General features: G+C 26.1%; 1 protein-coding gene across 5 annotated transcripts; it reads right to left on the bottom strand.

Annotated features, from left to right (window-relative positions):
• Positions 1 to 49003: 49003 nt before the first annotated feature.
• LOC145831589 (uncharacterized) lies at positions 49004 to 110089 on the bottom strand. Of its 5 annotated transcripts, none has more exons than XM_082938893.1 (10): positions 109900 to 110089; positions 100381 to 100434; positions 89212 to 89381; positions 82765 to 82972; positions 67366 to 67449; positions 65479 to 65685; positions 60096 to 60269; positions 59881 to 60040; positions 50835 to 50898; positions 49004 to 49627 (listed from the first exon to the last, which is right to left on the bottom strand). In XM_082938893.1, the coding sequence occupies exons 1-10, from the start codon at positions 109900 to 109902 to the stop codon at positions 49528 to 49530; spliced, it is 1224 nt and encodes a 407-aa protein (XP_082795019.1). In that variant the 5' UTR covers positions 109903 to 110089; the 3' UTR covers positions 49004 to 49527. The 5 variants fall into 5 exon arrangements, with proteins under 5 accessions (XP_082795019.1, XP_082795018.1, XP_082795017.1 ...); XM_082938892.1 differs by having other exon boundaries at positions 60096 to 60266; positions 100249 to 100434; XM_082938891.1 differs by having other exon boundaries at positions 100249 to 100434.
• Positions 110090 to 121470: the final 11381 nt, after the last annotated feature.

The raw sequence follows: 121470 nt of genomic DNA on the forward strand, positions 1-121470 counted from the left end.
CCTCTTTTTAAAACTGCTTGACAAGCACTTCCCACAATCAACAGAATTACACAAAATCTTCAATAGAAGTTCCATCAAGATATCATACTGTTGTTCCCCAAACATTAAAGCACTAATAAGTGGACATAATAAGAAACTGCTAGAAAAACCACAAATAGAACCGAAGCTGTGCAACTGCAGAAACAGAGAGCAATGTCCAGTAATGAATAAATGTAAATTAGAAAATGTAATATACGAAGCAATCGTCTCATCTGAGAAAAATGAGAGAATGTCATATATTGGATCCACCCGAAGAGCATTCAAAAATAGATTGTACGAACATAGAGTATCATTTCCAAAACCCAACAAGAAGAAGCCCGCCAACTGTACACAACTCGCCAACTACATGTGGAAATTATATGAAAAAGGCGAGAAACCCACTACTGAATGGAAAATTCTCCGACAGACAAAAAGCAGATTTAAACCAAACTTCATGTGCTCGATATGTAACCTTGAAAGACTGTTTATAGCAAATGCTAACCAGAGAAAAATCCTTAATAAAAAAAATGAACTAGTCACGCAATGCCCTCATTACCCTAAGGAATACTTTTAGTTTATTTTTTATCGCATTAACTTAGTTTATTTAGCTTATTTTATTCTATTTAATTATATTGTTACATTGTATTTATGTTTGTATTGTGTAAAGATTTTGTTTTAAAGTTACAACATTCCCGTAAAAAGACCATTTCTGTTTTCTAAAAATCCCCTACAAATCTTAGTATTTACATTTTTTCAAAATCCTAATATATTAAATGCTTAGTAAATAAATTTTCAAAATATATAAAATCTATAGTTAATAAATTATTTAAACTAAACTTACCTATATTTCATTTTAATTTAACTTAACTTTAAAATTTAACTTTTGTAAACTACATATTATTTAAAACTCATATTTCAAATGTAAATATTATTTTCATTTATGTGTGTATTTTTATTTTCCAATTCATCGCCCTGTATACTTTTGTTTTCAGCTTTTTTTAGCGTCTGATGAACTGCTCTGCAGGGAAACGGCGTAACGCAATAAAAGTTTAACAATAAATTTATATAATTCATATCTCCCACCAAGGATTGATAACTCTGTCTAGTTCTGTTTTGTATCAAAAAAGTTATTAGAACGCCAGAGAAAACTCCACCTTATTTTATTAAGCATGCTATTCCATCATTAGTTTTTCCTTTATTATTAATTTTTAATTGCTCCCTAGCATTGTCCGAAATACCTAAACAATGGAAAACATCTTATGTAATTCCAGTATACAAAAAAGGTATCAAACACGACCCATTAAATTATAGGCCAATATCCTTAATCAGTACGTTTTCCTAAATTTTTGAACACATTATTTCCCAAAAAATATTTAATTACCTCTTCGACTTTAATTTATTAACACTAAAACAATTTGGCTTTGTTACCCACCGATCATCAGGAATTCAACTATTAACATGTTTACATACTTGACTAATAACTTACTTAAACAATGAATCAGTCACAGTGGTCTATACTGACATCAAAAAAGCTTTTGACTCTGTGTCACACATTAGATTACTAAAAATTATGACTCAATATGGTTTTGATGATAACTTAGTGAATTGGTTAATCAAAACTTTTAAATAATAGGACACAAAGTGTACTCATTAACAACACATTATCAGATCCTCTGAAAAATTCTAGTGGAGTACCACAAGGTGGAGTCATTAGTCCTCTTCTCTTTTTAATTTACATCAACGATATCACTTTTAATACTCATATTCAAAGCGAAATAAGTCTATTTGCAGATGACGCAAAAGTATTTAGCAAGTCAGAAACTTCTTGACAAATAACATTAGGTAATATTCACGAATGGCTAAAAACAAGAAACTTGATTTAAATCCAAAAAAATGCCAAGTTCTAACCATCAATAAAAATAAACCCTTCCCTATTAACATTTTAATTAATAAAACTAAAATACCAGCAGTAAAATCTTTTAAAGGCTTAGGAATACATATATCTGAAAATCTAAAATGGAACGAACATAGTTATTTATATAAAATTGCTCAAAACTCATCATATCAAATACTTAAAAGTTTTAAGGTCAGTTTTGCTAGTATTCTACTAAATTATTTAAAATCTACGTTCGCCCTAAACTCGAATACAATACCCCAATATGGTCACCCTATTTAAAAAAAGACATTATAAGAATTGAGTCTGTGCAGAGAAATTTTACCCGTTTTGTTTGTATTAGATGCAACATTTCAAATACCTCATACAAAGATAGATTGGTGAAACTAAGATTGAAGTCTCTAGAGCAGGGTTTCCCAAACTCATTTACTAAATCGCCCCCTTTTCAGTAATTTGAAAAAAAATCGCCCCCCACGATTATACAAAGCAGTTTTTCTTTTTAGTACAAACTTTTGAGATAAAAAAAATTGTGTTCGAAATGTTATTTAGTCTAGTACTTCTTATGCACGCACTTTTGTGTTCAAAGTAGTTTACAGGGCTTTAGAAAATAATTCACAGTTATTTTCTTAGAAGCCCAGTAAAGTGTTTAAAATACTTAAATATTAAAAAGCCTTGTGTAATCTGTAATCAATCCTGTTTAAATATAAACTGTTTTGAAACTAATGAAACTTTTAGGTCAGTGGTGGACAACTTTTGTAGTTAGCAACTCATATTTACTAACAAATCCTTTCTAGTTTCAACTCGTTAAAAAATGTAATTGCGGGCTGCATGATTTAAAAAAATAACAAATAAGAAAATTAAAAATTTCGAGCAAAATTGTAATAAAATTATTTAGTATTATTGTGATCTAGGAAATACTATTGTGAACTGTAAACGAAATAAAAGTGTATTTCAAAATAGTAAGTATCAAAAAACTAAATTTTATTTGCACAAGTAGTTTACAATTTACTTAGCGGGTCGAAATTCGACTGGATCTGCGACTGGATCTGAGCAGTACGTTACCTATCTGAAGTCTTAAATGAAACCTGACATTATAATAATATCTCATATAACGAATTTTGGACATTTAGAATTTAATACTAAGTAACTTATTTAAGCCGCACAAAATACTTAAATTACTTTATAAATAGGCATATTCTAAAATAACTATACCAGAGATTAAAAAACCATAAAAAAATAAACAGTTTATTTTACACATAATAAAATAAAAATTGAAAAATAATTTCTGATCTAGTTTGAGGAACTTTGACCGACTGGTTGATTATCTCACATGAAAAGTGGTTTCATCAAGTTAATGCAGTAAATTTATAATTTCAATGCTATGATATATTGTAAGCAAGTTAGTTGTAAAGTTAAAACTTTAATTTTAAACTTTTTAAACTATTTTTTTCGTAGTAGAATACCATGAAATAGTATTTGACTGGGAATAATCTTTAGGGAACTAAACCTTAATTCTAACATTTTTTTTTTCTTTATTTAAATTCAAAAAAAAATCCAATGTTTGACAGTTAATTCTGTAAACAGAAAGTAATCAATTAAAAAAAACTTTTAACTAGGAACTTAGTTTTGTAATTGTAGCAGTCTTTTTGATGGCTTATTTTATTCTGTTTAAAAAGTTTTTTTTTCTAGCTATTAGCCTATGATAGTTTAACAGAGGAAAATAGTGAAAAACTAAAGCTAGTGTTGAAATATTTAAATAAACTAAGTATATTCTAATTTCTAATATATATATTGAATTAAGATAAAACAAAAAATATTTGTATTAACAGTTTAAAACTCCTTATATGATAAAAAAAAATTTAACAATAGTAAATCAAGTTAGAAAATAAAATTGAGTTTAAGAAACTTTTAAATGAAAACGTAGAAGTTTTCATAACAAAAACATTTTTGTCATTTCAAAAAGAAACCTCAAATTTATGCTCTTTTAAAACCAAAAAATTATTTTTAGAAATAAAAACTTTAATGGTTATCAAAATTTTACAATCAGATAATAGTTATATAGTGATATAAGTTATATACCGATTAAACAAGTAATAACAAAAACCTGTCAAATAAAGGTCTTTCAAACAAATATTTTAATCACTATGCTATAAAAACTTTTAGTGTAATGTAAAACGACGAATATGATTTACAAAATTAACCAGGTCAAAATAAAACTATTAACAACTTTAAAACATAAACCATTTAATAAATATAGTAGACTTCCGCTTGAGTTCGGACTTAAAAAAAAATCAAAAAGTGCAAACTCAAAAAATTATTACCACATTTTTTTTACAAAATGACAAATTTCAATGTGTTATATGCAATAATGTTATGAAAAAACATGAAATCCACTAAAACATAAAACAAACTTTAATTAAAAAAAAAGATCTATATAAGCTATTAAATATTATATATAATTTGTTTTATTAATATTTAGTTAGTAATAGGATTTACTTTAGTTAAATTTAAGAAAATATAAATTTGCAATTTTTTTTGGGTAAAAAGTTCGAACTCAAGAGGAAGTTTACCGTAATTAATATTTATTAGGCATTATGCAAACCTGTTTTAGAATAAATAGCTTAATACAGTTGTTATTATAAAAAGACTACTTAAATACAATACAAACCAGGTTAAATAAGAAATATTTTAAAAGATCAAATAAAATTAAAAAACTTTCATAAAATAAAGTCTGCTACTAAAGTCTAAAATAATGTGAAGGATGAGGTTCATGACTGCTTGCAAGTTTTTCTAATCTGATTCTTAATCCGTAAAATAGAGCCTTAAGTCAACTCCTTTATAAATATCTAGATAGATAAGATCTTTTGCTCAAGATGTTGATAACTGAACTGAAAGCTTTCTCAACAATATAGCTAGAAGGAAAAGCTATAAACAACAATCTAAGTTCCTTTCAAATGATTGGATACTTTTGCCTTAGTTTTTGTTGAGTCCAAAAGCTTTCATATCGTCCTTTGGAAGAATTTACTTTAGGTTCAAGGTCAGTTTGTAAGTCTGAGAAGGTTTCCTGTTAGTCGTTTACTTCAAAAGTATCTGCCTCGAAGGAATCCATATTTTTATCTATATGATAGCTTTTTTGTGTCAAATCTAAATTTTACTACTTAATATGTTAAAATTGTTAAAATTTCCAGATTTTTTCCAGGTTTGTTTTTGGCTAAATTGTCAAATTCCAGGTTTTTCCAGGTTTCTAGGTAAATTGGCAACCCTGTATAGTTTTATTTCTTAGTCTAACTTAGTGACTTTTCAAAAAACAACTTGAAATATCTTAAGGTTATAGTTAAAAATAACTAACATAAATTTTTACCATTTATGATCCAAAATAACATATCTGTCAGGTTATAAAATAGTGAGAGGGATTCCAATCGTCTATGATCTATGTAATTTTTAAATAAGGAAATATATGAATGAAAATATAGTATTTACTTGAAAGTAGGAGTCATAAGCACTTGATTTTTTTTCTATTTTTTACATAAATTAAATTATCTTTTTTGTTTAAGTTTTACCTCAGGGTCAAATAATTAATAGCAAGCTAAAATTAGTAAAATAGCAAGAAAAAAAGTAAAAATCTTATGACAGCCCAAAATTTTAAAATCGCCCCCTTTTCGCCCCCTTACTAGTTATCGCCCACCCTTTCGCCCCCTTACTAATTATCGCCCCCCAAAATACTAAAATCGCCCCCAGGGGGGCGATATCGCCCACTTTGGGAAACCCTGCTCTAGAGTATAGAAGATGGCAGTTTGACTTGATAACACTTTTTAAAATTGTTAATGGTAAATATAAAGCATTTTTCAATCAGTTTTTTGTTTTTTCTCAGACTAATTATGATTTGAGAGGAAATAATAAAAAAGTAAAATGTAAATATAATTTTAATAACAGTCAGTGGCAAAATTCTTTTTTCTGCAGAACAATAAATATGTGGAATAAGTTACCGCAGAATGTGGTTTCATGTGGGAGGGTGGAACAATTTCGAATAAAGCTAAAAAAATCGATTTAAATAATATAAACACAAGTAAAATACAGTGATTAACGAATAAAAATTCATTGTAAAATATTAGCATCACTAAGATTTTTTTTTCTTCCTTACGCCTTCCCCCTACAGATTATAAGTTTTTATATATAATTTTTGTAAATGTATAATCATTTTTAGTCTATGCATAAGTTTTTATATGAGAATTTATATGAGGACTATTTGTTTGTAATTTTTTTTTTTACTATGTTATTTTTAGATTTTAATTTTCATTGAATGTAATTTGTTTGTTTCTTTTTACGTGTGTATTGTTTAAGCGGCTCAGGTTTTTATGCCCGAGTCCATCTTTGCACAATAAACTCCAATAATAATAATACATTGCACATCACATGTTTAAAGTTACAGTTATTTTGTTAAATTAAGTAAAATACAAACAAAACTTATATTATTAATTTAATTTTAAACAGTCCAAGTTTTTCTTTTAAGACTTTTAAATACTTTAATAATCTATTTAAAGTTTTCCTGTTTGCAACTTTTTGAAACAAAAAAGTTAAAATCAGTTACATCAAATTAGTCAGTGTTTAAAAGGATAAAAAAAAATGTAAAAAAGCCAAGATTCAAAAACTTTGCCATTTAAACAAAGTAATTTACAAAAAAAAAAAAAAAAGATTTACTAAATAGTTTTTGATTTCTTTTAAATATTTCTTTGCAAATTTCAGTATAGTGATAAAATAATTATGAAAGAAACATTTTATAATCACATGTCAAAGCAAAATATCTAAGTTATAAAGAATTGACATGTTAGTAAAACACTGTAACATTTGAGAACATAAAAACCTTTATACTAAATAAAATTACTTATTGCATTGTTAACTTATTAAAGCTAAAACACTTTCCAATCCAAGTACGTAAGATTTTGTATACACTCCAAGATGTTGAAAGGAAAGTCAAAGTCTAAAAAAAAACTGCTAGAACTGCTATCTCTCTTAGATCACATATTTAAGCTTAAGCAATGGAGATAATAATCGGTTTTTATATGATATCCAGGGACTAAAGGTAATAAAAATACAGTTTTTTTTTTTCAAAAAAGTCAATTTAAAATATAGTTTTGTTAAGCGGCACAAATTTATATGTTCGAGGGCCACATTTATATGCTAGCGGGCCGCAGATTTTTTCTTTCGCGGGCCGCATTGAATTTAAATAAAAAACATGCTCGCGGGCCGCAGATTTACACTTCGAGGGCCGCAGTTTGCTGACCCCTGCAGTAGACTATAGTTGTTTTTACTTGAAATCTAAATGTTTATAGTCTGTTTGTTGTCTTTTTATAACCTTATCTACATATCTAGATAAATATTTTTATCATATACATAGTATAAATACAAACATTGTTCCTATTAAGTAAAATAAATGTTTAGAAAAAAATTCTTTTTGAAATAATTAAAATTAAATTTAACAGTTTTTACAAAAAAACTTTAAATAAACAAATTTTTTAGTAAAAGAATACAAAAATACTTGGGGTCGTCTTAAACAGATGTTTGTAAAATTTTTTAAAAAATATTTGAAAATGTAAGTTAAGTAGGATAATATAAAATCTTGTAATAAGTAAACTTTTAGATGAAAAGCTTTTCCAAACACTTCGAAAATATGTTCCGTTTATCAAAAAATCTTTGAATAAGAATTGTCTATTTGAATTATATATTTAAATTGAATATTTGAAAGGAAATATCTTTTCGAAGTGTTTGTAAAAGACTGTAGACAGTGACTTTTTTGATTGCTCTACTCAACTTTTATTTTTGTATAAAAAGAAACAGGAAATATTTTGGTTAAAAAAAACTAATGTAAAATTAAATACGTGTGTACTGAAAAAAAAAAGAGTAAATTTTTTTAGTTCCACATAAAATATATAAAAAGATTGTAAGGAACAATTTTTTTTAGCATTTTGCAAGTATAAGTTAAAATATTAAGCTTATGTTTCGGTATAGCAATTTAAATAAAAGGAAATACTATTTATACTCAAATCTCCTGTTGGAAAATTAATTGTAAGTTATCTAATTTGTTTTAACTTTTTCGGATTAAAATTGATAAATAACAAAAAAAAGTACATAATTGAATATATTATAAGATATTTATTAAAATAACAACTAGGAATAAGCACTTTAAGTAAAAAGTTATAATTTATTAGCACTTATATGCTTAAACTATTTTAAATAGTGTTAATTTTACATTTATCAATTAAAGAATTTTGGTTTATCAGTTAAGATATTAAAGGCATAGGGGGGTGAGGGAGGGGAAAAATTATTTTTTGAAATTTAGTCTTATTTTTTACATAATTAGATAAGCTTCTTGTTATTTTCTACTGCTTGTTAAAACTCCGATCAATGTAAGAGCATTCAATAGGTTCCTTATGGGAGGCCTAAACAAAAAGGGCAAAAATAGACTACTTCACTAATATTCTACCTACTCATTCATTTTTTGAGCAATTGTTCTAAAAATTTTTCAGAGTAGTCTCAATTAAATTTTAAACAATATTTTTTAAACAGATTTTATAATTTTTGTAAAAAAAATATTTTTCATAAAAAATAAACAAAACATTTTTTTATTATTAATTTTAGTCATAGTTTTTTTAATATTTATTCAAATAAATCTGCTTCCTACAAATTGTTTATGATATTGAAAAATACATTTCCTGAAAATTTAAACTATATTGCTTTAAAAATGAAGGAGAAGATAGACTTTTAGTAAATTTTTTAAAGTTCGAGATTCTGGTTCTTTAGAATTTCCAAAACTGAAAAAATATTTTTGTAATAAAAACTGTTAGACTCCCTTATGCCCTAAAACATTTTAAGTAAAGTAAGTAAAACTCTATGAAAAATGAGACTATTAAAATTTACAACATTAAACATTTTTCTAAAAAATATCAAAAAAATAAAAGAAATTTTATACACACACATATCTAACATTATACACACATAAAACTGATGTTGAAATCTACGTTATAATGTGAAGTTTCTATCAGAAATGTATTTAATTTTAAAATTTTAACAATAACTTTATGAAGTAAGTTAAATTGTATATGATTTAAAAAAGATAACGAAAAAATAATAAATAAATTTGACGTTTTTCAAAAAGTATGTTTAAGAATTTAGACTCTACAATAGAACAAAAGGTAAATAGGTCTCTTTTTTATGTAATGATCTCAATAATAAATAAGAATTACAAGAAGTTAACTTCCAATTAGGCAGATCCACATTTTTTGTTTGTATAATGTGAACTCTCAAGAACTTGAAAAAAGAATTTTGATAACATTTAAATTGAAAAATTAACAAGAACAAACTATTTTACACATATAATATTTTGCTATTAGCTTCATCTTTATTTTTATCTTTGTAAATAAACAGATCTGTGGTAAAACAGAATACTGGTTGTTTAAACATTGTTTTAGATATAAAACAAAGTTATAAAATTATCAGCAGCCTGAGTTACCTAGTGATCTAAGATCTGATCTGGATCTTTTTTTAATTTAATACCCGGCCAAAACCGTATGATCTTTTTTCAAATTAAGATCCAGCCGGAACCGGATCCAGATTTTTTTTGTAAATTGAGATCTGACCGGATTCTAAAAATTTTATGTTTCATATAATTTTGATAAAGAAAAGAAAGTTATAAAATTTAATTATTATACTCTATTATATGAATATAATCTTATAGTATGTATTTCAAACTTTCAAAGAAGAGTCAATGTTATATTTTGTAAAAACAAATCAGACTCCCTATGGCCTTAAAAAAATATATAAATTGGTTAGTAATAAATAGTTTGGTCATAAGCTTCTTATTTTTTTTTTAAACTGATAAAATAAGATCTTATCTACTAATGCATGAACCACTTCCTGAAAGTATGAGGTCAATTTATTAAAAAAATAAGAAGAAGACAGTACTTTAGTAATTTTTTTTTTAAATTTAGAGGAAATAACCAATGAAAAATTATTCTTCTATATTCTCTATGAAACTTTTCATACAAAAGTTAATTAGCAATTTATAATTCTGTGAAAATTATTTTATGATAATTAATTATCTTATGGTATATATTTTTAGCAAATTCTAGAAAATTTAATACTGAGTGTCAAATGAAAACCTAAGTATTAACTATAAGTCAGGTCAATACATGGTGATCTAACATAGTGCTCTTAGATTAGGCTAATATCAATAATATTTATTTAAGTGCTGTTAACTGTGTCACCATTACTACTGTTTATAAATTCAAATATTATAAGATTTTATTGTTTCACTCAAAAAAATTCGTGTTATATAAGACTGCTTAGCTGTTATCATCAATTTATACGGTTGAATGATTTTACCTCATTGAAAAAAGCTATATTGCATATTTGCTTAGTCAGCATAATTTAGGGGATTTTAAAAACATTTTAAGGAAAATTGATCAGGGCTGAATATTCTACACATGTGTCGCTGATTGGCTGATCTATTTTCATATAGATAAAGCTATCCAATCGTAAATTTTGATGCTATTTATCATATTTTGGAGCCACAAGTTGTTACAAGTTAGCAAAAGACTTAGTTTAAAATTCAAAAGTCTGTTCTCAAATATTAAACCTTACTAGTTCCAGAAATTTGTATACAACTTAACTGTAATACATCTGTAGGATGAGAAAAAAATATTAAATAATAATTTAACTTAAGATTATTTATTTTTACTGGTAATATAGGTTATGAGTGATGGGGTTCATTATTTTGGTTTAAATATTCACAGTAATTACCTAGGATGAAGTTGCACCAATGTCAAACTGAAATTATATTGAATTTAATGTCGTTCTAACGTCTAACCATTATTTTAAGCTAAAAATTAATGTTTTATGCTAACTATGTTTAGCCTGAAGTATACTTTGTTTTAAAAAAGATTTAAATACATAGTGAGAATAAAATTTATTTATGACAAACTAAAGTATTCGATTGATTATGTTTTACAATATCATAATCAATATAAAAAATTGAAAAGATTTAATTGCTTATTGTTTAATAAAAGCAATTATATATTTAAGTTTTATCAATTTATGATATATAACTCAATTTATGTAGTTATAAATATAAATTTTTAGCCAAAAATTATAGTTAAGAATACATAAAATACAATATATTTTCAGTTAGATATTGGTGCAACATCATACTAGATAATTATCAAATTCACATTGGCTTTTATGTAATAAAATATATATAGGATTGCCACACACTAATGAGCTCAGAGAAATTTCAAATAATAGAAAATCTCAGGGAAACTCACGAAAATTTTAATTTTTTTAAACTTTGGGAAACTCAAAGCAGTTTTAATATTTTTAGGAAACCTCAGGAATTTTTTTTAAATAGTTTATTAAAAGTGTTTAAGGATTTGAAAAAAACTCTGGGAAGGTTTTGGTTACTCACAGAAGATTTTATGACTCAAAGAGTGGCAAACAAGTATATATTAGGATTTAATTTATATTATTTCTTGAAGTATTAGCTTATAATATTTACAGTTATAGTTAGTTTTAATTAAGTTCAGGTTAAATGTATAAAATAAAGTTAACAGGGTAACTTAGGCCTCTGATTGTTTTTATAACTTTGTTTTGGATCTAAAACATTGTTTGAACAACAGATATCTAATTTGCCACAAGAACTTTTTTTAAGGGTATAGGGGGTTAAAAGCCAATCACTTCCATGTTTTTTTGTTTATTTATATAACTATGATTCTTCCATTAAATAAGCATAACGAAATTACAGTTGAGGCCAGGGGGTTACATCCATGTAAGATACTCACTAAATTTTTAAAACAAATATGTTTTATATTTAAAGGGTATCTTTAAGAAGTACGCATCCGTGTATGGTACGCACAAATTTTTCAAAATATTTATCTATTACATTCAAAGAGTATCTTTAAGGAGTATGCATCCGTGTAAGGTAAGAATAAACTTAGGGGCATAGGGGGGTTAAAACACTTTTTTTTAGAAATAAATATTAGTTAAAGGTTAGTTATTCATTAAGAAAAAGTGTAACCCCCATGTAAAAATAAATTTAGGGGCAGAGGGGGGTTAAAACACTTTTTTCGTAATGTGATCTTGTTTTGTATAGTTTTTAATAAGCTACAAGTTTCTTTTTACAGACTTTAAAAATTCAAAACAACTTTTGAGATATAGCCGGTCAAATTCGGAGGCAACACTAAAACAGCAAATAACTAGAATTCACTAAAGATATATCTCCTAGCATTTTTGAAATTACTATCACAAATTTTTAGGAAATGTTCCTTGCAAAATTTGAAAATACTGATGCAAGGAATTATTAAAGTTATTAAGAATATATATATAAAAAATAAAACATTTTTTTTTGTTTTTTTGTTATAAATTTTTTTTTTTTTTGCAAAAGACTTTTCTAAACATTGCAAGGAACATTTCCTAAAAATTTGAGGTAGTTATCTCAAAAAAACCTAGGAGAAGATATATTCTTAGTGATTTCTAGTTATTTGCTGTTTTAGTTGTGCCTCCCATAAATAACCTATTGTTGCCTCCGACTTTGACCAGCTATATCTCAAAGATTGTTTTGAATTTTAAAAATATGTAAATAGCATCTTGTAGCTCAGTAAAAACTATATAAAATAAGATCACATTCTAAAAAAAGTGTTTTAACCCCCCTATGCCATTAAACTTATCCTTATCTTACACGGATGCGTACTTCTTAAAGATACTCTTTGAATGTAATAGATAAATAATAATTGGCTTTTTATTTATTTTTTATAATTATATGTGGTTATTTACATAATTGTATAAATAAATAAAAATATGGAAGTGGTGGGCTTTGAACCCTAACACAGGTGTTTCTGAGCAAAAATACACTGCCTTAACCACTTGTCCATGTTGCCTGTGGTATAGTGGCACATTTTGCGTTTATGAATGTAAAAATTTTAACAATTTTTCAAAAGTTTCTGCATTGAAATTTATTCATAAATACTAATTCAAAAAAATTATGATAACATAATTAATTATGTACCTATTTTGTTAACATAACAAAACAACTAAATTAATATTTAATTAATCATTATATTTAATCAAGTATAATACTTGCTATTTAAAAAAATACAAAACAACAAAACAAAAATTATATGTAATACACACAACAAGTTAATACATAAAACAAACAAGATAATTGACTTACTTAAACTAAATAAAAGTAATAGTTACTTTAATTTAAACCAGGGTTTCCCAAACTCATTTACTAAATCGCCCCCTTTTCAGTAACTTGAAAAAAAAATCGCCCCCCACGATTTTACAAAGTAGTTTTTCTTTTGAGTACAAACTTTTGAGCTAAAAAAAGTTGTGTTCGAAATGTAATTTAGTCTTGTACTTCTTATGCACGCACTTTTGTCTTCAAAGTAGTTTACAGGGCTTGAGAAAATAATTTACAGTTATTTTCTTAGAAGCCCAGTAAAGTGTATTAAAATACTTAATTATTAAAAAGCCTTGAGTAATCTGTAATCAATCCTGTTTAAATATGATCTGTTTTGAAACTATTGAAACTTTTAGGTCAGTGGTGGACAACTTTTGTAGTCAGCAATTCATATTTACTAAAAAATATTTTATATTTTCAACTCGTTAGAAAATGTAATTGCGGGCTGCATGATTTAGAAAAATTACAAATAAGAAAGTTGAAAAACTCGAGCAAAATTGTAATAAAATGATTTAGTATTATTGTGATCTAGGAAATACATTTGTGAACTGAAAACGAAATGAAAGCGTATATCAAAATATTAAATATCAAAAAACTAAATTTTATTTATTTTGCACAAGTAGTTTTCAATTTACTTAGCGGGTCGAAATTCGACTGGATCTGCGACTGGATCTGAGCCGTACGTTACCCACCTGAAATCTTAACTTAAACCTGACATTTTAATAATATCTCATATAACAAATTTCGGACATTTAGAAGTTAATACTAAGTAACTTATCTAAGCCGCACAAAATACTTAAAATAAATAGGCTTTTTTTAAATAACTATACCAGAGATTAAAAAACTATAAAAGAATTAACAATTTATTTTACACTAAATGAAATAAATATTAAAACATTATTTCTGATCTAGTTAAAGGAAGTTTGACCGACTGGTTGATTATCTCACATGAAAAGTGGTTTCATCAACAGCTTCAGTTAATGCAGTAAATTTACTAATTTCAATGCTAAGATATATTGTAAGCAAGTTAGTTGTAAAGTTAAAAAAATAATTTTTAACTTTTTAAACTAATTGTTCCGTAGTAGAATATCATGAAATAGCATTTGACTTGGAATAATCTTTAGGGAACTGAACCTTAATTCTAACAATTTTTTTTCTTTACTTAAATTCAAAAAAAAATCCAATGTTTTACAGTTAATTCTGTGAACAGAAAGTAATCAATTAAAAAAAACTTTTAACTAGGTTTAAATTTTGTTTTGTAATTGTAGCAGTCTTTTTGATGGCTTATTTAATTCTGTTTAAAAAGTTTTTTTTTCTAGCTATTAGCCTACAATAATTTAACAGAGGAAAATAGTGAAAAACTAAAAGCTAGTGTTTAAGTATTAAAATAAACTAAGTATATTCTAATTGCTAATATATATTGAATTAAGATAAAACAAAAATCAGTTGTATTAATAGTTTAAAAGTCCTTATATTATAATAAACTTTTGAACAATAATAAATCAAGTTAGAAAATAAAATTGTGTTTAAGAAACTTTTAAATGAAAAAGTAGAAGTCATTTCAAATAGAAACCTCAAATTTATACTCTTTTAAAACCAAAAAAATCTTATTAGAAATAAAAACTTTAATGGTTGTCAAAATATTACAATCAGATAATAGTTTTATAGTGATATAAGTTGTATACATATTAAACTAGTAATAACAAAAACCTGTCAAATAAAGGTCTTTCAAACAAATAAATTAATCACTATGCTATAAAAACTTTTAGTGTAATGTAAAACAACGAATATCAACTACAAAATTAACCAGGTCAAAATAAAATTATTAAAATCTTTAAAACATAAACCATTTAATAAATATAGTAGACTTCCGCTTGAGTTCGCACTTTGAAAAAAATCAAAAAGTGCAAAATCAAAAAATTATTACCATATTTTTTTTTTACAAAATGACAAATTTCAATATGTTATATGCAATGATGTTATGAATAAACATGAAATCCATTAAAACATAAAACAAACTTTCATAAAAAAAAAAGATCTATATAAGCTATTAAATATTATATATATTTTGTTTTATTAATATTTAGTTAGTAATAGACTTTACTTTAGTTAAATTTAATAAAATATAAATTTGCACTTTTTTTTGGGTAAAAAGTGCGAACTCAAGAGGAAGTCTACCGTAAATAATATTTATTAGGCATTATGCAAACCTGTTGTAGAATTAATAGCTTAATAAAGTAGTTATTATAAACAAACTACTTAAATACAATACAAACCAGGTGAAATAAGAAATACTTCAAAATATCAAATAAAATTAAAAAACTTTCATAAAATAATGTCTGCTACTGAAGTCTAATATAATGTGGAGGATGAGGAATATGACTGCTTGCAAGTTTTTCTAATCTGATTCTTAATTAGTAAAATAGAGCCTTAAGTCACCTCCTTTATAAATATCTAGATTATACCTTTTGCTCAAGATGTTGATAACTGAACTGAAAGCTTTCTCAACAACATAGCTAGAAGGAAAAGCTATAAACAACAATCTAAGTTCCTTTCAAATGATTGGATACTTTTGCCTTAGTTTTTGTTGAGTCCAAAAGCTTTCATATCGTCCTTTGGAAGAATTTACTTTAGGTTCAAGGTCAGTTTGTAAGTCTGAGAAGGTTTCCTGTAAGTCGTTTACTTCAAAAGTATTTGCCTCAAGGGATCCATACTTTTATCTATATGATAGCTTTTTTGTGTCAAATCTAAATTTTACTACTTAGTATGTTAAAATTGTTAAAAATTCCAGATTTTTTCCAGGTTTTTTTTTCTTAAATTTTCAAATCCTAGGTTTTTCCAGGTTTCTAGGTAAATTGGCAACCCTGTATAGTTTTATTTCTTAGTCTAACTTAGTGACTTTTCAAAAAGCAACTGGAAATATCATGAGGTGATAGATAGTAATAAATAACATAGATTTTTACAAACCATTTATAACCCCAAATAACATATATGTCAGGTTATAAAATAGTGAGAGGGATTCCAATCGTCTATGATATATGTAATTGTTAAATATGGAAATAAATAAATGAAAATATAGTATTTACTTGAAAGTAGGAGTCATAAGCATTTGTTTTTTTTTTATAAATAAAATAAACTTTTTTATTTAAGTTTTACCTCAGGGTCAAATAATTAATAGCAAGCTAAAAATAGTAAAATAGCAAGCAAAAAAGTAAAAATCTTATGACAACCCAAAATTTTAAAATCGCCCCCTTTTCGCCCCCTTACTAGTTATCGCCCCCTTACTAATTATCGCCCCCCAAAATACTAAAATCGCCCCCAGGGGGGCGATATCGCCCACTTTGGGAAACCCTGATTTAAACTGTTATGCCTAAGTATAAGCTTAATATTTTGACCTACAATTAATAAATCCTACGCCTACCCCTTACACTCATTTTATTTCTAAACTATATAGATCTCATAAAGTTTACTCCTTTATTAAACTAACTCTTAGTTATTTTTAGAGCTTTGTTTTTCAATAATTTTAAAACATTTTCAACTTTACTTTTATGTTTATTTTCGCCAAAAAAAAACTATTTTAAGTTTATATTAAAAACTTGCTTGAATATTTTTTTACTATTTTTTGTTTATATGTGATGAAAATCTCGAATCAAGGTGTTTTGTAAGCGTTTTGTGTTATTTTTTATTTAAAATTTTGTTTTCTCTGAGTGTTTTCAATGAAAACAGCTTAAATACAAATGAAAAATATTGTTTTAAAGAACAAAGAATTAATAAAATTCATTACTAAACTGGTTATCAACCAATGAGAACTTAAAATAAAGTTTTTGATTGTACGAACCTTGACTTAATTCCTTTGGTAAACCTGTTTTGACCATATATTTAATATTCTATCATTTATGTATTGAAGGGTTATAAGTAGAATTCAAAATGTTTTTAAAGTGTATTCTTGTATCTTAAAACGTGAAATTTTATTTATACTTAATTTTTCTATAAACTTCTCATCAAACCATCTTTTAATAATATTTTGATATTTACATACAAAAATTGATCTATATATGACGTTTAAACGACGTTTTATTGTTTATTTTATATACTTAATGTACTAAATACCAGGCATGGTAAAATTTAAAGAGCACTAATTACAGCTGTTTTGTTTGTAAACACGTGCTATTAAGCACTATAGTAAATTTAGAGAAACCTAGAGAAAAAAAGAAACTAAAGTGATAAATATGTGGCACGTTTGAGAGCGCTCGAGTTATTCTCTTTGTTTTAAAATTTTCAAATTGACACACGATTTCAGCGCAAGAGAAAACTAGAAGAAAAAAGTAATAAGTAAGCAAAATAAATGTTACGCTTGAATTATTCTCTTTATTTTTACATTTTCATAATGGTATGTAAACTTTTAATTTATAACTAACTCTAATTTCTTGTTTTAAATGTTCTTAAACTTCATAACTTATTGTTTATTTTTGTTGCTTTAACATTTTTTGTAAAATTTAAAACTACATAAATGTTTAATTTACAACGTACTTAACTATTTTATCCCCTTGTTTATTAAATAAAAACATTTAGTAATAATAATTTTAATGATAACTTCATAATTTAAAAAAAAAGTTCTGTTTAAATGGTTAATTTGAGGTTAAAGCCTAAAAAATAATAAAACAACACTACAAGCCTAAAGTAATTTTTTTTCTGCATCTTTTGACATTTGTTTCGAAAATAATATTTTTTAATCTATATTGTATGAAATTATTCAATGTTTAATTACTTTGGACTTAGAAACAAATTTTTATGTCTTTAAATGTCAAAAAATACATTTTTACAAAAATTCTTTAATCTCTTAGTAGAGATATCTTGAAATTATTATAGTTTTACGTCATTTAAACATACTACTTATAGCTTTTTTGAAAAAAAGAATTAGTTTCTATTGTGAGAGGCTGTCATTTAAAATGAAAAAATGTATTTATTAATACTTTCAATTAATGAAAGTTTGCTATAATAAAGCTGATGATTTTAATTGTCATGCTTATGTAAACAAACATTATTTAGCGCTAGATTAAAAGAAAATTTGCTTACAACATTTATTACTATCTAAAGTTACTAAAGCAAACTAATTCGCAACTAAAAGTTTTATATAGTTAATAAACTTTTTCTATTGATATACGTGGCTATAATATAAAGCAAAGACTAAAATGGTACATATAAACGAATTTTTATTCGAACAAATAAGTTTAAAAAAAAAATTAACTTTAAGAAAAAAAAAATTAAAGATAACTATCTAATAGTTACTTTATTTATTTTTAAGTTTTAAAACTTTTTTTAATGTTTGGTTCCTAGGTATAACAAGCCATTAAATAAACTTTATTTTTAATTACTTATGTACTTTTAATCCTATTCATTCAATTATAACTTTAAAGTTTGTGAAAAAAAGTTAACTGAAAGGTATTGTAAAATAAAATATTATATAAACCTTTAACACAATAATAAATTATACTACTACCAAATCAATACTCTTTATATTTTTCTGATACATAGATAACGAGCTTGGATTAAATTAAACATTTTTATTAATAAAAGAACAAGTATATAACATAAGAGCATTTTACAAGGTTATAATTTAAATTTTTCAATCTTAATAACTAGGAGCTGTGGCAATTTCACAAAAAAAAACATTCTAACTTGTTAAGTTTGTTATTTAAGTTTTAATTTCAGAAATAAAGCATAACAGCTGTTTAAAACTTATAAAAGCATAAATGGAATTGAGGTAAACATAGTATGTAGAAACTTGGTCTTGGTAGTAAATGCATATATATACATATTTTGTTTGGTTAAGACAAATAGACAACATTGATAAGATTTGAGATAATACAAAAGATAATTTGTATAAGACAGGAAATAGTTAAACAATTAAAGTAATTAATTAAAATGACTGAGAAAATGAAATGCTTAACATAAAAGAAGATCAAAGTTCAGACTGAAGTTCAAAAAAATCAACTAATGTATTTATTAATGAAATGCAGAAAATTAAGATAAAGTTGGCAAATCAAACAGAGGTGATAGACTCCATGAAAAAGTCACTTGTTTTTTTAAACAATCACTTTGAAGATATAAAAAAAAAACATCAAGAAGGAGGTAAAAGTTGCTAAGTTAGATAATGAGAGAATAAATTTTCAATTGAGGGAAATGAAAAAGGAGACCAGTAGTTCAAGTTTAAAGCTAGACTATATTGAAAGAAATTTAAAAGTAGGAATGTTGAAATCAGTGAGGTGCCGTTTATGAAGGATTAAAATGTAGTTGATGTTGCAGTGAAGGGATGAAAAAAGTTGATCCTCAGTTGTGCGAGGAGGATATTGAGGCAGCAAGACACCTGAATAAAAAAGACAAAATAAATGAAGTAATCAAAAGTTCTATTTTAGTAAGATTCAAAAATATTAATAAAATAAATTACATAAATAATAATGAAAAGAATCTTGCTAAAGCCACATTAGTTCATTAAATGATAGGATTAAAAACGTGTACATAAATGAAAATCTTACTCTAAAAAACTAAAAATATTTTTTAAGGCAAACTGCTACTGAAAAACTAAAGAGAGTGGAGAGCTCTTTTCAGCTACATATTCTGGAAGCCTTATGCATTTAATCTTTAAGGCCCAGTTTATGTAAGCAGAAAAAGTTCGTTTACCAAACTAGACTTTTTAAATTCTTATATAAAGTAATTTCAAAGTAATTAGTTTCTCGTTAATTTTTTTTAAGTGTAGTTTTATTTTCATTTTTATCGCTGGTTTCTTTTAGTTTGATTTTAATCTAGCGAGATTTATTAGGTACAGTAAAGTTCTATAGTATAAGCTTTTATTTTTTTTTAACATTCGATTATTACGTCATTTTATGCTTTAAAACTTTATTCTACAGTACAACTTTATTTCAATTTCAGTTTAACTTAGTAAGATACAATTTTGATAAGACTTACTACGAAAATACTCAAATAAATTTAATAAAAATGAAATGTGTTTTGTTATATTTCTTAATAACTTATTTTGTTGTTGTCTTTTCTGTGTGGGTAGAATGTATGGTTCAGTAGGTTAAAATTTAGGTCTAAGTAGTCAATCTTCCAAGAGGGGTTTCTATAACTAAATTAATGCCTATGCTTTTAGTAAGTTTGTGCATTTTTTTTCTGATTTTTCTTATTTCTACATTGCTTAATTCCTTTTCTACAGCTATTAGTCCGTCGTCTCTGTATAATCCTACCATTAAGTTTAATAAGTTATTTTTTAGTCCCTGTAAAATGTATAACCCAGTTAACTCACATATTTATGCTCCGTGTTTTCGTCTTATTGTAATGTCAAAAAGTTGATTTTCATCTTTGTTTTTTTTTTATTTATCAATACTTCTTCTTGGTTATATAAAACAGATTTTGTTGCGTTATGGATTATCTTTTTTATTTGTGTTGTTGTTTGTGTGGTTTTGTTAACGAAATTTAAAGAATCTTTTAGTAATCTTTCTGTTATTGATGGATAAAAGTCTTCAATGTCAAGTTTCATTAGTCTGTATTTATGCATTTCTAGATTTTTATACCATTTGATTACTTCCTGTTTAATTTTCGATTTTCTACATTGGTTTGTTTTTCTTAAACTGTTGTTGATTTTGTCTATATTAACTTTACTTATCTGTCCTATGTCAGAGTAACATGGATTTTTAAGTCTGGTTTTTGGGTTATTGTTGAAGTCTACTTTGTAGTCTGTGAAAGTTATTTAGAATTGTTTGCTTGGTTAGTGGTTTATTATTTCTTTTCAAGTTTAAGATTATTTACAATTTCTTTTGCTTGTTTGTTTATGTTATGTACAATATTTTTATTATTTCTATTGTATGCTTTTCTTATGGATTTTAGTAATAGATTGTTGTATTCTTGTTTTGGGACTTTGTAATAATTTATTGTATATCAGCAGGTACTATTATGTTTTTGGCTTTCTTAATCATTTTTATAATATTTGTTAGTTTGTTTTGGAAGCTATCATTTATTTTTCTAAATTTTATATGTTTACCTATACTGAACATTTAATTTTCAAATTCTCTTCGTTCATCTGTGAACTCTGGCATAAATTTAGATTTAAAGCCATATGTCTCTTTGTTATCAATTAAGTTTGTATTATATTGTTCATCAGTACAAAAATAAATTTTAGTTTTTACCCTTCTCCAAAAATTGCTAACTTTGTCCAGGAGTTTTAGTTTGTTTTCAGTATTTTCATTATATTTGTATTCATTAAGTTTATTCAAAAAATTTATTCATTGTAGGAATAAATACAAAAAAACTTAAAAGTTTTTGATTTTCAAACTGTATTATAAAACTGTAAAATAACCTTTTCATTAAGTACACTTGCTAAGTGTCACTTTGTAGTCAGTATAAGTTTTTTTTAAATACATAGATACTAGAGTTCAACACTTAATATAATTAAATATGTAACACATTACTCTATTAATAATAGTAAAAAGTTTGCTGTTATCCATTGTTGTCGTTATTATTTAAATCAAATTTTATTACAAAAAGGTGTAAAGCTGGTTACATGACTATTCAAATTCTGACAATTCAAATTCCGACAATTCAAATTCGGACAATTCAAATACGACAATTCAAATTCCGACAACTCAAATTCCAACAATTCAAATTCCGACAATTAAAATTCGGACAATTCAAATTCCGACAATTCAAATTCCGACAACTCAAATTCCAACAACTCAAATTCGGACAATTTCAATTCCGACAACTCAAATTCGGACAATTCAAATTCCGACAACTCAAGTTCCGACAATTCAAATTTCGACAACTCAAATTTGGACAATTCAAATTCCGACAACTCAAATTCAGACAATTCAAATCTCGACAACTCAAATTCAGACAATTCAAATTCCGACAACTTAAACTTAGACAATTCCAACATCGACAACTCAAATTCGTTCAATTCAAACTTTGATAATTCAAATTTTTAAACTCAATTGTGGCAATTTATATTTCGATAATTTAATTTCGGACAATTGAAATTCTAACAATTCAAATTCTAGCAAATTAAACTCCGACATTTAAAACCCGACAATTTTAATTTTGACAATTCAAAAGACGACAACTAAAACTATGATAAATAAAACCAACAACACAAAATAAAGTTTCAAAAACTATTCATTTTTGTAGCAAGTAACCTCTTTTCAGTTTTGGCTATGAAAGCTTTGACAGCATTAGTTGTTTTATGTATTATTATCTCGAGTAATAAAACTTAGTTTTTAAATAAATACAAAAAAAAATCAAAGGAAAATTATGTATTATAAAAAGTTTAATAATAAGAGTTTATTTTTATCGTAATTTTTAATTGTATATCTCCATGTACTTGTCGTTTTTTAGTGTTGTGTTTTTAAATTTCTTAAGTTTTATTTTGAAGTCTTAAAGATTTTGTGTTGGATTTTAATCTCCTATTCTTATAGAGTAGGGTTTTTGCAACATACGGCAATAAATTTTGTATCATAATTTTACAATAAAAAAACTGTAAGAATTTGACTTTAAAATACTTAAATTAAAAATAGAATTTTTATTTATGTATAGTGATAAAAACACCGTTTTTCGTCGTAACATTTTGTTTAGTTCAAGATCAGAGGTAATACCTTTACTTATAATAAACCAATTTAAGATATATGCTTGGTTATATATACGCAGTAATGGCGATTACTAACTATAATGCCGTATTAAAATGATATCCTTAGGTAGTTCTATGCTACTATTTAGATTAATCTCGTTAAATAATTAAGTAGGTATATAGAAAATAAATTGAAATAATACTACTAATCTAACAGATTATAAGTGTTGGTGGAACCCAAACTGCTGTTTATTGAAATAGTTTTAAAAGCAGTTAGATTATTTAAACTAAAATTTATTTAAGTAGCTTTTAAAGTTTGTTAGAAAGCTTAAACTACTTGTAAAAAGAAATCGAGTCAATAAGTTTAGACTGTATTTACAAAGAATAAATTTGCAATAAACTACAACGAATTGTACTAACAAAATAGTTCGATATGAAATACTTCGGCTTAACAGCCGAAGCGACGAAAAAAAAAACAATAAAAAACAAATACTAACAAACAGTAAGTCAACTAAAAAAGCCAAACTCAAACGAGTTCGTTACTGTTAAAGATAACTTGAGAGAAGAAAATGAAATAAGATGACTTTCTACCGCTACAGAGCGGTTACAAGACCTTATATTAAAAATATTATAAAAATATTGTTCAGCACAAGGATGCCACAAATAGATGATTCCGAAAACTTAATAAAAAGTCGTAAGTTTTAGCTTAAAATATTACTTTCGAGTAAATTTTAAGTAATCGAGTTTTCGTATTTACAAATACAGTATTAAGTCGGTCAAGGGTTAAATATTTATTATCCAAGGACATAGAATCTAAGAGCAGCAGTTACAAGGGTAATATTTGTGGTTATGTTTTATCCGATTTGTATAAAGTTTTCATCTTTTAAATCAAAAGTTCAAATGTATGAAGTTAAAAAACGTTTGCATGTATGTTCAATAAATACAATGTCGTTATAATAGTTGTTCTCTTTTAGAGCTTTTTAATTTTTTTTAATGTAAGTCACATTGTCGTAACGTTTTATGTAAAATAAATTGTATCTCTACATATACAGTAAAACTTCATTCTATGCTATTTTTTTGATAAAAAAATTATTTTCTAATATCAAAATCAATATCATTATTTTTCGATGCAATAAAAAACATTTAATTTACCATTCTTGTGTAATTTAACTCTAGATTTGATTTTAAGTTGTGCTACTTTTTATTTTGAGTTGCCCATTTTTCTTTATTCAAGTTATCAAATTTTTGAAGGCAATTTTTTTTTGATTAGATTAGTGTAACATAGCGCTAAATTAAATGTATATCTATAGCATGATATTCTAGGTATGTTACTCTATTTAGTGTAACACTTTCGTTTCTTATAGTTTCAAATAACAATTAAATTGTTTTCTTAGTCAATGGTAAGCTTTTATTGATCAGTTTAAAGTGGGAGAATTCTAAATTTTGTTCATGTGTTAATATAACATAACCAGTTTTTATCATTGCTTTTATAATTATTTTTTCAACTAATATTACACCAATCAATGCTGGTCTTATGAAGATAAAAAACCTATTTAGTTTATATTAAAAAAAATTTCGAAAAATATATATGCATTCCTAAGCTCCTCAAATTTTACAAACTAAAACAACCAAAATTTATAAGTGCACATTTTATTACAACATTAAAATTTATAATTCCTGGCTATTGCACCAAGGTAGTCAAGTTTATCCATTAATGGATATCTTTCCACGATTGTTTTGATCCTTTCTTCTCGTTTCCGAATGTCCATCCGAGGAAGAGGAGGACTATCACCGCTTTCATAACGAGCCACTCTCGCAGAGACCAGTCCTTGTTCTCTTTTCAATAACTTAATGCACTTAAAAACACTTGGATTTGCGCAGTTGAACTTACTCTGAAGAATTCTGTGCCAACCTTCTAGAGCATTGTTAGTTCGATGCTCTCCTGACAGTGTTTGAAGGTACACGTTCCATAATGAAATCAAGAACAAGGGCTGACGGTTGCTTCCGGGAACTCCCACCCATGTGTCTTCAAAATATGCAAACCGAGGCACAGTTCTTTGATCAAATTGCCTCAGTAAGAGGTATGCCCCAGCTACATCATCTTCTGGGACAAACGCCAATGCACTTAATTGCCTAATCGAGTGGGCAAAATCTCCATCCTCTGCTTCATATGGTTGCTTTAAGCCGAGTTCTATCACTTTACGATAAATGCATTGAGTGAAGTGGAAGAAACAGCCTTTAGCAACATTGTTGAACTTTTCATTAACTACATTAATGGCAGCCCTTTCGAAATCTGTGTGCTAAGCAAGAGGAGCTAGATTTACATTATCAAGTAATGCATTGATTAAAGTTCTATATGTTGCTTCCCTTTTGTTCGGCAACAAACAGTATACTAAGAGAACAACTGACCCGTAGCATTTACCATGTATGGTATGCAGCTGGGGAAAAAGGCGACTTGGAGCACACTTAAATGTTCCGTCACTGAACACGATTTCAGCCTGTCCCAAGAGCCTTAGGTTCGCTTGAGTTGCAAAAATGAGAGGTCTGTCACTACCTGGACCAGAGTCAAAAACCAACCAGCTTTCACGGTTGAATAAAACTTTGTCTTCCTCTCTCAAAACTAGCTCATTTAAAGAAGCGGGCTCAGGCGGACAGCTTTCTGGTACATTCCTTGACCTTTGTAGTGTTCTCTTAAGACTAGATTCCTTTGGCATCTCAAAAATTGAATGAGGTGGCATCGACCCGTAAGCATCACTAACAATCCTTGATGTAGAATTTGTTGTACTCGTAGCAGTACTTTTGGCAGTAGAAACCAGCTTCAATGCCTGTAAATTTATTTTATGTAAAGAAAAAGCGTTTTACTATTTATCAAATATGTATTTACAAAATAAAATATATATAAGACACAATTTTCTTATTATTCTATTTCTTTCAAACTATTTATTTTAAAGGCTAAAATAAGGCTACTCATTTTGAAGGCAACTCACAATAAAAACAAACATGCACAAATTTCTAACATTTTCAAGTTCTTAAAAGACCATAAATTGATCATTATTTTTTGTTTTTCACAGGGTTGCCACTGGTTTGAAATAAAATTCAAGGTTTTTCTATCATTTTCAAATTATTTGGCTATTTTTGCTAGTGGCGTCGCGTGGTATTTTTTTTAGGTGGTGCAGAATTTAAAAAAATATCTATTATTTTAATAAAAATATGTTTTTACTGTCAAGTTTGAAAATAACTGAATTTTTGCTACACCTGAAGATAAGCTTTGCTTTTAAGGGCATAGGGGGGATGAAACAATTTGATCTTATTTTATGTAGTTTTTACTAAGCTACAAAATGCTTTTTACAGATTTTAAAAATTCAGTATATGATTTAAGATATAGCCGGTCAAAGTCAAAGGCAACAAAAGGTTCATAATGGGAGGCACAAACTAAAACAGTGTTTAAAAAAATGTTTTACCCCCCCCCTCCATTTATGTCCTTAACATCTACTTTAGAATTATTTTACTGAAATTACTTTATACAGTTTTAATTTAACTACAAGTCATCTTTTATCAAAATATAAAATTCTTAAAATTTTTGAGATATGGTAATTCACAGTCAGAGGTACAAATGAATCCTTATTTTTATAATATAAACTCAAACAACAAATAAATCAAATCACTAAAATCATATCTTTTTTTTATAAGTTGGCCTCAAAATCTTTAGATGTTTCTTTTATAAAACAAAAAAAAATTGCTAAATTAGATATTTAAAACACCAAGAAAAAAAAAGTTATAACAAAAGTTTTTTTTTTTGTATATATAAAAATATATATTGATACTTAATAATTGAAAACTTCTCTTCAACAAAAGTATAAAGTTTAAAAAAAATTAGGATGAAAAAGTTTAATTAAAAATTGTTTTAAAAATGATGGAGAATATAGGTTTTCAGTAAAATTGTATTTTTTGCTGTTTTGGTTTGCTCCTTGTATAATAAACCATTGTACTCTCTGGCTTTGACTGGTTGTAACTAAAAGTTTAATTGGAAATTTCAAGTTTATTAAAGAGTAACTATTAGCTTTCTGAAAAAGTTAAAATAAGAACAACATGTAAAAAAGTGCCTATACACCCTCCGCCCTTACTCCTCACTAATTTGCACATTTTTTTTTACAAACATTAACATTTTTATTAACTTTTTTTCTAATTTTAATGTTTTTTGTTGGAGGTTTAAAATTCAATAGTTTTTAAGGGTATCTTTTCTTTACTAAATATTTATTTGTTTTTCATTTTGATGACAGTATTTTTCTCAGGAGCTCAACTTTTTTAAGTTTAGTTGTGAGGCTGTTGAACTTTTTAAGAATTTTAAAGATAATTTATAAATATGTAACCATTATAGAAGTAAAAGTTTGGTTAGTTAGTTTTCATGTGGCCATAGGGGTAAAACACTTATTTTTTAATTTTAAATAACCTTGTTATTTTCAGAGTAAAAATTAAAACTGCTTTAGTCAGCCTGAATATTTTTCTAATTTGTCTGTTTCAATTTATCTTGGGTCATCTTGAGTTTTTAACATTTCTAAGTTATCCTGATTATGAGGCAAGGCAACCATGTTTCAACAATTTTATCTAAAATTTTTGCTTTGTTTATGAAAAAAATAAACCAAAAGTTATATAAAGTAGAGGTAGACTAAATTTTTCAAAAATGTTAAACTACTCTAAGTAATCAAAGTTTCTAAATTAAGGCTATTTACTTTATTTAAATATGTGATTGTTTCAATAATACTATTTTTTATTTAATATAAATCTAAAATATTTTTCTGTAAGAGTGAACTAGAAGTTTATAATAAACTTCTTAATTCTTTTTTTCAGAACTTGAGTTTTATTATTTATTTTATTAACTTTATGATAACAATAATCAGTTATAGTTAAGTTTATGTATGAAGATTAAAATAAAAAATCAAATTTTTAAGACTTTGGTGATTTAGGGTTTTTATCTTTTTTTTTTCAAAATATGCAATTTATGACAAATCTTTTAATAGAAGTGATCTGTTAAATTTAAAAAATCATGTGGGTACATAAACTCAAGTTTAATCCTTTGCAGTAGCTTGCTTTGTTTTTATTTATGTTAACAATAGCTTGCAGATGATACTTAAGCAAGTCCTGTTTTAGGGAAATTTCAACTTAGCTTACTTACCGCAAGATATTGATTTTGCGGTAATTCTTGAAGAAATTTTGCTTTTTTGAGTTCATTTGCGGCAGTCAGCTAAGAGTATGCGGCAGTGAAGTGGGCAAAATGGTCGTTTTCAAAATTGAAGTTTTAAAAGAGATTTCGTTCAAAAAAATAACGAAAACATTATAGATACTTATTTTTTTTCTTAGAAAATTTCAAGGTGGTGCAGTTGCGGCAGTGCAACACCCCACGCGACGCCCCTGCTTGGATTACTTAAATTGTTTAGAATCTGGAGCCAGCCAGTTTAATTAAAAAAAAAAGATCCAGATCCAGAAAATTTCAAAGTTCTCCGTAAAAAGGCCATACTGGTATAAAAAAGGTTAAAAATTTTATTTTTTAATAAAATAATCTTAAAACAATTAAATAACATGTAAAAAAAACACAACAGAAACAAACAAATCTCTGGTTAAACAAAAATGTGGAACAAAAGATCCTATGTATTTTTAAATATTGGGTCAATTCTATTCTTATTATGAGTAGACATTTATATCAGCCTTCAAATAATATATAATGAGAGTAAATAAAAAATAAACTATGTTTGATATTTATACAAGTTAAGGTCATAGGAATTTCAACATTTTTTTGTTTACCAAAATGTATATAAGCCTTTATATCAGCTATAACTATTACCTACTGTTCTCAGAAAAAAAAGATTTACAGCCAGTTGTGTAAAACGTTTCTGATACAAAATCAGGGTTGACACAGATCAACCTGAGAAAAAACTGTCCAACTTTTCCTGACTTTTTACTAAAGCTTTCCTGAATTTTCTAAATCAAAATTTTAATTTAAACCTATTCTATATAAATGAACCACTTAAATTTATATTAAAGTCAGGAGAATTGACAAAAAAAAAAAGTAAGATATTGACAGTTAAAATTTCAAAAATTCCTTATTCTCCAAAGCCTTCAAATGGTAAAAATCAATTAAAAATTTCATTGTCAGACTAAAACTGAATATTGTTCATTAAAATTTACAAAATTACTTAACTTCCAACGACTTCATTTGGTATAAATTAATAAAATATCCTTTATAAAGTTTCAAAGTTCTTATAATAACATGTTGAAAAATTACCCTACCAAGCTGTTTCTGGATTATTTGTAGTGTTGATGATCTTAATAAACAATTTATATTAGTATTACATGTTTTAGATAAATATATTTTTTTATTGGATATTATTAACTTCAAGGTTAGTTTACTGTTTATCTAAAACATGTAACACTTATATAAATTGTTCACTAAGTTTAACAAATACTACCTCACCCATATATATATATATATAAATCCTAAAATTAAAAATCAATTAGAAAAGAATATACTTAAGTATCTGTAAAAAAATACAAACAAAAGTTAACTATATATATGCTATATAAAATGTTTCCTCTTATCATTTACCAAAAAATTTGAAACAAATGAATCTACTGTTACTTATTTATAAAACTTAAGTTATACAAAAACTACAAATATGTTAAGTTATCATGGAATATAATTCTTTTTTAACTAGTTTTTCAAGTTTAAACAACTTGAAAAATTATAAAGAAGTATATTATACACATAAACTTGTTACATAAAATACTAAACTTAGTGGGTATTTATAAAAAAGTTGATTTTTTACTTAAACAAAAAACACTTTGATTCTAAAGTTCTGCAATATAAACTTTTGTGTATATATCACAGTTTCACTAAGAAAGTGTCTTTGCCACAGATCATCAATACTAAAAAGCATAGAAAAACTAATACTTTATTAATTTGTACCAGATGAAAACATTGGAAATAAAGTAATTTTGTAAATTTTGAGGTATAACTTGCAATTTTAGTCTGACAATTTTTTTTCAAAATTGGTTTATACAATTAGGTCTGACAAATTTTTACCATTACCTTGGAAAATAAGGAATTTTGTAAATTTTAACTGTCATTATCTAACTTTTATTTTTATAAAATTTTCTGACTTTTCCTGATTTTTTTATGTACCACCATATTTTCCTGACTTTTTTTTTTGTTTTCCTGACTTTTCTTGATTTCCTAACTTTTCCTTACCTTTTGGCAACACTGAAAAACTATAGACAAAATAAATTGATAGCTAATTTGCTAGAATTTTTGAAAAATTTAATAGAAAACCATTTATTCTTAATTTTTATGTCATTGATCCTCAGTTTTTTTCAGAAAATATTCCAGCTGTTAACTAAGTTTATGATCTTTGAAATAAGATTTACTTGTAAAATATGTGTCATAAGTCATAACCCCTATGGTCATTTTTAAATTGTGTATTTACTTTTTTATTTAGTGCGGCTGGAATAAAGACCTATCTATCACATGAACAAGAAGTTACTACGAAATTCGAAATTTAAAATTTCAGTGCACTGGTCTTCTAACATTTTAACATTCTAAATCTAAACCTTTACTTAGAACGTTGAAACTTTTTTATTTGTGTACTACTAGGTCTTGTCCCAAATAGGTGTCAATAATATTGGTCATTTGACCATTTTCGTACAAATGGTTAAGTACCCGAAAATTACTATAAAACTTAACGTCTAACCAAAACATAACACTGGTCTTCTAACATTTTAACATACTAAACCTTAACTTAAAACTTTGAAACTTTTTTTTTTGTGTATTACTAGGTCTTGTCCCCAATAAGTGTCAATAAAATTGGTCATTTGACCATTTTCGTACAAATAGTTAAGTACCCGAAAAATACTATAAAATTTAACGTCTAACCAAAACATAACACTGGTCTTTTAGCATTTTAACATACTAAACCTTAACTTAGAACTTTAAAACATTTTATTTATGTACCACTAGGCCTTGTCCCCAATAGATGTCAATAATATTGGTCATTTGACCATTTTCGTACAAATGGTTAAGTACCCGAAAATTACTATAACACTTAACGTCTAACCAAAACATAACAACGGTCTTCTAACATTTTAACATACTAAACCTTAACTTAGAACTTTTTATTTGTGTATTACTAGGTCTTGTCCCCAATAGGTGTCAATAAAATTGGTCATTTGACCATTTTCGTACAAATGGTTAAGTACCCGAAAATTACTATAAAATTTAACGTCTAACCAAAACATAACACCTTTTAACATACTAAACACTGGTCTTCTAACATTTTAACATACTAAACTTTAACTTAGAACGTTGAAACTTTTTATTTGTGTACTACTAGGTCTTGTCCCCAATAGGTGTTAATAAAATTGGTCATTTAACCATTTTCGTACAAATGGTTAAGTACCCGAAAATTACTATAAAACTTAACGTCTAACCAAAACGTAACACTGTTCTTTTGACCTATACTATCATTATACCTATTACATATACTACTATTTTACCTAATACAAAGCATATTTAATATATAACTCTTTGACATAAAATTTTAAAATTTTTATTTGTTTAGTTTTATGATAGTTTTTATTTCATTGCTTTTTACAGTAATGTCAATTTTTATAATATAAACAAACAATATCACATTTAACGGTTTATTCTTCAATTTAATTCGGCGCTATATAGTCACAAAAACTACAAAAGTATTCTCTGTTTTCTAGCCGATCGTATTCTTCCTTTGTCATGTTCAGGCAACATATGTGATACCACTTATTGCAGTTATGACATCCTAACTGAAAATTAATGACTTTAATTAGTTAACTATCTAGTTAAATTATTAGTTTTAACTTTATTTAGTACTAGTCTTTGGAATATTAACATACATTCGATACAATCAATTAATCTAACCCATTTAACTTTTTTGTTCTTTCCAATTTTTTCAGCTTGCCTTCTAACAGGGTAAAAATACTTGCAAATGCTGCAAGCATTCGTATTTACAACTGTAGAGAAAGTTTTAGTTATATTTGAAAACTGTTTTCTTATATAAAACATGTAATCTTATTAGTTATATAATTTATACAAGTGTTACTTTTTTTGTCTTAGAAAGTTTTGTAACAATTAGTTTTACCTCCATCCCTTATCAACTTTGTCGCCACGTCTAATCGTTTTAAATAGTTCTCGTCCCCCCTGTTTTTAGTACTATTTCTTTTGGTAAAAGCGGAAAACTTGAGAGTATTTGCTCGGCAGCCTGAAGATTAATATTAAAAGGAAAACTTTTTTTTCTAAGAACAATAACAAAATAATTTATTGTAGTTCTTACCTCGATGACATGTAGTCCGCAGCTAGTGTTGTCTGATTGTAAGTTGTGGTCTATTCCTACAGCTTTAAGTTCATTTACTTTCTGTAATAACTCAGTATCCCTTTTAACTTGTCGCCTATTTTAATAACAATTAAATTAAATGTTATCTTATACTTATCGTTACTAGAAGCAGTAAAAGTTAAAAACGACTTTCTATAACTATCGCTGAAAATGTACTAACTTAATGTTATCTATAATTTCTTTTCCTTCGCTTTCTTCTTGTGATTTGGTATTAAAGGCATCAAAAATATAAACTTTTTTTTTGATAATAAACTAAAAATTTCATTTAGTTACAAATAAACTACAAACTAAACTTTAACTTTCTAATTATTAAATACAACAGACTTTAATTTTTTAATCTAATACACAAAGCTATTGTTTAAATAATGTAAAAAGTTATAAATACACATGGTATAGTGAAAACTTAGCTGACTTTTATTAACATGCAATTAAAACTGTACTTTGAATTTAAAAAAAAAAAAAAAATCATTACTAAACTATATAACTAAACTTAATAAAGCTAAATCATAAAGTTTCGATTAGTTGTTAATTTACTTCCACTAAAGTAAAATGCATAGCTCTGTATAAATAAAAAACTTAAATATATATTACAATTAAGATCTCTTTTCAAAATATATTAATAAAAGCTATAAATAATCTTCTTAGACCTTTAGAATGAAACTTTTGAATATAAAATAGTTAAAAAACAAAAAAATTAACATAAAGCTTTATATTGCATAGATTATTAAGACTTTTATAATTAAATAAATAGCTAACTAATCCTTTCCAGTGCTTAATGTCTTTCTGATGGATAAAACTAACGATTGATTCAGACTTTAAAATCTACAATGTGAATAAAGGTTTCAGAATATTATTACATCTTTAATATATAACTTCAAATACTTCAGATTTTTTCTTATCAAAACAATGTTTTACTAAAAAAATGAATCATCAGTTTGTTATAAAATCGTTTTCAAATAGAATGCTTTGCACAGCTATAATATATTTTATTCTTCCATATTTTTACTTCGATTTAAAATCCGTCCCTTTCACTACAATTGTATCTAGAATATTTATATGATATATATAGGTCTATAACCTAAACTCGTAAGAGAAAGGTGATACACTTTTATATCACTTATTTATTTTAAAACTAAAAATTTCAAAACTTTTATGCAAAACTAATTGGTCGATTGAGTATCGATGTACGATAAATAATGGTCAAATGACCAATTTTATTGACACCTTGTAGTACACAAATAAAATGTTTCAACGTTCTAAGTTGAGGTTTGAATGTTGGAAGACGTTAAATTGGATAGACGTTAAATTTCATAGTAATTTTCGGATACTTAACCATTTGTACGAAAATGGTCAAATGACCAATATTATTGACACCTATTGTGAACAAGACCTAATAGAACACAAATAAAAAGTTTCAACGTTCTAAGTAAAATCAACAAAATCGGCGAAAGTCTGCAGAACAAGTCCGGACTTTCGTTTGCCGTGAGACAAGCTCAAATTTAACAAAAGGGTTGATCATGCCAATTCGATCATCAGACCACAAGTTTCGGTAGACTGAGACCGGTTTCGTCCTTATTAGGACTCTTCAGTCAGTCACAACCGAAAAACTTGTAGTCGTCAATCTACAAACGGTTTATAATGCTTTCGCATGAAGCAACCATTTGCTGGCAATGATTAGTGACGTCAGCATTGTCTTTGCCGTGCAACGTTTAAAACATTGTCCACTAGGCAAGACATCTGGTACGCTCGTTTTAGTACAATCAACAAAATTCATGCAAAAGCATGATAAACCGTTTGTAGATTGACGACTACAAGTTTTTCGGTTGTGACTGACTGATGAGTCCTAATAAGGACGAAACCGGTCTCAGTCTACCGAAACTTGTGGTCTGATGATCGAATTGGCATGATCAACCCTTTTGTTAAATTTGAGCTTGTCTCACAGCAAACGAAAGTCCGGACTTGTTCTGCAGACTTTCGCCGATTTTGTTGATTGTACTAAAACGAGCGTACCAGATGTCTTGCCTAGTGGACAATGTTTTAAACGTTGCACGGCAAAGACAATGCTGACGTCACTAATCATTGCCAGCAAATGGTTGCTTCATGCGAAAGCATGATAAACCGTTTGTAGATTGACGACTACAAGTTTTTCGGTTGTGCCTGACTGATGAGTCCTAATAAGAACGAAACCGGTCTCAGTCTACCGAAACTTGTGGTCTGATGATCGAATTGGCATGATCAACCCTTTTGTTAAATTTAAGCTTGTCTCACGGCAAACGAAAGTCCGGACTTGTTCAGCAGACTTTCGCCGATTTTGTTGATTGTACTAAAACGAGCGTACCAGATGTCTTGCCTAGTGGACAATGTTTTAAACGTTGCACGGCAAAGACAATGCTGACGTCACTAATCATTGCCAGCAAATGGTTGCTTCATGCGAAAGCATGATAAACCGTTTGTAGATTGACGACTACAAGTTTTTCGGTTGTGACTGACTGATGAGTCCAAATAAGGACGAAACCGGTCTCAGTCTACCGAAACTTGTGGTCTGATGATTGAATTGGCATGATCAAACCGTTCTAAGTAAAGGTTTAGTATATCAAAATGTTAGAAGACCAGTGTTTAGTATGTTAAAAGGTGTTTTGTTATGGTTAGAATGAAATTTTATAGTAATTTTCGGGTACTTAGCCATTTGTACGAAAATGGTCAAATGACCAATTTTATGAACACCTATTGGGGACAAGACCTAGTAGTACACAAATAAAAAGTTTTAACGTTCTAAGTTGAGGTTTAGTATGTTAAAATGTTAAAAGACCAGTGTTATGTTTTGGTTAGACGTTAAGTTTTATAGTAATTTTTGGGTACTTAACCATTTGTACGAAAATGGTCAAATGACCAATTTTATTGACACCTATTGGGGACAAGACCTAGTAGTACACAGATAAAAAGTTTGAACGTTCTAAGTTAAAGTTTAGTATGTTAAAATGTTAGAAGACCAGTGTTTAGTATGTTAAAAGGTGTTACGTTTTGTTAGCCATTAAGTTTTATAGTAATTTTCGGGTACTTAGCCATTTGTACGAAAATGGTCAAATGACCAATTTTATTAACACCTATTGGGGACAAGGCCTAGTAGTACACAAATAAAAAGTTTTAACGTTCTAAGTTGAGGTTTAGTATGTTAAAATGTTAAAAGACCAGTGTTATGTTTTGGTTAGACGTTAAGTTTTATAGTAATTTTTGGGTACTTAACCATTTGTACGAAAATGGTCAATGACCAATTTTATTGACACCTATTGGGGACAAGACCTAGTAGTACACAGATAAAAAGTTTGAACGTTCTAAGTTAAAGTTTAGTATGTTAAAATGTTAAAAGACCAGTGTTTAGTATGTTTAAAGGTGTTACGTTTTGTTAGCCATTAAGTTTTATAGTAATTTTCGGGTACTTAACCATTTGTACGAAAATGGTCAAATGACCAATTTTATTGACATCTATTGGGGACAAGACCTAATAGTACACAAATAAAAAGTTTCAACGTTCTAAGTAAAGGTTTAGTATGTTAGAATGTTAGAAGACCAGTGTTTAGTATGTTAAAAGGTGTTATGTTTTGGTTAGACGTTAAATTTTATAGTAATTTTCGGGTACTTAGCCATTTGTACGAAAATGGTCAAATGACCAATTTTATTGACACCTATTGGGGACAAGGCCTAGTAGTACACAAATAAAAAGTTTTAACGTTCTAAGTTAAGGTTTAGTATGTTAAAATGTTAAAAGACCAGTGTTATGTTTTTGTTAGCCATTAAGTTTTATAGTAATTTTCGGGTATTTAACCATTTGTACGAAAATGGTCAAATGACCAATTTTATTGACACCTATTGTGGACAAGACCTAATAATACACAAATAAAAAGTTTTAACGTTCTAAGTTAAGGTTTAGTATGTTAAAAGACCAGTGTTATGTTTTGGATAGACGTTAAGTTTTATAGTAATTTTCGGGTACTTAACCATTTGTACGAAAATGGTCAAATGACCAATATTATTGACATCTATTGGGGACAAGACCTAGTAGTACACAAATAAAAAGTTTCAACGTTCTAAGTAATGGTTTAGTATGTTAAAATGTTAGAAGACCAGTGTTTAGTATGTTAAAAGGTGTTTTGTTTTGGTTAGATGTTAAGTTTTATAGTAATTTTCGGGTACTTAACCATTTGTACGAAAATGGTCAAATGACCAATTTTATTGACATCTATTGGGGACAAGGCCTAGTAGTACACAAATAAAAAGTTTTAACGTTCTAAGTTAAGGTTTAATATATTAAAATGTTAAAAGACCAGTGTTATGTTTCGGTTAGACGTTAAGTTTTATAGTAATTTTCGGGTATTTAACCATTTGAACGAAAATGGCCAAATGACCAATTTTATTGACACCTATTTGGGACAAGAGCTAGTAATACCTAAACAAAAAGTTTCAAAGTTCTAAGTTAAGGTTTAGTATGTTAAAAGACCAGTGTTATGTTTCGGTTAGACGTTAAGTTTTATAGTAATTTTGGGTACTTAACCATTTGTACGAAAATGGTCAAATGACTAATATTATTGACATCTATTGGGGACAAGACCTAGTAGTACACAAATAAAAAAGTTTCAACGTTCTAAGTAAAGGTTTAGTATGTTAAAATGTTAGAAGACCAGTGCACTGAAATTTCGAAATTTTGAATTTCGTAGTAACTTCTTGTTCATGAATTGTATTAGTTATGACAGTACATTTATCATTGAATAGTATAAAATTGTATGACGGAAAATAAACTTTTTTTGTTTTGAATCCAACTTCTTATCAAAAAATCAACAATACAATTTAAAAAAAAGTAAGATTAATCTAAAACTATATACTCAATAAAATAACTACAGTAGGAACTATTATATTTATAACCAAAAAAAAATTATCTATAAATATAAAATAAATGTTATTTCGGAAATGCCACTCTTTTATTCAAAAACTGTTCTTAATAATCAATAACTAAGTAACTTTAAAATGTCTAAAACTATACTTTATTTTTAATTCTTAAAAGGCTAATAGAAAATTAAATATGCTTTTTAGTGTTAATAAAAATTAAAGTATAAACTTATTGTTTACAAATATTGAAGATTAACTAGATTTCACCTAATGTCTACTTAAAAAACTTCAAAAGTTTATTGTTATCCTATGTCAATGTTTTAAATAAAAGTATACTTACAGTTATCCTGGTGTGATTTGGACTGTGATTATGTTCATTTTTGATTTCTTCAACTTTATCATCTCTCACAACAATCTGAGTTACATTTTATAAAAATAATTTAAACAATTATTTTTCTTACTCAACTAACTTAATTTACAATAAGGCAGCTAAAAATACAAATAATATAAAATATCAAAAAGGTTTGCCACCGACTTTGGAAAAATTTTCTCCAGGTTTTTTAAAGTACATTTTTTTTGGTCTGTTTTTAGTTTAAATTGAAGTTTAAGGTAAACAGTATAAAAACATTGAAAAATACTGTGAAGCTACTATTTAATTTTTTTTATCTTTTTAGTAGATTCTTAAGTCTAATCTAAATATTTCTACTTGACATGTAAAAATTGTTTAAATTCCATGTTTTTTTTAAACTTTTTCAAATTGCAGGTTTTTCCAGGTAAAGGGACAACCCTGTTTCAAATGAATAAGTATTATATAAAGATTAAATTTTTATTTTACATTACTTATTATAATTAATTTAACTCTATTATACTAACCCTAGCAGGACACTTAAAATCTTTTCAATATTCTTCACATCTATAAAATGACACTGTTGGATCGTTTTTTTTCTTTGCGGTGAAATTATACAAAAAACCTTTGGAGCACGCTTTCAGCTTTCCTCTTTCTGTCCTCACATAGTGAACTTGATTCACTAAAGAAATTTAGTATTTGCTTTAATAAAATTTACTTTTTCATCATATCAAAAATTCACACACAACTATTCTTATAATTATATTTAGGTTTAAGTTTAAAATTCAATCCAGTTTAATAAATATTGTTTTATTTTATTATTCTACTGAGGTAAATTCAAATAATGTATAACATTTTTATTACTTTTTTTATGAATGCATCATAGGAGAAATATTATTACCAACTAGAGTTAATTAGTAATTGTAACTATTAAAATGTAAGATGTTATACAAGTTATCGTTATAAATAAAAACTAACTTACTTATTACTAACTTTTGAATATATTTAATTAATTAGTGTACAACTTTTGATTTAAGCAGGTTTCAAACCGCTTGTTTACTTTTTAACATAATGCTTTATTATAGATTAATAAAGTGTTGTACAATAAGTTTTAGAAATTTAGACTTCTTATAAATAAAGACTACACTAAGTTTAAAAATATTTCGTAGTATATAAAAATAATAATGTTTTTAACTTTTAATTTACCAATTTTATTTTTTTTAGATTTATTATATCGATATCAATCGACATAACTAAATAAAAATTAAAAATAATTAACGACAATATTCCCTTAAATTGTGTTAATAAAAAAGTAATAAGTTATCATGTAGGTGTGGTTTTGTTTTAAAACAAACAGTAATTGTTCGACTTATACTAATTTGCATAATTTTTTTTTATAACGAAAGTAATACTTTTAATTATATAATTGAGTTAAATTGATATCGTCATAAGCATAGTCACTATAAAAAGTACTAAAAACGTATTACCAACAGTTTGTAAACATTAAATTTTGTAATAAATAAAATTGTTAAATATACTGTTTACTTTAAGAAAAGTTTGACTATAAAAATGTATGTCATTAAAAGAATACAAACATTTTAAGTTTAATATGTTGATAAGGTTACTTATTTAAATGTCATTTTCTAATTTTGTTAGCATATGAACATAAAATATCATGATAATATGGTAAAAAATATTACCAATTTCAGCTATAAGACATCGAAATACTGTATAGTGTATTGTAATACTCGATTTAGTTTTTGCAATCAGAACTCGGGTTTTGGTCTTGTCACCATGACTCGGTCCTTAATGTCTTTTAATTGACTACAGTGCATAATTCTAGTTAGACTATCGAATTATTATTTGTAATCAGTTTATTTCTTATTTATATTATATATGTATTTGAAAAGAGGTTTTGTTAAGCAATATCTTGTTAAGTAATGTTTTAATGAAGTTCAATATAATTAAAAAAATTAACTTTATATAAAACAGTGATAAGTAACTAATTTTTGTTTTAATAACATCTAATCTAAACAAATTAATTTATAGAGCTATGCTTTTCAAATAGTAAATTTACTTTACATCATTAGATAAAAATTTATTATTTTTTTTCAAATCGGTTTTTGCTTATGTTGTTAAAACTATTATTGTTTTTATTTATTTATTTTGCTTATTAAAAGCTAAAATTTTACAGTACTTATCTTTATATTTTCATTTATAATAGTTAAATTCAGTTATGGTTGAACTAAATTCTTTGAAAGTATTATAAAAATTAGAATACCAATAGTTTATTTATCTATTCAAATTTAAAGTTGTTTTCACTTTTCAGGAATTTTTTTTTAAGTAGAATAAAAATTAAACTCTAAGCACAAAATACTGATATAAGTAAACGTTAAAATTACTAGCGTATTACATTTTGACTTTTTTTATAGAGTTTATAATATATCATTCAATTATTCACATGTTTCCTATAAGTATAGTAGTTCCTTTTTTAAATTAGTTTAAAGTTATATAAAATTATTAGTTCTTATGTAACTGAACAAGAACATTTTAAACAGATAAGTCAATTAATATTCGTTTAGTTTGCTTTTATTTCGTTTCGTTTAATTGATTGTTTTATTACTAAATATTTAGATATTTAAATGATAAAAAATAATGTACTTGCTCATAAAAAACTTATAAGTATGTGGTGTACGACTCGATAACCGATAAGTTCTTTTGTACCCTAGGTCTTTAGACCAAACTTTTTGACCACTTTTTTTTATCTTTCAATAAACAATAAAAAAAAAGATAATTTATATACTTACAAAAAAAAAATAACACACATTGTTTAAAATTACTTGATTTTATGTCTAAAAATGTTCAAAAACTTTTAAAAATTATCTTTATAATCGTTTATATCTAACAATTTATTATTATTTAGCAATATTTATACATCTTTTGAAAACTAAAAACATAATTTAAAAAAAAAACTATAATATCTCAAAAAAAAAAGAAACATTTGATAAACTTTTCAATTCTCATTATAAAAAATATTGGAGTATTATGTGTACACTTTAGTCGTCTTATTAAAAAAGTTCAGTTGTCGTAGTTTGAATTATCCGAATTTCGAGTTGTCGTAGATTGAATTTTTAGAATTTGAGTTGTCGGAATTTAAGTTGTCCGAATTTGAGTTGTCGGAGTTTGAATTGTCCGAATTTGAGTTGTCGGAATTTGAATTGTTCGAATTTGTGTTGTCAGAATTTGAATTGTCGAGTTTTAGTTGTCGGAGTTTGAATTGTCCGAAATTGAGTTGTCAGAATTTGAATTGTCCGAATTTGAGTTGTCGGAATTTGAATTGTCCGAACTTGAGTTGTCGGAATTTGAACTGTCCTAACTTAAGTTGTCGGAATTTGAATTGTTCGAATTTAAGTTGTCGGAATTTGAATTGTCCGAATTTGAGTTGTCCAAATTTGATTTGTCCGAAATTGAGTTGTCGGAAATTGAATTGTCCGAATTAGAATTGTCGGAATTTGAGTTGTCGGAATTTGAGTTGTCGGAATTTGAATTGTCCAAATTTGAATTGTCGGAATTTGAATTGTCAGAATTTGAATAGTCGTGCACCCTGTAAAGCTATTGGCATTTTCGCAGTCAAAAATGGCTTTCATTCTTTTCTCTCAAAATTAGCTAAAGAGATCGAGCTACGCTCGAAAACGAGGATGGTTTTTGGTCGATTACGTTTCAATTGCTTGTAAAAGCGTTGTAATTCCCATCGTTACATTGTACGCGAATGTTAAGGAGTTATGCTATATATTATTGTTATTATTAATTGATTTCACTTACTTTATGATTCTGTGATTAAATCGGTAAAACAATAATTGTATAAAAAAAATAATTAAACTCATTTAATTAAACCATTTTGTGATAATTTAAAATTTACTTTTTTTAATTAAACTTAGGTTTAATTATTCGATTAGTTTTTGTAATACAGTTGTTTCATTAAATATAAAGGTTTTCCAAATATTTTTGGCAAACTTTCTCCTGGTTTTAAAAATTTCATTTAGATTTTTAAAGTTACATATTTTAAGGTCTATTTTTAGTTTAAAACTAAGTTTAAGGTAAAAAACTGTGTTAGATGGTACAACGACATAAATAAGATATTTTAAAGCTTCTTTTAATGTGATTTTTAGCAAAAAAAAATTGATAAAGACAAATTTTTTTTATCTATACGATAGATTTTTGTGTCAAACTGAATTTATTACTTAACATTTAAATGTTGTTTAAAAGTTAAGTAATAAATTCAAAGTTATAAATTTTAAGTTTGATAAATTTTTGAGTTTTATTTCTAAATAGTTGCATTTTTAATTTTATCTACTGATAAAAAAATTATTATTGAAACAGTTCTAGTATAAGTTTAGTTAAAACTTGGTTTAACAAAGTTTATTTTTAAAACTAATAATTTTATGTTATTATTTAGTTTTAGTCAAATACAAATTTTCACTAAACATTTTTTTTATAAATTATGTGATGATAAAGCTTTGATGTAGTTAAAATATTACTATAAATTAAAGTTTTTTAATATTGGTTTTAAAGAGTTTGTCTTCGTCTCTAATAACATCTGTAAAAATTTATAAATATTTAGATTTAAATGAGCTTTATAATATTAAATATAATAGATCAATGTTGTGTTTTATTTTGATCCAGGTATTAAAAAAATAGTGCGTATTTTAGGCTTGTGTACTTTTTGAAAGTGCGTATCTTATCGATGTCTTTACTGTTTTTGATAGCACATGGTTAAATTTTAGGCTATACACACGAAGAACATTTTACAGTTTGCTATAATATTTCACAAAGTTAAGTCCGGCTTACATCTTTTTAGTGGTATTATAATTTATTTAATTTAAACTTAATTTAGTTTCTTGATTTTATATTGCAAGTTATTTTTAAGTTGTTAATATTTAAATAATGAAACAAGTAAATTGTTAACAAATTATAATATACATTGTTGCTGTCATTAATTAATTTTATTCATTTTATTATTTAATGCGTGCATTAGGTGGCTGTGTACCTTTTAAAAAGCGTACCTTACCGATGACTTTAAATTTAAAAAGTACATTGTAGAAATTTTAACCTGGAAGTAAATATATATTAAATATCATATAAAATTGGAAAAAGTTCCTGCGAATAATATTGAATACGGTGTGCCCAAAATATAGTATATCGGGTATGTATAACTAAAATAGTTTTAGAACGTTGGGATTTAGAACTTATAAAGTTTGAACATAAATATGAATATACGGCTAACTAAATAATTTCAGTTCCATATTATTGTGACATAATTCTAAGTAACTACCAATTAGGGCATATAAAATACCAAGATGTTGATACTAGATCAACTAAATCTCAGCCTAGATCTAAAAAAAAATCTGCTCTGATTTTTTTTAAATTTTAAAACTATCCTGAGATTTTATAAAAAATCAAAACTGCCGTAAGTCACCCTGAATTTAAAAAATAAAATCAAAATAATCTGAGTTATCCAGAGTTACCCAGGTTAATATAACTGTAATAAGACAAAAAAATTAAATTTCTGTAAAACTAGTCTGTACTTCTCTTAAAATTCTGATTTTGTAGTTTTTATGTCTAAAAGTAGATGCACGCACAGTATTAATGCTTATAAAACAGTAAAACTTTTAACTCGTATATTGTTATTTCTACAAATAGATGCACGCAAATCTTTATGCTTAATAAGACATTAAAACTATATTGTTTTATTTTGTTTACAAATAAACACACGCACAGTATTTGTGCTTATAAAAACAGTAAAACTTTAAATAACTTGTTTTGTTATTTCTACAAATAGATGCACACACAGTATTTGTGCTTAATAAAACAGTAAAAACTTGATTTAGTTTGTTTTTTTATTTCTACCATTAAACGTACGCACAATACTTATGCTTAATAAAACAAAAAAACCTTTGATTAAGTTGTTGTGTTATTTCTACAAATAGATTCAGGCACAGTATATGTGCTTAATAAAGCAGTAAAAATTTGGTTAACTTGTTTTGTTTTTTCTACATAATAAGCACACTTTTCTACAAAACAGTAAAACGAAATTAGGGGTGCATGACTATTCAAATTCAGACAAATCAAATTACGACAACTCAAAATCTTTAAAAAAAAGAGAGGGCCACAACTAAAAAAGTAATGTATGATTGTCAAATATAAAAGTTGCTTATGTAGATTCTTTTAATATCTACAAGTCATTTTTTTTCCTTTTGCAAAACATTAAATATTTTTTGATGTATGGCTTAAATAAAATAAAAAAAAACAGTTAATTTTAAAATATGTTGTAAAATATTTAAGATTTTTCAAAAAAGAAAAAAATTGCTTCTATAAGTTAACCAGATCTACATATGTACTTTTTGTTTTTTTTTCAAATTTATATAACTTAATGAGATGATTTAAAAAAATATGTCTTTTAGATATATTTTTAAGAATTGTTGTCATAATTTAATTTGTCCGAATTGGGGTTGTCATGTAGCCCGAAATTAGTTATCGAAGTTGATGAGTCTCATTTTTGCACCATAAAACAAAGACAGGGAAGGAACAAGGAAAAACCATCAAACTTAATATTTAGAAGCATTGAACGCCCAAGCAAATTTCTTTTCGTATTGGCTCTTGGCTTAGAAGGTAACAGAAGAATGACCACCCTTAATCCATTCGTTATTGACCACATAAGACCAGTTGCAGCATCACAATGTCCGACTAAATGGGGGCATATAACAGCATTGAAAGATTAGTGGAGAGCAATAGTGATTTGATAAATTATGAACACCACACGGTAAGCCATAAACGAGGCTTTGTTAATTTCGAAAACACGTAGATACACAAACAATCGAGTGGCACTGAGGAGATATTTAGGAAGTTATTAAGAGGAGAAGAGTTAGTAAGAAGGTCGAGAAAAAAAATGTTCAAGTAATAACTGAATACGAATCACCATTTAATGGTTGAAGCGGGAAATCATTCCCTTATTCTAGGTTTATGAACGCCCCATAATATTTTCGTTACTTATATTCTAAATTAATCTTGTTAAATTTTTTAGTTAGTCTGTAGAGTTTTTATAATTTAAAAACTTTTAGTTTTTTTGTAAATTAAATGCAAAGTATTTTTGTTGGTTATTAAATTTAAGTTAAAATAAGTTGCATCTTGAATCAAAATCTACTATTTTAAAGTTTAAATATTAATATTTTCATTAAGTGGTCAAATTATTAGTTTAAGTTAAAAAACTCAATTTGTTTTTCAAAATTTATTTAACGCCGACTTTTATTAAAGTTTTTATAAATTTTTCGTTTTTTTAATCATGTGTTATATAAAACTTCTTTAGTCTGTAAAATTTTGATGGTTAATTTCGTAAATTAAATAGAAATTATTGTTAAATACTAAAACATTTTTTCTTAACTTATGTAAAGGAAAACATTGCATTAAGAAATTAACTATATTAATTTAAAGTTGTAGTTAAAACTCTTATTTTTTAAGTTTCTTTCCCAAACTTCCTTTTTAGATGAAAAATAAACTAAAACTTTAAAAAGAAGCTATACTACTAAAGTTTATTGTTTTATAAAGCACAAAGGTTTTGGGAGCATATGCTTGTAGAAACAATAAAGCACTTAAGTCAATTTTTTTATTAATTGAAGCACAAGTATTGTGCATGCTATAAGTTCTAGTCATAAAAAACAAGTTAATCAAAGTTTTTTTTGTTTAAAAAGGAGCAACTTTTTTGTGTGCATTTACTTCTAGAAAAAAAGTTAACTAGAGTTTTATTATCGTTCGTGCGTTTAATTGTAGAAATAATAAAAAAAAGTTAATCAAAATTTTACTGCTTTATTAAGTATAAATACTGTGCGTATGTCTATTTGTAGACAAAATAAAACAAGATAATCCAACCTTTACTGTTTTAATAAGCACAAATACTGTTGTGTCTATTTGTAGACAAAATAAAGCAACTTAGTCATAATTTAAAATTTAATGACTTATTAAGCATAAATATTGTGCGTGCACCATTGTGTAAAATAAGTAAATCAAAGTTTTACAAGCCTAAATTTGTGCATTCATCTACTAGTAGTAGACATAAAAACTACTCAAGTAAAATTTTAAAAGAAGTACAGACTAGTTTCAACAGAAACTTGATTATAATTTTTTGATTTATATTCATTTGAAACAAAAATTAATGGTTAAAACTGTTTTGAGTTGTCAATTTTTTTTTTACATTATAAGTATATTTTAAATAAAATACAAATAATCATATTATTTTCATTTATTTCACGATAAATTTTACATGTAAATAAAATGTCGATCAAAGTTGAAGTGTCACCAAAAGTAACAATATTTTATCTTTGCTTAAATTTTTTTTCTTTGATCTGTAAATAATTATTAGGTATATAATAAAGTTCTGATTAAAAAATTTTTGTAATATAAAAAAAAAAAAAAACTTTAAAACCAATTATTTTCAATTTTTTTAATGCTAACTAGGATTTTAATTTATTCTAAAGAACAATCTTTTGCTTTTCACAACAATTTCCATCGAATTGGGGTTTTACTTTTTTTTCCGAAAATAATTCTTTTTTTTTAAGTATTTTTTTTATAACATACTTATTAAACTGTACGTTTTTTATTTTGTTTGAAAACCTTTTTATTCATTTAGAATAGGGGTGGCCACGTACGGCATGCAGAGTGAAAATGACCAGCCCCCAACCGTTTTTAAAACATTAATGGGATCCGGCCTATTGTATTTATAATTATAATTTTTAGCAATATTATTCTGAGGATGCGCTAAACGAAATTAATTGATAAACTTTTTTCGAAAATGACTGAGTTATGTTTAAATTTTTTAGTTAATGTTAATTAGTTTTATTTCCTTAGCCTCCCCCTTACCAGACTATAAATTTACTTTTATTAACTTTATACAAACGTGTTTGTATGTACTAAGTTATCGCCATTTATATTAAGCAAATAAGTTTAACATGGTTGCCACAGATCAAGCTGAGAAAAATTTTCTGACTTTTATCTAATATTTTCCTGACTTTTCTAAATCTAAACTTATTCTAAAATACATAATCAAACACTTGAAACAATATAAATCTTCCATTTTTTTTTTTTTACACAGGTTAAAACAACAGTTTTTTTGATGAATTCAATCATCTAACTTCCATCACATGACTTGAACCATCTGTGTATTTGCAATAAACAGCTCTATCAGCAAAATACTTGTATTATTTAACTTGATAAAGTTCTAGTTTGAATGCATACATATAATCTTTTACTCTTCTTCTGGATGTAATAGTTTCTCATTTCATACTGTTTTCAAGCAGAGCTTTGTTAATACTTAATCTAGTTCGACCTCAGTATGGTCATTGTGCAACACAAATAATGGTTTAGTGCTACAGAAGATTTAGCAGGAAATTTTAATGCTTTAAAATAGAACTGGTCTAAACAATCTTCCTTTTGCTTGAAGCTCTTGAACTTTAATGCGTTCATTGGACAATTTAACAAAGTTCTAAATTGTTCAATGCTAGTATCACCTTCAGAGTTGGAGCACAGTTCTTTACTATGTTAAGGAGTGCACAATGTTAGCAAAACGCTTAAAAACAATTAAGACTCCTAATTTTTCAAGGCTATAGGGTTTAGGCATGACATTTTTTTTACAAATGTACTTCCAATAGCCATTCTGGTCCGGAGATTTTCAACCGCTTTTACAACAAACAATCTTTATTTTTTGTTGAAATTTAAGACTTTTTGTTCCTTAACTAGGTCTTTTTTCCTAAAATTTGCAAGCAAATTGGTTGCAGCACAAACTAAAACTTGATCATTTAATTCAACCTTGAATAACTAGTTAAGCTGAGGTTCGTAACTATCACGTCTTTCATAATGATGCATAGCAATTTAATTATCAAGCACGAAATGTTCTCATGCATAAAGGCAACAACAGGCTGGGTACAATGTGAAAAAAGGCTGCATAAGAGAATCACATAACTGAAGAAATGCAATAAAATTTTTGTGTATATGTCACAGTTTCACTATGGAAGTGTTCTTGCCACAGATCATTAATACTAAAAGAGTATAAAAAAACTGCTTGTTCAAGAAGGGTAGTTGTTCAATATGTTATTAGAAAAATTTTGCAGTTTTACAATGGTTTATAAATTTATACCAGATGAAGGCATTGGAAATTAAATAAATTTCAGGGAAGTTTTGCAATTTTAGTCTGACTTTAAAAGATTTTTAATTAATTTTTTACTGTTTGAAGGCTTTGGAAAATAAGGAATTTTTTAATTTAATCTGACCTTTTTTTTTTTTTTAATTTTGTCAAATTTCCTGTATTTTTTCAAAACCCCCCATTTTTTCCTGACTTTTCTCATTTTTTTTTAGTTTTTCTGACCGTGTGGCAACCCTGATTTAAATTTATTAATGAGTTTTTTAAAACATAACTTTGCTTGTGTTTATTTTTTGTTGAATATAAATGTATGATATTTTATTTTTCTCATTGTGTGTCTTGTTGAAGTAGCTCAGGTTTTGATGCCTGAGTCGAACATTGCACAATTACTAATATAATGTTAAAACTTAAATTTGAATAATTTTAGTTAGCTAATCATAAAAACAATTTCTGTAAAAGTTAGATTATGTTCTGTCTTGTTTTTTTCTTATTTTTAGTTTGTTACTATTTTTTTTCTTTTAAATGCATATTTTGGATGTGAAGATAGGGTTGCTGTCTTTCTTTACTTTAGTGATGACTCTTTTTTAATTTCGTACTTTTCTAGGCTACATAAATTACATGGCGTGTTGTTTTTCGGTTGTTTTAGTTCTGAAGAGTATTTCACATTTTAAATCATAGTCTTTTTTTGCGTCTTTTAGTTCCAATATCAGGGTTGCAAATTTTTTTTTGAGAAATTTATTCCAGGTTATTAAAAGTACACGTTTTTGGGTCTATTTTAAGTTAAACGCTAATTTAAAACTGTGCTAAGTAGTACTCAAATTATAAATTATTTGTTGTTGAATATATTAATTTTTTTATTATTGCTTTGCATAAAGAATCCCACCATTTCGGCTCCATTGTAGAATCCAATGCCAACGTTAAAAAGGTCAGTTCTGTTAATTTTTTCCATGTTTTTTTTTTCGTAAAAAATTGTAGATTTGCATGAATGAAAAACGAATTTTTGGTCGTTGATTGTGATTGATGTGAGTTTTTCAGCAAAATTTTATGAGTTAATTAAGGTTGTTTTTGTTATGGATGCGTAAAATTTGGTGATATCGAATTTTATGATTCGGGTTTTCGGGGTTATTTTTAGTTTATTGAACCAGTTTATAACGCTGCCTGTGTTTTTCCATTGGTTTAGATTGAGCCTATTATTTTTATTTTATTTTTTGTGTCTAGTTTAGCTTGGTGAATTTTAAGGGGTTCAAAACTCTACAGCTTAGTTTGTTTGGAAAATATTTTTTGTGGTCTTTAATCTATCACTATAATATCAATTATATATATTATTTAATTATATATATTGTTTAGTCATATTATATTTAAAGTAAAGTTTATAAAATTTTACAAATTGTTTATTTAGTAAAACTCGAAATAAAAATTAACACAATAAAAAAAACCAACGCAATAAGTACACATTTTAAGCTAATAAATATTGCGATAAAAGATACTTTTGCTTTTAATGCCAAGCTATATTTTGGATTCATAATTTTTTTTTTTTGAATCCGAAAGACTATAACAAAAAAAGCATACAGTTATAAACAAGTTTTTGTGATGAAACAAGTCAGTGTCAATTTATAAAAACTAATTTAAAGGCACAAAACCATCCACTTATAACATGATTATTATTAAAGGCAAAAATTTGCAGCTTCGTCGCAGTTTCATAAATTATGAACTTACACATATAATCAATCTAAGCAAAATTTTAAAACAATAAATCCGAGTAACTAAAACATAATAACTAATTTTTCAATTTAGTCGATTACTTTTTTTAATTTTCCAAACCTAAAGGCAGAACTTTGATATTTACTTAAATATACGTAGAAGTAAAAACCAATTTTAAAACTGAATACATTCAAAATACAATAAACAATATGTTTTAATGACCTAAAGATTTATATGGCTTATTTTTGAGAATATCCAACAACTTCAAGTCCACTATCTACACTAACAAGAGTATTATCTTGTAGATTAATTTTTTTTTCCAATTCAGTCACACTTTTTCTGATAAAACATTATTTTATTATGTTAATAAGTGATAATAAATCTTATGCAATTTATGAAAATTTAATTAATAATTTGTTTTTTATAATTATAAATTTATTTCCTACCTTAAAAAATATAAACAGTTTTGTTTTTAAAATGGAAACCAGGACATCAAGGAATTTAACAAAATTTAAATAGCTAAACTGTAAAATAACAACATCTGTATCTAACATTTGGTCGAAACTAACTTAAATTGTATAACTTGCTAATTTGAAAAGCTTAGACTTATTATAGACTTGATGTTTAAAAAAAATGGTTTAATTAGAATTATAAGCAATAGTAATTTAAACAAATAGATGTCTTTGGTAGGTTTAAATAATTTAAAATATTTAACAGGGAAATTTGCTAAATTGATTTTATACAGGTAAAATCCTTAAGGGCATATGGGGGGTCCTTACCTTGTCTTTACAAGTTAATCTTATTTTGTGAGGTTTTATCTAAGTAATCAGAAACTTTTGATTGCTTAAGAAAACTCAATTAATTTTTGAAATATAAGATCAAAGTCGGTGAGCTCAATAGGTTCCTTGTAGAAGACGCAAATCAAAAATGTGAAAAAAGACAATTCACTATTTCTTTTTTTTTTCGTTAAATTTTTAACAATTTTCTTGAAATTTTCACAGTAAGTCTATTACTAGTATTTAGATCTTTTTAGTGCAACAATTTTTTCAAATTTTGAAATAGAAAATTATCTTAATTTTTTTTGTTGTTTCTTTTTAATCATACCTTTAATAATAATAATTTCTTTTATTTATTTTAAAACTTAAAGTTTTTTTTAATATATAAATAATGTTTCCTTAAAACTGATGTCTTTAGCTCAAAAAATGAAGATAAAATATATTTTAGTGGTTTTAAAAATTTCTGAGAAAATCGACAATAAAAATATTGCGTTTCACACGTTAGCATTGAAAACTATTTAAAAAATGCCTACACATAAAAACCTATTTTGTGTAAAAACTGACTTATACTTTAAGCTTAAATATATAGAACCGATGTTAAACTTTGCAAAAAAAAGTTCTTATATCCCAACCCCTTATACCCTAAAGTTGTATTTTTCTTAAAAACTATTTATGACTGGATAAACAAAAAAGCAATTCAATTTAGTCAGACATTAATAAACAAAAACTAAAAAATAATTTATGAATGAACAAACTTTTTTTTGACTTACTTCATATTACAAAGTAGGTTAGTTATATATGAGACTGAATCATCTACTTTCGTATAAGTTTCGTCTAAAATGTAAAACAAATTAAATTTAATACAAAAAAGTCTTTTGAATGTTAAACGAATAAATATTCAGTAAAATTGTTTATACGATAACAATTTAACGTAAAATTAAATAATATAAAACATTTTGCTGAGTTAAAATAAAAAAATAGTTAAACTATTTACATACTAATGCTTGAGTCAACTTAATACAGTTCTAAATTACCGAAATAAGCTTTCATAGCTTAATACTTTATCAGAACTAAAAACAGGGTTGCCATAGGTTTTTTGAATTTTTTTTCCAGGTTTTCTGAATTTAGTCTAGGTTTTTGAAGGTACAACCTCTTTTTTAATTCAAGTTTCAAAACTTATCTGAAATCTTTCCAGTTTTTCTTGTCCATTTTTAATATGAAATTAAAATCAAGGTCATAATAATGTCTTAAATAGTAGAAAAATCTTGAAAAGATACTGTAATGATACAAAAAAAAGTGTTTTAAAATAAATAAAACTCTAAATAAATAAGGTTCCAAATATTCCAAAAAAAAAGGTTTATGATAGATTTCTTATATCTTTTATCTGAATTTCATTATTTTATATGTAAAAACTGTTTAAAATTCCTGGTTTTATGGCAACCCTAAAATTTTTTTTTTAACTTTAATTATATGAATTAATTTTCATGATTTAATAGCTATTTAAAAATAAGTTATTCACATAAAAATAAATAATATAAACCTTTAAAACTATTTAAATTGGGATAGAGTATCAAGTAAGTAAAAGTTGATTTTAAACGTGATAAAAAACTCTCTTTACTATAGATGATATACTGTTATTAGGAACGGGTCAAGTGTGCACGAGGGGACACTTTTGCACACAGGGTCACTTGTGCAAGCATGACTTTTACACGACGACATTTTTGAACTGAGACAACTTTTCACAGCAAGTTTTACACAGCGATACTTTTGCACGTTATATTATTACGGCGACACTTTTGAACGATGACTTTTTTGCACAGAACATCACTTTCACATGCAGGCCAATTAAATGTTTCTAGCTAGTACCAAATGTGTAAAAATAAAAATTATAACAGACTCATATCAAAGACAAAAATCAAGGAATTAAAAACTTAAATGGTAAAAAATAATGTAGTAAAGAAAAAATTAAAAGGTAAAATAAAATCATTTTTAAAAGATTCCATAGCAGCGACAAAAAATAGTGATGTACCGGACTCACTATCCGGGTCCGGATCCGGCCGGATATTGCCATTTTTGTCTGATATCCGGATCCGGCCGGATCTTGATATGAAAAAAAAGTCCGGATGCGGTTCCGGCCGGATCCTAATTTGAAAAAAAAGTCTAACAGAGATCCGGATCTAGTTAGTAAAAAAGAGCATACAGAAAAGTATTTTTTCAAAAAAAAACCCTTTGTAAATTAAAAAGAGTCATTTTCGTCAGTTAAAATTAAACACCTACCGTGATTGGCTCATTTTGAACACGTGACTAATTTACATTTGTTTACATTTTAACTATGAAATAAACATTTCAGCAATGCAACTCTTTACCTATGTTGTAAAATTAAAAATTTTACTACCAAATTGTTAGGCTAGTTTTAAGATTTTTTGAAAAACTCAGGCTAGTTTTCTTTTAGATTTTGAATGAGTTTAAGCTGATCCAGTTTTCAATATTTTGTGATTTTCTAGTTAATTTTGTTCAAGAACTTGATTTTAATCGATTTTAGATTGGTAAGGCTATAGGGGGGTCCTCCTAGAATTTTACAAGTTGATCTATTTAATAGACTTTACTCTTAGCTACCAGATATTGTTTCTGTGATGTACTTTATCTTTATATAAATTTTCCTTATACTACATTTAAAGTTACTCATAGTTTTTTTTTTATAACAAAAGCTTTTATAGAAATGAAATTTTGAAACTACAAAAGTAAGCTCTACTTTTTATGTGAAAACCGGGTCCGGATCCAGCCGGATATTACCATTTTTGTCTGATATCCGAATCCGGCCGGATCTTAATATGAAGAAAAAAGTCCGGATCCGGTTCCGGCCGGATCCTAATATGAAAAAAAGGTTCGGATCCGGTTCCGGCCGGACCCAAAATTGTGGGTTCGGTACATCACTAACAAAAAATTGAATAATAAAATATTTAATTTATTTTAAAAATAAAACAAATAAAAAACAAAAAGTGTAAGTAAATTGTTCTTGTTTATTTTGAATTTATATTTATTAATTAACATTTTTTTAAAAATATTTTAGGACTTTGGAACTTAAATAAAAAATAAATAATTAAGAAAAAAAATCAAGAAATATAAATAGTTATAAATAGATTAGCTAAAATTAAAACGAGTTGTTGAAATTTTTGATGAAAAAAACTACTATTTTACAAAAAATGTGAGTTTTTTTTAGTTTTAATATTACCGTAATTAAATCAAATTTAAGCAAACGCTTTTATTAAACAAGTTCTAGTTTTTATTTGAGTAAAAAACAAATTAAGTGTTTAATTTAAATGGGAAAGTTATCATCGTTTTAATCGTTAGATATATTTGGTATACATTTTTAAATATACTACTTTATTGTTTTTGCTCTTTTTCTTTAACATTCTGTTGTAAGAAGATAAATAAAAATTAACAATATAACTTTGTCGTATTTATTTGTGATAATATTTTGAAAAATATCCGATTCAAACATAAACCTATGTATGCGTTTTTATCATCTATAAAAAAAGTACTATAAATAAAATTTAATATGTTTACAAAGTTATTTACTTATTTTTAACAATTATTATTTAAATTTAAAAAAATCAAAACCTATTTATAACTTTTTAATAAAAATGTTTTGCAACAGTTATTTTAAGTAAAAGACAACTATAAAAATAAAAAAAAGCTAAGGAAAATTAATATTTACAAATAATTAAAAATAAAATAGTTAAACAATTACTGTAGTGACAACTAACATAAAACGTAGTTTTGCTTTAACTTAGCTCAAAGAGATCATAATAGCATAAAAGTGAATAGAAAGTAGTGAAATTTTAAAAAATGGAATTGTTTAAGATTTTAGTTGTAATGTAATAATACACGTTTTTTTTAGTATTTCGATTAATTAGATTTCTAATTGAAATGATCCAAGTTTAAGTCATTAAAAATGCGCTCTTTTTATTGCTCTTTTATTTACAGGCAAGGTTTAAAAATTATTTCCATTAAACTAAAAAATAAACATCAAGTAAAATCTGAAATACCTCTACATTTTTAAAAACTAAATAAATAAGTTCTTAAAAAATATTTAAAATTGCTTTGAATTTTAAACAATTATTAATTTAAAAACTAGTTAATGCAAATTTTAACATCAAGAGAATATAAGAAAAAAATCAGTCTCCAGATTCGTGTTTTAAAGCCCTACTAGATTAACTTTAATATTTATATTTAAAAGTTAAGGAAATTCAATTTATTTCTATTTAAAGTACTTAAAATTGTTTTAATTAAAAAAAGTACTTATCTACTTTATCTTAAATAAGATTAAAAAAATTATAAGTGGTTCGTAGTACGTTGTTATATTATTCTAGATCAGGGGTCGGCAAACTGCGGCCCGCGAAGTATACATCTGCGGCCCGCGAGCACCTTATTTTTTTGAATGGAATGCGGCCCGCGAAAGAAAATTTTGCGGCCCGCGAGCATGTCAATGTGGCCCGCTGAGCAAAAATATATTTTAATTCAAATTTGTTTGATTAATTTAGTTTTAAGTTCCTGTATAACATTTTTAAACAATTAAAAGACTTTACCGATTTAGCTTAAAAATGTGAAAAAGACAGGTCAGCATTCCGACAAATTTTTTTAATCAATTTCATAATAATTTTTCTGAAAAAACAGTGTAAAAAGTGCTTAGAACTAGTATGATAGTTATATAATACCTATTTAGTAGAAACTAAACGCAAGTGAGTTCTGTTTTGTACAAAAGTAATCCACAGTAATTAACTAAAATATAATTTTTTTAATTTTTAGTTTTTTTACACGTTTTTTATACCTAGGTTTCTATTATAGATGTTTTATTACTAAATGTTATATTCTAGTTTGCACAAAAACATTTTAAATAACATAATAATAATAATAATCATAACAATAATAAAAAGAAGAAATAGGGTTAGTTTTATTTTGGTTTTGACAAATTTATTTTTTAGAAGTTTTCTTTGCATTTTATTTGATTCATATGCACACCAATGAACAAAGATTCTCATGTTTTAAAAAAACTTTTTATTTAGTACTTAAAGAGATAAAATTTAGTTTATGCATAATTTTCTAGCATTATTGTTTCTACATGTAATATCTAAGTGTGTACAGACACACTAAAAACAATATATTTGATATAAATTAAAAACGTTTTTGTTAGGTATGGTTTTTGATTTTTCAAAAAATGTTTTTGGCAAAATAAGTTAAATTCTGTGCGTTGCATACTTATATAAACAGTTGCTGTTTCTTGGGACTACCTATTTAATACAAACTAGATTGAGAAATATTAATTTATTAAGTTTGTACATTTTTAATGAAAATAGTTCAAATTCGATCAAATAAACAAATACAAATCGCTACACACTCAGGCTATGACTATTTGAAGACTTCAAATCTCAGGACAGTTTAGTCATTTTTCATTTTTTGGCTTCAATTGCTTTTTGTATGCTAAAACATCAGGCTAGTTTTGGTCACTCAGACTGAAATTTTTGCTTTAAAGAGTTGTAAATTAAATTTATGATGTATGTTTTGTTCAATGCATGGTGTTGGTTTGAATTAAATATTTTTTTTAATTTGAAGTTTTGCAGCTGATAAAATTTGAATTATATAATTAATATATATATTATTATCACAGATGTTCTTGTGCTAAAACTTTATTCCGACTAACGGCGTTTCACTGCTCTCAAATAAATTTAAGAACAGATCTACGGAGTCTATAAAATGTTAACACACATTAGAAAAAAAGCAGAAAAAAGCATGTATAATTATGTATAGTGTTTATCTAGGTAGTAACTATAAATGGACTTTATGGTTTAAAAACAAAGTTTAGGATAAAAGCGTAAAATTATAAAATTGTCTACAAAAAAAACAAATATAATAAAAGTAGGCACCAACCTCAAAAAGCTCTAAGAATAGGCAAATTTTAAAAATGAAAATTAAATTGAGTTGTGCAGAAATGTTACGTCATAATAATTTTAACAAAATATTCAATAATTTATACAGCTTGAAAACATGAAGTATTAAACTTGCAAGAATATATAAGTTTTGTGAAATAAATTAGTACATAAATAGACAGAGTTATTTAAAGTAGAATCGTCGGTTATGGGGACAGATGTTCGATAAATCTTGCCGCTTATTCAGAAGTAGGTCTTTATCTTCTGCTGCAATTACTGCTCTTTCTGTATTGCAAGTTGGGCAAATTCTACTTACTCCGTTGGATGTATGTTTTATCTTTGAAACAATACTCCACTCATTGTTTCAAAGATAAAACATACATCCAACGGAGTAAGTAGAATTTGCCCAACTTGCAATACAGAAAGAGCAGTAATTGCAGCAGAAGATAAAGACCTACTTCTGAATAAGCGGCAAGATTTATCGAACATCTGTCCCCATAACCGACGATTCTACTTTAAATAACTCTGTCTATTTATGTACTAATTTATTTCACAAAACTTATATATTCTTGCAAGTTTAATACTTCATGTTTTCAAGCTGTATAAATTATTGAATATTTTGTTAAAATTATTATGACGTAACATTTCTGCACAACTCAATTTAATTTTCATTTTTAAAATTTGCCTATTCTTAGAGCTTTTTGAGGTTGGTGCCTACTTTTATTATATTTGTTTTTTTTGTAGACAATTTTATAATTTTACGCTTTTATCCTAAACTTTGTTTTTAAACCATAAAGTCCATTTATAGTTACTACCTAGATAAACACTATACATAATTATACATGCTTTTTTCTGCTTTTTTTCTAATGTGTGTTAACATTTTATAGACTCCGTAGATCTGTTCTTAAATTTATTTGAGAGCAGTGAAACGCCGTTAGTCGGAATAAAGTTTTAGCACAAGAACATCTGTGATATACATTCCGATAAGCTTAGCTTATCAGGATCTCCAGGATTTAACGCCTTATAACGTTACATCTTATATATTATTATCTATATTAATTGTATACATATAAGTGTGAACAACTAGTGTTGCCAAAAATCCTGGAAAAGCTCAGAATTTGACAATTTATACTTGAAAAGTTTGTGAAAGCCTTGAATTTGAGAATTATCAAAAAAACCTGGAATTTTAAACAATTTTTACATGTAAAGTAATGAAATTTTGATTTGACACAAAAAATCTACCGTATGATTTTTTTTCTTTTTAAACACATTTAAAATAGTTTAACAGTATCTTTTTAGTTTTTCTATATTATTTATGACAGTTTTTTTACTTTTCTTTTAACTATATACTAAAAATAGAAGCAAAAAGTTGTACTCTTAAAAACTTTATTTAGGTGCATTGCACTTTTGCTTTTAAAATGTCTTTTCCAATTTTTATGCTATGTATTAGAACTAAACCTAGCAATTCTTTTAAAATGTTAAAGTTAGTTAAACCACTTGTAATAAAAATTCTAAAATGAGCAATATCTGTTGTATCAGTTCTCACATCTTAATAGATTGATTTAAGTCCTAATTTGGTTTATGCGGCTTTATAATCTTCAGAAATTTCTTAAACACGACTTCTTGTTGATTTTGAAGAAATAAACAAAAACATTTTACTAAGCCCAACACAAATTATTTAAATAAGTTTTCAACTCTATACGTTATCTTTTTTTATTAATTACTTTTGCTACTTTATAACTTGCCTTAACAGTTTTTTCTGGTCAGTCTGTAGTTACTGGAAATAATCATGTGCGTTGTTGAAACTGACTTAAGCGATTTGTTATTTTTTTGTTCTCGCAATAACTACAAACTAACGTATTATAGTTCTTATAGCTCATCTTATAATTTACATTTGCTCTTTTTAATTTTATTGCAGAAAAGAATTGCTATAATGCTCAATAAAAATTAGGATTTTCTAAATCATTAATAGCTTAATAAGTTTTTTATACATTTGTTAAAAATGTTTAAAAACTTAATTCTATATTCAAGCTGAATTATAATAACATTTTAATTATATAATTAATTTACTGTTGATAAACTTCGCTATTTCTTTATTTTGTGAACTTTATTTAAAAAGGGTTGCCACACAGACAGGCTAGTTTAAGAATTTAAAAAAATTCAGACTAGGTTAAAGCTGTTTAAGAAATTTTTATAAATTCAGGTGTATCTGAAACCTTTATTTTATACTATTTGAATAAATCTTCAAATTCCTAGAATAGTTTTTATGACTGTAGTGTAGTTTACTAATCGTAATTTTTTGTCTATTTACATATTGTGCTTTTTTATAATTATGATAGTTTGGTTATGTATTTAAGCTTGATTAATAGAAAGTTTTTAGCTACTTTAACTTTTAGTAAACTTTTGATATAATTTAAACATTTTTGCTTTTAAAGTGGCAACCGTTTAAAAGACTAATTAATTACTATTAAGGTATTTTATAAAAGTTTTCCAGTATTAATAATGTTAAAAAATTTGATTTAGCTTATCTACAGTATTAATTGGTAGTAATTTAATTTAATTAACTAGTTACTGAATTTTCTAAAGAATGCAAATTATTTAATACGCGAAAACAATTTTCAAAAGTTAACATTTTTGGAAATATGAAAAGGCGGTTAAAAATATATAAAATGTATAAAAGTGACCCATAAATGTTTTTCAAGCTCTGCTTTTACAGAGAGTTAGGTTGTAAGTAAACTAATAAAAGTATTTTATTAAGTTTAACTTAATAAGTTTTTAAGAAAGTACATATTTTATCAAGACTTTAGTATGATAAACAATGTAAAATATATTTTAATAGATATTTATATACTAAATAGACATTCTATGCGTAGCTAAAAGTCATTTAAAGTAAAAAAGTGAGTAAAAATAAAACTATCTCTGGTGTGACCAAAACTAAAGCAAAAAGATTATTAAAATATCACTAAAACTAAAACTGTGGCCCGCGAAGATTTTGAAAATTTGAAATTTGGCCCGCGAGCATCAAGTGCCTGCCGACCCCTGTTCTAGATAAAACTTCAAATAAAAACATTACGTTAGAATTTCATAAAAAAAATCATCACACTTTATTCTAAAATAATATGCGTTTAAAAGCGAATTTTAATTAAGTTGATAAAAATAAAATTTTGTATTTAATTTATTAAAATTTTAATTTTAGAAATTAAAAGCGTGCAAAAGTGAAGCTCCGTTCAAAATTGACTGATTGTTTAAAACATTCGCAGTGAATAAATATTTCCGTGAAAATATTATGCCATGCAAAAGTGACGCTTTGCAAAAAATCTTCGCCATGCAAAATGTAACGTGGTGCAATAGGTGATTTAATAGGTGCAAAAATGTTGCCATGCAAAAGTGACACCCACCCACTGTTATTATTTATTAACCAAAAACCAAACAACTATAGTATTTAGTTTAATCAAATAATTTTAGTAGAATTTTTTGAACGCCGAAGAGTGCAATACCACACAAGGCCAATTCCGTAGTAGCAAAGGGCGGTGTGTACAAAGGGGTGGGTTTGCAAGCGAGAAATGAAGAGCTTTAATGGAGGAATTAATGAGTGAGAAGATAAAACTAATAATCCTAAATTTTAGCGCTTTTCACTAGCAAGAAATATGAAAGAGAGAAAAATTCTTTGGCACAGCAATAGGACAGAATTTAAAAAAATTATTGCAACTTAACAAATCTTTTTATTTCAATAGTTTATGTTTATCTGTATTTTGCTTTTAAATTGTATCAAACTATTTAGAAATTGTGCCAAATAACTTTGACATATCTACAAAGTTTTGATAAAATTTACTTTAAAACTATTAAAAAAAAATACTTTTAGTACTATTCATCAACTTGACTTACTGACCTTTTAAAATCAAATCTTGAAAGTTTTTAATTTCTTTAAAATCAGAAGAGGAAGATTTTACTGTATTTAAAATTTTTTTCATTTTTCTTGATTTTGTTTTGTACTTTTCTTTTTGTTGTATTTTAATCTCCAAAATTTTATATAGTTGTGACTCGTGTACCTAAAATCCCAAAATATGTAAGTATATCTTTAATTATTTTTGTTAAATTACTAACCTGTAAATTATTGATTATTGATTCTAAATTACTATTGTTTTCGTTAAGGTGCTGTATCTCTTTTTCCTTTTTTTGGCATTTTTTAGTTGATTTCGCAAGTCTAATTGTACTTTTTTTGTTTATTTCATTTAAATCCTTTATATGTTGCTTTTTTAAAGCTTCCAAAAGATTCTGCTTGATATACAAGGTATCAAAATTTTATAAAACTTTAAAGTTTAGAAAAATATTTATCATTAGCTTTAGTAGTAACCGGTTTTTACCGCTAAATGGATCATCAAACTACAAAGCTGTAATAAAAATGACAAATATACAAAAAGTTAATTTTTTACTTTTTATTACAGCTTATAGTTTAATAATCCGTATTGCGGTGAACAAGTATACAAATTTTTCACCATAAAACACATTTAATTTTTTTTTATATAAAAAAATGTTTTACTTTTTAATTAATAATTTTTTCATCTGATGTATTATAGTGATCTAAAATTATAAGAAAATAACAAAGCAACAAGATTAATCGTGTTTGTTTAGTTTTATTTATAAATACATAAGTATCAAAGTTTATAAGCAAAAAACAGAGGCACCTAAATTTAAGTTTTGACTAAATTTCTTCAATAAATTAAGTTTAATATAAATTAAAACAAAAAAACAATTAAGTTTTAACAATAGGCAAAACTAAATTATATAATACAAAAAATTTCATGATGGTTTTTTAATGTCCCTGAAAGAACATAAAATATTTATATTGTTAAGCAAGCACTTTCCGTTAACGCACACAAAACAACAGTAGCTTTTTTTAGATACAAGTTGAAAATAAACCATTTTTGCATTTTTACTAATTTTAATTTTGTTTTTGTTTGAATTTAGTTTCGACATATTAATTCATATTAAACAACGCTCCATGCAAATCTGTCACCTACCCGCTTCTTTTACGCACATAAGAGAGCATTTGTTACCCAGACCTCAGAATTCTGTGAAGTTTATTTTTTGTATCAAGCAAACCATTTAAACAGACAGAACAAAAAAATTTGCTTCCTAGCTATAAGCCTGTTAGAGCAGAACACTTATGAAAATTGTGGTTTATATCGTATTTTTTTAAGATAAACGAGGGAGTCTTTTTAAAAACTTAGTTTAAATTGTAGAATTTAATCCAAATTATAAAATTCTTGTCACAGTTATTTAAAAATAAACTCATTCTTTAAAGCTTGTAACTTTAATGGTTTCTTATAGTAGAAGAAAACTAAAACAGAAAAAAAAGACTACTTTATTTAAAATATGTCTTCTCACATATAGGATGTTCGAATTCGGTTTTCTAAATGGGATGTATGTTCTGTTGTGTAAGTTTAATTCGATGTCTAGAAAGTCAGTTTGGATTAGGCCTGCGTCTATTATTATTTTGAAACCCCATTTATTAAAAACTTTATGTAGCGTTTTTGCTGTGTTATTTATATATTTAAAAAATTATTTTTATTTTCTTTAAAAAAAGTAAAAGAAAACTTGATCTTTTTCCAAAAATACCGATATAAAGCAAATATTTTAAAAGTGTTCTGCATAAGGCGTATGGCTAGGAAGCTACTATTTTTGTGCTGTCAATTTATGCGATTTGCCACATACGAAAAAAAAGCTTTGCAAAATTACAACATTTTCATTTTCGAGGGGCAACAGATGCACCCTAATGCACAGTCTACACACGAGGTTGATGCTATTGAATATATATTTTTTGTAAATTTAAAAATAAATCTTAACAGGGTTGCCACGCAAAATTTGCTAATTATAGCCTGACTTTTCAAGATTTTGATAAATAACCTAAACTGAATTTTACCTTCCTCTTAAGTACGCGTTTTAAGTACACACTTCTAGTTAAATACGCATTCTGAGTATGAATATTTTGATAAGTACGCATATTTTAGTACGCACTTCTTATTCAGTACACGTTTTAGAAGCAAAATAAAAACTTTTTGTCAGCTTTCTTTTTTATTTAGACTAGTAATTTTTAGCTACAAACTTTCTATTGAGTAGCTGATGTGTTCAGAATGTGTACTTCAGCGAAATATAACTGAAATAATAAGTTATTGGAATTAAAAACAAATTGTATAAACTTAATTATAAAAAAAAATTGCACTGAACTGGGTATACTTTTTTCTCACTGCTTACCTCTTTGCAAACAATCTCCAAGTGTCACAAATGTGAAATAAACTACTAGCAAAGAATTTTTACTTAAAATACTCAAACTAAATCATAATTATTTCTGCAAAACGAAAAATAGTATCAAAATTTAAATATTTGTAATTAACTTTGTTAAGACTTAAAAATACATATCATGATGTATACTAAAAAAATTAGCCATGATCTTATATAAAATATTCTAATATATCAAAGTTTCACTATGGAAGTGTCCTTGCAACAGATCATCAATATTAAAAAGATTACATACAACAACTTCTTGTTCAAAAAGGGTAATAGTTCAACATATTTCTAGGAAATTTTGCAATTTAAGTCTGACTTTAATGGGTTTTTTGTTAATTTTTTACCATTTAAAGGCTTTGAAATTTAAGGAATATTGTAAATTAGAACTGACAAATTCTGACATTTCGACTTAAAAAAATTTAGAAATTTTGACTCACTTTTTGCCATTTTAACCTAAAAAACTGACTTTTGGTCGTTTAGACCCCAAAAAACTGACTTAACCTGACTCGTGGCAACCCTGCTTAACTCGCTTATCTCAAGATTTTTTGTGCTCAATAGTTTTACACTTTAAGCTATAAATAATTTTTTAAGCTCTGTATTATTTTCATACATACTGGAAAGTGAGATTTTCCTTAACAAGAAGAATAAACAAATGCCGACTTCTAAGCACATTATAAATTGCTACTATATAAAAAAAAAAAAATTTATAACTTTATTTATAGTTTTCTTTTTGATATTTTGTAGGTTTAACTTTTTAGTTTAAAACTCATTCAAGTTTCTGCACTAAATGTCTTGTGTATCTTCAAAATTACTTTAGTTGGTGGTGTTTCAATTTTTAAACTTTACGTAGTGAAAAAATTGTAAACTTAAATATCCTAAAAATATAATTAAACCGCTAAGCAGCAAAAATATGTAGTAGCTTAGAGAATAATGTGAGACTTTTAAAAATTAAGGTGCATTCTCATATAGTTAGTTAGTTTATTTTTCAATTAGCATAAGACAGGGTTGTCAAATGTTCTTGGCAATTTTTTTCCAGGTTATCAAAATTTCTTCCAGGTTTTTGAAATACACACTTAAGGTCTATTTTTAGTTTAAATTTAAGTTAAAGGTAAAAATTGTTTTACATAGTATAACGACATTGAAAAGATATCTTAAAGCTTTTTTAAATGTATTTACTAATAAAAAATATTTTAGATGATGACAAAATTATTTTATCTATACGATAGATTTTTTGTGTCAAGTAGAAATTTTACTACTTAACATGTAAAAATTGTTTAAAATCCCAGGTTTTTTTTTTCAAAATTTTTCAAACTCGAGGTTTTTCTGCCTAAATTGTCAAATTCCAGGATTCCAGGTTTTTGGAAACCCTGATGAGATCAATGAACTAAAAAAAACTGCTTCAAAAATACCTTTAAAAATTGGAGTAACCGTTCTTTACTAAATTCATTTTATAAGCAGTTTTAAACTTCGCTTAGCTTAGCTTTATTTAAATAGAATGAAGTATTTTGACTTTTATAGATTGAACTAGGTTAAAAAATAGTTTAGAAAGCGGTAATTGACATTTTTAATGACTTGAAAACTAGACTAGGAATTATACTTAATGAAAAGAACTGGATTTCTTCTTTTCAAAAATAGTTTTGTTTTATTTCTGCTTCAAATATTTCAGAAGTTATTTATGTTTAAATGCGGTCATTTTATGTTGACTTTGTGTTCAAAAATGACATCAAAAATATTAGTAATTTTTACGACAGAACTAAGCTTTATAACAACTAGAAAAAATAATTAAATACTTATATGTGAACATTAGTTTTACATTTTTTATGTGATATTGTATAAAATAACTACTACACTTCAAAAAAGTCAACTAAGCTTTTATTTTTCACTCATTATACTTCTGTGAGTACTTTCAAAACTATCGTCAGCAAGCAAGTTGAATATAAAAAAAGAAACACAAATTTTCATGCATTTAAATTAGTTATAAAATGATTAAAAAAAAGTAATAAAAATATATTATGAAGTATCTTTGAAATTTAAATTGAAGCGTACATTTGAATAAATGGTTTACATTATATGACTTCGAAGTTTTGGAAATTACTAGTAATGTTAGGATATAAAAAATATATATAAAACCAAAACCTTTAAAAACAAATAGAAATAATGTAGCTTATTGTTGGTTACAATTTAAAAAAGTTATAAAATAAAAATAAAGACGACGAACTATAAAAACTCAAGTTGTAACCTTTTGGTTTTAACATATTTTGGAATGTACAGTCAAAAAACTTTAAAAATCATAAAAAATTGTTTTATAAGTTTATTTAAATTCCTTATCTGTAAAACATCAAGATAATAAAGCTTATTGTTGTCTACAGTTTAAAACAGCATAAACATTTTTTTTTGATTGTACATTTTTAAATATCTAAATAAATAAAGTAAAATTATTACCACTTTAGTTTTTTAGTTCCTTGTCTCTGTTTTTATATATTAATTACTTATATTTTTGTTAGATTTCAAACTACAACTATTAATAAACTTTATTATTTCTGTTTATTTTTAAAGGTTTTGGTCATATATTTCAAAGTATTTTAACACGTTAAAGTCAAAGTTTAAGAATTAAAGTTTTGTTATAATCCCTTGTCTTTAATTTTACTTCTATTTTAACTTTTTGGCTATAATCTGTAGACAACAAAAAACTCTATTATTTTAATGCTTTACAGATAATTAATAGAAATAAACTTGTAAAACAGTTTTTAATGGTTTTAAAATTTTTTTAACTATACATTATAAAATACGTTACTACGTTAAAGTCAAAAGGTTACAACTTGAGTTTTTATAATTCCGTTCTCTTTGTTTTTACTTATAATTTTTATAGATTTTAAATAGTATAAACAATAAGCTCCATAATTTATATTGATTATTATAGGTTTGAGTATTTATATATTTAAGATTTTTTGTAATTTTTGAACTGAAAATAAATAAAAAAGGCAAAAAAATAAGTTTTACGTTTAACCTTTAAGAATAATTACTTTTACTTTATTGATGGTAAAACAAAAAATTACTTAATTATAAAAACTTAAAGTGTTTTCTTCTTTTAATGTGTACTGTATGATAATTTTTTCAGTTAACCTACCAATAATTGTACTAGTTATTTTTTATTGAATTTTTAAATTAATAACAATTCAGAAATCTCAACTAAATAAACCTTAAGTTGGATAACTTCAGATAAACGTTCAACTGGTTCTGTTTGAAGAGAAATTTCTGCTTTTTCTAAATTTTCTTTACTTTGTGGTGTAAATTTTTCATTGTAGTTAATCACTTTGTATTTCAAAACTTTTATAGTTTTTTTATATGCTCTCAATTTATTTTCTAATTTATTTACATCTATAGAGTTATCTTCGAGTTCTTTTACCTAAAAAGATTGATAAACTTTGTTACGTATAAATGGAATGATATATATCAAAAATTTTAAGTTTTTTAAAAGTACTTTCACAACTCAAAAACTTGTTGAGCTTTTTTAGGACTCTTGAAAACAACTAGTATTTAAAGAAATCAATGAAATATTTAAGTTTAATAGAATAACTATTAGATACTATTGGTAGTTATAAACTAATTGAGTCATCTAAAATAGTTCGCTTAACTAAGTATGCATATAATATTATACAGAAAACATGAGCGAAAATCCAGCAGAGCTTAAGCATGGACTAACGGTTTGCGAGGTAATTTTTAGCTCAAAATGTACCTTCTTAAAATCAGTAATAAGAAACGTTTTTGGGGTAAAAGCTTAGGATTAGGCTCATAGTTTAATAATTTTTCATTACTAGTGCTCTACTATTGATTTTTTTTAACTTATTGTTATAATAGTATCTTTATTTTGAAGTAACTGCGGTCAGCGGAAAAATTTTTCTAAACATAGCGGCCCACATCATCAAATTGGGAATAATTTGCCCACAATTTATAAAAGGCTGCCGACCCCTGTTTTAGATAAGGTGCAAGCAAAGCTTTTCATTTCAACAATTATAAATAAATTAATTTAACTTAAAACCAACTTATTAGAATTAAATAAAAATCAATTTCTATAAAATGATTAAAATCTGACTAATAATGTTAAGTAGACACTTATTAAAATTAACAACATTGGATTTTAAGCACTTATAATTTTAAAACAAAAGATTGATTAAACTTTGGCAACCCTGTTATATGCACATAAGATGAGAATTTTTTATTTTTAAGTTGAAAAGTCTTCACTTTATTGTTTTAACTATTCTACGTAGTGATATTTATTTTATAATTTTGTTATTCTATTTTGACTAAACAATATAAATCTCTCAACTAATGTGCATAATAACAGGGTTGCTAAAGTTTTAACCAATGTATTTTTTAAAAATTCTGTAAGTCCATTACTAATTTTTATTTCTTTTCATAGCTGTATTAAAATAAAATCAAATAAAAACCACTTTTTTTTATCTAAAAACGTTATGAAAATTCCAACATTTTAAGTCTTTTAAGCTATATAAGAAATGTTTCATGAAAGTTTTAGGTATCTAGGTCTAAAAATGAAGGAGATAGGTTTTTAGTTATTTTTTTTAAATACGAGAAAATTGACCTAGTAAAATTTGCGGTCCATACACTTGTAATGCAAACTAATTACAAAAATTAAAATATCTTAAAAGTTAAATAAAGGTTTTAAACTGTATACAAAATAGCTTGTAGTTTATAGTTTTAAACGCTTTTATATAAAAGCCGATGTAAATTTTTAAATAAAATCCCTAAGACCTTAGTACCGTACATAAATAAAGACAATAAATATTTCAGACTATTTAAAATGATATCAAAATACAATTTGAAATCATAACAACAACTAAAAAAAAAGAACTATTATTAAACACTTACAAGCATGATAATAAATTTTTTGATAAAAAAAAAAATACGATATTTAAATCTGGAGATATACAGAAGAAGCGTAGGTAAAAAGTTTTATTGTTAAATATTATACCGAAGAAAAAAGGCAATCAATAAATAACTTGAATCAAGTCTGATATAAAATTGGCTTTTAAATATTATCAATTTTATTGCTATCATTTAAACTTACTTTCATAAGAATACTTTTATTTTCATCACTTAGTTTTTCAATGATTTCTTCATAATTCTCAGATGTCTCACTTGAAATATCCCTCTGTAAATTTATCAAGCATACAATAAAAAATATTCTTCTGTTATAATGACCTTCTAATGTTTGTTGCCTTGATATAAACTAATTTTAGGTTTTAACAACTAATAGTAATGTATAGTGTATATATTTTTATATTATAAATTTAAATGGTAATTGACTTTTTACAAAAAAACATTAAAAAAAACTTGAAAACACAAAAATATTAAAACTTATAAATAATTAACACATTAAACTTTACATCTAATTTAATGTTTCAAAATGAAAAAGTAAATAACTTTGGTAGATAAAAAAATACATTTTAAGACATGGGAAGATTTCTAAAATAAAATTTAAGTAAAATCATTATAAACTTAAATAAAGTTTGTTTAACTTAACTAAAATAATAAAAAGCATATTATAACTATAACTTAAGCTTTCTATTTAATTTTTTTTTGTTTTGTATTAAACACTAAATCTTTCAAGTAATTTAATGTTTTTAAAGTTCTACATGTATTTACGAATTAAGATTACTATGAGTTAAAGCACTATAATATTGATAAGTATTTTTTCATAAAACTAATAGACGCTAGTGTTAAAAAAAAAACTTATTTTATAAACTACAAACACTTTTGTCTACAGGTTGATTTTGCTTATTTTTTGGATACATGTCTCGCTGTTCAAGGCTCAATAAACAAAAAATATTTAACTATCATTGAGGATAGTAAACCTGTTTAAACCAAAATGATACAAACAAGCGTAGTAAACTTGGTGTAACATTTTCTGTTAAAAATATGGTTTCAGTCTGTTTAAGTTGAATCTAATGCAATGGATTTAAACGTACTTCCATTTTACTAACTATGAAAGGTTGCATCAACTCATTTGCTCACGTGAATCATATACTAATAAAAAGTAAAAGAGATATTTTTGAGAAAATAAATCTTGTAGTAGACAAAGACCCAAGGACAACAACTTCTTGACTAGGTTATTTTAACATGAGGTTTTGAGATATTAAGACTATTGGGTTTTTTAAATAACAACTTTATAACTTATATTGTAACCCGAAAGTTCTATACTTTTGAAAAGTTGTTCAAAACTAGTGATGTATCGGACCGGGACTTTTTTTTTCAAATTAGGTTCCGGCCGGACCCGGATAGTTTTTTCAAATTAGAGTCCGGCCGGAACCGGATCCAGATTTCTTTTAAAATGGAGATCCGGCCGGAACCAGATCCGAATCTTTTTCTTCATATCAAGATCCGGCCGGATCCGACAAAAATGGCAATATCCGGATCCGGATAGTATTTCCTTAATTTCATTCAAGTTTTTGAACTTTGCTTTTTTTTAACTTGAAACTCTAAAATATAAATAAACTTTATAAAAAAATTATGTTATGTTATATATATATATCATAAAAATTGGTCCAGCACTAAAAAAAAAGTAAAATCTAGAGAATTTCATGATGTTTTCAATTTTAAATAGGGAAATTTAGGGTTTTTTTTTTTGGAAAATTGCAAAAATCTAGGGATATGGGAACCCTGAAAAGTGAGTAAAAACTAGTGATGTACCGGACCCACAATTTCGGGTCCGGCCGGACCCGGATCCGGACTTTTTTTTCAAATCAGAATCCGGCCGGAACCGGACTTTTTTTTCAAATTAGAATCCGGCCGGAACCGGATCCGGACTTTTTTTTCAAATTAAAATCCGGTCGGAACCGGACCCGGACTTTTTTTTCAAATTAGAATCCGGCCGGATCCGGATATCAGACAAAAATAGCAATATCCGGCCGGACCCGGACAGTGAGTCCAATACATCACTAGTATAAACTAGCCTGAGTCAGAATGAGGTTTTTAAAAACTGAAAAAAAAAACTTTATTCTAATAATAATTAGAACAGCTAGCCACAAGGTTTACAAATTTAGGTGTTATTTACAATTAAAAATCTGAAATGAAGTTCTTGAACAAATACACTAGAAAACTACAAACTATTGAAAACTGGATCAGCTCAAACTCATTTAAAATCTAAAAGAAAATTAGCCTGAGTTTTTATAAAAAACTAAACTAGCCTGAGGCAGTCCAAGATTTCTAAAAATCCCAAAAATTTTCTAACTAGCAGGGTTGCCACTGTTTAAGTCAATAAAACTAGCTAGAGTGAATATAAACAAGCCTGAGTCAGAATGAGGTTTTTAAAAACTGAAAAAATTACTTTAATCTAATAATCAGTAGAACAGCTAGCAAGGGTTGACAATTTGGTAGTAAAGTTGTGTACTGATTGTGGTACACTTAAACTATTAGTACTACCCATCATAGTTAAATCCTACCCTATTTAATTAATATCTAACATATTCTAAATTCTAACTGAGACTACTTTCTATAATCAGACACGACAGTTTTGAGTGATGAATCTTTTATATAAAACACAACAAGAAATACTAGCATATACAAAACTATTAATTACATTGGTAACACTTTAAAAACTGGAAGCTATTTAAATCTATATCAAAAGACTTAGAACAATAAACTAAAAATTAAATAAAACTTTTAGTAAACAAGAAACTGTTAAATTTTTAATAAACTATTAAACTATAAACCTGGCTTAAATATTTAAACAATTAAACACCAGTTGAAATATTCACTTTTAAAACAAAACACTACTGACAATAAACATTCACAAAAAAGTTCAAGATATTTTGTTGCTTCAAGCTGCACACCAAATTAACTAACTGCTTACATATAAACTGCCTGTCATATAACTCTAAATATTCTCTGAGCTCAACTTTAAACAATAAATAATGCAAGTATTTATTCCAAAGTTTTCAATTTTACAACATATATAATGAGCTGCATTTCTGAAATGTTTATTTCATAGTTTAAATGTAAACAAATGTAAATTAGTCACATGTACAAAATGAGCCAATCACGGTAGATGTTTAATTTTAGCTGACGAAAATGACTCTTATTAATTTACACAGGGTTTGTTTTTGGAAAAATACTTTTCAGTATGCTCTTTTTCACTAACTAGATCCGGGTCCGGCCGGATCTCTGTTAGGATCCGGCCGGACCCGGATCCGGACTTTTTTTTCAAATTAGAATCCGGCCGGAACCGGATCCGGACTTTTTTTTCAAATTAAAATCCGGCCGGAACCGGATCCGGACTTTTTTTTCAAATTAGAATCCGGCCGGATCCGGATATCAGACAAAAATGGCAATATCCGGCCGGACCCGGACCCGGATAGTGAGTCCGGTACATCACTAGTAAAAACTAGCTTGAGTCAGAATGAGGTTTTTAAAAACTGAAAAAAAAAACTTTAAACTAATAATAAGTAGAACAGCTAGCCACAAGATTGACAATTTTAGGTAATATTTACAATTAACAATCTGAAATTTTGTTCTTGTACAAAATCAACTAGAAAATCACAAAATATTGAAAACTGGATCAGCTCAAACTCATTCAAAATCTAAAAGAAAACTGGCCTGAGTTTTTATAAAAAACTAAACTAGCCTGAGGCAGCCTAAGATTTTCAAAAATTCCCAAGAATTTTTAAACTAGCAGGGTTGCCACTGTTTAAGTCAAAAAAAACTAGCTGGAGTGAGTATAAACTAGCTTGAGTCAGAATGAGGTTTTTAAAAACAGAAAAAAATACTTTAATCTAATAATCAGTAGAACAGCTAGCCATAAGGTTGACAATTTGGTAGTAAAGTTTTTAATGTTATAACATAGGTAAAGAGTTGCATTTCTGAACTGTTTATTTCATAATCTAAATGTAAACAAGTGTAAACTAGTCACGTGTACAAAATGAGCCAATCACGGTAGGTGATTAATTTTAATTGACGAAAAATAACTCTTTTTAATTTACACTTTGTTTGTTTTTGAAAGAAATACTTTTCTGTATGCTCTTTTTTACTAACTAGATCCGAATCGGCCGGATCTCTGTTAAAATTTTTTTTAAATGGTGATCCGGCCGGAACCAAGATTTTTTTCATATCAAGATCCGGCCGGATCCGGATAGTGAGTCCGGTACATCACTAGTCAAAACATACTTTTGAATGAATTAGTTTATGCACAATAGATTATTCAGCATGTATTTTTTAAAACACATGATCGTACTAAACTTTATATGTAAATTGATAAAAAATGTGCTACATTTATAAATAATATTAAAGAAAATAGAATTTCACATTTCACAACACTAAAAAAACGTTTTATAACAAACTTTCTGCACAGTGTCCAGAATTTTTTATTCACTAAACTAGGGGTGGGCAACGTAAATAATCGACGGGCCGGATCCGGAAACATTAAGTCATCGGCGGAACGGAGTTATTGATCTATTGATTATCTTGAGTTATTGATCTATTTGATCCTTATTTGAAAGTATTATTCGGATCCGGCTAAGTACTAATTTTAAAAAAAGATCCGGATCCGACAGGAAAGTAGTTACAAAAAAGATTTGAAACCAGCAGGTTGCTAATGAATCGGGTATTTCAGATTTTTAATTCCATTAATTAATTACTAAGTTTCTCAAGTACTGAATTTTATGCTAATGTTTATCAAGTTCTCATTATTGTATATTTATTATAACTCTGGACCGAATTAATACTAGTTAGTCTTATAACCACAATACTTTGGTTGCTAAAAATTACTCAAGCGTAACATTTTAAGCTAAAAAACTAAAAGATTATTAAGTATTCGTAATGATCTAATTTTGACAACCCTTGGCTGTAGTTTACATTTATAATACTCAATTCAAATTGTACAGTAATCTTCCTTTATTGTACCAACATATGTTTCTGTGTGTTAACGAATCAACACACTTCAACTTGGTTCTGTAAAAAAAATAATTACTGTAATGAAAGAATAGAAGCAAAGAATAAAGTAGGTGTATACATGTTTTCATTAAAAAAAAATATTTTCTACAGATAAAAGTAAATAAAAGGCAAAATACTTAATATTAAATCCGACTGTTATAAAACTATATAATATTTGTGATTATTAAGTATAAAATAAGTAAAGTAAACTAAAATACACAACAAAACAACAAATCATAATATAAACAAACAACTCACGTTAATGGAAAACTTTTGAACTTAATAATCACAAATATTATATAGTTTTATAACAGTCGGATTTAATATTAAGTATTTTACCTATTATTAACTATTAACTGTAGAAAATATTTTATTTTAATGAAAACATGTATACACCTACTTTATTCTATGCTTCTATTCTCTCATTACAGTAACTATTTTTTTACAGAACCCAGTTGAAGTGTGTTGATTCTTTAACACACAGAAACATATGTTGGTACAATAAAGGAAGATTACTGTACATTTTGTTTTTATTTATACTCCAGTGAAGTTACTTCACTTGGATCTTTTGTTAGCAAACGATTAAACCTATATTTTTGAACAGTAATACTCAATTCTACAGTTAAGTAACATTACAATATTAAACTACTACCTTTTAATTTAAATAAACTAATAAACATTCACTACATATTTTTGCACATATAAAAGAAGAACACATAAAACAATTCTGATATATAATAAACATCTTTTATTTTTGATATAATAAGAAAAGAAAAAGAAGACGATGAAACACTTGTGGCTGATCAGATATTAGAGTTGTCAGAAAGTGCACTGGTATACCGATTAGGTTTTAAATTAGCTTATCTTTGATGATGTGTATGGTCGAAAATATTTGTTTTTAAATGTATGAAGTCTCGTATAGAAGAACTAGCTTCATGGTCATCTTTTTGAAGTTGAAAACTTTGGCTTGTTCATTAATACATAAAGTATATCTAAAAATCTACTAAAAGCAACAAAAAGTATATGTTTGATTTAAATTTTCAACTTATTCAAAAAACAGTTAAACCTAGATAATAAATTAACTTGATTTAAAATTTTAATACTTCTACTTTAAAAATATCAAACAGTTATGAACAACTTAGGAAGTTTAAATAAATTCTGTATTTAAAATAACTTTATTAAAGTACTAACATAAACTAACGAAATATTAAAAGAAAAAGGAGATAATTTAATATTTTTAACATGATAAGTATATCAATTTGATATATCAATTTGATATACTTATAGATTAAGATCAATTTCTCTAATGAATATATTACTAAAAGATAAAATAAAACATAAAACTGTAACATTATACTTTAAATTTAAAGTTTAAGAGTTTAGCAAAAGTAATTACACTAAAAAGAAGTCAATGAGATATTTGTGGATCATCAAAGTTTTTAACAAGCTGTTTAAAACCTGGAAGTATAGTTGTAGTAAATATTCTTAGTAATGATCGCATATTGCTGTCAGTTAGATTTGAACGTAGCTTACTTTTTTTTTCATGGTTGAAAATGTTTGATCATAAATATATGTAGACCCAAACAGAACAAGTAACTTCATTGTCATCTTTTTCAAATTGACAGGTTTTGACTTGTTAGTTAAGACATAAATTTTGTCAATTTTTTCAGTTTTGAACTTTTCTTTGAAAAAAAGTTTTGTACAAACTAATATTTATATTGGCCGGCCGGATTTCATACAAATTTTGAAAATACTTAGCGGCCGGTCACTTTCACACGTGAGTTGGTCATTTTTTGTCCGCGGTCGTACGTTTCCCACCCCTACACTTAACTGAAGCAGATGCACATTTTAATAAATATTAACGTAAACTATTATTAAGTGATACGTAACAGTATACTTTTAACAAAATACTTGATAAATATATTTCAAATCGCATAACTCATACATAAATTTGTTTAAAAACACAAATATTTGTTTCTATATTTACTACTAAAATTTTCATATCATTTATCATTAGTTATATTTTAATGTCAATTTAATACTTCGGACAGCCTGTTATTAGTGTTTTTTTAAAATAACAGCTTTGAAAATCCGAAATTTAGTGTAGTAAATGATAAATTTTTAAAAATACTTTATAAAAAAAGTTATTCTTATTAAACAATTTTGTAATAAAGTTTATTATTTAGTTCAAAATTTAAAAATTATTTACTACACTAAGTTTCGGATTTTCAAAGCTATTATTTTTTAAAAACACTAATAACAGGCTGTCCGAAGTATTAAATTTTTACAAACAATAAACTAATTATTGTTTGTAAAAATTAGCATCCCTTAGTTTTTTGTAAGTAAGCTATTGTAAAAATAAACAAGTTTTCTGGGATCTATGTAAAACAGGCATTAACTTTTATAGTTAATGCCTGTTTTACATAGATCCCCGAAAACTTTAAAAGGTTGTCATTTTAGTGAGCCGCTCCGTTTAAATTTTTTTAAGGTTTAAAGCAGGGTTTCCCAAACTCATTTTCATAAACGCTCTCTTGGCAGAAATTTTTAAAATAAATGCCTCCAACTTTTAGATATCACCCCTTTACTAGATAGTTATCTATTTAATTTCCGCTGCAATACTAATTAGTGCTACTTGATAACCAAAAACACCCTTAGAAGGGCGACATTGCCTACTTCGGGAAACCCTAGTTTAAAGGTAGTTTTGTTGTTAAAATTCCAAATATCTAACAATCGTTGCAAATAAAAGTATTTCTTTTTAGTTTTTGTGATATGATACTGTATACAAACTATTAAGTGTTTTACACTCCACAATACAACATTGCTACTTAAAACAAAGAGTTAACTCAGATATCAAGATCCTTTTCTACACTCATTTACCCAAACTAACCCTATTGAGGTATAATCATGGATGATTGATTTAGTTTTTAATTTCACTACAAAAATTTCAGTACGTAATTTTGGTTTTATTTCAAACTTGAGACTAAATTTGAATTATTTCAATTTTCAATGATAAATTTTTAAAATTTTATTACAATACAATGTTTCACTCGTTTAAAAAAACGAGATCTTCAGTTGTTTAAAATCTGTAAAAATTTATGTGATAACAAGTAGGAAGACATTAGGCTAAACTTGAAATAAAAGAAGTTAAAAAGAAAAAAGTATAACAAAAAACTGAGTAAAAACTAATTAAAACCTATAGTTTAAAGTTACCAGCATATGATGATTTTAATGTTGTTAGGCTAAATTTAGGAAAATGCACGTTACTTAATAATTATACAAACTTAAAACATATACAAATAAATAAAAAATATACAATAAAAAATAATTATACTAACATTTAGTGGCCTTGTGAAGTTTGTAGATAACTAACAAAGAAAAACATCTCTTTAACTAAACATTTAAGTTAAATTTACTCGTTTAAAAAAGTTTGGCTATTGTATTATGACGTAATTATATATTGGTTTAAATACTTGTACAAATTACAATAGATATTTGCTTATCAAAACGCTCTTAAGTTTTGAAATAAAGCTTCTTAAAGTGTATACAAGAGCATATTAACTCTTTCCTTTTATTTAAAGATGTTCTCCCGTCAGCGTTCGCTATTTCCATTTTTTCATAGGAGCAGGTCCTGCAGATTCTCTGCGGTTTCCTTATGTGTCCGATGTGGTGTAAAATTTCCCATTTGATGTCGTAGTTAGTGTTGTTGCGTTTTAGCTTCCAAATATATATAGTTCGGTTCCGTTCTCCTTGTAAATTTTTATATCTCTTATGTGGCTATACCACCTTTTTTTTTGAAAGTTCCTCCTGTGCTTCCTACGTATTGATTTAATTCTTTTTTCGTCGTGACCGTAGCTTTATAGATAACATTCTTAGTTAGGCATTTGTTTTTTAGCGGGCATAAGTTTTTGTTTCTACAATTACATAGTGACTCTTCTTTGTCGGTATTTTCAGTTTTTTCTACATTAATTAAAGTTTTTTTGTTGTGTCCTTGGATTAGCATTTTTATGTTACTCATGCAACTATACGCTAACTTACAGTTGCTTTTATTTATTAACTTCTTTAGACTGTTGTTCTGATTAAAATGCTTGTTGATTAATTCAAAAAACATTTTTCCTATGTTTGTTTTTACTGATTCGCAAAATGGAGGGTTGAAATAAATTATTTTTCTTGTTCTGTTTCTTTTCTTTTTCTGTTTGTTAAAATCTTCCTTATAAGTTAGTTTATGTTTAAAGTTTGATTTGTCTAAAGCGTTTTGGTATGTGTATGCATTTTGATCAAAAATATTTTTGTTTTTAGATAATTTAATCAGTCTATTTTCTATCATTGCCGGTAAGTTCTTTTTAATGATTTTAGGATGGTTAGAGTGCATACACATACCAAAACGCTTTAGACCAGGGTTTCCCAAACTCATTTTCTAAATCGCCCCCTTTTCAGAAATTTGAAAAATAATCGCCCCCCACGATTTTACAAAGTAGTTTTTCTCTTGAGTACAAACTTTTGAGCCGAAAAATTTGTGTTTTAAAAGTAATTTAGTCTGGTAATTCTTATGCACGCACTTTTGGGCCGTGTTCAAAGTAGTTTACAGGACTTGAGAAAATAAGTTACATTTGTTTTATTAAAAGCCCAGTAGAGTGTATTAAAATACTTAATTACTAAAAATTCTTGTGTAATCTGTAATCAATTCTGTTTAGATATGAATTGTTCTGAAACTAATGAAACTTTTAGGGTAGTGGTGGACAACTTTTGTAGTCAGCAATTCATATTTATTTAAAAATCTTTTCTAGTTTCAACTCGTTAAAAAAATGTAATTGCGGGCTGCATAATTTAAAAAAATAATATATATGAAAATTAAAAAACTCGAGCAAAATTGTAATAAAATGATTTAGTGTTATTGTGATCTAGGAAATACTATTGTGAACTGAAAACCAAGTTGAAAGTGTATTTCAAAATATTATGTATCAAAAAAATAATTTGTTTATTTTGCACAAGTAGTTTTCAAGTTATTTAGCGCGTCGAAATTTGACTGGAACTTAACCGTACGTTACCCATCTGAAATCTTAACGTAAGTCTGAAATTATAATAATCTTTCATATAACGAATTTCGGACATTTAGAAGTTAATACTAAGTAACTTATTTAAGCCGCACAAAATACTTGAATTATTTTATAAATAGGCATATTCTAAAATAACTATACGAGAAATTAAAAAACTGTAAACGAATGAACAGTTTATTTTACACATAATAAAATTAATATTTATAACATAATTTCTGATCTAGTTTGAGGAAGTTTGACCGACTGGTTGATTATATACTTGAAAAGTGATTTCATCAACAGCTTCAGTTAATGCAGCAAAATTATTAATTTCAATGCTAAGATATATCATAAGCAAGTTAGTTGTAAATTCAAAAACTTAATTTAAAACTTTTTAAACTATATGTTTTGTAGTAGAATACCTTTAAATAGTATTGGACTTGGAATAACCTTTAAGAACCTATACCTTAATTTTAACATTTTCTTTTTTCTTAATTTAAATTCGAAAAATCAAAATTTTTACAGTTAATTCTGTGAACAGAAGGTGATCGATTAGAAAATTCTTTTAACTAGGTTAAAGTTTTGTTTTGTAACTGTAGCAGTCTAATACAGTTTAAATTTATTTTTTCTCTAGTTATTAGCCTATAATAATTTACCAGAGGAAATAGTGAAAAACTAAAAGCTAGTGTTGAACTATCAAAATAAACAACACATTCTAATTGCTAAAATATTAAAAACTAAGATGAAACAAAAACAGTTGTATTAATAGTTTAAAAATCATTAATATATAGACTTTTTATCAATAATAAATCAAGTAAGAAAATAAAATTGAGTTTAAGAATCTTTTAAATGAAAAATTTGAAGTCATTTCAAATAGAGACCTCAAATCTATACTCATTTAAAACCAAAAAAATATTTAAAATAAAAACTTTAATGGTTATCAAGATTTTTTTATTTATACAGATTAAACAGGTAATAACAAAAATATGTCAAATAAATTTATTTTAAACAAATACTTTAATCACAATACTATAAAAATTTTTAGTGTAATGTAAAACCACAAATATAGACTACAAAATTAACCAGGTCAAAATAAAACTATTAACAAATTTAAAACATAAACCATTTAATAAATACAGTAGACTACCGCTTGAGTTCGCACTTTGAACAAAATCAAAAAGTGCAAACTCAAAATTTATTACCATTTTTTTTTTACAAAATGATAAATTTAAACATGTTATATGCAATAATGTTATGCATACACATGAAATGAACTAAAACATAAAACAAACTTTCATTAAAAAATAAATCTATATAAGCTATTAAACATTATGTATTTTTTGTTTTATTATTACTTAGTTAGTAATAGACTTTATTTAAGTTAGATTTTAGGAAATATAAATTTGCCCTTTTTTTTGGGTAAAAAGTGCGAACTCAAGAGGAACTCTACCGTAATTAATATTTATAAGGCATTATGCAAACCTGTTGTAAAATAAATAACTTAATAAAATTTTTATTATAAAAAGACTACTTAAATACAATACAAACCAGTTAAATAAGAAGTATTTTAAAAGATCAAATAAATTAAAAAACTTTCATAAAATAATGTCTGATACTGAAGTCTAATATAATGTGAAGGAAGAGGTTCATGACTGCTTGCAAGTTTTTCTAATCTGGTTCTTAATCAGTAAAATAAAGCCTCCTTTACAAATATCTAGATTATATCTTTTGCTCAAGATGTTGATAACTGAACTGAAAGCTTTCTCAACAAGATAGCTAGAAGGAAAAACTATAAACAACAATCTAAGTTCCTCTCAAATGATTGGATACTTTTGCTTTAGTTATTGTTGAGTCCAAAAGCTTCCATATCGTTCTTTGATAAAAATTTACTTTAAGTTCAAAGTCAGTTTGTAAGTCTGAGAAGAATTCCTGTAAGTCGTTTACTTCAAAAAGATATGCCTCGAAGGGATCCATATTTTTATCTATATGATAGCTATTTTGTGTCAAATCGAAATTTTACTACTTAATGTATTGAAATTGTTAAAAATTCCAAATTTGTTAGAATTATTTTTGCCAAAATTGTCAAACTTTAGGTTTTTCCAGGTTTCTAGGTAAATTGGCAACCCTGTATAGTTTTATTTCTTACTCCAACTTAGTGACTTTTCAAAAAACAATTAGAAATATCATGAAGTGATATAGCTATCACCTCATGGTATTTCCAATAAAAATAAAAGTATACAGGGTTGCTAGTTAACCTAGGATTTTAATAATATATAACATAGATTTTTACAAACCATTTATGATCCAAAAAAACATATATGTGAGGTTATAAAATGGTGAGAGGGATTCCGATCGTCTATGAAATTATACAGTAAATTGTTAAGTACGAAAATATATGAATGAAAATATGTAATTTACTTGAAAGTAGGAGTCTTGTACTTGATTATTTTCTCTATAATTTTACATAAACAAAAAAAACTTTTTTAATTTATTTAATATCAAATATTTTAGAGCAAGCTAAAATTAGTAAAATAGCAATATAAAAAGGAGAAATTTTATGACAGCCCAAAATTTTAAAATCGCCCCCTTACTAGTTATCGCCAACCCTTTCGCCCCCTTACTAATTATCGCCCCCCGACATACTAAAATCGCCCCCAGGGGGGCGATATCGCCCACTTTGGGAAACCCTGCTTTAGACAAATCAAATTTTAAACATAAACTGACTTATAAGGAAGATTTTCCTAATGTCTTCCTACTTGTTACCACATAAATTTTTACAGATTTTAAACAACTGAAGATCTCGTTTTTTTAAACGAGTGAAACATTGTATTGTAATAAAATTTTAAAAATTTATCATTGAATCATTCTCCTTTTTAAGTCGAGAACTTTGATTGCAACCTTTAAAGCAAAAAGTACGCATTATTTCAATTTTTAGCAAAGTAATTGTCTCTGGAGTTCCTATGTTTTATCAGATTTAACATAGAGTTTTTGTTGTTTTAATTAAGTTTGTGCAACGTAAAATTTTATTTTATTGTAGCTATATCAACTTTTATTACCATTGTAACTAATTAAGGCCATAGGGGGGGTCCAACATTTTTTTTTACTAAAATTAACTTTGGCTTTTATATGAAAGCTTAAAGTACAAACTATAAGCCAGTTTTTATAGAACTCAAAAATATCATTTAACTTTTGAGATATTTAACTTTTTGTAAAAAATTTTCAATATAAACGTATGGACCGCAAATTTTTCGGGGTCAATTTTCTCGGAAATTTTAAAATTCACTAAAAACCTATCTCCTCCTTCATTTTTTGACCTAGAGACTTCAAATTTTCAGGAAATGTTCCTTTTAATATTTTTAAGAATCTGAATGTTGGAATTTTTGAAATTTTGAAAAATAAAAATTTTATCCACAAAAAACTAAAAAAAAGGGTAGTTTTTTGACAATAATTTTTTTTCTACTCAAAATTAAAAAAATTCCTACAATAGATCTCTTTAAAGTTTTATGATACACATTCTGTAAAAATTTGAGAAAGATTACTCAAAAAATGAAGGAGGAGATAGATTTTTAGTGAAATAGTCTTTTTTCGCATTTTTAGTTTTCGCCTTCCATAAGGAACTTATTGAACGCCCTTTCTTTGATCGCTTATTTCTCAAAAAATACTTTTAAGCGGTTAAAAGTGTCTGATAGCTCAGATTAAATTCTACAAAATAAGATCAAGTTGTAAAAAACAAAGTGGACCCCCCCCCTATGGCCTTAAGTCCAATAAATAGTACACATTCGTTCTTTCATATTAATGCATCATGTTTGTTACACTTTTAGCTAACAGTTCAATTTTTATATTTCTTAATAAGTTACTTAATTTTAATAATATTTTTAATTTTTTAACTGATAAGTTCTTCCGGACTACTTAATGCTAAACTCTATTAAAACTATTTTAGTACAATTAAGCTTTTTGTTTTACCAATTTGAAATCTATAGCTATTTTGTTCCATTTTTACAGCAAAGTAGCCCTAAATCTAATAAATTTATGTTGATTTAAACTTATCAAATATTTGATAATTATTTAAACTTAAAAAATTTGATTATACTTTGTTTTTTTCCCAACAAGCTTTTATATAATTTGACAAAGCTTAAATTGAAATTACACAACAATTTCTTTTATGAACAAATATTTATTCATACCAGGATATAGGAATGAAGAGCCACATAAACTACCCTAAATACAGCTATTTCTTTAACTAATACGTTCAAAACTTATTTGCAGTTTTATCATGCCTGCATTTTTTATAATAAAGTACAATGACATTTGAGATAGTTTAAAATGCTCTTCACAAACTATGATGACATCACGGGTTGGCGCTAACTAAGTTTGAAATTAAATTATAAAACTTACTTTATGTTTATATTTTAATTTAGTCATTCAGTGCCAAAAAAACCTTTTGAGTAAAACAGCATAAATCATTACAAATAGTTGTTTTTAAGTAAATTAAGGCCATAGAGGAGTTAAACATGTTTTTACAAAAATTTAAAATGGCTCTTATGTAAAAGCTTTATGTATAAACTAGAGTCAGTTTTTATAGAATCCAAAAACTCTATTTAATTTCAAAAACTTTTTTTTTTGGAAAAAGATTTAGCTACAAAGTTTGTACCACAAATTATTTATTGTAAGTTTTCTAAAAAATATAAAATCACTAAAATCTATCATCCTTATTTTTGAGCTTAAGTACTTTGAAAACAACCCTTACATAGTTAAACAGTAATAATATCAAAAATAAGTTACACAAATCACCCTGGTATGTCAACTGTTCTTTGTCATTTTTTAACATATAGTAAATAAATAAAGGGATTATATTAATGTTAATTTTTCTTGCTTACTGACAAAGTTTTTCAAAAGAACTTCAATCAGTAATTATGAGCTTAAAATAAACGGTTTGTTGATTCTTTTATAGTATAATACTTTATATAATTCGATATACAGTATAAAAAACTTGAGTCTGGGAATTTAATAAAAAAAAAGAAGAAAAAAAGGTTTATTTAACATTTTTATTTTTGAAAATAAAAAAATTAATTGTGCATTGAATCATTTAAATATTAAATATAAAGACTTACGGTAAAAATTTAAAGAGAATTGGTTAAATAAAAAAACTTTATGCTTTTTTGTTTTGCTCTTACTCTGGGAACCTATTGAATCGAATTTGATCACTTAAATCTCAAAAACTATTTTGAATATTTTAAGCGGTTAAAACATCTGCAAACTAATATAAAACTCTATATAATATGATCAATTTGTAAAAAGCAAGGTATACCTTCTCTACTCTATGCCCTTAATAAATAAATACAACTCCGCGTTTCAATATATTTTCTTTGTTTTTTTTAATAAAAGTATTTTATTTAGTTCTAATCTTGTGTAGCGGATTATTTTACAACTACTTATATAAATATATATACTGCTTGTAAACTATATAAAAATTTATTTTATTTTACTTAAAAAAAAACTTTACTAACCAATGATTTATTATATTTTTTCTTTATCTTTTCAAACTCAACTTCAATTTTACTGGCATCCGAACATAGATTACTAACAAGCATACCAAAATCTGTATTGTGATATTTAATAGTAGATTCTAACTGACTTATTTTTGTGAGATATAAATGCTTTGAATTTTCATATTTTTGCTCAATTTCAATCTTTTGATCTAAAAGCTCAACAATCCTGATTTAAATATAAACATTAATAACTCTTCAACAATCTTTTAAAGAAACATATATTTTGTTCTTGATTGTATGTACTAAAAAGAAAATTTTGATAGTAAAAATTGTTATTAAAGTTATTATAAAAAATAAGGTAAACATACAAATATAAAAGTCTTACAATTACAACACACTTCAATGCTATAAGGTACTGTTTAAACTACTACAGAGTTGCAACTCTTTCCGTCAAAAAATGCCCTGAGTGACCATAAAAGGACCTGAGTCATCCTGAGTTTTTTCGCCTCTGGTGCAAACTACTTATATGTCATGTTCAGATTGAAAAGGTTATATGTGTATGCTATTGCATGAGATAATCACTAGACTTCTGAGAAATACAGTTTTCGAAGATTCAAAGTTAATATTTTTAATCATTCAAGATTTAAAAACATAATTTGTGGATAATTTTATGTCAACTTTATTTACAATAAAAAATAATAAAAATAGTTATAGAACTTTTTATTTTTTCAATATCAGGCTGAATCAAGATACAGTGAATTCAAAAAAGTTTAACTTGAAGGCAGAGTTCAAATATAGAATTTTTTTACAAAAATTACCTTTAACTTTTATTTAAAAGTTTTAAGGATATAAAGGGTGGGTGGGTGTCACTTTTGCAAAGGGAAACTTTTGCACAGGTTGAATTTTTTTTTCTTTATTAACTATAATTTTTTTTTTTGCTATCACTTTTACCCCTTACCCTCGGGCAGTAAATTAATTACTTAATTTTTTAGTTTTTTATGATTTATCTTTTATAAAAAAAATATTTTCCTGTTTTTTTTTATTTTTATTAGTAATATAATATTTATTTTCCATCACTCTTACTCCTGACCCTTAGTCGGTCACTTTTTTTCCTTTTAAGTTCTTTTATTAGTTTATTGTATTTAATTTTTTCTAGTATTTATTTATTTTTTTTTTGTGATTTTTTCTTTCCTCTTCTTTATTATACTATCACTGTTACCACTGAACTTTACCCTCGGTTGGTAAAAATTTTTTCTTATTTTATATTAATTATGTTTTTTTACAAATATTTTTTATTTTATTTTGTATATTTATTTTACTCTTGTGAAAATTGACCCTTGGTGCAAAAGTGGCGGCGTGAAAATGTGTCACCTTGTACTAAAGGGTGGCAACTGGTTTTTGAAAAGTTTCTTCCAGGTTTTCTAAATTTCTTTTTGGTTTTCTGAATTTCTTCTACGTTTTAAAAGTATAACGTTTTTGGGTCTATTTTTAGTTTTAAGTAAAGTTTAAGCTTAAAAACTGTGTTAAGTAGTATAACAACATTAAAATAATACTATGAAGCTACTTTAATTGTTTAAAATTCTAGGTTTTTTCTTAATTTCTCAAATTCCACGTTATTTTAACCTGAATTGTCAAATTTCAGGATTGCGGGTTTAATGCCACCCAGTGAATAGTATAAGATACTTTTTTAGAACAAAAATGATCAATTAACTTTGAGATATAATCAGTTCTGTAAAAGATTGATGATAAGATAAGAAAAAATATATTTATGACCTGTTTACTTGGAACTAACTTATACTTCATTTTTAAAGAGATTTATTAACATTTTCAGGAAATTTTCATTTAAATACTGTGAACAACTTTTAATAAGCAGGTTTTGAAAAGATATTTTTTTCGCAGATTATTAAAAAAAATATGATCAACAAAACATCTAGTTAGAAATCTAAAAATTTATTTCCTACAAGTTGCTAATAAATTATTAAAGATTACATTACACTAACAAAATTATAAAAGGAGTGCACAAAAACTGTAGGAGGAGCTAGATTTGTAGTGAAATACTTTACTTTTGTCCTTTTAGTTTGCACTTGCTATTAGGAACTTATTGAACACTCTAATTTTGATTGCTTATATTTCAAAAGCTATTTAAAATATTAAAAACGATAAAAAACAACTGCTAGCTTAGTAGTATAAAAAATAAGACCAACTGTTAAAAATAATGATTTAAAGAATTGTTTGACCTTAAATTACTTTAAAAAAAATAAATAATTTGTTTATTAAATTAATAGAGGTGAGAAAAATTTCTAGTCGATGGGCTAAATTCATCAGAAATCCTTAACTGGCCAGTTATATTAAAAAATAATCTCAGCATGCAGATTAAGTTTTAAAATTTGTACAACAACATTTTTATATTTATAGTTTATATAGTTATTTGCCTTTTCTTATTATTTATAGTTAATTTATAGTTAATTAAATTTATAGTTAATTTATAGTTATTTGCCTATTTCTGTTTTTGTTTATATTCTTCACGCATGAATAAGTTTTTAAACAACAGTATAATTAACTAACATTGTTGTATGCAGTTTCATATTTTATTTTTGCTTGAAAAGGTCGCAATCTCTTGCCACCGAAACCGGTCGCGAATAAAATATACAATTTGCATAAATCTATATATATATATATATATTTATAGTTTAAAAAAGTTTATCAATTTTGAATATTGTGTATAAAATTAGTAGCACATTTGATATAAAATAATTCAATGTTAGTTTTTTTCAACCTAAAAAATTCGTTGCACGCCAGAAAATGTCTCCTTGGTAATCTTGATCATGGCAGCATAACTTGCATTACCAATCCCAAGCCTATAAATATATTCTAATAGTTGAACAAGTAGATCAAGACTTAGTGGTTTATTTACTTTCAGTTTTATCAGTTTTGTTATAAAATATGGGTTGATAAAATACTGACCACCGGTAAAATCCAGTCTGCTACTGAATAATTGATGACAAACTTGTAATTAACAGAACAGTTCATCAAAAAGTTAGAATTGAATTTTAGTAGTATAACTTAAGTACAATTAAGCTGTGGTGTTAAATTTGTGGTTTTATTGTTATAATTTAGTGAAAGACAAACTGAAGTACTCTGTTGTAATCTAGTTTGAAGAAACACAACAAAGTAAAATTTTATACATGCTGTTTGTTAACAAACAATGTTTCATGCACTAGACCAGGGTTTCCCAAACTCATTTACTAAACCGCCCCCATGATTTTATACAGTAATTTCCTCTCGAGTACGCGCTTTTGAGCTAAAAAGTTGTGTTTGAAATGGACTGGTACTTCTTAGGCACGCACTTGTGGGCTGTGTTCGAAGTAATTTACAGGGCTTGAGAAAATAATTTCGTCTATTTTATTATAAGCCTGGTAAAGTGTTTTAAAATACTTAACTATTAAAAAGCCTTATGTATTCTGTAACTAATTCTGTTAAAATATGAATTGTTTAGAAAATAATGAGCTCTTTAGGTTAGTGGTTGACAACTTTTTTCGTCAGCAGGTCATATTTACCAAAAAATCCTTTATTGTGTTGACTTGTTAAAAAAATGTACTTGCGGGCTGCGTTATTTAAAAAACTAACATACAAGAAATTGGAAAAATTCGAGCAAAATTGTAATAAAATGATCTAGTATTATTGTGATCTAGAAAGTGCTATTGTGAACTGAAACCAAATTGTAAGCATTTTTAAAAATATTAAGTATCAAAAAACAAATCCATCTCGTTTGAGCTACGTTATCCATCTGAAATCTTAACTGAAACCTGACATTTTAATAATCTCTGATATAACGAATTTCAGAAATTTTAGTAGCTAATGCTAAGTAACTTATTTAAGCCGCACAATATACTTAAATTATTGTGATTACCAAATACTTATAATAATAACTACTTTTCATATACACTACCTGGGAACTGGTCAAAATTACACGAGGGGAATAAATTGCACTATAACAAAATTACACGAAGATACTTTTGCACGAAGACAAAATTGCACGAGGGAACAAAATTCAATGAAGAAAATTTTAAGGGTCAATTTTGCATGAGAGTAAAAAAATTATAAAAAAAACAGAATAAAAAACTAAAAGATAAATTTGAAAAAAAAAGTTACCGACTGAGAATTAGTGTTAGGGGTAATAGTGACAGAAAAAAAATAATTAAAAAAAATTAAAATTAAAAATATTAAATAAAATAATTTACCGACCGAGGGTAAGGGGTAACAGTGATAGTAAAAAAATTAAAATTAATAAGAAAATTATAAAAAAAAAAAGAATAATTTAACCTGTACAAAAATCTCTTTGTGCAAAATTGTCTGCTCGTGCAAAAATTGACCTTTCGTGCAATTTTGTTCCCTCGTGCAAATTCAAACAGCTATTCACACTACCTTTACTTGAAACATTTGATTACCATGTGAGTACATGATAATCAAAAGTTCCTTCTTTTAATTTTTAGTGCAAGCTCAAAAACAAAATATTGATCTCAAAACATTGATCAATTATAAATTTTATTAACAATACAATGTTTCACTCGTTTGAAAACGAGATCTTCAGTTGTTTGAAATCTTATTCAAATAGAATTATAATATATCTTAATTAATCACAACAACTTTTTTTTCTATTAAAAAATTTACTTTAAAATAGTTTCATTTTTAGTCAAATTAAGTGACTTTTCAAAAAACAATTGGAAATATCATAAGGTGATAGATTATAATAGATAACATAGATTTTTACGAACAATTTATGATCCCAAATAGAATAGATGTCAGGTCATAAAATGGTGAAATATTCATCTATGACCTATGTAGATGTTAAATGAGAAAAGATATGAACAAAAATATGTAATTTACTTGAAAATAGTAGTCCTAAGCACTTTTTTTTCTATATTTTAAGTAAACAAAATGGACTTTTTTTGTTAAAGTTTTACCTCGGGGTCAAATATTCAATAGCAAGCTATAATTAGTAAAGTAGCAAGCTAAAAAGTAAAAACTTTACGACTGCCCATAATTTTAAAATCGCCCCCCACAATTTGCCCCTTTACTAGTTATTGCCCCAGACTTACTAAAACTGCCCCCAGGGGGGCGGTACCGCCCGCTTTGGTAACCCTGCACTAGACAATGTTCATTAATAACAAACTCTACAAAACAGTATGTACAAAGCTAATTAAACTAAACTGGGCAATTTTTTCTGCAAGTACATAATTAGCTTATTCTTAATTTTCTCCAGGTATTTTTTGGTTTAACTTGGAAATTTCAGACTCAAAAAATTGCATACATGCTAGACTAATTTTGATAATTTTTCTACTAAAAATCTCAAAAGGGGCCAGTTTTGAGGAAAATTTTTATTCAAGAACTCTTGGCGAATAATGGGTTTTAATGATGTTATTAAAAATCTTACCCTTATTCCACAAAATATATTTTAATGTGGATTACTAAGCAACAAAACCAGCAGTATGAAACTATAAAACATTTTCTTTTCTTGTAAAATTGTACTTAGTCATAACAAAGAACTATAGATTAAAACCAACACAGAAGAAGTTCTACTTGATGTACACCTGGGGAAAAATAATGATGAAATCTGAGAATTTGGACTTTTCTTGCTAAGCAAATTAAGTTAAAGAACATATGGAGGGTAAATCACGTTTTTTAAAGCTTGATCTTATTTTGAAGTTTCCTAAGCTACAAGTTGCTATATAGATATTTTTAATTCTAAAACAATTTTTTGAGATTTAGCCAGTTAAAGTGGGAGAGTACAATAGGTTTATTATAGGAGGCGCAAACTAAAAAGCAAAAAAATTATTTTACTGAAATTTTTATTTCTCTTATGCAGGGTTGCCACAGATCAAGCTGAAAAAATTTCCTTACTTTTCTAAATCAAGTTCTTAATAAAAACTGATTCCAAAATACATAACCAAAGACTTGAAAGATTTTAATTTAATGCAAAAATTCAATTAGACCCTGAAAACAGATGAATGGCAAAAGCAAATTTTTCTAAAAAATAACATTAGCAAAACTCAGTTTTCAGTAATGATAAGCTATCTAATTGAGAGAATGTTTATATCAAACTTCCTGACTTTCTTTTGAAAACCACCATTTTTGCCTGACTTTTGTTGTTTTTCCTCATTTTTCTTACTTTGCTATCTTTCTGCACATGCTTGCGGGATACAGTTTTAGCTTTTACCGTGAAATACTTAAAATACGTTAAGACTAAATTTAAGTGAACTTTTATGTACAAATCTAATCAATCAAATGTATGTTAAAATACAATGTCTTCTCCTATCAATATTGTCAGTATAAAACTTTTAAAAAATCATTAAGAGCGTAATAAATTACTGATTGATTAAACTTGTGTATTCTCCTCAATAAAAAATCAAGTTGAGAAGTGTTTATTAAACATTAAAAGTATATAGTTTTTTATGAAATAATTACCTATTCTGAAGTAATTTGTTGCTTTGCTGTAACTGTCTAACATTAAAATTATATTCATTTGTCAGTTTTTGCAATTGATCATCAATAAAAGTTTTTGAACTATCTTTATTTATACAAACGTTTTCTAAGCTTGATTTCAATTCTAGATTCATTTCATTGTAACCGGATAACTGTTGCAATGCAAAATTTTATAATTTTAAAGTTAAATAAGGGTAGGCTTTTTTCATTTTAAGTCTTAATACTTTAAAGTAAAATAAAACAAATTACCAAAAATCATGTAAAAAAAAAATTCGAAAGCTTTATATATTTTTATTTAAAAAAATTACCAAAAATAACTTCTTCATTCCTTGTAACAATCAACAAAAACATTGGTGAAAGTCTACAGAGTCTAAGCCTGGACTTTCCTATGCCGTGAGACAAACTAAATTTTAAAATAAGGTTTAATCATACCAATCCAATCATCGGACCACAAGCCTGCGGTAGACTAGAGTGGTTTCGTTCTTATTAGGACTAATCATTCAGTAGACTTTTGAACTAAGTTTAAATGTACACCACCTTGCTTTTACAAGTTGATCTGATTTTATATAATTCTATTAAGCTATATGACACTTTTAAGCACTTAACAAAATTTAAAGTACTTTGAGAGATTTAAGGGATTAAAGTCAGGGAGTTTAACAAGTTTTACTGGAAGGCAAAAACTACAAGGGCGAAAATGTCTGCATCAGTCAAAGTCTAATTTCTCTTTTATATTTATCACATATATTCAATATGGTTATTGTAAAAAATAAAGAAAATGTCTATGGAAGCTGAGATCAAAGCCTTGATTGAAAGTTCTAAAATAGGAAAACTGTTGAAAGAAAAATTGATTGCATTTGGATGTAAAAAAGACAATGAATTCAATTCACTCCAGGCTGATATTTGTAGATTAAAAACTGAGTATAATAAGAAAAGTAAGAGCATTGAAAAGAGTAATGTTGAAATTCAGAATGATAACAAATATGTGATGTTTAGTAACAGAGTTACTTCCTTAGAAGAAAAAATCACAGAGTTACAAAGAAGTTTTTTGGAATTTAAAACAGAGTTTTCTTCTAAATTTGAAAATTCTGAATCAAAGTTTTCTACATATGTTGATGCAATGGAAACAATGAAACCAAAAGACTTTTTCCAAAATCAATACTAAATTTAACAGTTTTGAAGCAACTTATGCTGATATTGTCAAAAACAAGCCAGTTGAAGTTACCGACATAAGCAGTAAACTTGATGTTGTTAAAGATAAAATAGATGCTGATAACGAACAAAAAAAGATTGAAATATTTAATATTCCTGAAAATAAAGGTGTTCCTTTACAGGGTCAATTTGATAGCTGTAAGAAAGATTTCAAAGTCCTACAAGAAGTATTAGGTGAAAATAAAATCGAAAAACATGAACTAAAATCCTTATACCGTATAGGTAAATTTGAAGTTGGAAAAGTCAGACCTATAATCGTAAAACTCAGTGACACAAAAGCTAAAGAAAGACTGATTAAGCTGAGAAATCTCAAGTATGTGACACATGAATTTGAAGTTAAAATATACATAAATCCGAATCGAACCAATGAACAACTGAAAATGTTTAAGAAGCTACGAGAAGAATTAAAAAGAAAACAAGCTATGGTAGAACAAAATAATCTCAACATAAAATACGTGATAAAGAACAATAAGATAGTGGAAGCTAAAAATCATCTTTTTCGATATGACACCTAGAAACTCTGGGATTAACAGGACAGACTGTAAGTCAGACGTTTTAAACTTCTATAAAAAACTTAACCTATCTGCTAGTTTTGATAAGATTAATCAGTAATTTAAAGATTTTTTATACTAATATACGATATGTTTTAAATAAAGTTGATATTTTAGAAAATTATTTATATATGAAAATATTGACTTATTTTTTCAAGTGAAACATGGTTGATTCCTAAAGTCAACGATGCCGTTATTTGTCTTCGTAATTATAATATTGTCCAAAACGATAGGATAAGTAGGGGTGGAGGTGTTGCAGTTCTTTACAAAGATTCCTTTAAAGTTTTTAGTGTTAAAAAAGACTTAAACTTGATTAATATCCTTGGTTTTGAATATTTATGTATAGATGTGATTTTTAAAAAGACTAAACTAAGATTTTTGTGTATCTACCTTCCTCAACTGGCTGCAAAATGCGCCTGAACTGTTAAAAATGTAATTAAACTGATTAAGTTGCTTTTGCCAAATAGCTATTCTTTTTTTGTTCTTGGGGATTTCAATCTGCCAAACAAACTCATAAAAATGGAAACATACTCGATCTATTAATTTGCAACCATTTTGGTTTAGATAAAATAACATCTCTATTAACTAGTTTCCCATTAACAACCACGTGTGACCACAACTTGATCTCATTTAACATTAAAACTGAAAGTCAAAAAATACCTAAATCTAAAGTAATTTCATATAATTTTAAAAAGGCTGATTTTAAAAATATTAACAAATAGTTTTCAAACATTGATTGGACTTCATTATTTAATAAATCAAAAAATCTCCAACATTTTTATGACTAATTTATCGACTTAATTCAAACTTCAATTAAACTCTTTAGTCCACCTTATAATAAAAATAACAAATGCAAAAATATCCATCTAACATTAAAAAATTATTAAAAGAAAAACTTATTCTTTACAAAAAAAGTAAGAAAAATAAATCATTCTCAAAAGACTATAAAATCAAATCAAAAGAATATGAATTAGCTGTTAAAAAATACTATTTAGAATATGAAAAATACTTCTGCACTAACCCAAATTTTAAAAAGTTTTATAGCTAAGTCGAATCTAAATTAAATACTTCATTTGATCACCATAAAAACAAAACAGTAATTTCAGATTTTGAAAGAGCCAAACTTTTCAATAAAAATTTTCAAAAAAAATGTGTTTAAACAAGATCAAAATCTTCAAAGTTTTAAGCAACCTAAAACAAAATGCAGTAAAATGAAAAGTTTTATTATAAGTTATGAAGACATTAACACATCGACAAAGCACCTTAAAGATAAAATCATTAGAACGCCAGAGAAAACTCCACCTTATTTTATTAATCAAGCTATTCCATCATTAGTTTTTCCTTTATTATTAATTTTTAATTGCTCCCTAGCATTGTTAGAAATACCTAAACAATGAAAAACATCTTATGTAATTCCAGTATACAAAAAAGGTATCAAACACGACCTATTAAATTATAGGCCAATATCCTTAACCAGTACGGTTTCCCGAATTTTTGAACACATTATTTCCCAAAAAACATTTAATCACCCCTTCGACTTTAATTTATTAACACCAAAACAATTTGGCTTTGTTCCCCACCGATCATTAGGATTTCAACCATTGACATGATTACATACTTGGTTAATAACTTACTTAAACAATGAATCAGTCACAGTGGTCTATACTGACATCAAAAAAGCTTTTGACTCTGTGTCACACATTAGATTATTAAAAATTATGACCCAATATGGTTTTGATGATAACTTAGTGAATTGGTTAAGCGAATTTTTAAATAATAGGACATAAAGTGTACTTATTAACAACACATTATCAGTTCCTCTGAAAATTCACAGTGGAGTACCACAAGGTGGAGTCATGTGTCCTCTTCTTTTTTTTAATTTACATCAATGATACTACTTTTAATACTCCAGGGTTGCCACTCATTTAAAAAAAAAATTTTCTAGGTTTTCCAAATTTCTTCCAGATTTTTAAAAGTACACATTTTATGTCTATTTTTAGCTTTAAGTTAAGTTTAATGTAATAACAGTGTTAAATTGTAAAAAAAAACATTGAAAAGATACTGTTAAGTTACTTTAAATATGTTTATAAATTAAAAAAATTTTGATGCTGACAATTTTTTTTATCTATATGATTGATTTTTTGTGTGAAATCGAAATTTTACTATTGAAAATGTTAAAATTGTTGAAAATTCCAGGTTTTTTGTTCAAAATTCCAGGTTTTTCCAGTTTTTTTTTTATTTCTCAAATTCCAAGTTTTTCCAGGTTATTTTTGACTAAATGGTCAAATTCCAGGTTTTTCAAGGTTTCCAGGTAAAGTGGCAACCCTAATACTCACATTCAAAGCGAAATAAGTCTATTTGCAAGTATTTAGCAAGTCAGAAACTTCTTAACAAATAACATTCGATAATATTCATGAATGGCTTAAACAATAAAACTTGATTTAAATCCAAAAAACGCCAAGTTCTAACCATCAATAAAAATAAACCCTTCCCTATTAACCTGTTTATTAATAAAACTAAAATACCAGCAGTAAAATATTTTAAAGACTTAGGAATACATATATCTGAAAATCTAAAATAGAATGAACATGCAAATTATTTATATAAAATTGCTTAAAATTCATCATATCAAATACTTAAAAGTTTTAAGACTAGCTCTGCTAGAATTCTTACAAAATTATTTAAAATCTACGTTCGCCCTAGACTCGAAAACAATACCCCAATATAGTCCCCCTATTTAAAAAAAATACATTATTAGGATTGAGTCTGTGCAGAGAAATTTTACCCGCTTTGTTTGTAATAGATGCAACATTTCAAATACCTCATACAAAGATAGATTGGTAAAGCTCAGATTGGAGTCTCTATAGTATAGAAGATGGCAGTTTGACTTGATAATACTTTTTAAAATTGTTAATGTTAAATATAAAGAATTTTTTGATCAGTTTTGTGTTTTTTCTCAGACCAATTATAATTTGAGAGGAAATGATAAAAAAATAAAATGTAAATATAATTTTAATAAAGGTCAGTGGCAAAATTCTTTTTTCTGCAGAACAATAAATATGTAGAATAGGTTAATGCAGGAAGTGGTTTGGTGTGGGAGGGTGGAACATTTTCGATTAAAACTAAAAAAAATAGATTTAAATAATATAAACACAAGTAAAATACAGTGATTATCGATTAAAAATTCATTTTAAAATATTAGTATCACTAAGAATAATTTTTCTTCCCTACGCCTCCCCCCTACAGATTAAAGTTGTTATATATAATTTTTGTAAACGTGTAATCTTTTATAGTCTATGCATAAGTTTTTATATGAGAATTTATTTTGTATTGTTTTTTGTGCATACTAAGTTATAATTGATCATACAGGACTATTTGTTTGTAATTTTTTACTATGTTATGTTTGGTTTTTTTAATTTTCGTTAGGCATCTTACCCGTTTATTACAGTAATCTGTGAATTCGATTAGGTTCATTTCGTTATTGTTTGTAGCTCTCATTTTGTTTTTATTATGCAAGGAAAGATTTTTATGACGTTGCGATTAACCATGTTTGTTTTCGTTTATTTATTATAGAATCATAAAATACCTATTGCCTCTGGCGCACTTTGAGTTTGACTCGACTTAATACTATTACAATTGGTATTATTTCTAACAATGATATAGTTTTGCTAAAAAATTAGTTTTTCACTAAAATTCTTTTGTTTTTTGCAGGAAATATTATATTAAACATTTATGTAAAATTAAATTAGGGGTTCCGCGGAAAAATTGAACTTTGGAAAAGGGTTCCACCACTAGAAAAAGGTTCAGAAGCACTGTCCTAAACTTATAATTTATATCTTAAATGAAAGCTTATTATTATAGGCGTACATTTAAGACATTTCAACTGCTTTTGATATACTATCTATGGCATCATAGTTACACAAAATATGCAAACCATATCTCTAAAATTTTACATTTTTTCTAATACAAAAAGCAAATTCTTCTGCTTTTTTTACTTTTAGTTGCTTTGATTTTGAGTGTAAAATGTGTGGAGCCAGTTAGCCACAAAGATATTACTAATGTAATGTCATTTCAATTGCATGTTGGTATAGATATAAAATACATTTTAAATCACTTTCAATTATAAGATATTATGATTATTGAGAGTACCTGACTAAGAGTAAAAGAACTAGACCTATATATCATAAAAACTGCATGTAAATTTATCAAATTAAGTGTAATTTTATTGTTCAAGTGTGATAATTATTTGATTTAACAAAACGTTAGTAGTTGCTTATTCATATTAAGTTTTTTCTGAGTTAGTTTTAGAATGTTATTGTTTTCACTTTACTATTAGTTTATGTTTTGAAAGTTGTTCAGTATAACTATTTTGAGTTTGATTGTGATTTTGTTATACTTATTTTCAATGAAAGTTTTATTGGTTTACACTAGTGGCAACACATAAAGAATCGTAGGGGTGTGGATCAACATAAATTGCCTTGTATACAGTTATCACTCATACTTCAACATTCCAATCATTTTTTAAATATTAACTTAACTGTATACTTTCATTTAAATTCAATACAGAGTTGCCACCAGGGGTGTCGCGTGGGGTGGAACGCTGGAGCTGTAGCTCTACCTAAAAAATGAAAAACTATGCTAATTTTTATTTTTGAGTTTAAGCCTTTAAACACGCTGCTTTAAATGAGTCCCTGCATCTGCTGTGCAACCCCAAACTACGTCTAAGTAACTTTATTTCAAATTCAAGGAGTTAAGATTTAAAATGATATAAAACTTTTTATATTAGCTTGAAAAATAAGAAAGTTATGTTATCATGAAGTTGTACAAAAAATGCAGCCAAATGTGTGTATGAACTTCGTTAGTTCCCTGCTAAGTTATTTTTTTTAATTTTTTTATTAGATGTTCAAAATGTTCCTCAATCTGTGTCAGCTGCATCTTAAATGTTTACAACTTTTCAATACAAAAAATGTTGAAAAGTTGAATTCTGGAGCTGCATGAATTTTCAGCACCATGTAAATTAAATCATGATTGTTGTTTGAAATTTACTACAACGCAAGAACAATTAGACAAGTTGAACTCAAGCAAAGGAAACTCGGACAGGGAAAACTTGAGCAGGAGCAATTTAAGAAGGGAAAACTCAAGCAGGAACAAATCGAGCAGGAGCAACTCGAACAGGAGCAACTCGAACAGGAGCAACTCAAGCATGAACAACTCGAACAGGGAAAACTCGAACAGGGAAAACTCAAACAGGAGCAACTCGAGCAGGAGCAACACGAGCAGGAACAACTCAAACAGGAAAAAATTGAGCAGGAGCAACTTGAACAGGAAAACCTCAAGCAGGGTAAAAACTTGAGCAGCAAAAACTTGAGCAGGGGAAACTCGAGCAGCAAAAACTTGAGCAGGGGAAACTCGAGCAGGTAAAACTTGAGCAGGAAAAACTTGAGCAGGAGCGACTCGAGCAGGGGCAACCTCGTTTTTTTGAAGTTACTTGCATGTTTTTTTTTTTTTTGTTTTTTATTATTAGTTAGACAAGTCATAAAATTAAGTTAGTTAATTTATTATTGTGCAAATACAGAAACTTACATGTACATAAATAAAAATAAAAGTAGCCATAGTTGTTAGGAAAGGGTGATGATATACAAAGGTATAAAATAGGTTTTATTTATATTAATTTTTTTATGTTTCATATGTTAATTAATTAAACAAATATGTTCAACTTTTATTTTTAAGTTGTTATTTTTTCATATTACCTTTGTAATTCTAATATAAATGTTTCAAACTAGGGGATTTTTTAATTTGACAATGTCAATCTGCAGCACCCCCTAAAAATAAACCACGCGACGCCACTGGTTGCCACTCTTTGAGTCAAAAAATATTCCCTGAGTGAACAGAAACTTTCCTGAGTAAGCTTAAACTTCCTTGAATATTTTTCAAATCCTTAAAAATTTCATTATATATTCAAAAAATACAATGTTAATTCAAAGTATATTGAAGAACTAGCCCCTAGGCTAAAAAAAATCTAAATAAGCACAGGAGGGCATAGGGATGTCCACCTTGATTTTTACAAAACTATCTTGTTTTATAGAACGCGGGATTTTTTTTTTGAAAAATAATATTCTTACTAAAAGAAAGTTACCTTTTTTTTTATCTAAAATTTTTATTTTTTAATATTTCAAGTTCCAACATTTAAAGTTTTTTGAACTATAAAAAGAATGTTTCCTGAAAATTTGTGGTCTATAGCTCAAAAAATGAAGGAGAAGATAGATTTTTAGTGATTTTTCAATCAAAAAATTTAAATTTAAATGAGATTTTTTAATTCTATAAAAACTGGCTCGTAGTTTGTACTTCAAGCTTTCATATAAGGTCCAATGTTATTTTTAGTCGAAAAAAAAAAAAAGTCAAACCCCCCTATGCCCTTAAAAATAAGTAAAACTAACATTTTAGAACAAAATATTGAAACTGGATTAACTAAATCTCATTCTAGGTCTAGAAAAACTTTTGCTGAGGTTTTTAAAAAATCTTTAGCTTCCCCAAATTAAAAAAAAGAATCAAAATCCCCTGAGTTTCCCTGAGATTTTCTATAACTTAAAAATTCCTTGAGTTTCCCTGAGTGTGTGGCAACCATGTCAATAACATTAGAGGTAGTTTAAATTGCTCTGTTCCTGCTAGAAAGTTATCACACGTCATTTCAGCTGTTTTAATTTTTGCAGATTTGTATGTTTTTTGAGCTAGCTACTTCCCTGCATTGGACCAAAGCATTTGGTGAAGGACTATTAAAAACTTGAGTAGTAGTTAATGATCACTTTAATAAAGAGTACGTGAAGCAATTCCTAAAGAAATCAAAAATAAAGGGTGTCTCAAGAAACAATACATTAATATTTAAACATAAAGTAAATCACATCTACTATCTGCAGTTACATGACAATTCAAAGTTGGATAACTCAAATTCCGACAATTCAAATTATTAGAAAAATGTTTAAAAGATTATGTCTTAATAATTAATATAAATTTGAAAAAAATAAAAAAATAAATATGTAGATCTTATTAATATATACCAGCCACTTTTTTCTTTTTTGCATAATCTAAAAATTTTGCAAAATATTTAAAATTACTAAAAACAACTATGTTTTTTAATTTATTTAAACCATATCTCAAACAATATTTAATGGTTTGCAAAAGGAAAAATTGGCTTGTAGATATTAATATGACCTACATATTTATTTTTTTCTATTTGACAAATATACATTACTTTTTTATTTTTGGCTGTTTCGATTTTTTCAAAGAATTTAAATTGTCGAATTTGAATAGTCGTGCACCAACTATCAACTCAGATTTCTTAAAATATTTTTCTACTATGAATATGCTTAAATATAATATTTTTTTCAATTAACAACAAATTAAATAATAGTTAATATCAACTCAATACCTATAATATAGTATTTAGCAAGATGTAAGCTTTTATATATAATAAAGATACAAGTTAATACCTTGCTGGGTGCTAAGTCTTGTAAATAGCATTTATATAAAGTAAATACAATAATAAAATGCTATAAGTTTAAAACTAAAAAGGATTTGATACAAAGCTTTTTTAAAGATTTTAAACAAACTAACAAACTAAGTTTTAAGGGCATAGGAAGGGTCCGACATTTTTTTTTATTAAAAATAACATTGGATATTATACAAAAGCTTAAAGTACAAACTACAAGCCAATTTTTAGAGAATTAAAAAATCTTATCTAACTTTTGAGATATTGTAATTTTTATAAGAAGTTTCCAATGCAAACGTATGGACCGCAAATTTTTTGGGATCAATTTTCTCGGAAATTTGAAAAATCACTAAAAACCTATCTTCTTCTTCATTTTTTGAGCTAAAGACCTCAAACTTTCAGGAAACGCTCCTTTTATAGTTTAATAGACTTTGAATGTTGAACTTTAACAATATTTAAAAATAAAAATTTTAGATAAAAAAAATAAAATAGGTGGTTTTTTTAATAAAAACTTTTTTTTCATTCCTGCATTCAATCTTTTTAAAGTTTAATAATACACTTTCTGTAAAAATTTAAAGAAGATTGCTTAAAAAATGAAGGAAGAGATAGATTTTTAGTGAAATGGTCTTTTTTTGCATTTTTAGTTTGCGCCTTCCATAAGAAACCTATTGAAGTTGCCAACTTTTACCGCTAATATCTCAAAAAATACTTTGAATTTATTCAAGCCGTTAAAATTTTCTGATAGCTCAGATAAAACTCTATAAAATAAAATCAACTAGTAAAAATGAAGGTGGACCCCCCTCTATGCCCTTAATCAATTAAAATGTAAAATACATTAAAAACTTAAACTAATAGTAAAGTAAAAACAATAACATTCTTAAAACTAACTTAGAAAAAGCTTAGTACAAAATAATAATTATGCCTTGATAAATAAAATAAATCTATATACATTTAAATAATAAAATTACACTAACTTTAATAAATTTACATGCAGTTGTTAAGATGTATAGGTCTAATTCTTTTACTCTTAGTCAGGTACTCTCAATAACCATAGTATCTAATAGCTGAAAGTGATTTGCAATATATTTTATATCTACATTAACATGCAATTGAAATCATATTAGTAATATCTTTCTGGCTAACTGGCTCCACACATTTTACATTTAAATCAAAAAAACTAATAGTAAAAACAGCAGAAGAATTTGCTTTTTTATTAGAAAAAAGTAAGATTTTACAGACAAAATTTGCTTATTTTATGTAATTATGACATCATATTATATCAATAGCAGTGGAAATGTCTTTAAATGTATGCCTATAATTATAAGATTTCATTTAAAATATAAATTATAAGTCTAGGATATGATTAAGTGACTTTATTACAATTCGAGTCAAAAAATCAAAAATATTTGATTTTTGTGGGTTTAAATAAGTTTTTTGGGCAGCAATTTTATTTTTTGCAATTTTATTTTTAATTCTTCTTAATGAATTCAAAACAAATCAGAATCATATTTCCTAATAAGTCCAGCAAACATCACCAAAGTACTCCCTACCCCTGCTATATCTCAAAAGTTAATAAATATTATTTTTCAATCCGTAAAAAGTAGTTAATATATAATTATAGCTTTCTACAAGGGCTAATGTTAGTTTTTGTATAAAAAAAAGAGTACAAAAAAGTAGACTATTATGTATTAAGTAGTAATTTAAATATACTAATGTTTTAGTATAGCTTGTTTTATTTAACACGGATTAAAACATTTAAAACTATTTTAAAACCTCTAAAATTAGATCTTGCTTATGTTCTTGTAATAAAAAAATTTCATTTTTTAAACTTTTGTTTTCATCTTCTATTTTGCTGCAATTAATAAATAAAATAGAGTTTTTTTCTTTCAAATTTTTTATTATAACCTTTTTATCATTCAATTCTTCTTGCAAAAACTTGACCTCTTTTTCAAGCTCATTCTGTAAAAATAAAATAATTTTAAGTGAAATATATTTTATACAAAAAAAATTAATATAATCCAAATTTTAAAACATACATTATACTTCCTTAAAGTACTAAAATAGGCAGACATAATAAAAAAAACAGTTCAAAACTTTTTCAAGTTTTCTATTTATGAACAATAATCTACACCAGGGGTAAGCAGGCAGTTGGTGCTCGCGGGCCGATATTCAAGTTTCCAAAATCTTCGCGGCCGCAGTTTTAGTTTTAGTGACACTATAAAAACCATTTGTTTTTATTCAGTTTATTGTTTTTAATGACTTTTAGCTACACATAGAATACCTATTAAAATTATACACATTTAATGGAGTAAAATTTTCATAGACTAATATACTCAAGACATAACAAACTATGTACTATCTTTAAAAGTTAATAAGATTAACTTAATATGTTTTTTATTTTACTTACAACCAAACTCTCTATAAAAACCAAGCTTGAAAACCATCTATAAGTCACTTTTATATATTGTTTATAATGTTAACCACTTTTTCATATTTAAACAAATTTAAACTGTTAAAAATAGTTTTTGGGTTTTAAATAATTTGCACCTTTTAAAAAATTCAGTAACTACTTAACTTAATAGATTTAATATCTATATGTTATGTAAAAAATATTAAAAAAATTTAACAAAATTAATGCTTAAATACTTTAGTAAAATGCCTTGTTAAAAATTAATTAGTTTTTTACATGGTTACCCCTTTAAAAGCAAAACGTCTGAATTACTTAAAACCAGCCTGAGTTTATTATAAGTTGAAAAAGCCAAAAAGTAGCTTTGAATAAACAAAAGCTTTTATACTTAAATAAAGTATCATCATACAAAAGTACAAAATATTCAAAACAACAAGTAAAAAATTATAGTTAATCAACTTCACTACAGTCATAAAAACTATTCTGAGAATTCAAAGATTTATTCAAAGTGTTTGAAATAAAAATTTCACACTTACATCTAAGTTTTTTTAAATGTCTTGAATAGGTTTAACCAAGTGTGAGTTTTTCAAATAGTTTGTTTGTTTAGCAACCCTATTTTAAATAAAACTCACAAAATAACGAAGTTTTTGACAGTGAAATAAATATATACAGCAAAAAAAATATTATTGTAAGTCAGCTTGAATGGACAGTTAAGTTTCTTAAATATTGTTGACGAAAGTATAAAAATTTGTTAAGCCATAAATGAAGTAGAAAAACTTATTTTTTATTAATAATTGTAGCAATTATTTATTTCTTTATCTGCAATGAAAATATTGCTTACAAAAAAGAGTAGATTAAAAATATAAGACAATTTATAAGATTCACAAAACGTTAATTAGGAGTTGTTGCGAAAAAAGAAAAAAACAAATCGCTCAAGTCAGTTTTAAGAAAGCACATGAATATCTTCAGTAACTACATACTAAACAGAAAAATTTGTTAAGGTAAGTTATAAAGTAGCAAAAGTAAATACTTAAAAGGAGACACCGTTTAGATTTGAAAACTTTTTTAAAGAGCTTGTGTTGGTGGTAGTAAAAGTATTTTGTTAATTGCTTTAAGGAAATTTTTGATATTTTAAAGTCAAATAAATCAAGTTGAGACTTTAATCGATCTATTAAGATGAAAGCAACAACAAATGCTGCTCATCTGAGAATATTTATTTGAGGTGTTTTTACTAACTCAAGTATTATTTAAAATTGTGGTTTAAAAACAAGCATCTCTGTACAATGGTGTGCGTAGAAATGAATTTAAAACACACAGAAAACTTCTAAAAAAATCAAAATGTGTCAAAACCAAAATGAAATAAACACTATTTCTTATTATTGTGTTAATTAAAATGTTTTTGTGTTCACTCAAATATGTAGTGATGAAACATTTATAAGAGAAACTTAGGTATAAACTACATGTCAAACAAAATACCTAAGTTGTAAAAAATTACATTTTAGTTAATTACTGTGATTGAAATAATTACTATGGTAATTTCTGTACAAATTTTACATATATTTATTAAGAAGGTTAAGAACATTATACTGCGAAATCATATGAATCTGATTACCTACAAGGGGTTTTAAAGATAAAAAATTGAAATAGTTGGTCATTATACTTAAAACTACCATTATTACATATTTTGTAAAAATAAAGTTTTCTTATGTTGTATATACATAACATATGTCAAACAAAAAATATTTGTGGTAATTTTAACTCTTAGAAGGAATGTAAACAGTTTCGGGGTTGCCAAAGGTTTTTAAGAAATCTTTTCCAGGTTTTCTGAATTTTTTTAATCTTTTGTAAAGTGCAAGTTTTTTAGTCTAATTTTAGTATGAAATTAAGGTTAAAGTAAAAAAAACTGTCTAAAATAGTATAGCAACATTAAAAAGATACTATTAGGTGATTTTAAATGTGTTTTTCAAAAAATTAAATTGTTGAGAAATCTTTTGTGTAAAGTCAAAGTTTCATTACTTTACATGTAAAATTTGTTTAAAACTCAAGGTGTTTTCGAAAATTCTCAAGTTCCAGATTTTTTTAGCCTAAATTGTCAAATTTCAAGTTTTTTTGGCAACTATGATTGTTCACATTTATATGTAAATAATAAAAAAATAATATTTCCAATTATAGCAACTGCAAGACTTAAAACTTAACATATATCACAATTAAAACCAAAACTGTGAAATAATTATAATTATAGATTTGTGCCAAGAATAATTGTCATTGTTGGTTATTAATTTAGTAACTTCGTCACCATTTCAAGCTTCCTAATAGCTATATTACAGACGCCTCCTAAAGCGCCCAGCTAAAATGAGCAAAACATACATCATAAGTTTACTTTGCCACTCTTCAAAGCATGAAATCCTGCCTGAGTGACTAAAAAACTATCCTTACATTTTAGAATAAAAAATAATTTAAGTCAAAAACTGAAAATGCTTTTACTAGCCTGATATTTGAAAAGTTTATAAATTAGTCTGACTTAGTCTGAGTGTGTGGCAATGTTTTGTTTATTTGCTTAAATTTAAACTATTTTGACTGATAATTAACAGACACATCAAATTTATTATAATCTATCATAGGAAAGAAATTAAGGGCATAGGGGGGGTAAACACCCTTTTTTGGTTTTTTATCTTATTTTATATAGTTTTTACTAAGCTACAAGATGCTTTTTACAGATTTAAAAAATTCAAAATAATTTTTGAGATATAGCCGGTCAAAGTTGGAGCCGACAATAGGTTCCTTATGGGAGGCACAAACTAAAACGGCAAAAATAGACTATTTCACTAAAAATCTATCTTCTCCTACGTTTTTTGAGATAACTGCCTCAAATTTTTAGGAAGTGTTCCTTGATATATTTAGAAAATTCTGTCGGAAGGAATTTTTAAAAAAATTAAAAAAAAAAAAATTATATAAAAAATTAATAAAAAAAACAGTTTTTTTTTTGTTTTTTTATTATAATTTTTTTTTTAAATAATTTTTTTTAAATTCCTTCCGACAGAATTTTCTAAATACTGCAAGGAACACTTCCTGAAAATTTGAGGTAGTTATCTCGAAAAACGTAGGAGGAGATAGATTTTTAGTGATTTCTAGTTATTTGCCGTTTTAGTTTGTGCCCCCCATAAGGAACCTATTGTCGGCTCCGACTTTGACCGGCTATTGCTCAAAAGTTATTTTGAATTTTTTAAATCTGTAAAAAGCATCTTGTAGCTTAGTAAAAACTATATAAAATAAGATAAAAAACCAAAAAAGGGTGTTTACCCCCCCCCTATGCCCTTAACTTAAGTTGCCAAAAAGTTTTGTTTGTAAAATAAAAATGTATACTGAACAAAAACTAATGTAATTATGTCATATTTATTGTTTTATATGTGTTTGTACACTTTTAGATATTTTAAGTAAAAACAATTATAATCGAAAATTGTGCTTAAATTGAACTAAATCTAACTTAAATAATGTTTTCAAAGTGGTTTAAAAATGAACTTCTCTGTAAATTGGTGTGCATAGGAACTAACTTAAAGTAAACAGAAAACTTAAACAACATTCAAAATATGTTAAAATCTAAATAAAATAAACCTTATTTCTTTTTATTATATAACTTTTAATGATTTTATGTACACTTAAGGCCATAGGGGGGTAGGTCATGTTTTTTACAAGTTGATCTTATTTTATAGAGTTTTTACTAAGCTTCAAGTTGCTTTTTACCGTTTTTAAAAATTCAAATTAGTTTTTGAGATATGACCGGCCAAAGTCAGGCCGCATAACAGGTTCCTTATGGGGAAGGAAAAATTAAAACGGCAAAAAAAGACTAATGAATTCAAAATCTATCTTCTCCTTCATTTTTTAAGCAATCTTCTTCAAACTTTCACAGTCTATTCTTTATACAATAACAAAAAAACGTTATTTGTGACTTTAAAAAATTTCAAGTAAAAATACCTTTTTTTTGAAAAAAAAAAAAATTTTGATAAAAAATCACTCTTTTTTTTCATAAAATTTTTATTTTTTAAAATTATTAAAATTCACAAATAACATTTTTTTCTTATAATGTAAGGAACATTTCCTGAAAATTTGAAGAAGATTGCTTGAAAAATGAAGGAGAAGATAGATTTTAAAGCCCGTTTTTAAAAACTTGAAAAAAACGGCTTTAAAGTTACCCTTTATATACCCTTTATAAAGACAACCCTTTATATAACCGGTCATAAAAAAAAAGTTACTTAATATTTTTAAAATCTAAAAAAAGCATCTGAAAGATTATAAAATTTACTATAATATAAGTCTATATGTTATTTTTGGTCAAAAAATGGCTTCTACCCCCGCCTATGGCCTTAAATACTGTGATAAAATATCTTAGGTATAAGTTACACATTAAACAAAATATATAAACTTTACAAATATATACAAAGAAATGACATTTTTGTCAATTACTGTCCATTACTTTTGTACACAAGGGAAAACATTTGCATTTTGTTCATTTACTTAATAGGTGTTATATAAATAACTTACTGAGTCCAAGTACTTTTAAGACTGTTTTTTTCAGATCATAATTTGTTATGGTAAGAAGAAAGTTATTATAAATACAGCTCTTATACAAAAATAAGAGCTGTATTTAATTAATTATTAATTAAATATTATAAATGCTAATCTGACTTTTTTATTTGTTTGATCCAAAGGAGTGAAGCCTTTAAATTGTTTCAAAATGTTATACAGGGAGTTATCAAATTTGAACAAACTATAGCATTTTACCATAAAAAATTAAACTTAGAATATACTTTTGCTCAGCAGGCCACATTTACATGCTCCTGGGCCACAGAATTTTCTTTTGCGGGCTGCATATCATTCAAAAAACAAACGTGCTCCAGGCCTCAGATTTATCCTTCAAGGGCCACAATTGGCCCACGGGCCACAGTTTGCCAACCCCTGTCCTTAACTAAGCTAAAAGCTGCTCATCACAGGTTTTTGAAATTCAAAATAACTTTTAAGATATAGCCAGTCAAAGTCAGAGACTACAATAGATTCCTTTTAGGAGGCGCAAACTAAAAACGCAAATAATTATTTAAAATTAAAAGGTTATAATTTTTTTTTTACCTTTTTGTAATTTAGTTTATTATAAGTTTTTTAAGAATTTGAATAGTTGAAACTTGAGTTGTCTGAATTTAAATCAGAGTTGCCACTCTGTATGTCTAAAACTATTCTGAGTGACTAAAAACTGTGTTGAGTGAACTAAGACAAAAAACTTAGTTATCCTGAAAAACATTTTTGCCTTTGGTGCTAACTACTTATACCTCATGTACATTTATCTTCTATATAATAAAAAAAAAGCATTTATACATACACATTATATACAATTCTACATTAGATGTTTACAAAACTAATATATAACATTGCTTCAGAAAATAATAAACAAGCAACTTAGCTTGATTAGCATTTTTGCAATTTAAAAAATAATGCCCAAACTTTAGATACAATTATTTTCCTTTTCTTTAAAGCTAATTAAGATTTTTTGCTGGAGAATGCTTCTTTGCCTTTAATTTAAAAAAGTTCATATGATTGTAACAAAAAATTAGTTTTTTTTTTGTTACAGTGACCATAAGAAAATTGAAGGTTTTAGAAATTTAGAAAAAATTCATTGGATTGGGGTTGGAATTTTTAAGTGGGCCCCTTAAAGTAAAAAAAAAATTGGTATTTTTACTCTAAATGATGTTTTAGCTAGAATTTTTTTTTTTAATTTTTAGACATTCTCACTTTGCTATGTTCTCAAGGGTCCCCACTCAAAAATTCTAACCCCAATCCAATGGATTTTTTCTAAATTTCAATAACCTTTAATTTTCTAATAGTCACTGAAACAAAAAAACAATTTTTTTTAATGTACTGACTGATGACTATTTTAAATGGCTAACCCTCTTTTTAATCTAAACTGTTTTTATGTAAGACATGACCCATGCATGTTTTACTAAAATTATCATTATTTGAACATGAAATATTACAAAAAAAAATTACTGGTTGTATTTGTATATAATATTAAAATATAGAAATTTGGGAATAAGAAAAACATCAAAGTAAGAATATTAAAAACAAAAAAAAACTTGTCTAAACCATTTAAGGTAAAACTCCAAAAAGGCATTTTTTCTAACGGGACACACTCAAAAATTAAATTTTTGATGGTTTTAATTTATTTTTTGGGTTTTTTTCAATTAAAGGCAAGGGGGCGCTCTCTAGAAAAAATCTTAGTTAGCTTTAAAGATTAGGAAAATAATTGGATCTAAAGGTTGGAATTTTTTTTTGAAATTGCAAAAAAATACTAATCAAGCAAAGTTAACCCTGGTAATAATAAGTTATAACCAACATCTTCTTTTTCTATCAGTTAAACATAAGGGTTGATCATAGAAATTCAATTATCAAACCACAAGCCTTTGGTAGACTGAGACTGGTTTTGTCCTTATTAGGACTCATCAGTCAGTCACAACCAAAAAAATTATAGTCGCCAATCTACAAACAGTTTATCATGCTTTTACATGAAGCAACCACCAAACATTTGCTAGTATTGATCAGTGACATCAGCATTGTCTTTTTCAATGCAACAATACATTGTCCACTAGGCAAAACAGCTGGTATGTAAGTTTAATTCTATTTATGTACTTCCTGAAACATCCTGAGCCTAAAATTAAGGTTAATTAGACTTCAAATACGCTATAATTTCAGCTCAACATTGGTGCAACATTATGCTACATAATTACTTTTTGTTTTAATTTAATATTTAAAAATTTGGTATCTGAAATTCTGTCTACATTTTTAGCTTAACTATTTTAAAATAATTAGAAGTATCTATCAACATATTTGGCTAAAAACATACATTGAATGTAAATATGATAATAAGGATAACTATATAATTTCAGCTTGATATTGTGTGACATAATGCTAGATAATTACAAAAATTTGGTGGCATTGTAACATTTTTTTTGTATCTAATCAAAACTTCTAGTTTTTACATGTTAAAATAGGGTAGGAGTCAAATATGCACAATGGGACATTTTTCCACATGTTGAAAAAAAAAATAATTTTCTTTATTTTTAATATTTTATAATTTTTACTATTAATGTTACCCCTAACCCTTACCTTTGGTCAGTAGCTTTCTATTTGTTCTTTCTTTTTTTTTATCAATTACTATATTTTATTTATTTTTTTATTTTTTGCTTTCTTTTTTTTAATTACTAATTCTTTTTTTACTTTTATTTTCTATTATCACTGTTACCCTTAACCCTTACCCTTGGTCCGTATCTTTTTTCTTTTGTTTTTTATTAATTTACTGTATTTTTTTTAGTTTTTTTTTTTTTTCACTTTCATGCAAAAATAACTCTTTGTGCAAAAGAAAACCTCCGTTAAATAGTGTCATTGTGCAAAAATGTATCTTCACGCATATTTGACCCTTTCTGCAAAAATGTCTTTCCACATATTCTAAATTAGCTCAAAATTTAAGGTTTTTTAGTGTTTTCCCTTAAAAATAACAAGTTATTTTAGGACAAGAAACAAGTTATTAAAAATAACAAGTTATTTTTTAAGTTTATCAAATGTAAGGATTTTCAAATAGTTTTGATTAAATTGTCCATTTCCAGATTTTTAAGCAACTGATTTTTTTTTGGTAGAAAAACATCATACTTATTCCAGGGTTTGTGCGCGAATTTTTTTTCATTTAGCCTGACTGAGACCAATTTAGCCTGACATTTATTCAAAGTAAAGAAAATCCCCTTTAGAAGTCATTTTTGATATTTGGGGGTTTTGATTAGTACTATTGTAGTCTTCGACTTCAACCAGCTTTATCTCAAAAATATTTTGAGCTTAAAAAGTCTGCAAAAAGCAACTCATAGCTTAGTTACAACTCAATAAAATAAGACTAAATTGTGAAAAAGGTGATTGACCCCCTATGCCCTTAAGATAACAAATTCAGTGATAAGTTTTAAAATAAGTGTTATATCTAATCTGTTACTGGTGTAAAAATTTAATATATATTACTAAACACAATTGTTCCATTTAATTAAGCACTAAGTATAAACATTATAACCAGAAGATTTATAATAAAACGACATGCATTGTTGTGTTTTTTAAACGCTTACACGAGTAATAAAATAAGTAAAAAATGTTTATTATAGTATTTTGAATAATACTTAAAATTGATACATAATTATAAATCCTAAACTCTAAGTAGATACACTGATTGTTGATGTCGTATCAGATTTAAAAAGCTTACACTTAAGTTAAAAAAAACCTTTAATATTTTGTTCTCGTAGAGAAAAATGAATTGTACCTAAAATTTGTACTCCCACAAAATTTAGTACTAATATCTTAAAGCTAAGTTTTAGTGTTGTGAATATCTCTAATAACTTTAAACAAACAGTAAAATATATGAATAAACTGCTAAGAGTTTTAATCTAAAAAGTATTTGGTATAAAGACTTTAAATTATAAATATAAACAGTTCAACCAACTAAGCTCTGAAATACATAGCTGATGTAAACAAATTCGAACAAACAGCTAAGTTGTTGAACTAAACTGTAATGTTTAAACTGTTTTTTTATGAATTTTCATAATTATGACGTATGTAATCTACTCAAAACAAAATAATGAAGATTCTTAAAATTTTTTTAGAGATTCAAAAAAAGGTTAAAGCTATTTATTTTTACAAATACTGACTTATTTTGTTTTTAATAACAAAATTTTTATTTAGAAATAAATTCACATCTTAATTTGGTCTTAAAAAGATTTCTCAGTTTTTTTAATCAAAAATTTCCAAGCATTTGAACTGAGAAAAACTGAGATTCCCAAATTTTTAAATAAAAAAACTGATTTAGCCTGACTTAGCCTGATTTAGCCTGACGCGCACGAACCCTGATTACTCTTCCCTCTACAATGATAAACCTTTTTTGAAGGTCAGCAAGTATATTATTAATTTTAAAAAATTAATCACAAAAAAATAAATAAAATACCTACCATTATTAACTCTGAGAAAATAGAATTGTCTTTTGTTGTTGACCCATACACTATTGGTTAATGCACTACTGAAGAATCTGCTACTAAAGTGTTGTAAGAATTCAATAGAGTTACTTTAGTAGGGTTGTTACTTTAATTGGATAACTAATAATTTAGACTGAGTAGAATGATTTTTAAAGTACATAAAGGGGGGTGGATTCAAAACTTTTTGTTTTTTTTTTGTGATCATTTCAAACTAACTTTCAACTAACGTTTTTGAATTTAATATTCATTATAATTTTAATACCAGGTCCAAACATTTGCACAAATAGGGTGAACGACTACTCTAATTCGGACAATTCCATTTTTTTTTTTGCAAAACTTTAAGTAATTTTTAAGATATAGTTAAAAAAGTTATATTATTTATTGAAAATTATATTTTTTTTTTCTTAATAAAATTCAAAAAAAAAGGTTGTAGATATTGATAAAACCTACACAACTATTTTTTATTTTTTTAAAGATGTTTATATTTTAGAATATGGTCTCTTAAATACTTATTTTACGAATATGAATTATTATGTAACATATATACTATAATAAATAAATTTTAAATAAACTTATTTATTACTAAAATAAATACAACTAATGTAAAACATTTTAAATGTTTACACAATAAGGTGAATAAAATTCAGAATTTCAATACTATTATATATGTAAGTTTTACTAAACTATCATTATTTAAACATGAGATCCCTTATACTTCTTTTATGAGGGATTAAATTTTAAATAACGACAACTATAGTAAAAATACGTGGATCATGTCTTCATAACAACAGTTAAGTTAGAATAAAAACGTTAACTATTTAAAATAGTCATAATTAAGTGTAATAAAATAAGTTTTAAATTTTTTTTGCTGTAGTGACCGTTTGAAAATTGAAAGTTTTTTAAATTTACAATCGTTATTTTTTTTATATACTATTAAAATATTAGAAAATTGTGATAAAATACACTAACCCTTGAGAGCACAGCAAACTACGAATATTAAATAATAATATATACATATTTTAGCTAAATTATTCGTTAGAGTAAAAATTAAAAAATAAAAAAAAACCTAATTTTCCCAAGTCAAAAACTCAAACCCCAAACCAATGGATTTTTTTATCTGAATTAAAGCAAACAGCGTTCTTAGAATTGAAAAAAATCTGAGTTAGCTTGAAACATAAGGAAAATATTTGGATTTAAAGTTTGAACATTTTTAAAAATTTTCAAAAAATGCTAATCGAGCTAACTTAACGCTCGTATTGTTTTATTACTTTATATTTATTTTTGAGATCTAAAAATTTACATATGGGTTCTTTAGATTTCTAATTTATTACAAAAAAGTTCTTGTAACGATTCATAAGTTATTGATATAAATATATTATTAAAAAAACAACTCAAACAACTGATTTGCGTAGGAGAATCAAATGAATTTGAATTTTTTAAACTTTTATACAAACGTTCAAGTACTTTATATTTATTTATTAGATCTAAAACTTTACATATGAGTGCTTAAGAATTCTAAGTTATTTTGAAAAAGTTCTTATAACGATTCAAGTATTTTTTTTTTTAAAACATTATTTAAAAACAACTCAAACAACTGATTTGCGTAGGATAATCGAATGAATTTTAAACTTTGTAATTTTTACGACATCAATTTTATTAAAATTTAATAGATTAAATTAAGTACACACATTTTTTTAGAATATTTTTTTTAAGTCGAACAAAAATGTTTTTTTTAATCATCTATACTTGTGCTCCTAAAATCAAAAAGATTTTATTTTTCATTTTGCCTAATATTTCAGTATTTCCGAATTTTTTAATAACATATTTGATTTTCTTTTTTCTTTTTTGATTAATATCAACACTTTTCCTTTGCTTTATGCATATTTAATATCTATATGACAGTTATCTAACTAAACAAATTTAAATGCTTAACAATTTATTTTGAAATTGGATTATCTTTAAGAATAATTTAATCACTTTAATTTTTTTTCCAACAATCTTGAAATATATTCTTGCAATAACTGATAATTCCGTATGTTTCATAATAATTGTATGTTTCATTTAAAATTTTAAGCACCAGTAAAACTTTTTATGATGAGCGTGAACTTGTTTTCAATGGCTTTTTTTGTAATTTTTTTTTAAAACAAACTTTAAAACCAATTATTTTTAACTTCATTAATGCTAACTTGGAACTTTTTTTTTAATCTAAAGAATGCTTTTCACAATCATTTCCATCGAATTAGGGTTTTACTTTTGTAGTGGGCCCCTTTAAAAATTTAACGTTTTTTTGCATTTATTTACTTAGCACTTTTTTTTTTTTTTAATAATCATTATTTTTCTAATTTTTTTTTTAAGATACTTTATAAACTGAGTTAAATAACGTTATTAAGTTTTTTCTTCAATTTTTTTTTATAACATAAGCCTAAATCTATTTTTCTGCAAAATTCTAAATTTTCACGATTTTAATTTTTTTTGTTTCATGGTTTTATCGCAAAATTTAATATTTATATAATACATTTTATTTTTGATGGACTTATTTATTTAAATTTTTTGACGTCATTATAATTTTTCTTAACTTATTATTATTTTTTTAATATACAATCCATACAATTTTTTATCCCTCAAATTACGTAAACTAAGTACCCAAGTGCTAAGAATTTAGGTAAAACTTGTATTAATTATATATTTAAAAAATAGTTATAAACTAATAAAAAAGTATAATACTGTCATAAAACTTAAATATATAAGTACATTAAAAATAAAAATAACTTATTTTTGCGATAAAACTATTAACCAAAAAAACAAAAATCGTGCAAATTTGGAATTTTGCTGAAAGATTGATTTAGGCATATGTTATATAAAAATTTTTTTTTAATAATATAAAATAACGTGATTCAAATCAGTTTAATAAGTATGTTTAAAAAATAAATTTAAAAATATATAATTCATGTCGAAAAAAATAGGTGTTAAGTAAAGAAATGCAAAATAACATTAAATTTTTAAAGGGCCCCACTGCAAAAGTAAAACCCTAAGTTGATGAAAATTATTTTGAAAAGCAAAGCAAAAGAGCGACCTTTAGTATAAAAAAGTGCTAAGTTAGTCTTAAAGAAATTGAAAATAATTTGTTTTAAAGTTTAGTTAAAAAAAAAATTACAAAAAAAAAGCCATTCAAGCTAAGTTCACGCTCGTTGCTATAAAACCATGAAACAAAAAAAAACAAAACCGTGCGTATTTGGAACTTTTTTGAAAAATTTATTTAAGCATATGTTATAAAATAAAATTTGAAAAAAAAAACGTCTTAAAACTCAATTTGATAAGTATGTTAATAATAAAAAAGTTTGAAAAAAAAAATTTTTGGAGAAAAACGTTGCAAAGTGAAAAAATGCAAAAAAAAAAAACATTAAATTTTTAAAGGGACTCCACTAGAAAAGTAAAACTTTCGATGAAAATTATTGTGAAAAGCTGAGCAAAAGAACGTTCTTTAGAATAAAAAAATAGTTCCAAGTTAGCATTAAAGAAAATGAAAATAATAGGATTTAAAGTTTGTTCAGAAAAAAATAAAAAAAAGCCATTCAAGCCAAGTTCATGCTCGTGCATTATTTAGTGTAGTATTCGCCAAGTATTCGAAGTTTTTTTCAAAAGATAATTTATCTTATAAATGTTAAGTACATAGTAAAAAAAAAGTATTTTCTTGTTCTAAAAGGTCTGAAGTTTCAGAAAACAGTTTTTATATCTAAGTATATAATTTTAAACTTACCTTAAATTACGTCACAATAATAGTTTTTTTTTTTCTACTTATGATACCCTAAAAAAACTTGTATCGGAGAATTCTCCTATAAAGAGTCAATGTTGGTCTTAAAAAATGATATGAGCGTCTTTCCCAAGGTCTGTAGTTTTGAAAATCAGCCTTCGATTTAAAAAAAGTTGTTAAATTATAATGAATTATAAAATTATAAAAATTAAAAGCTCAGTTATCTTAAAAGAGATCACAGTCTCTTCCAAAACATTTGCGAACAGCATAGTGTGGAATCCACACTGTGGATATTTTAAACTAGTAGTAGACAAATAATGATTTTAAGAGTGAATATAGAAAAGTGAGTCCAAAAAGACGTGTAATATACTTAAAGAGTTAAATCTCCGTAAGTGTTTAATGTTTTTTTATTTGTTTTCAAAAAGTCTCAATCTTTTATTTATATTAATAAGTTTCAATTTTTAAATTTATTTTGAGGTTAAGTTTATTCTAATTTAATATATAAATTTATTAAACGACAAAAATCACACTCAAAATATTTAGTCCTAGGACCTGATGCACGAAAAACCTATGAAACAAATCGCACACCACGGATACCTTTTAACGTTTCCATGAATAGGATATATTCTAGATACATTAAGATTTTTGAAATATGGTTTTAGATAACTTTTTATTTAGATTGATGGACTTTTAACTAAACTTAATTTGTTTTAAAATATAGTTTAGTTTTACAAAATTCAACCATGCAAAAGTAACGAATAGTTCTAATTTGACGACTTTAAAAAAATGATGCCATGCAAAAGTGACGATTCGTGTAAAAATAAAACCTGTGTGAAAACGAAGATATGCAAAAATGAAGATTCTTGCGAATGTGACGATTAACTTTGTTGGAATTAGATCGGGTTGGATTTAGAATCGATTTGCTGTGAACTGTTCGGAAAGGAATTTGATCGTTTGTAAATTGTGCGCAAGTGAGAATTTGAGTATACCGTAATAAACAGGAACCGCTCATTTTTAACCCTCGTACAATTCCCAACCGGTAAAGTCCGAGAACCGCATACTGACCAAGGTTAAGTGGTAACAGTGATAGTAAAGAAAAAATAGACAAATAATTAAATAAAGGAATGGGTGGGAATTGAGCACGGGAACAATTCACAATTCTGACCCATTTTTTTTTACAATCATTGTTACACTAATTTTTGGTCGGTAAGCGGTTCTCGGATTTGATCGGGTAAGAATTAGGCGCGGTTTGGAACTGAGCGGTTCCCAAACACGGATGGGAATTGTGAGTATCAGGTAATAAACATGATCGTTATCCGATTACATACCTACATACTTTTAAAATAATATACAATTTAAATGTTATAATACTTAAGTTTCTCAAATCTTCCTTTAAGTATGTTAATTAGTCTTTGTTATTTTTGTCTTTAACTTCATTGCTGTATACAAAAAAGTACACAGCACTGTAGTAGCAAAAACAGCAAAAAGTATACAGTATATATATACTTCAAAAAAGTAGACACCGCTTTTTTTTACACTCATTATATTGCTTAAAATACTTTTAAAAGTATTGTCAGAAAGCAAGTTGAATATAAACGGAAGGAACACAAATTTTAATGCATGTAGAAAACTTATAAAAAAACATTGTATGGAGTAACTTTAAAATTAAAAATTGAAGCTTACATTTGAATAACTGGTTTACATTGTATGACATCGAAGCTTTGAAAACTAGTAGAAATAACAAAGCATATTGTTGTCTCTAATAAAAACAAGAAAATAAAAATTAAATTAAAGACATAGGACATAACAAAACTTAAACTGTTTGACTTTAACGTGTTAAGATATTTCGAAATATATAACTATAACCTTTAAAAATCTATAGACTTAATGGAGCTCATTGTTAATTATAGTTTAAAATTTTTAAAAGTATAAAATAAAAACAAAAAAAAACGACAAAAAAAATAAAGTTGTAGTATTTTGACTTAAACGTATTAATAAATTTTAAAATGTATAGCCAAAAATCATTAAAACACGTTTTATAAGTTTGTTTTTTTACCTCTCTGTAAAGTATTGGAAATAATAAAGCTTATTGTTGTCTATAGTGTTAAAACAAAAAGTTAAAACAGAAGTAAAATCAAAGGCAAAGGACTAAAATGAAATTTATAATGTTAAAGTTTGACTTTAACGTGTTTTATTATTTCAAAGTATTTGACCAAAACCTTTAAAAATTAAGAGAAATAGTAGAGCTTACAGTTGGTTATACTTAAAAAAAAGGATAAATAGAAATAGAGGAAAGGAATTTAAAAACTCAAGTGGATTATTAGTTTAGCTTATTAAGATATTTGAAAATGTTATATATATTTACTTTAATTATTTATCTTTAAAGCGGTATTATTGTTTTGTTTATTTTAATTCGTGCTTACAGCTTGAAAATGTATTTGCTTTCTAAAAAGTCTAAATTTAGATAATTATTAATGGCGTCTATAAAAGTAGTTGAAAAAGTAAAATTTTTGATGTTGTGTGTTTTTTGGCTTAGTGTAGTTTAGTGTTGCTCTATTATTGACACCATCTGTGACTTTTTTTGACCATCTTCTTCGCCTCCGTTCCATAAGAAACATTTACCACAGGGGTATGAACTTTTTTCTTCGACGCCAACTTCATGAGCAAATATCTTGTAGCTAGTAAGTAAAGTTGCAATAGTCTGTATGTTACCATTACATTTGTATTCAGTTGTTTTTCTCTCTGTGTTAATCTCAGAAATTTTGAAAAATTGTCGTCCAAACGCTTATGTTTTCGTTACTTTCCTTCGTTTTTTTGGTTAATGGTCTGAAACAATCTTTCCACTTTTCCAGCATATCTACAACTAAATCCTTGCTAAAGTAAGACTTTATGTATTTGTTTTTCATCAGTTTTAGAGCTTCCAAATAATCGCAATCACGCTCACATAGCCTTCTTAATCTTTTGAGCGAGGATGATAAGATCTTCCGACGATGTAAACCCTATTGTTAGCCGTAGGTTTTACGTAAATTGTTGCATAAAACCAACCTTTTTCCTTGTCATCTGTGATGCGATTGATATCCAAAAACACTAATTCCTTGATGTTTCTTTGCTAGAAATTTCTCTAAACATAAGTTTTAAGTTATCTTTTTCAATCACAAATTTAAGTTTGTGACACAAATATTATATCCATTTTCAAAGAAACCAAAATAACTAAAAATATTAAGAAACATTTTTACAGTTGTGCTACCAAAGTGTTTTCCTTTATGAATAAAAAATCTATAAACAAATAGACGGTGTTGCAATGGATAGCCCATTAGCCTCAATTTCAGCTAACTGGTTTGCAGCATCTAAAGTAAACTACCAATTACAAACAAGTTCAAAAAAAAAACCTTTATTCTACACAAGGTATGTAGATGATACATTCGTAGTCACACAAAACAACACTGATTTAACCAACTTCTATCACGAAAAGAATACTCTACACCCAACCTTATAATTCACTCTAGAAATATCCGTTGACGGAAAACTACCGTTTCTAGACACTAAAGTAAAGCAAGTATCAAAAAAATTACACACAAATGTTTACAGAAAACCAACAGACACAGGTTTAATAATGCAACAGGGGCGTGTCTAGACATTTTTCAAAGGGGGTTCTCAATTATTTTAGACCTTAATTTGCCGTTTAAATACGCATTTTCTAGGTATGCACTGCCAGTTAAGTACGCATTGTGCGTACTACGTAATATTTAGCCGAAAAACTCTGTGTTTAAAACGATTTTTTCTGCTTAGAAATTAAAAATAAGTAGCAATAGAAAAATATTATTATTTTACTTTACTATGCTGTGTAACGATACGTTATTTAATTACAATTTTCTATTTTTTAATTGGAAACACTTTGTTGTTGGGAAAGTAAAAAACAACAACAAATGAGATGTTGACAAGTTATAGTACAAGAAATTTGAAATTGTTGCTATAACAACAGTCATCAGTCAAAGAAAGGGGTCGATTGAGATTTCCACTACTAGCTTTTAAGCCAATCAAAGCCAACTTCCTTTTAAGCCAATCAAAAGCTTACAACTTGGCAACTTAGCAAAGACTGATTCTATAGCAATAGCTGATGCTAACATGTAAGCAAATGTAAACTAATATAAACATGTAAAACATGTAAGCATATGTAAACTAATATAAACATGTAAAACATGTAAGCAAATGTAAACTAATATTAACAAGTAGAATAAAAAATAGTACAAAATGTATTATAAATTATAAAATATGATTTTAATGTGTTTACCACTGGTTTTGACCTTGCAATGTTAAACTTGAGAGTTTTTATGTCATCATTAAATGACCTATGCCATAAGGCAATGCTGTTCACAAGTTGTAGATTTGATTTTTAATATAAGTTAAATATAATTTCTTTTTAGTAATAGAAATAAATGAAGATTTTTTATTTAGTGTATTCAGATTTTGTTGTTTTACTAAAAGACCCAAAACAAAAATATAAAACAAAAAAAAAACTATTTTGTACAATGATTTTAACTTGTTTTTAATTTTATAAGTATTTTATCAAAACTTATTAAACTTCATCTTAACAATAAAACCAATCAATTGTATGATTTAAATAAAAAAGTTGTTAGCAGCAATTCAGTGAGGTAACTTATTTAATTAATTGATTAAGGGCATAGGGGGGTCCACCTTGATTTTTACAAGTTTATCTTATTTTATAGAGTTTTGTCCGAGCTATCAGACATTTTTAACCGTTTGAAAAAAACAAGTTATTTTTTGAGATATGAGCAGTCAAAGTCGGTGACCTCAATAGGTTTCTAATGGAAAGCGCAAACTAAAAACGAAAAAAAGACCATTTCACTAAAAATCTATCTCCTCCTTCATTTTTTAAGCAATCTTCTTCAAATTTTCACAGAAAGTGTATTATTAAATTTTAAAAAGATTGAATGCAGAATATTTTTCATTTAAAAAAATAAAAATTTTTTTAAAAAAAACCACCTATTTTTTTGTATTTTTCCTGAAAGTTTTTATTTTTAATATTTTTAAAATTTTTTAATTTATTTATTTACAAGGCAACAATGTTTCTCCCCTAAGGGATCTTCAGGCCTTTCTATAATTAAGAAATTCTTAATTATAGAAAGGCCTGAAGATCCCTTAGGGGAGAAACATTGTTGCCTTGTAAATAAATAAATTAAAAAATTAACTTTGTCTCCAATTATTTAAATTGTCGAGACCTGTTGTGCCCAAGGAATAATCCTTGCATATATATTTTTAAAATTTCAATATTCAAAGTCTTTTATATACTACAAAAGGAACTTTTCCTGAAAGTTTGAGGTCTCTTTCTCAAAAAGTGAAGAAGAAGAAAGGTTTTTAGTGATTTTTTAAATTTCAGAGAAAATTGACCCTAAAAACTTGCGGTCCATACAGAAACTATTTATAAAAATTACAATATCTCAAAAGTTAAATATTATTTTTCAATTCTATAAAAACTGTCTTGTAGTTTGTACTTAAAGCTTTCATATAAGATCCAATGTTATTTTTAGTAAAAAAAAAATGTTGTACCACCCCTATGTCCTTAACATATGATGTTACCACCTTTTTTATAGATTTTTTGAGCTATTTTTTTTTTTCAATGCCCTGAAGAATAACAAATGATCATTATATAGTTTTTAAATCACCATTTATTGTTGATAAAAAATTAGTCTGATGTTATTCTTCAAAAAAAATTTAGTTAATGTAAATTTGACACCTTTTGATAAAAAATTTTATTCAGATTTTATAAAAATAAAATATTTTTAACATGGACCCACCAGAAGACGAGGTCAAATTTCAGAAATCTTAACTGGCCAAGTTTAATATTTGTACTCATGATGAAAATCTTTGTTTATAGACTTTTACTACGGTTGGCAAAAACTGAAATGCCTGTTTGTGGAAAGAATGGACTAGAATACCTAAAGACTATCTGTTAACTATAATTTTATGGTGTTTTATTTTTAGTGGTCCTAATTTATATATGTTTTTAATAATGAGTCTATACATGGTATATTTCAGTAAAATTATATTGGTTTACGACATACAATAAGTTTTATATTTATTTTCAAGTTTTTAAGTATGTTTTTAGAATAGCTGATTTTTTTTCAGTATTAACAAACCTGCTTTTTTCTAAGGATAAGTGAATACATGGTAAATTTTTTTATGTTTTATAAAATCCTAATAATTATAACTTTATATTATGTCTTAATTCTATTTTTACTGTTTTTGATTTGAATTATTCTGTTTTTTATAAAAACCGAATCATATTATTTTTAATGATTTTGTACAAAATCATAAGCAAATAAATGAATTTATATATTCACTTTAGATTAATTATGAAAAAAAAGACATTTATTAGTATTTATTTTCTGTTACAAGTTATTTTATCATTACAAATTAATATCATTATAATGTACTTAAAATCTTCTAGCTTTTTACATATTAGTTTTGTACACAGTTTTGAATCAGTGCGTCATAATTTATTTTTTGCTATTTTTTTACTTAGTTGCATGAATGTATTTTAGTTCTATTATTTTAAAAAAAGTTTTAAATCTTAAAACGTTTCAAAATTATGTACTGTGCAATAAAATTTGTAGAATTTTCAAAAATTTCTTTTGATCTTTTATATAAAATTTAAGTAAAATTTATTAAAATAAGAATCATTATACTTAAGTTGCTTTGATTGTTAATTGAAAGTTTTTTATAAGTTAAAAAAAAACAGTAAAAAATTAAAATAAAAAGTTTATAGTTATATGCACCTCTTTTCAGGGTGCAAAACATAAAGTGATTTTAAAAATATTCTTGTTGCTACAGCAACAAGAATATTTTAATATCAAATTTTGTTTGATTTTATAAGTTTAAATTCGTTATGTTTCATTTCAAGTAGTTTTTAGTTTAATGTATATTTTAGCTAAAGGTTGTATCAGGTTAGGCATAATCGAAAGAGTATTTTAGTTGTTAGAATTACATATAAAATATCGTAAGTATTATTTTGATCTCCTAAAACACAACTCCTGCACGTAGTTTAATACTGCTATAGCATAAAGTTTTCATTATAAGCTTTAAGAATAATAATAAAATAGCATATAAGGTTTTCTAACAACAAAAAAAAAGTTATTTAACTTAAGAATACTAATAAATCTAATATTTCCTATGTTTAGTTTTAATATCTTCTATAACATTATATTAAATTGTTAGTAGTTGCTTAGATAGCTACAGGGCATTCATATTAAGATAAAATATCTATCTAGTGCTGACATTTAGGTTAGCGTTTGCTAAGTTCTTAAAACGTTGTACAGTGCTTATTCACTTATCCGGACACGTTTGGCAATATTTTTCTGTAAACGTGTCCGAAAAAACAAAATTCCGAATAAGTACAAATGTTCAATTTTTTTATATAATATTATAACTATATATAAAATTTGACAAGCATTTTAATGAACGGAAAAGTGTTTTTATATTTAAGATAAAAAGAAAAGCAATAATTTAAGAAACTGAAATAGAAAAGAATCAGTCTAATATTATGTTTTACAAAACTTATACTTTAAACTATAATTAAAACTAATAATTTGGTAAAATTTTTTGAGTGAAATTTTGTTTTGAATATAAAATACTAAATTGTTCGAGTTTATATTATTATCCTTAGCAATAAGTTAAAACCTTTGGTTGTTATCTTTTAAGACAAAAGCTTTACAATTTAAGTTACAACAACTTTATTGTCTTTTTAAATGTTCGCTACCATAAAATTAGTTGTGAGA

Source organism: Thalia democratica, chromosome 3 (assembly GCF_965202585.1).
Source record: "Thalia democratica chromosome 3, ktThaDemo2.hap1.1, whole genome shotgun sequence".
NCBI lineage: Eukaryota > Metazoa > Chordata > Thaliacea > Salpida > Salpidae > Thalia > Thalia democratica.

Bases quoted from the DNA above. Each gene is read 5' to 3' on its own strand.
- LOC145831589 (XM_082938891.1), bottom strand. The intron at 82,973-89,211 runs GTAATTATTTCA...TATTTAAATCAG, and splicing joins AACAAATTACTTCAGAATAG to GATTGTTGAGCTTTTAGATC. The intron at 60,041-60,095 runs GTTAGTAATTTA...TTGGGATTTTAG, and splicing joins CAATAATCAATAATTTACAG to GTACACGAGTCACAACTATA.